Source organism: Bufo bufo, chromosome 3, assembly GCF_905171765.1.
Source record: "Bufo bufo chromosome 3, aBufBuf1.1, whole genome shotgun sequence".
In the NCBI taxonomy this organism is placed as follows: domain Eukaryota; kingdom Metazoa; phylum Chordata; class Amphibia; order Anura; family Bufonidae; genus Bufo; species Bufo bufo.
Genome location: NC_053391.1, coordinates 546,948,942 through 547,093,120, shown reverse-complemented (window position 1 = coordinate 547,093,120; position 144,179 = coordinate 546,948,942). Strand labels below are relative to the sequence as shown.

The 144,179-nt window shown below is 44.7% G+C and overlaps 1 protein-coding gene across 1 annotated transcript; it reads right to left on the bottom strand.

Moving 5' to 3' along the window:
• Nucleotides 1-31,222: 31,222 nt before the first annotated feature.
• Nucleotides 31,223-91,605, bottom strand: LACC1 (laccase domain containing 1). Its single transcript, XM_040422009.1, has 6 exons — nucleotides 91,544-91,605; nucleotides 70,582-71,183; nucleotides 57,558-57,739; nucleotides 51,124-51,289; nucleotides 36,104-36,329; nucleotides 31,223-32,118 (listed from the first exon to the last, which is right to left on the bottom strand). Exons 2-6 carry the CDS (start codon nucleotides 71,165-71,167, stop codon nucleotides 31,947-31,949), a joined length of 1,332 nt encoding a protein of 443 aa, XP_040277943.1. The 5' UTR covers nucleotides 71,168-71,183; nucleotides 91,544-91,605; the 3' UTR covers nucleotides 31,223-31,946.
• Between the last annotated feature and the right edge of the window lie 52,574 nt (nucleotides 91,606-144,179).

The window sequence follows — 144,179 nt, the reverse complement described above, 5'->3', positions numbered from 1 at the left end:
ATCTTTCCTTCCTCTAGATACAGTGGGTAAGCACACGTCATGGTTAGAGCCTACAGGCGAAACTCGAAAAATTAGAATATCGTGCAAAGTCCATTTATTTTAGTAATGCAACTTAAAAGGTGCAACTAACATGAGATAGACTCATTACATGCAAAGCAAGATATTTCAAGCCTTTATTTGTTATAATTTGGATGATTATGGCTTACAGCTTATGAAACCCCAAAGTCACAGTTTTTAGGTACCCTTTGCTCAGGGGGTATGGATTAATTAGCTGACTAGAGTGTGACACTTTGAGCCCCGAATATTGAACCTTTTCACAAAATTCTAATTTTAAGCTGCATTAATGCAATTCATTTTAAGTTGCATTACTGAAATAAATGGACTTTTGCACGATATTCTAATTTTTCAAGTTTCACCTGTACATATAAAAACATCATTGGACAGCTCTCCATCAGTATATCTGTGCATAATTGAGGGATCACCCCTAAGCCGTTTTTTAAGCATTCATATTTTTTATAGGTGATGTACATCATGTCTTCTTTTTACTTCCAGGTAAAACAGAAATGTTTATTTAATCTCTCTCTACAAAAAGGCATCATTATAAAGCAAGATTTAATTCCAGTAGTAACTGTGGAAGTAGGTCAATACGGTAATCCATATAGACTGTCCATATGCCAGATATCTCCCTGCTTTCTGATATGCCTGGTAGTGTGGTACCTGCTCAGTTAACATCTGTTTATAACAGTTACTAGGTAATCCACCCTCTTTTATTGCTCCATTTAACAAAGGTTATTTTGTTGTGCTTACGTGCTGTCTGGAATGTAGTAAGGTCTGCTGCGTGAGGCATTCACTAAAATAGCAATAATAAGGGAGGAGTGTAATGTGCAAACAAAGCATTCACCTCCAAAACCACAATCAGTGATACACAGAGAACATAATTGGCAGGTGTCTGTGAATAGCAGAAGCACAAGATGAAAAGCTGCTTCTGTAACTGGATAAGTTTTAATTCTAATTGCACCACCCAATGGCCAATAAAATATGAACTTTAAAGACTGTTAAAGATGTTGGCCACCTTCTGGTTATTGTTGACCAATGTGTTTGTGAGATGATTATATGACACTTATAAATATAGTCTTTGGTGAAATTCTGATTCTATATTTCATAAGATATACTCCCTTGTTTACAAAGTCTTTTGTGGAGTCCACACAGAGGTCCTGTCCATAAGATGGCCGCTGATGGATGGTCATGTGACCAGGGAAATCATCTCCATGTGATGTCTCCTCCATTCAAAGCCACTGCACCTGCCATCTGTACTTGGTCTGTTGGGAGTTCAGTGCATGTGCAGTGTGTTTTAATGAAGGAGCCATCAAATGGAGGTGATTTCCCTGGTAACATGACCCTCAATCAGGGGCCATCTTATGGACAGGACCTCTGTGTGGAGCTCAAAAGACTTTGTAAACAAGGGAGCATACCTGATAAAATATAGAAAAATGGTGCAGAATTTCAACAAGGAATATATTAGTAAGTGCCATATGATCATCTCACAAACAAATTGATCAACAGCAACCAGAAAGTGGCCAACCCCTTTAAGACATTGATGTGATAATTCTGCTTTGTTAGTCTGGAGACTTATGCAATAATATGTTCCCTGCTACTGAACCCTCTAAACTCTACTGTCCTAGAGTCCACTCTTCTGTGCTCTTTATTCCCCTTTGTGCTTGTGTCTTGGGCATGCATAACATTGCGAGATATAGAAAATGGAGGCAGATACTGTATCTCCACCATTAATTGCATGATTGCCAGGTCCACTACAGGAAGTGGCATAGCCATTTCCTCTATTCACTGCGTAGAGCTTTAATCCAGAACCATACATGTATGGTGTTTGGTCATTATACAGTTAAAAAGGTTTTCAGACATTTTTGTACTGATAACCTATCCAGAGGATAGGTTATCAGTATCTGACCGGTGGGGTTCAACACCTGAGACCCCCGCAGCTCAGCTGTTTCAGAAGGTACCGGGGCTCGAAGTAGCACTGCTGCCTTCATGCAACTTAGCCTAGGCCATGTGATGTCATGTTTATCGGTCACATGACCTAGGCATAGGTCAGCTCCATTGAAGTGAATGAGGATGAGCTGCGATACCAAGCACAGCTGCTATACAATAAACAGTCAGTGCACAGTTAGAGGCATGCAACAGCGCACTGCGCGCATCCTGCCTTCACCATTCAGTAACGCATTCTCTAACTACCAAAGGCAGGATGCGCACAGTGCACTGTTTGAAACAGAGTGAATGTCATTGTGTGTAACAGTGTCTAGGCGGTTTGGTACCCCCTTGAAGTTTGGTGCCCGGGGAAACCACCCCCTCTTCCATCCCTCCACCACCAACACGCTATGCTACTGCTCAGAACTTTTCCTCTGGTGGGCCAAAGGAACTTCATTCTAACACTGGTTGTGATTACTTGCGATGTAGGCATGATCTTTGATCATGAAACATGTGTTGTGATCAAAATTGCCATGTAGCCAAACTCCTACTTTGCAACATTGGATATACAGGTGAAACTCGGAAAATTAGAATATCGTGCAAAAGGCTATTTATTTCAGTAATGCAAATTAAAAGGAATTGCATTAATGCAGCTTAAAATTAGAATTTTGTGAAAAGGTTCAATATTCTAGGCTCAAAGTGTCACACTCTAGTCAGCCAATTAATCCATACCCCCTGAGCAAAGGGTACCTCAAAATTGAGACTTTGGGGTTTCATAAACTGTAAGCCATAATCATCCAAGTTATAACAAATAAAGGCTTGAAATATCTCACTTTGGATGTAATGAGTCTATCTCATATGTTAGCTTCACCTTTTAAGTTGCATTACTGAAATAAATGAACTTTGCACGATATTCTATTTTTTCGAGTTTCACCTGTAGCTAGTTAATTCTGATCTAGAATTATATAAGCTTGTTTATGAACATAGGGGACTCCCTGACCGATTCCTTACAATATGGGATCCTTGGATTAACGCTCAAATGGTGTTACCTTAATGCGCAGAGTTTTGTTTCTTGGTCCTGTGGGGGAGTGAGTGTTCGTGTTTGTGTGGGTGGATACATTCTATATATCTTACTTCCAATACCGGTGTTTTGTTATCATTTCCTTTTCTTTTGCTATGTAGCCCCAGCTTAATCCCTTCTACTTCGGGCCAGTTTTCGCCCTTCTGCCCAGGCCATTTTTTGCAAATCTGACATGTGTCACTTTATGTGGTAATAGCTTTGGAACATTATTATTTATCCAAGCCATTCTGAGATTGTTTTCAATGTGACACATTTGAGTCAATATATTTCACCTTTTTTTAAATGAAAAAATCCCAAATTTACCAAAAGAATAAAAAAAAATCGCAGTTTGATAAATTTTAATTTCTCTGCTTTTAAAACATAAAGTGATACTTCATAAAATATTTATTACATAACATTTCCCATATGTCTACTTTATGTTGGCATAATTTTGTAAATGTCATTTTATTTTTTTAGAACGTTAGAAGGCTTAGAATTTTAGAAGCAATTCTTAAAAATTTTAAGAAAATTTCCAAAACCCACTTTTTAATGACCATTTCAGGTGAAGTCACTTTGTGGGGCTTACCTAGTGGAAACCCCCCATAAATGACCCCATTGTAGAAACTACACACTTCAAGTTACTCAAAAATGATTTTTACTAACTTTGTTAACCCTTTAGGGGTCCCACAAGAATTAAAGGAAAATGGAGATCAAATTTAAAACATTTTTTATTGCTCTATATTACGTTTTTTGTGAGGCAAGGTAATAAAAAAAATAGCTGTTTTGGCACTGTTTATTTTTTTTTTTTACAACAGGGTAGATCATGTGCTATTTTTATAGAGCAGGTTGTTAAGGATGCATGATATCAAATATGTCTACTTTGTTTGTTTGTTTGTTTGTTTGTTTCAGTTTTACATAATAAAGCATTTTTGAAAAAAAAAATGTTTTTGTGTCTCCATTTTCTAGACGCCTTATTTTTTTATTTTTCTGCCGATCGTCTTGTGCAGGGGCTAATTTTTTGCAGGAAGACGTGCCGTTTTTATGGTACCATTTATTGGAACATATGATTTTTTTGATCATTCATTTTTATACTTTATGGGGCAAGGTGATCAAAAAATTGGTTGTTTTGGAACAGTTTTTATTTTTACAGCATTCACCTGAGGGGTTAGGTCATGTAATATTTTTATACAGCAGATGGTTACGGACGTGGCAATACCTAATATGTATATTTTTTCTTATTTATTTAAGTTTTACACAACAATAGCATTTTTGAAACCAAACAAATAATGTTTTAGTGTCTCAATAGTCTGAGAGTCATAGCTTTTTTATTTTTTAACTGATTGTCTTAGTTAGGATCTAATTTTTTGCGGGATGAGGTGGCGGTTTGATTGGTACTATCTTGGGGGACATATGCCTTTTTGAGCGCTTGGTGTTGCACTTTATATGATGTTAGGTGACAAAAATGGCTTTTTTGGCAACGCTTTTATTTTAATTGTTTTTATGGTGTTCAGCTGAGGAGTTAGGTCATGTGATATTTTCATAGAGGTGGTTGTTACGGACGCGATGATACCTAATATGTCTACTTATTTTTTATTTATTTAACTTCAACACAATAATAGCAGTTTTGAAGCAAAAAAAAAAATCCGATTTTAGTGTCTCCATTGTCTGAGAGTAATAGTTTTTTATTTTTTGACCGATTGTCTTAGGTAGAATCTCATTTTTTGAGGGATGAGGTGACGGTTTGATTGGTACTATTTTAGAGGGCATATGCCTTTTTTAACGCCTGGTGTTGCATTTTTTGTGATGTAAGGTGACAAAAATGGCTTTGACGAGGTGGATTATGTGTACTTATAGAGCCCGTCGTTACGGACACAGTGATACCTAATATGTGTGTTTTTTCCTTTTTTCCCATTTTTTATTATTATTTTTTATTATAAAATCAGGGGAAAGGGGAGTTTTTTCTTTTTTTTACTTAAAAGTTTCTTTTTTTTAATTAAAATCACTATTTTCCCCTTTTTTTAAAAACTTAATTTCTGTCCCACTCTGGGACTTCAACTTTTGAGGGTCTGATCCCCTCTGCAATGCATTGCAATACATCTGTATTGTAATGCATTGCCTGTTAGTGTATTAGACAGAGTAATACACTAACAGGTTGCCTATGAGACCCAACCTGGGGCTGGATCTCCTTGGCCCCCGTAGAAGGCAGGTCCCGATGCCGTGAAAGGCATTGGGCAGCCTGTGCATGACATCGGGCTGCCTTGTCACCCATGGTGTTGCCGGCACAGCAGCGCGGGGACCCGATGGGCTCCCTCACTGGCTGCAAACCCCTTCTATGCCGCGGTCAGCGCTGACCGCGGCTTAGAAGGGGTTAATCCGCCGGCATCCACTTTTACAGCGATGCCGGCGAATACAACAGGGGTCCGGCTATCAGGGACTGCCGCTCGCTGCTCCGGTGCCCGCCCGATCACCATGACGTAATACGACGTCAAAATGTGGCAAGTCACTTGCCGCCATGACATACTATTACATCATATGTCGGGAAGGGGTTAAAGTGGCTGTGCAAAGTTATGATATCCCCTATTCACAGGATAAGGAGTAAGTAACTGATCGATAGAGAAAAAATTGCTGGGACCCCCACCAATCCCGAAAATGGCGGTTCCGTTCCTCCGATCTGATGGAGCAGGAAGTTTGGCACCCTGCTGCTCCATTCTTCTCTATGGGAAGGCAAGGAATAACAGATTGTTGTACTCACCTAGTGGATAACTTCAAAACTTGGCACAACATCCTTAAAAATAATTTTATTTTATTTTTTTATGACAATTTAGTTTACAATCCTATACTGTATGCAGGCCCAGACTGGTAATCTGCCCTACTGGGCATATTCCCAGTGGGCCAGTCTGGCAGGGCGCCACCTGACATAATTACACAGGAACTGCTCTAATGATGCAAACCCAGCAGCGTTAGTGCAGTTCCCTGCCTAGAATAACTCAAGCACAGAAACCACTGATAGTCAGTGCAGCTTGAGCTTAGGACAGTGCAGGGCCTGTGATGACATCAGCCTTACTACTGGTGTCTTGTCCTGATAGTCTGCAAGACAGGGGAGAAATGTAAATAAGATCCAGGCTTGGTGCCAGCATGAAAAGGATGGTCAATGAGTCATTGGAGGGGAATAATAGCACTACCACTGGAGGAGGGATGGTCATGAGAAAAGACAGCTGCCAGTGTGGGAAGGCTGGTCAGAGAACAACGATGATGTGATGCATGGTGGTATTGGATGCTCTAGTGGTATTTTGTGCTGCACTGTGATATTTATTTGGTGCTGTTGAGGAGGTTTATTGTGCTGTATTGTGGTGTTTATTTGGAGCTGTTGGGGAGGTATTTTGTGCTGCATGATGATACTGGATAATATAATAATTATTTATATAAGTTAATACCGATACAAGACCAACACTGGCCCGCATGCCCAAACTACAATGAGTATATGCAACACATATTGGGGCAAAATAAGGGGGCCAACAGATTGAAAATATATAAGAGTACCAGCTCCTCGAAGAAAACAAAGACCTACAAAAAAATTGAAGCCCACAGGTACCAATACAAAAGATATATGCTTTATTGAGTAACATAAATACATACATATAAGACGTTGTGATTAAAAAGGTAGCAGCAAGAAAACCACCATCCCAGTGGTACACTAGTTGTAAGTTGTGGTACGATAATCAACAGTTCAGGTCTGAAGTCACTTTGTGAGGCTTACATAATAGAAACCACCCAAAAATGACCCCATTCTAGAAACTACACCCTCAAGGTATTCAAAACTGATTTTACAAACATCGTTAACCCTTTAGGTGTTCCACAAGAATTAATGGAAAATAGAGATACAATTTCAAAATGTCACTTTTTTGGCAGAATTTCCATTTTAATATTTTTTTTCCAGTTACAAAGCAAGGGTTAACAGCCAAACAAAACTCAATATTTATAGCCCTGATTCTGTAGCTTACAGAAACACCCCATATGTGGTCGTAAACTGCTGTACGGGCACACGGCAGGGCGCAGAAGTAAAGGAATGCCATACGGTTTTTGGAAGGCAGATTTTGTTGGACTGGTTTTTTGACACTATGTCCCATTTGAAGCCCCCCTGATGCACCCCTACAGTAGAAACTCCAAAAAAGTGACCCCATTTTAGAAACTACGGGATAGGGTGGAAGTTTTGTTGGTACTAGTTTAGGGTACATATGATTTTTGGTTGCTCTATATTACCCTTTTTGTGAGGCAAGGTAACAAGAAATAGCTGTTTTGGCACCATGAATTTTTTTTGTTATTTACAACATTCCTCTGACAGGTTAGATCATGTGGTATTTTTATAGAGCAGGTTGTCACGGATGCAGCGATACCTAATATGTATACTTTTTTATTTATTTATGTAAGTTTTACACAATGATTTCATTTTTGAAAAAAAATAATCATGTTTTAGTGTCTTTTAGTGTCTGAGAGCCATAGTCTTTTCAGTTTTTGGGTGATTATCTTGGGTAGGGTATGATTTTTGCAGGATGAGATGAATGGTTTGATTGGCACTATTTTGGGGTGTGTATGACTTTTTGATCGCTTGCTATTAGACTTTTTGTGATGTAAGATGACAAAAAAATTGCTTTTTTTACACTTTTTTTTTACGTTGTTCACCTGAGGCTTTAGGTCATGTGATATTTTTATAGAGCAGGTTATTACGGATGCGGCGATACCTAATATGTATACTTTTATTTATTTACTTAAGTTTTACACAATAACAGCTTTTTTTTAACACAAAAAAAATGATGTTTTAGTGTCTCCATATTCTGAGCCATAGTTTTATTTTTTGGGCGATTGTCTTTGGTATGATCTCATTTTTTGCAGGATGAGGTGACGGTTAGATTGGTTCTATTTTGGTGGGCATACGCCTTTTTGATCGCTTACTGTTGTACTTTTTGTGATGTAAGGTGACAAAAAAATTGTTTATTTAGCACAGTTTTTTTTTTCATGTGATATGTTTATAGAGCCGGTCGATACGGACGCGGCGATACCTAATATGGGGAAAATGACGTTTTTGTTTATTTTTACTTGAAACTTTAAATTTTTTTGGGGGAAAACTTTATTTTTTCAACTTTTTTTACTTTATTTTTTGTACCACTTTGGGACTTCAACTTTTGGGGGTCTAATCCCTTTTAAAATGCATTTAAATACTTCTGTGTTGGAATGCATTGGCTGCATGAGTAATACAGTGTGTATTACTCATACAGCTTCCGGCCTGTGAGATCCAGGGGGCTGGATCTCACAGGCTCATCACCGGAAGGCAGCACAGATGCCGACACGGGGGGGTCACGGGACCCCCCCCTCACATTTAGCCAAGGTGCCTGCTCAATGATTTGAGCAGGCACCTTGTTCCGATCACCGCCCGCTGCACGGCGGTGATCGGAACTACACAGGACGTACAGGTACGCCCTGTGTCCTTAAGTACCGGGACATCAGGGCGTACCTGTACGCCCTGTGTCCTTAAGGGGTTAAGGACAGCCAGATGCTGCCAAAACCCGGAACAGCATTTAAAATCTGGTCCGGTATTTGACTCGCCTGGCTGTAAATCAGCCCAGCAGCACATGCTGGGAGGAAAATAACTGTTTTCCCAGACCAAACCTCTGACTGTGACTGTGTATTCGAATAGCATAAAAACATAGAAACATAGAATGTGTCGGCAAATAAGAACCATTTGGCCCATCTAGTCTGCCCAATATACTGAATACTATTAATAGCCCCTGGCCCTATCTTATATGAAGGATGGCCTTATGCTTATCCCATGCATGCTTAAACTCCTTAATTGTATTTGCAGCTACCACTTCTGCAGGAAGGCTATTCCATGCATCCACTACTCTCTCAGTAAAGTAATACTTCCTGATATTACTTTTAAACCTTTGCCCCTCTAATTTAAAACTATATCCTCTTGTAGCAGTTTTCTTCTTGGAAATATTCTCTCCTCTTTTACCTTGTTGATTCCCTTTATGTATTTAAAAGTTTCTATCATATCCCCTCTGTCTCGTCTTTCTTCCAAGCTATACATGTTAAGGTCCTTTAATCTTTCCTGGTAAGTTTTATCCTGCAATCCATGTACTAGTTTAGTAGCTCTTCTCTGAACTCTCTCCAAAGTATCAATATCCTTCTGGAGATATGGTCTCCAGTACTGAGCACAATACTCCAAATGAGGTCTCACTAGTGCTCTGTAGAGCGGCATAAGCACCTCCCTCTTTCTACTGGTAATGCCTCTCCCTATACACCCAATCATTCTGCTAGCATTTCCTGCTGCTCTATGACATTGTCTGCCTACCTTTAAGTCTTCTGAAATAATGACTCCTAAATCCCTTTCCTCAGATACTGAGGTTAGGACTGTATCACTGATTTTATATTCTACTCTTGGGTTTTTACTCCCCAGGTGCATTATCTTGCACTTATCAACATTAAATTTTAGATGCCAAATTTTTGACCATTCCTTTAGTTTTCCTAAATCCTTTTCCATTTGGTGTATCCCTCCAGGAACATCAACCCTGTTACAAATCTTTGTGTCATCAGCAAAAAGACACACCTTACCATCGAGGCCTTCTGCAATTTCGCTGATAAAGATATTAAACAATATGGGTCCCAGAACCGAACCCTGAGGTACCCCACTGGTAACAAGACCATGGTCTGAATATACTCCATTGACTACAACCCTCTATTGTCTGTCCCTCAGCCACTGCCTAATCCATTCAACAATATGGGAGTCCAAGCCCAAAGACTGCAATTTATCGATAAGCCTTCTATGTGGGACAGTATCAAAAGCCTTACTAAAGTCTAGATAAGCGATGTCTACTGCACCTCCGCCATCTATTATTTTAGTCACCCAATCAAAAAAATCTATAAGATTAGTTTGGCATGATCTCCCTGAAGTAAACCCATGCTGTTTTTCATCTTTCAATCCATGGGATTTTAGATGTTCCACAATCCTCTCCTTAAGTATGGTTTCTATTCATTTTCCCACTATTGATGTCAGGCTTACTGGCCTATAGTTGCCCGATTCCTCCCTACTACCTTTCTTGTGAATATTAATTGCGAATATTAATTGCGAATATCACAACTTTGCTAATTCGCGAAATTTTCGAATATAGTGCTATATATTCGCTATATCGAATATTCTTCATTTTTTAACATCTGAAAACATGATTCCTCCCTGCTTCTTTCTTGTGGGTCAATGAGTCATTGGCCGACAAGCAACTTAAGCAGGAATGATCTATACGAGTGTATTACTGTACAGCAGCGGCTGCATGAAGCGCACAGCGTCATAGCAACCAATGACGCCGTGCGCTCCTGCTGTCAGCAGGAATCCCGGCCGGGTTACCACGGACCGCTCTCGGCCGCGGAACACAGCCGTGTGCATGAGGCCTAAAGCTGTAGCCTGCTCTCACTACATTCTTTGGAAGCTGTCTAGCACCAGGAAGGGTATTGAGTGGGCTCGGCATGCATGTTGGTACCTGCATCCCTTGTAATGGAGGCCATTATGGCACAAAAAAAGGAAAAAGGCAGAGTGGATCCAACATGCATGTGGATCCAACACTCCCTGAGTATTATGGCGCATAACAGGTAGTATTTAGTGTTAGGACCCATCTAACAGAGATCGCCTTGACGTACGGCAGAGGGGCTCAGATGGTTTTGTGCAAAATGCATTGGCCAAGCATCTCACTTTATAAATAAGCGTAGCATTAGCACCATAATTTTTGTAATCATTATTTTTGTGACTATGGCATTGTTGTACTTTATCTGATTTGCAGGGTGCTGCTGCATTGTCTTTTTTTCTTCTTGCACTTTGGGTAGATGACTTTCCCAGTCGGTACTGTGGATGACAATATCGTCCAGGTAAGCCAAAGCGTACCGACAATGTGGACGAAGCACAATGTCCATTAGTCGCTGAAAAGTTTCGGGGGTGCCATGCAGACCAAAGGGTAAGACTTTATATTGATACAGCCCCTCAGGCGTGATGAAGGCAGTTTTCTCTTTGGCAGCCTCCATTAAGGGCACCTGCCAGTACCCTTTCATGAGGTCCAAAACAGAAAAATAACTGGCTTGTCCTAACCTCTCGATGAGCTCATCCACCCGGGGCATGGGATATGAATCGAATTTGGAAACCTTGTTAAGTTTTCGAAAGTCGTTACAAAACCGCAACATCCCATCCGGCTTGGGTATCAATACTATAGGACTGGTCCACTCACTTTTTGACTCCTCAATGACGTCTAGCTTCAACATTAGCTGCACCTCCTCCGATATGGCTTGTCGCCGAGCCTCGGGCACCCAGTATGGTTTTATTCTGACTTTTGCCTGAGGCTCAGTGACAATGTCATGCTGGATAATGGAAGTGCGTCCAGGGAGGTCCGAGAACACATCTGTGTTCCAACTAGCGAACTCTCTGGCCTCCTGAGTCTGTTTAGAGCAGAGGCTGTCAGCATTTTTTACTGTGGCAGTCGCCTCTCTTGCATCAGACAGAGGGACCGGTACCTCTTCTCCTAGAAAACCCAGCCGCGGGCTGTCTTCTGTACAGGTTTCCCTATCTTGCCATGGTTTGAGTAAATTCACATGGTAAACCTGCTTCAGCTTTCGCCGCCCTGGCTGGTGTACCATGTAGTTTATTGTATCTCCAATTTTCTCGAGTACCTCGTAGGGCCCCTGCCACCTAGCCAGGAACTTACTGTCCACAGTCGGCACCAGAATCAAAACCTGATCACCCAGGTTAAAGATACGGACCCGAGCCTGACGATTAAAGACCCGACTCTGGGCTCGCTGAGCTGCCTCCATATGCTCCCTAACAAGAGGCAACACTGTCTCTATCCGATCTTGCATCTGGGCAACGTACTCAATGACAATTTATGTGAAGTGGGTTATTTCTCCCACGCCTCTTTGGCCACGTCCAAGAGACCGCGAGGGTGTCAGCCATATAGCAGTTCGAAGGGCGAGAACCCAGTAGAGGCCTTGGGTACCTCTTGCACTGCGAACATGAGATAGGGCAGAAGGAGGTCCCAGTCCTTCCCATCTTTAGACACTACCTTTTTCAACATATTTTTTAATGTTTGGTTAAACCATTCTACCAGTCCGTCCGTTTGCGGATGGTAAACGGACGTCCATAGTTGTTTTATGTGCAGCAACTTACAGAGTTCCCTCATCACCTTGGAAATAAAAGGGGTTCCTTGGTTGGTCAGAACCTCTTTAGGTAGTGCTACTCGGGAAAACATCTCCATTAACTCCTTAGCTATGAGTTTGGCCGAGTTATGTCGCAGTGGCACCGCCTCCGGGTACCGAGTGGCGTAGTCTAGAATGACTAAGATGTGTTGATGCCCTCTGGTGGACTTTGGTACTTAGCCTATGGGGTCCATAGCTATTCGGTCAAACGGTGCTTTGATAATCGGGAGAGGTACTAGGGGACTACGGAAATGTGGCTGGGGGCTAGTTATCTGGCAGGTCGGGCAAGACTTACAAAACTCTTCCACTTCTTTGAATATTCTGGGCCATTAAAACCGCTGTAGAATACGATCCTGAGTTTTTTGCAGCCCCAGGTGACCTCCGAGAACGTATTGGTCGGCTAGATATAACACAAGCTTGCAATAAGCCTTGGGGACCACCAACTGTTCAATAGGTTCACCCGGTAGTTAGTTTACCCGATACAACATTTCTTGATAAACCACAAAATGGGGAACCACTGACTCTGCCCAAGGTTGTTGTGGTTCACCATCTACTATTAACACATTTTTCCAGGTGCGGAATAGGGTTGGGTCCCGACAATGGGCGGTACAAAAATTATTCCAGGAGACATTGAGGTCTGCCAGTTCAGGACCCGGCGGCAAGTCCTCCACATCTCCCACCGTCACACTTAGCCGGGTTGTCTCCCCCTCTTCCACGGAAGTGGCGGTCACCCCTACCACTGGCCCTTCGGTCTCAGATTCCCAGGGTTCTGGTCTCCCACTTGAACCGGGCCACTCTACTAGGGTTACCCCTGTCTCATGGGTATCAGTCACTCTCATAGCAGGTCACAGTGCCGGGAAGCCCGGGAAGTCTCTCTCTATTATGAGTTCATAATGTAATTTGGTGGCGACGGCCACCTCATGGGTCCACCTGCCGGCAACCGTGGACATAGACACCAGGGTGGTGGGATAGTCCCTTAAGTCTCCATGGATACACACGACCCTGACTTTTCGGCCAGTATACTCGGCGGGCTGCACCATGGAAGCTCTTACCAGGGACACCAGACTCCATGTGTCCAGCAGAGATACCGCCAGAGTGTCTCCCACTTCCACCTGGCACAGGTGGCTATTGTCTTTAGTCTCTGGGGTACCTGTTGCACACAGCTTCCTGGCATACAGAGAGTGGCAGTAGCCATAGTTAGTATCCATGGGTTAGCCCCGACGGAGACAGTCGCCTGACACCGCCAGCAGACTATCGGAGCCGGGTCTGTAGGGGGTATATCCCGGGCGGGTTTTGCTGGCACCAGTCGCCGGGTCTGAGGTGGAGATTTACGGGGTTTGACTGCCCCCCCCCCCCTCCCAAAAGAACCCCCTGTAGAGCCCTGGTAGCCTCATGGTGAGGAGGATGTGTTTCTGTAGAATGTAGGGTGCAAAAAACAGATTGTAATGGATCAAGGAGAGAGTTATCAGAGAGATAGCGGATGGGGCAAGAGTAGACCAGAAACTCCAGGAGTTTAGGGATGAAGGAGGGATTAGAGATAGGTTTGTAGTTTGTTGTGCAGGATGGTCAATAGAAGGTTTTTTTAATAATAGGGTTAGGAACCAGTTATGTCCCCTGAAGTTAGAAGCAAAAGTATAAAAAGAAAGAGCAAATTGTTGTGTGGTTTGTAAGACTACTTATTGTGCTGCACCTTGGAACATGATGGGTTGAGGAAGGTGAGTAAAGCATGTGAGTTATACATAGAAACATAGAATATGTCGGCAGATAAGAACCATTTGGCCCATCTAGTCTGCCCAATATACTGAATACTATGAATAGCCCCTGGCCCTATCTTATATGAAGGATGGCCTTATTCCTATCCCATGCATGCTTGAACTCCTTCACTGTATTTGCAGCTACCACTTCTGCAGGAAGGCTATTCCATGCATCCACTACTCTCTCAGTAAAGTAATACTTCCTGATATTACTTTTAAACCTTTGCCCCTCTAATTTAAAACTATGTCCTCTTGTAGCAGTTTTTCTTCTTTTAAATATTCTCTCCTCTTTTACCTTGTTGATTCCCTTTATGTATTTAAAAGTTTCTATCACATACCCTCTGTCTCGTCTTTCTTCCAAGCTATACATGTTAAGGTCCTTTAATCTTTCCTGGTAAGTTTTATCCTGCAGTCCATTGGGGGAATCCATGGGGAAGGAAAGGAGAGAGTAGCTGAAGTAGAGAGAGTGAAATGGAGGTGTAACAGGGTGGTGAATGTGAAGCACGAAATACCACAGTGCATGCTGCTGAGAGGTATTTTATGTGCATGGTGATATTTATATGGTGCTGGGAGGTATTTTGTGCTGTACTGTGGTATTTGGTGCTGTTCGGCAGGTATTTTGTGCTGCACAGTGTTATTGAATACTGCTGGGGAGATATATTGTGCTGCATGATGATATTCATATGGTGCTCTTGGGGAGCTATTGTGTGTTGCATGGGGATATTGAATGTGTAGTGGCCCAGAGGGACACTACCACTCCTACATTCCTATTGCTAGCCTGTTTGCCGCCATTGTATTGGTTTGCACCACCAACTGTGCAACCACCAGCAAAGTGTAATTTTGTTATATGCACAGTTATGTTCATCTACTGTGCCCGATTCACCAGCAGGCGGCAGTGTATCTGGCAGAGAGTACTTTTAGATACAATCGAAATTACCATTCCCTTGTCCCCCCTTTTGGGTGGTAGTGGGCTAGTCCCTCTTTCCTCTCCCTGGTGCAGGAGTTTGGGAAAGTAGCTCAGAGAGCAGCACACTCCTGATATATAAAAGTACTTAGTACCTCTGAGAGGGAAAACAGTGCCAAAGAACCCCTACTCAGCAAAACGGGTTTCAGGATATCTCACTCTGATAAGAAACAGTAACTGAAGCTGATAGGAACCAGACTGAAGCCAGAGATTAGCACAGCAGCAGATAGATAAAGCAAAGTATTCACGTTTACCTGCCAGTTTACCCTTAGCCTGCTGGAGCGAAGAGAAAGATCAAATATTTCTTGGATGACACAAGTTTATTGCAAGTTTTTTCAAGTAAAAACCATTGAACTTTGCCAAGTCTGGACTCTACTTACTACACAGTGGCGTACTGCCAATAGAGGCAGGGTACGCCACTGATATGGGGCCCGCGGCACCGGGGGGCCCGGAGCGCTCGGAAGGCCCCGCCCCCTCCGTTTATTTTAGCTAAGTAGTAAGCAGTACTAGTACAATTATCAAACACACACTGGGCGGCGCAGGGACCGCGGCACTTGCCTTTGATCGGAGGGACCCCTCCTCCCTCCCCCTCCCCTATTAACCTGCTCATCATGCTGCCTCACTTGATTCTCCCGCCCGGCCAGCCTGCAGGTGTGTTCTAATTTTCACACTGGCCAATCAGCGCAAGTCAGCAGCACAAAGAGGCAGCTGCTGATTGGCCAGCGTTTGCGGGTAGCAGGGACGGGCGCCAGACATACACTGTCTGTACACAGTCATTCTCTCTCTGACCTGAGCGAGGAGTGAAGTAGGCAGCTGCCTGGCTGTACCCTGCATCGATCCCAGCCCCAGACTGAAGGACTGCCTGCCCGCTCCTGACCGGACACGGTTGGTGCCGAACTGCCGGTGGTTTGTTATATTGGGAAGGGTCCCCAGCCAGGAATGGGATGGATAGATAGGTTAATGCAGGCTGCAGCATTGCCAGGCAGCAGCAAGATAACTCATAGGGAGGGGGGGCCCATAGAGAACAGTCTGCTTTCCTTCTACTCTGTCCTGTATGAGCCTCCCCCCCCCCCCGAATCCTCTATGAGCCCCCTTAATGCCCCCATTACCCCAAAATGTCCAGGGGGGAGGAGTAGAGGAAAGCACACTGTCCTCTATGAGCCCCCCCCCCGAGTCCTCTATGAGCCCCCAACCCCTAATGCCCCCCAAGAGGAGTAGAGAGGAGTAGAAGGAAAGCACACTGTCCTGAGCATTTTGGGGGGCATTAAGGGTTTGGGGGGCTCATAGAGGACAGTCTGCTTCCCTCCTACTCTGTCCTGTATGAGCCTCCCCCCCCTGAATCCTCTATGAGCCCCCCAATTACCACAAAATGCCCAGGGGGAAGGAGGAGTAGGAGACAAGCACACTGTTCTGAGTCTCTCCGCCCCCCCCCCCCCTGAGTCCTCTATGAGCCTCCTGCCTCCCAACCCCTAATGCCCCCATTACTCCAAAATTCCCAGGGGGGAGAGGAGTAGAAGGAAAGCACACTGTCCTGAGCATTTTGGTGGGCATTAAGGGTTTGGGGGGATCATAGTGGACAATGTGCTCTCCTACTCCTCCCCCCCCCCCCCCCGGGCATTTTGGGGGGCATTAGGGATTCTTTAATGGGGGTGTGGCATGGGAGGAGCCAGGACAGGAGGTGGGATGGGCCAGGGGTGGGTAGTGGGCGGGGTTAGGGGGCCCAATTCAGATGCTTGCTATGGGGCCCAGTGATTTCTATGTACGCCCCTGTTACTACACCAACTACAACTCCTATGTTGCTTCAGAGACTAACCCCGGGGAGCGACAGTATCCAGGTAGAAGCACTGTGACACAAAGGCCGCATCACAACGGCATTCCTAAACACTGGAACCAAATCACCCTTGAGGGGCAGCCCGTTGCAAAGGCTGCTGGGGAGGTATTTTGAGCTTTATCATGGTATGTGTTACTATAATGGAGGGTAACATATGACCCTGGCCAGATGATTAGGCATATCTGTGTTCCACTTTTATTTCCTTTCTTGTATTGATGATTTACACAGGGCTATGACCAAGTAAAGCAAAATTTGACGTGCACCACTATTTTTATGCAATATCATACAGTCCTGAACAAAAGTTTAAGACCACTTGAAAAATGGTAAAAAAAATCATATTTAGCATGGCTAGATCTTAACAAGGTTCCAAGTACAGCTTCAACATGCAACAAGAAGAAATGGGAGTGAGACAAAACATTTTTTGGGCATTCAATTTAATGAAAACAACAAATAAACTGAAACAGGCTGTTTTTCAGCTGATCAAAAGTTTAGGACCACATGCCTTTAAAAGGCCAAATCTGTGCAAAGATGTGGATTCATTGTCATTTTCTGTCAGGTAGTCACACGTTGTGATGGCAAAGGCAAAAAAACTCTCCCTTTTTGAACGTGGTCGGGTTGTTGAACTGCATAAGCAGGGTCTCTCACAGCTCGTCATCGCTGCTGAGGTGGGACGCAGTAAGACAGTCATTTGGAATTTCTTAAATGATCCTGAGGGTTATGGAACAAAAAAGTCAAGTGGAAGACCCAAAAAAATTTCATCAGCACTGAGCCGGAGGATCCAATTGGCTGTCCGTCAAGACACTGGACGACCCTGGACCCAAATTAAGGCCCTTACTGGTGCTGACTGCAGCCATATAACCATCAGACAGCATCTGAGACTGAAGGGCTTCAAAAACAAAAAACATCTTCAAAGACCTCGTCTCCTTGAACGCCACAGAACTGCTCGTTTGGACTTTGCAAGAGAGCATCAAACATGGGACATTCAAAAGGTGGAAGAAAGTTTTATTCTCTGATGAGAAAAAATGTAACCTTGATGGTCCTGATGGTTTCCAACGTTACTGGCATGACAAGCAGATCCCACCTGAGATGTTTTCTACGCGCCACAGTGGAGGGGGCGCCATAATGGTCTGGGGTGCTTTTTCCTTCAGTGGAACAATGGAGCTTCAGGAAGTGCAGGGGCGTCAAACGGCCGCTGGCTATGACCAGATGTTGCAGAGAGCATTCCTCATGACGGAGGGCCCTCGTCTGTGTGGTAACGACTGGGTTTTTCAACAGGACAACGCTACAATACACAATGCCCGCAGGACAAGGGACTTCTTTAAGGAGAATAACATCACTCTTTTGGCCCATCCTGCGTGTTCCCCTGATCTAAATCCAATTGAGAACCTTTGTGGATGGATGGCAAGGGAAGTTTACAAAAATGTACAACAGTTCCAGACAGTAGATGGCGACCTTCATGAAGAAATGTTCCCACTCACCTCATGGAAACGCTTGCATCAAGCATGCCGAAACGAATTTTGAAAGTGATAAACAATAACGGCAGGGCTACTCATTACTGAGTTCATGTTTGGAAGTTGGATTTCTGTTTTGGGGGGGTTTAGTTTTTTTTTGGAGGTGTGGTCCTAAACTTTTCATCAGCTGAAAAACAGCCTGTTTCAGTTTATTCGTTTTTTTTTTTTATTAAATTGAATGCCAAGTTTTTTTGTCTCACTCCCATTTCTTCTTGTTGCATGTTGAAGCTCTACTTGGAACCTTGTTAAGATCCAGCCATGCTAAATATGATTTTTTGCCATTTTTCAAGTGGTCTTAAACTTTTGATCAAGACTGTATGTGTGCTGGTGGGGTCTTGACTGTGTATGTATGCACTTTGTCAATAGAAAAAAATTTAAGAAAGCAGAGCAATATTAAATATCTACTGTGTAAAGCTCCATTATGCAATATGCTTTGTTAGTTTACAGCTTTTGTGTTCATAAGCTATTATGTATTAAATGTTCAAAATGAAGTGCAGTAACTCTGCAGGTTGCATAACAAATATCATAATAGGCTTTCAAAATGTCTCATGTTATTTCCTTTTAATCATCACAGTGACACAGCAGAGATTTGGCGTTAACATTTTTCTAAAGACATTTTAAATGTGTGCAGAATAATTTGTTCTTCCGGCATTGATAAACATGCCTTTTTTCTACAGTAAAAAATATGTTTAAGGCAGTTGTGTGTTAATTATCCATTCTCACTAAGGATAAGCATACCAGTTCGGACCAAACCAAGTTCGGTCCGAAATTTGCCATTTTCCAGACGACAGACAAACAAGAATCTTTCCGGGTTCGTTTCAGAGTAATCCACTGAGGGTCCATTCACACGTCCGCAAATATCGGGAACAGGTGTGGACCCATTCATTCTCTAAGGGGCAGGAAGAGATGCGGAGAGCACACTATGTGCTCTCCACATCCACATTTCCGGATCGCGGCCCCAAACTTCCGGGCTGCGGGTCCGCAAAAAAATAGAACGTGTCCTATTCTTGTCCGCAACTACGGACGTGTGAATGGACCCTAAAACGGTGGGTAGCAGCATTTGAGTGCACATGTCAGCAGGAAAAAAGCACTAGGGAGGAAGAAAAAGAGTTCTCACATGACCCTGAGAGGAAATGGGGGAAGGGCTTGCCCTGATTGGCTCCCAGGCTGAAAGACAGCTTGGATAAGCCAACAAGTGCTGCAGCAGGAAGGGAGGTGCCCTAGCAGAACAAGCAAAACACCATTCTGTGCTGAGCTGTAAGAGAGGGTGGTTGGGAAAACAATCTTAGGGAGTCAGGGACAGTGAAAAATCAATCAGGGACAGTCATAAATTAATCAAGATTATCGCCAGAAACGGTGAAGGGAAAGGCTAGGTTTCCATAAAAGAATTGTGTGTGTTGTGTACAATAGAGAGAAGCAGGGCAGCTGACAGACGGGGATAGAGGAAACAGGACTTATGGCTGGCTGTATCTGCTATCAGAAGTGCAGGTGCACCTCAAAAGCAGTAATCTGCAAGCAAATACTTTCATTTTGTTTCCCCATTTTCATAGAAATCCTTTTTTTTTTTTGGGTCCAATATAATTCTCAACTGATCACATAGGTTTTCAATGGGTTTCAGGTCTGGAGAAAGTCGAGGCCACTCCATTTGAGGTACCCCAGTCTCCAGCAGCCGTTCCCTAATGATGTGACCTTGATAAAGATGAAATTAGGCCTGTTTTGTCAATGCAGAGGCACAATGCCTGGATTAATGATGTTATTCAACTAGTATGGGCTTGTCACTGCACCATTCACAAAGTGTAGGGCGGTTCTATATTAACTAGACACACCTGCCTACACTGTAACCCCACCACCAAAGGATCCTCTGGTGACAACAGTGGCTGATGCATAGAGCTCTCCTCGACGTCTCCAACATCTTGGTGGCCATCATTTCTGCTCTGCGTGAATTGACTTTCATCAGTGAACAGCACTGAGGTCCACTGGCCCCTCGTCCAGTGTAGATGCTCCCTGTCCCATGCAAGATGATCACGACTGTGCTTGGTCGTCTGGTCAGGTAGTCTCTTCACCTGTTGTGAGTTTTTCCGTTAAGCTCCCTGTTAGACAACAGTAAGTTGTGCATAAAGTACTGAAACATTGAAGAATTAAACATGTGCATTCAAAAGTTTAGAGGTCACATTAAAGAGGACCTTTCACTGGTCCTGACATTACAATATTAGTACCTGGGAGCGTAGATGCACTGCTCCGTTCCCCCGCGGTGCTCCCCGTTTACGTACATTCAATTTCCACACGATTGGAAATTACATTTTTTGAATTGTTGATTGTAATTAACCCAGCATATATACAGTATATCAGTATATGTGATTACTACAAGACATAAAGTAATGCAGCAATCTACCTGTGAGTGATAATGAGAAATTGAGCATCAGGACAAAATTGTCCATGTCCATGAATTCTATTTCCACACAGTTGGAATTTAAATGTTTTTTGCAACTTGCTCAATTTAATGAAACCAGCATATAGGTGATCAACACCAATGCACAGGCCAGCACACAAAAGTACCTGTGAGGGATAACAAATTTAGGTATAAATCAGTTTCCCTTTATTTATGTGTTCATAAACACGTTTCCAATCAAAGTAGGCTTTCAAACGAAAGGCCCAGAGCCAGAATGTGGTTAGTAGCAGCACCATCTATCCAGCCAGAAGTAGTGGCAGTAGTGGTAGAAGGCCCCAGTTGCCTCTGCTGGCTTCAGAAAGGTGCAACATCAGGAGAAGAGGAGTAACATGAGGAGAAAGTATGAAATTGTGGATTGGATGGCTCACTCCTCCTCTCAGTCGCAGCAAGATAACGTGGAAGTGAATTCAGAGTCTGGCATTCCTCCTGCTTCTCTTCCTTGCAGCCCCAAAGATGGCTTTTTAGTGGAGCCCTCTCAGTCTTCAGTGCCCCTTCCTAGAGCGGCACCTTCCTTTTTCCTAAGAAGTGGCAAGAAAACCCCACCACGCCCTACGGCAGATAGTCAAGAGAGTCTCTGTTGATGACATGTGTGAGAGCAGTGAGCATTTGTACTTCCCTGAGGAAGAGGTGCAGACCCCAGACATAGATGTGTTGTTGGTGGTAGTAGTAGTAGTGGCCCCTTAGCCAGCGACAGTAGCATTCAGGGAAGAGCAGGGGAGGGGTGCCAAAGAACCCACCATGATATCCCACAGTCTGATCGAAGTGAAAGGGAGGGTGATGCCGATTGTGTGCTTGGACAGGGCCTGGAAGCCGGATCAGGGTGCTGAGGAGGAGGCAACATCAGAGGAGGAGGGTGATGGCGGCAGCAATAAATAGCAGAGGCCATGTACCTCCCAAAGAAAAGCCAGGGTCATATCTGCTTCTGGGATCTGACGCAGTAGGTGGGTTGGGCCCAAAACAAGCCAGAGCTTAGCTTGGTAGCCTTTACCCCTGCGAAAGTATCTCCCATCTGGCATTTTTTTTCTCCACACTGCCGAAAGACAAAAGCATTGTCTGGTGCAAGCTGTGTAAGACAAAAATAAAACGTGGGCAGGCAAAAAAAAATGTAGGCACCACAGCTCTATTAAACCACCAGCAAACAGAGGTGGCAGTCAGCCACCGCAGCAGGAGTTCCCTCCTTCTCACGCTCCAGCTTGTGGCAGTCAGGCCGCATCCACTAGTAGTACAGTATCTTTCAAATCGTCATCACCCCTTTCTGCTTCTCCTGCTCAGATGATTCCTCCTCTGCTTCATCACCAGCGAACTATATGCACCTAGCAATCCGATGGTGCGCAAGCTTAATTCCCACTTGGTTAACCACCTCCGGACCGCTGTACGCACAGACGCGTCCTGGAGGTGGTTGATTCATTCCTCCTGGACGCGCCGGCGCGTCCTCTCGCGAGACGCGAGATTTCCTGTGAACGCGCGCACACAGGCGCGCGCGCTCACAGGAACGGAAGGTAAGAGAGTTGATCTCCAGCCTGCCAGCGGCGATCGTTCGCTGGCAGGCTGGAGATGTGTTTTTTTTAACCCCTAACAAGTATATTAGACGCTGTTTTGATAACAGCGTCTAATATACCTGCTACCTGGTCCTCTGGTGGTCCCCTTTGTTTGGATCGACCACCAGAGGACACAGGTAGCTCAGTAAAGTAGCACCAAGCACCACTACACTACACTACCCCCCCCCCCCCCGTCACTTATTAACCCCTTATTAGCCCCTGATCACCCCTGATCACCCCATATAGACTCTCTGATCATCCCCCTGTCATTGATTACCCCCCTGTCATTGATCACCCCCCTGTAAAGCTCCATTCAGACGTCCGCATGATTTTTACGGATGCACTGATAGATGGATCGGATCCGCAAAACGCATCCGGACGTCTGAATGAAGCCTTACAGGGGCATGATCAATGACTGTGGTGATCACCCCATATAGACTCCCTGATCACCCCCCTGTCATTGATTACACCCCTGTCATTGATCAACCCCCTGTAAAGCTCCATTCAGATGTCCGCATGATTTTTACGGATGCACTGATAGATGGATCGGATCCGCAAAACGCATACGGACGTCTGAATGAAGCCTTACAGGGGCATGATCAATGACTGTGGTTATCACCCCATATAGACTCCCTGATCACCCCCCTGTAAAGCTCCATTCAGATGTCCGCATGATTTTTACGGATGCACTGATAGATGGATCGGATCCGCAAAACGCATCCGGACGTCTGAATGAAGCCTTACAGGGGCATGATCAATGACTGTGGTGATCACCCCATATAGACTCCCTGATCACCCCCCTGTCATTGATTACACCCCTGTCATTGATCAACCCCCTGTAAAGCTCCATTCAGACGTCCGCATGATTTTTACGGATGCACTGATAGATGGATCGGATCCGCAAAACGCATACGGACATCTGAATGAAGCCTTACAGGGGCATGATCAATGACTGTGGTTATCACCCCATATAGACTCCCTGATCACCCCCCTGTCATTGATTACACCCCTGTCATTGATCAACCCCCTGTAAAGCTCCATTCAGATGTCCGCATGATTTTTACGGATGCACTGATAGATGGATCGGATCCGCAAAACGCATACGGACGTCTGAATGAAGCCTTACAGGGGCATGATCAATGACTGTGGTTATCACCCCATATAGACTCCCTGATCACCCCCCTGTCATTGATTACACCCCTGTCATTGATCAACCCCCTGTAAAGCTCCATTCAGATGTCCGCATGATTTTTACGGATGCACTGATAGATGGATCGGATCCGCAAAACGCATCCGGACGTCTGAATGAAGCCTTACAGGGGCGTGATCAATGACTGTGGTGATCACCCCATATAGACTCCCTGATCACCCCCCTGTCATTGATTACCCCCCTGTCATTGATCACCCCCCTGTAAAGCTCCATTCAGACGTCCGCATGATTTTTACGGATCCACTGATAGATGGATCGGATCCGCAAAACGCATCCGGACGTCTGAATGAAGCCTTACAGGGGCATGATCAATGACTGTGGTGATCACCCCATATAGACTCCCTGATCACACCCCTGTCATTGATTACCCCCCTGTAAAGCTCCATTCAGATGTCCGCATGATTTTTACGGATGCACTGATAGATGGATCGGATCCGCAAAACGCATCCGGACGTCTGAATGAAGCCTTACAGGGGCGTGATCAATGACTGTGGTGATCACCCCATATAGACTCCCTGATCACCCCCCTGTCATTGATTACACCCCTGTCATTGATCAACCCCCTGTAAAGCTCCATTCAGATGTCTGCATGATTTTTACGGATGCACTGATAGATGGATCGGATCCGCAAAATGCATCCGGACGTCTGAATGAAGCCTTACAGGGGCGTGATCAATGACTGTGGTGATCACCCCATATAGACTCCCTGATCACCCCCCTGTCATTGATTACCCCCCTGTAAAGCTCCATTCAGATGTCCGCATGATTTTTACGGATGCACTGATAGATGGATCGGATCCGCAAAACGCATCCGGACGTCTGAATGAAGCCTTACACGGGCGTGATCAATGACTGTGGTTATCACCCCATATAGACTCCCTGATCACCCCCCTGTCATTGATTACCCCCCTGTAAAGCTCCATTCAGATGTCCGCATGATTTTTACGGATGCACTGATAGATGGATCGGATCCGCAAAACGCATCCGGACGTCTGAATGAAGCCTTACAGGGGCATGATCAATGACTGTGGTTATCACCCCATATAGACTCCATGATCACCCCCCTGTCATTGATCACCCCCCCCTGTCATTGATCACCCCCCCCTGTCCTTGATCACCCCCCCTGTCATTGATCACCCCCCCTGTCATTGATCACCCCTCTGTAAGGCTCCATTCAGACATTTTTTTGGCCCAAGTTAGCGGAATTATATTTTTTTTTTCTTACAAAGTCTCATATTCCACTAACTTGTGTCAAAAAATAAAATCTCACATGAACTCACCATGCTCCTCACGGAATCCAAATGCGTAAAATTTTTTAGACATTTATATTCCAGACTTCTTCTCACGCTTTAGGGCCCCTAGAATGCCAGGGCAGTATAAATACCCCACATGTGACCCCATTTCGGAAAGAAGACACCCCCAGGTATTCCGTGAGGGGCATATTGAGTCCATGAAAGATTGAAATTTTTGTCCCAAGTTAGCGGAACGGGAGACATTGTGAGAAAAAAATTAAAAATATAAATTTCCGCTAACTTGTGCCAAAAAAAAAAAAATTCTATGAACTCGCCATGCCCCTCATTGAATACCTTGGGGTGTCTTCTTTCCAAAATGGGGTCACATGTGGGGTATTTATACTGCCCTGGCATTCTAGGGGCCCCAAAGCGTGAGAAGAAGTCTGGTATCCAAATGTCTAAAAATGCCCTCCTAAAAGGAATTTGGGCACCTTTGCGCATCTAGGCTGCAAAAAAGTGTCACACATCTGGTATCGCCGTACTCAGGAGAAGTTGGGGAATGTGTTTTGGGGTGTCATTTTACATATACCCATGCTGGGTGAGAGAAATATCTTGGTCAAATGCCAACTTTGTAAAAAAAAATGGGAAAAGTTGTCTTTTGTCAAGATATTTCTCTCACCCAGCAAGGGTATATGTAAAATGACACCCCAAAACACATTCCCCAACTTCTCCTGAATACGGCGATACCACATGTGTGACACTTTTTTGCAGCCTAGGTGGGCAAAGGGGCCCATATTCCAAAGAGCACCTTTAGGATTTCACAGGTCATTTACCTACTTACCACACATTAGGGCCCCTGGAAAATGCCAGGGCAGTATAACTACCCCACAAGTGACCCCATTTTGGAAAGAAGACACCCCAAGGTATTCCGTGAGGGGCATGGCGAGTTCCTAGAATTTTTAATTTTTTGTCACAAGTTAGTGGAAAATGCAGATTTTTTTTATTTTTTTTTCATACAAAGTCTCATATTCCACTAACTTGTGACAAAAAATAAAAAATTCTAGGAACTTGCCATGCCCCTCACGGAATACCTTGGGGTGTCTTCTTTCCAAAATGGGGTCACTTGTGGGGTAGTTATACTGCCCTGGCATTCTAGGGGCCCAAATGTGTGGTAAGGAGTTTGAAATCAAATTCTGTAAAAAATGACCTGTAAAATCCGAAAGGTGCTCTTTGGAATATGGGCCCCTTTGCCCACCTAGGCTGCAAAAAAGTGTCACACATCTGGTATCTCCGTACTCAGGAGAAGTTGGGGAATGTGTTTTGGGGTGTCATTTTACATATACCCATGCTGGGTGAGAGAAATATCTTGGCAAAAGACAACTTTTCCCATTTTTTTATACAAAGTTGGCATTTGACCAAGATATTTCTCTCACCCAGCATGGGTATATATAAAATGACACCCCAAAACACATTCTCCACCTTCTCCTGAGTACGGAGATACCAGATGTGTGACACTTTTTTGCAGCCTAGGTGTGCAAAGGGGCCCATATTCCAAAGAGCACCTTTCGGATTTCACAGGTCATTTTTTACAGAATTTGATTTCAAACTCCTTACCACACATTTGGGCCCCTAGAATGCCAGGGCAGTATAACCACCCCACAAGTGACCCCATTTTGGAAAGAAGAGACCCCAAGGTATTTCGTGATGGGCATAGTGAGTTCATAGAAGTTTTTATTTTTTGTCACAAGTTAGTGGAATATGAGACTTTGTAAGAAAAGAAAAAAAAAAAAAAAAAATCATCATTTTCCGCTAACTTGTGACAAAAAATAAAAAGTTCTATGAACTCACTATGCCCATCAGCGAATACCTTAGGGTGTGTACTTTCCGAAATGGGGTCATTTGTGGGGTGTTTGTACTGTCTGGCCATTGTAGAACCTCAGGAAACATGACAGGTGCTCAGAAAGTCAGATCTGCTTCAAAAAGCGGAAATTCACATTTTTGTACCATAGTTTGTAAACGCTATAACTTTTACCCAAACCATTTTTTTTTTTACCCAAACATTTTTTTTTTTATCAAAGACATGTAGAACAATAAATTTAGAGCAAAATTTATATATGGATGTCGTTTTTTTTGCAAAATTTTACAACTGAAAGTGAAAAATGTAATTTTTTTGCAAAAAAATCGTTAAATTTCGATTAATAACAAAAAAAGTAAAAATGTCAGCAGCAATGAAATACCACCAAATGAAAGCTCTGTTAGTGAGAAGAAAAGGAGGTAAAATTCATTTGGGTGGTAAGTTGCATGACCGAGCAATAAACGGTGAAAGTAGTGTAGGTCAGAAGTGTAAAAAGTGGCCTGGTCTTTCAGGGTGTTTAAGCACTGGGGGCTGAGGTGGTTAAGTTGCTGCTGGTGAAGTTGCTGCTGTACCATTTAATTGAGTCTACTCCTATGGAGCTAATGGCGTGTGCTTAGCCTCGTTGGAAGATTCCTAGGGGCATTATTTCTCCTAAAAAGCCATGCCTGCCTTGTATTCTCACTTGGCTGACAATGTGGGAAACCCCCTTTGGCAAGCTTCATGCCATGGTGGACATCTGGAGAAGCTCTTATGGTTTTGTCAGCCTGGCTCCCACACCACTTATCCTGCTCCTCCTCTGTGGACACATTCCAGTCCTCAACAGCTGCTGGGCACAGGGTCGCTGACACTACCCCTCCCACCTATGACATTGTCAGGTCAAGCGTTGCCACGCTGTGTTGGAGCTGATCGGCCTGGGAGAGAGTAGCCACACCGGCGAGCAGTTGCTTAAGTACATAGAGCAGCAAACATCCCGCTGGCTGTCACCCTGCCAACTCCAACTGGGCAAGGTGTTCAGGAACGTTGGCCGCCCTGAACCTGGGCCTCCTGGATACTGCCCCCCCCGCACTTTGCTGTACTTGCTATACAGCAGCACTTACCTGGCACGTCCAGGGCCTCCAGGTGACGTCTCCTCTCTGTCATCATCTTCTCTGTAGATCTTCTCTCTCATCATCTTCTCCACTTGGTCTGGACAACTTCTCTCAGATGCCTCGTCTCTGCAGAGTGTGACACACAGACATCTTAGCTTCCTCACATTCTAACATTATCCCCCAGCTGGAGTCCCCACAGTGTTATCCTGCTGCTTGATGTGCCCCCACCCCCAGGGGTGTAGCTATAGGGGGTGCAGAGGTAGCAGTCGCTACCGGGCCCAGGAGCATGAAGGGGCCCAAAGACACTTGTGCCACATAAGAAGACACACAAAGCACTGAGGGAATGGGGGCCCAAGCTGAACTCTTGCACCGGAGCCCATGAGCCTTTAGTTACGCCCCTGCCCCCCCCCCACCCCAATACCCCCAAATACTATCCTGAAGAAACATTACTGCCCCACATAGTAATAGTGCTCCTCATAGTCCCACCAATAGTAATTCCCTTCTAGAATGCCCTCATTAGTAACACTGCCCCAACCGTGATAATGCTCCTCAACAATGCCTCCCATATTAATAATACCCTCACAGAGTCCCCAGTAGAAATAAGGCCATCTATTGCTGCCCCAGTGGTAAAAAAAAGGTCCCTACAGACCCCTCAGTAGTAATAAGGCCCCCATAGTGTGCTTAGTAGAAAAAAGGCGGATCTATAAGAACCTCCTATAGAGCCCCCAGTAGTAATAAGACCGCCTATAATGTCCCCTGGATCTGCAGTGCCCCCTGCAGTTATAATCCTCCCTCCACCATACAGTCCCATGTAAATAACATCACCTCCTCCCCAGCCGCCTCCAACGCACAATCCCATGTAAACATCACCCCCTAAGGCTACTTTCACACTTGCGTTCGTGCGGATCTGTCCTGTACTTGTACAGGACGGAGCCACACCGATAATACAAATGAATGTATCCATTCAGGACCGATTCGTTTGTATTAGATTTGAATTTCTAAGTCCCAATACGGATCCGTCCTGACTTACATTGAAAGTCAATGGGGGACGGATCCGTTTACAATTGCACCATTTTGTGTCAATGCAAAGGGATCCGTCCCCATTTACTTACATTGTAAGTCAGGACAGATCCGTTTGGCTCCGCAAGGCCATGCGGACACAAAAACGCTGCTTGCAGCATTTTGGGGTCCGCCTACAAAATGGAACGGGGTGCCGTACGGAGCCGAACCAATGCATTCTGAATGGATCCGCATCCATTCAGAATGCATTGGGGTTAAACTGATGCATTTGGGGCTGCTTGTGAGAGCCTTGAAACGGATCTCACAAGCGGATCCCCAAACGCAAGTGTGAACGTAGCCTAAACATTAAGTCCCATGTACATAAACATCATTCCCCCCCACCATTCACTTTCAATGAGTCCCATGTAAATAACATCACTCCCTCCCCCAGCCACCTCAAGCACACAGTTCCATGTCAATAACATCCCTCCCTTCAGCCCTAACATACATCCTAGTTAAATAACTACAACCCCCAGCATTGTTCTGCCTCTCCCTTCACTTACCTCTCCTCATATACAGACATCAGCATTAGGCTCCTTCTCCTCTTTACTCCGGTCCAATCCTGCACTGGTCACATGATGGTGACATCATCCAGGTCATCCTATCACAGCCTGTTTTGCTGATCACATGACCTGTGATGTCACCACAAGTCCTTCACCTCTTACCAGTATTAGATTCAATTGTATTGCCGTTCTGTGTACAGCAATACAGTTGTATCTAGCAGGCAGGCAGGACATTCGGGGCCTGGGACAAAACATCAGGGGCACAGGCCCCGAATGTTTTAACCTAGCGACGCCCCTGGAACTAGTGAATGGGAGTCGGGGAACGGAGCTCCCTTGGGCCCCCAGGAGCAACTGGGCCCGGGGCAGCTGCCCCTTTTGCACTGCGGCAAAGACGGCCCTGGTCGTACATGCTCAAGTGTCTGTAAAATAAAAAAAAAAGAATCTCCAGGAAAAATTTACTAGAATTGTGTGTTTTATTTCTTATCTGTGGCGGTTTAGTGATGTTTCAGCCACTCAAGGCCTTTTTCAAACTAGTGCCACTAAGGTGAGAGATAAAGAGGAATGCATGCTCATTTGGATAGACGTGCATTCGCACTGTAGGGTTCGAGCATCTGTACAAGCAGCAGAAAGCAGTGAATGAGTTTGTCATGCACCAGACACCTTTAGCTGCAAGGAGCAGGCCAGGCTCATCTGAGACACCTGTCGGGTGCTGAAGCCCTTCTAAGAGGGCACAAAGTTTTCAGCAGGGAAAACTGCGGCATGAACAACGTCATCTTTCTCATATTTATCTTAGAACAGACACTAACGCTCATGCAGCAGGGCACCACGGCAGAAGAAGAGCAGCTGACGAATTTTGATATCCTGCCTATAGCTGTTGGGGACACACAAAGGAAATCTACCATGGAGGATGAGGATGATGAAGATCAGGATGAGGAAGATGAGGAGCTGTCACTGTAAGAGGAGGAGGAGTTAGAGGAGCAAAAGGACGATGATGAGGATAGCACCGGCCAAGGCACCCAATCATCTCAGTGGGGGGCGAAGACGGAAAGGTTTGCTTACGCACTGCGTATTTTTGAAATCAAGCAGTCTGATGATTACTGGATAGCCATGCTTTTAGACCTTCGCTACCAGGGCAAAATGGGGGAATGTTTTCCTCTGGTAGCAAGGGAGGACAAATAAGTTACTACCAGGAAACACTGTGAATGCCGCTTGCCGCAGCTTACGGTGGGCATATGTCTGCCACCAGCGTGTCTGAAAGGGAGGGGCTCCTTCGCATTACCCCCTCTGCTAAGATGAGCAGCAGAAGCCGCAGCAGCAGCCACCATTTCAGTCTCCTTAACATGATGGAGCAGTTTTTCCACATGCCACGCCTGGCTGAGGCCAGTCAGCAAGCCGACAGATCCTCCTTCAACACCCATGGATTTCTGGGCAGGCAGACTGGAACAGTGGTCCAAACTGGTACAGCTCTCTATCTTCTTTCTTGCCCTGCCTTCGGTGTCATCTCGAAAAGGGTTTCCAGCGCCACAGGGGGCGTGGTGACACCCAAACGGACCAAGTTATCCTCCACCAGTGTCCAAAACATCACTTTTGTCAAAATAAACCAAGCCTGGATTCAGGAGGATTTTCACACTCTTCCTGCTGATTCCGATTATAGACATCACCTACCTTGCCTTGCCTGCGGTGCCCCATCTTGCCACTGTTGCTGTCTCTCTGCCTATTAGGACATTCTGTACGGCTGCTGCTGCGGCCTGCATCATGCTACTAATGCCTCTCAATCATCAGTTTATGTGTATTCAGTTTCCATACAGTTGAAATTTTTAAATTCTGTATGTCATTGCTTACAGATAAAAAAAAAAAAAAAGATATGAAAAATAAATACAGCTTAGGTGATCAATATTTTACTCCCAGAAAACACCTTTAATTTAAATTTATTACCATTTGGACAGAGGTAGTCTAGAAATTAAAGTATACACAGGTTTATGCTCAGGATGAAAATGGGGGTTATTAAGACTGGCATTTCTTGCAACAGTCTTAAAAAGAACCTGTCACCAGAAAATGCAGCATGTTATAGAGCAGGAAGACCTGAGCAGATCGATATATAGTTTTGTGGGAAAAGACTCCATAAAACTTGCAATTTTTACATTTATATCTCTGCTATTTCCAGTCCGCCTCCATGTACAACTGACTGACAGTTATCTCTGTATATACACTTACAGAGAATGCAGTGAATCAGTCACTCCTAACACTTGCCCCATGTACAACTGAGATCTGCAATCGCAGACATATAAATGTATAAAATTACGAGTTTCACTGACTCTTTCCCCATAAAACTATATATCAATCTGCTCAGCTTCTCCCGCTCTATAACACGCTACCTGCAGATTGCACTGCGTTTCATGGTGACAGATTCTCTTTTAATAAGAAAGTGCTAACTTAAGATGCGCCAAATTTATCACTCACTCAACTTGAGGAGGTGATTTAAGTGGAAGAAAGTGGGGAATTCAAGTAAACATTCTGTAACTGGTTGGTTTCAATACAGATAATGTAAGACAGCAGCACAATATAAGTATGCTTACAGATGAACATGACTTGATAACGTAAAGTCGGTAGCACTTAGCTTATAATGAATGTATGGTTAGCATGTCTATATTTTTTCTAGACAGTCATTATGTTCTTTATGAAACTCGCTACTTGATAGATATGAAACAGATTTGTGTGCCAAAGTTATCCCCATCCCGGCCATAAGAAAAAAATTTGTCAGGATGGCAGGAGGTGCAGAGTGTGATATTTTCACTCTTGTCTTCTATGGTATCATCTTGAATATTCTGTGGCAAAATACCCCCACGTTCCAGGAGGATCCTTCAAAAAAGAGAGATGAAACAAAATCAGATACCGTGGCTCATTCACTGTATATGAGTTTTACTTTTAAGTACTATGCCGAGGACTTCAAGTACAACATCCCTATTCTTTTCATTGCTTTTCAGGGTTATTCATCTGGGCCACCATCTCTAGTAGGTGTTGGAAATGCTTTGCAGATCATGCAAAATAATTCATTAAAATGCACTTGCAGCTTTGATATTGCTACAGGTTACATATAGAACACTGGGGCAGATTTACTAACCCTATACGTGGCGTAAGCTTAGGCCAGCTGTCTAGACCTGCACCACATTTATCACAGGGGCTCAGGCTGCAAGGTAATGTCATGCATGGATGGACATTTTGTCTAACTCTATACTAACTATTGGCTAGCTTATTATGAGACACAATTGTAAGCCAGAATTGTAACATAATTTTGGCGCTAAGCATCATAATTTAGGCTGTACCGCTTTCTCACAAAGCCACGCTCCTTTCCAGTGAGCCACGCCCCCATATCAGATCTATCATGCGAGGCAAAGATAATTTCACTAAGCCTTGATGCACCAAATTGCATTAACACCAGATTCTCACATTAGTACATGTGGGCCACTGTGTCTTGTCCAAATACGAAGTCACACATTGGGTCACATTTACTAATTCCAGCGCACCTACTGTAGATATTGGTGTAATTTGTGCCAAAATGTGGCACAGTTTGGGACATCATGTATTAGATACATTTTCTGCACCTAACCCAACAAGGAGGCAGTGGCTTAATGAGGAAGGGGGAGTGACTTTGTAAGAAAGGGGGTGTGGCCTAAGATGCACCGAAATTTGGCCACAATTCTAGCGTAAAATTCTATGTCAAACTAAGCCAACAATAATTAATGTAGAGTCAGAGTGTTTGTCCCTGCACCAGATTTATCATCCAACTTGAGCCCCTGTGATTAATCTGGTGCAGGTCTAGACAGCCTGTCTGAGCTTCCGCCATCTTTGCGATTAGTAAATCTGCCCTTTTGTTTCTGCCGTCATTGACTTATAGGGAGGCTGTCAGCATGATTTTAGTAGAGATGCGTTGCATATAACCAGCCACTCCTACTGGGTTAGAGAATAGTATTTTATTGATTTCAATATTTCTTACGCATTACAACGCTTTGTCCATTTCGGTGCTGTATTCTCTTTTGCAAGGTCTCTCTTTTGACAACAAAAATATAAGTGAGGTCAAAACTTCCTTTTTTTTTTGCGGACCCATTGAAATGAATGGTTCCGCATATGGTCTGCAAAAAAAAAACGAAACAGGCACACGGAAGGAAAATATGTTCGTGTGCATGAGCCCTTATCTGAACTAAATCAAACCTAAATACCCCACTTTAAAACATTTCCAGCACTAACTTCAAGGATAAAGTACACAGTGCTGCAACAGACATGAACATGGACATATTTTTTGAGCACAGAAGCCTGTACTAAGTGTTCTAGCTAAATAAAACATTTTCCTCTGGAGAATTTTGGTCATGAATTATTGACCTGACCTAACAATATAGCGCTTTGAATCCTCCTCTTACGTACATGACCCATTTACAACCATTATTTTGACACTTTGAAGGTACCTGTCATGAAATGCACACCAACTTGTCAATGTTAGATGGACATGATAAACATTTTTTGCAAAAAATGGTAAAGACATTATTGGTCATACTTTTCCTTGTATAAGTCCACCAGCGCCTCTACATAACTTCAGCGATCCACCGCGTCTGAAACGCCGGTCTTAATACATGTGCCCCATAGTTTGTAAGGCCTATTGCACACGGACGTTTTTTTTTCCCGTTTACTGGCCGTTTTTTGCGTTCCGTATACGGTCCGTATACGGAACCATTCATTTCAATGGTTCCGCAAAAAAAACGGAATGTACTCCGTATGCATTCCGTTTCCGTATTTCCGTTTTTCCGTTCCGTTTTAACATAGAACATGTCCTATTATTGCCCGCAAATCACAGTCCGTGGCTCCATTCAAGTCAATGGGTCCGCAAAAAAACGGAACACATACGGAAATGCATCCGTATGTCTTCCGTTTCCGTTCCGTTTTTTGCTGAACCATCTATTGAAAATGTTATGCCCAGCCCAATTTTATCTATGTAATTACTGTATACTGTATATGCCATACGGAAAAACGGAATGGAAAAACGGAACAGAAACGGAAACACAACGGAAACAAAAAACGGAACAACGGATCCGTGAAAAACGGATCGCAAAACACTGAAAAAGCCATACGGTCGTGTGCAATAGGCCTAAGTCTGAAAAATGACATCCATCCATCCATCCAGTTTAGCCTGTTAACCTGCAAGCTGATCTCACCCACACGCTAAAGAGAAAACTCACAGGGTAAACTGACCTCGCCGTGGGTTGTTAGTCTGCTGCATGTTAATTGTTGCTGTGGATTTTACAAGCCATTTTCAGTTTTTGCTATGCAGTGGTTGAAAGTAGAGGAAGACCTGCTGCGATCCTGGCACAGATGGCACTGTTAATACTAGCCCAATTTGCAGAAAGTCTGCAGCAGACCGGTATCCTTAAAGGGAATCTGTCCACCACATTTTGGACCATTATCTACATTAATACATTAAAAAGAGGAGGATACATTAATACATTAAAAAGAGGAGGATACTGCAGATAAGGAGTTCACTTGTTTTTATTGTCCTACTGGCCTGGTTCCACCGCTATCAGCTGTGAAGGCTGCACTGAAATACACAGTCCGGACTGCTGTGCTACCGTAACATAATAGAGAAGACTTCTGTGGAGGCACAGCAGTCCTGACAATTTATTTCAAAGCAGCTCTGAGCGCTGACAATGGGGAAACAGGGGGGCAGTAGGATAATAAAAAGTAGTGATCTGGCCTCCATATCTGTAGTACTACTCATGTATTACTGTAGATAATGGTCCAAAACTAAGATGACAGATTCTCTTTACGGTTACATTCACAATGTGGTGGCCGTTTTTAGAACTAATTAAAGTCTATGGGGCTATTCACATGGCAGTCCGGATGGACCCCATTGAAATCAATAGGACCGTTTTTAATGGCAGTTTAGACAAGAGTGCAACAATCTAATGACAACAATCTAATTTAATGATGTTAAAATGGGTACACAAAGGGCTTTCAGGGTTAACATATAAAACACATGTAAAAAAGAATACCCACCTTATCCATTTGCATACATGGGGAAATCAGCTCCTCACAGGATGCAGCAGGACCTGACGCTACCAGTGTGATGACATCACCATTGCTGGGAGCGTCAGGTTCTGCTGTCTTCAATGAAGAGCAAGTATATCGGCGCATTCAAGTTGTTGAGGTGAGTATTTTTTTTCAACCCACAAACAGAATGGGGACCACTACAAGGGTAGCACTAAGAGGGGTCATTATTTCTACTGGGAAGTATAAAGAGGGTCATGTTGGGGGTCACTATGGGGGCCATTTGATCTCCAGGGAGCACTATGGGGGCATTGGGTATACTGTGAGAGCACTGCAGGGGTTGGGATATAAAAAAAACCCAATAAAATTCATTCATTTTTAATGGCCAATTCCATTAAAATGGATAAACAGAAGGAAAATGGATGCACACACTGATTGAAAATGGCCTTGAAAAGCTGACACTGTCTGTTTTTAATTTCCAGTTTTTTCACTTTCGAATGAATGTAGCCTAGGGTTTCATGATCACGTCTGTATTATGGTTTGGTTTTCTACATAGCTTTAATGGGGGTCTCATAGAAGTGAGCAGGGTCTCTTTTGTACATCCATATGCCTTTTGATCTCATATGGAGGTATACAGAAATTTCAACAGAAAAGTGGCATTCTCCATTAGATCTGATGTGTGCAGGGGAATTTTCCCCTAAGGCATTGTTTCTAGAGAACAATATCTGCGTACTTATGGCTTAGTGCACTGGGCTCTGTTGTGTTCATGAGCCCTAAAACACATGGTTACAAAGAACAAGGGTTGGCTTACCGTGTAGCTCTTCTGATATCAACATATGGTTTAGGAGACTCATATTGACGGACACACTGTGGGTCGATGTCATAAAAGGCTTTGGCTTTCTCCTGTATTAATTTAAAGCAGCAGGGTCCTACTGATGGGCCCAGGACTACTAGTATGTCCTTCACATCACTCCCGTACTCTGATATCATGGCGTTTACTGTGGCCATCGAGACTCCTAGCAGGGCGCCTTTCCAACCTAATAAAAAAATATAGAGGTTTTAGTAATGGACGTTTATCACGTATTATGCGCTGTACTTCACTGTTGATGGTGCTCACTAGCAATGCTCAACAAACAAGTAACAGTAGGCTAGAAAGTAAAAACGGATCTACCTACCATGAAGGGAGTTTTCTGGGAGTATAATATTGATGACCTATCCTTAGGATAGGTCATCAACATCAGATGAGTGGGGGTGCAAGTCCTGGGACATTCCCAACCATCAGCTGTTTGAGAGGGCCTCATCACAGCATGCAAAGCACAGTGCCATACATTGTATAGTGACTGGGCTTGATATTGCAGTCCAGGCCCATTCACTTCAATGGGAATGAACTGTCCATAGGCCATATAACCAAAGAACTCTCAAAAAGCTGGTTGGTGGGGTACTGGGAGTCGGATCCCCATTGATCCCATATTGATGGCCAATCCTGAGGATACGTCATCAATATTGAGCTCCCAGAAAACCCCTTTAACACGTGCACTATGCTGACAACAGTATAACATGCTTTCTAAACAAACATCTATTCATCAAAAATATTTTAGGCGGAACAAGTTGTGCCTTGTCCAGTACCCCACCACCACTACCACCACCATATACACTATGGTGCCCAAATAATACAATAACAAAGTGAATAAATAACACTGCCTAATGCATGATTGGAAGTGCAACTTTTGGATGCCTAGGTCATCAGTACTGGTGTCCCTCTCAGCAAAGACAGGGATGCATCCTCTGCCCAGTTTCCTCTTCTGTTAAATTTTTTCTAGCACATAATACACATTTTGATTTTTCACAAAAGAGCCCTCCACTATTTATATGAAACTGGCAGCCACTACAAATCAAATGTAGCATAAAAGGCCAGCAACTGAACCTTCGCCCACTGCGCAGGTGATCAACAGATTGCCAACCTGAAAATCCACTGCACAGAGCTAGATCACAGCATCGCAGGGGTTAACTGAAAAATACCCAAGCCTTTTTTATGTAATCAGGGGGATCTATCATAAAGTTCTACTTTTCGGCAGTACAATCTCCCTGCTTGATAAAGGCGGATACTGCTGAAACGTCGTACTTTAGGATGGATGCACCTGCCTTAATAAAAACGGCTTGGATTTTTCATTTAACCCCTGCAATGCTGTGATCTAGCTCTAGACAATGGATTTACAGCAACTACAAGGTAATTAAGATCATGGATGGGTTCACACAACGCTTTAAATACATTTGAAAAAAGCTGCATTTATTTTTTTAATTTTTTTTTTAAACAAAGTCAGAAGTGGATCCAGCAGGAAGGAGAAGTATAAATCCTTGCTATATAGTCCTGTTTCCCGTCCAACCTATTTCTGGCTCTTGCAAGAGAAAAAAGAAAAAACTGTACACGACACCACCCTCTAAATGTTGTTGTATCCTAACTGTTTCCTGAGTATGTAAAGTACAGTATGAAAAGTATTTCTGCAGCATGACCAAACTTACTAATGAGATTAGATCATTCTGATGGGTTCTTATTGGGGTAACGCACCAGTCCCTTATACCAGTGAACACCAAGGTTTTATTACAACCTCTGCACCTAATATTGCAACTGGATTTCTCATTTTAAATTTTCATTCATCATGAGATTTTGCCTTTGTCATTACAAAAACACCCTGCTGACTAGAACTGATTATAACAATTTTCCAGGTTACAGATCCACAGAGAATCTTCATCCTGCAAGATTGTATGGATGAGCGTAAAGACTTCAGGAGGGGTTAAGGCACTGTGTACTGTACATGTGGCATATCATTACCAATAACAGGGAACTGAATGGCCAAATAGCATTGACTTGTAAACTGTGATCATAGCGTCAGCTGCCAGCACCTGGGGACAGTACCACAATTGGATGTATGTATCTACAGCGCCATCTACTGCATGACTACAATTACTGCAGTTAGAAATGAGAATTAGTGATGGCCTTGCGGTTCGCCTGGCGGTCGGTTTGCGGCGAACTTTGCGCATTCGCGATCCGCCGAACACGCAAACATATGGCGATGTCCGTGTGGGCTATATTCTTTTGCATTGCGCCGAACTTTGACCCATGACACATCCATCAGGTGGGACAGGACAGCTAATTGAGACCTACCCCCAACCCTATAACAGAACCCAATATGGCAGCCATTTTACATGATGTGTTTTACCAGTGTACGGAGAGGTTGCATTTTGGAGTAGGGACAGGCTGTTAGGAACTTAGGAACACCAAACGCTAGCGAAGAGGGCCAGAAAAGTCATTTTAAGGACTGGTAACATTGTGCTATCAATATGTGTGATACACTGAGGGGTGTGATATACTTATGATATACTTTCTACTATAGAAAGTATATTATAGTGCATTTGTATGCTTCCAGAAAATACTGATAGAGGGCTGCGATCTATCAGCTTCCACAAAATAGTGATTGAGGTTTTCCGTATACCTGCGTCCACAAAATTACTGCTTGTCAACTGTCATATATCACACACTTGGGCCCTTTGCTAGGACCCTCAGGATAATTACTGACAACAAGCAAAACGGTCCTCTGACCAAGAAATCCCTTTAGGGGTCCTAATTATATGTATCTAAAACTACATCTTGTATTATATTCACTTAAAACTGTTATTATAGAAAAGAAAAAAAGGGGTATAATTAAAACTATCAGGACTAAGCAGAGGGTATCAGTTTTAACACCAGTATATGGCAGTACTAAGATATGTGCTTTTTGTTGTGACACTGTGTTTGATAATAAATACTGCTTGTTGAAAACAGAGTGGTGTGTAGTTTTTTTATTATTATAATATCAACACCTTCATATACTGTATAACCTTTTTGTATATTCACTTTTGCACCCTATATGGTATTGCGGTGTATAATGTAATGTATTGCTGGTAACCAGTGGCGTAACTAGAGTGTTATGGGCCCCAGTGCAAACTTTGTATCGGGGCCCCCCTACCCCCCGATTTTTATAAAGAAGCGGCAGATTTTCTTACTAATGGCTTTCCCGTGTGGCTAGTCCGCTGCGTGAATGAGGGCCAAGCCCCATTCCGGACAGCAGAGACACGGAGCAGTAACGCGATTGATAATGCTCCGTGCCTCTCTGTGACCTTTTTACTAAAAAATCACAGGGAGATAAAGTGGTCACCGTGATTTTGTAGCAAAACGATCATAGAGAGGCATGGAGCATTATCAATCATGTTACTGCTCGGTGTCTCTGCTGTCCGGAGCGGGGCTTGGCTCTCTTTCACACAGCAGATTAGCCACACGGGATCCGCTCGTGTGAAAGAGCCCAATGCATGGCTACACTCACCCAATCCTAATAAAATCTGGTCCTACCTCATCCAGGGTGTCGCTGGCGTCGGTGTGATGTCCGCTGGATCCAGAACAAGGTCCCTGTGGTGATAGAAAAAAAAAGAATAATCACATAAGGAAGGGATGGTGACTACCCCTGTGAAACTACCAGCTGGGGGCGCTCTGCTGGCCTGGTAGACTGAGCTATGCCAATGTATAGCAGGGTAATTTAGGACATTTCCCCTAAGTGCTACCACACAGTACTAATGTCCACATTGTGGCCCCTCACAGTAGTAATGCCCATCTTGTGGCCTTTCACAGTAATTAAGCCCACCTTGTGGTCCCTTCACAAAAGTTATGTCCTTCTTGTGGCCCCTCACAGCAGTTATGCCCACCTTTGTTCCTGTCACAGTAGTTATGCCCAGATATGTGCCCCTCACAGTAGTTATGCCAAATATGTGCCCCCTAACAGTAGTTATGCCAAATATATGCCCCCTCACTGTATTTATGCCAGATATGTGCCCCTCACAGTGGATATGCCCAGATATGTGCCCCTCACAGTGGATATGCCCAGATATGTGCCCGCTCACAGTGGTTATGCCCAGATATGTGCCCACTCACAGTAGTTATGCCCAGATATGTGCCCCTCACAGTGGATATGGCCAGATATGTTCCCCCTCACAGTAGTTATGCCAGACTATGTGCCCCTCACAGTAGTTATGACCAGATATGTGCCCCCTACAGTGGTTATGCCATATTATGTGCCCCTCACATTAAATATGCCCACATATGTGCCCCTCACAGTGGTTATGCCAGATTATGTGCCCCCCTCACAGTAGTTATGCCTTTATATGTGCCATCTCATAGTTATGCCTTTATATGTGCCCCCCTCACAGTAGTTATGCCAGATATGTGCCCCCCTACAGTGGTTATGCCAGATTATGTGCCCCTCACATTAGATATGCCCACATATGTGCCCCTCACAGTGGTTATGCCAGATTATGTGCCCCCCTCACAGTAGTTATGGCAGATTAGGTGCCCCCTCAGTAGAGATGCCCACTTTTGTGCCCCCTCACTCTAGTTGTGCCCATCAACCCCCCCCCCCCTTCCCCTTTGCCCCCAGTCTGCAGTGTTAGGAAAATAAAAAAAAAACACATACTTACCCTCTTCCCTGATGTTGCGCTGCCGCACTCACATCGCGCTGCTGGCTGTACTAAAGGCAGTTTCCCGGGCCTTCAGAGCTCCTCCCACAGCCAGCAGCCCGATGTGCGGCCAGCAGAGGGAGCGCTAGAGCTCCTGCTTCACTGATGATCTGGAGACAGCCCGGCAGTGACAAGAACTGCCGGGCCGAGTGTATGTGAGTGAGTGCGCGCGTCCTCCCTCTTCCTCCCACCCCCTCTGCGCAAACCTCCCCCACCTTGCCTCATATTAAACATGTAATGGAGCGCCCTGACGGGGCCCGGCATTGTCACTGTACTTCATGCCGGGCCCCTTCACAGCGCTTCATTACATGTTAGTACAGCGGGCCCCCTCCCCCCGCCGGGCCCGGTCGCAGTCGCACTCCCTGCGACCGCGATCGTTACGTCCCTGCTGGTAACTTCAACAATATGTTCTGGGGGTGGTTATTATGGGGGTGGTTATTAGCAGTGTGATTCAACTACGATATTGATCGTTTGATGTACTATCACCTACACATTTATAATCCACTACTATTTCAGTATAACAGTAGTCCATTCAGTGCTTTATTTTATAGCACTATGTTGTTAATAAACACTGTTTTCAAGGGACGAACAGTGTATTATTATATTATGAATACCACAGTAACATTTTACTGTGAGTCTCTCACCCCCATAGCACAATGTGTCATACATTGCAAGTGTAAGCAGGCTGCAAATGTCAATACATTAAAAGGCTACATGTGGGGGTGTTGGTATTACATAATAATAATAATAATACACTGTTTGTCCCTTGAAAACAGTGTTTATTAACAACATAGTGCTATAAAATAAAGCACTGAATGGACTACTGTTATACTGAAATAGTAGTGGATTATAAATGTGTAGGTGATAGTACATCAAACGATCAATATCGTAGTTGAATCACACTGCTAATAACCACCCCCATAATAACCACCCCCAGAACATATTGTTGAAGTTACCAGCAACACATTACACTATACACCGCAATACTACAGGGAGTGCAGAATTATTAGGCAAGTTGTATTTTTGAGGATTAATTTTATTATTGAACAACAACCATGTTCTCAATGAACCCAAAAAACTCATTAATATCAAAGCTGAATATTTTTGGAAGTAGTTTTTAGTTTGTTTTTAGTTTTAGCTATTTTAGCGGGATATCTGTGTGTGCAGGTGACTATTACTGTGCATAATTATTAGGCAACTTAACAAAAAACAAATATATACCCATTTCAATTATTTATTTTTACCAGTGAAACCAATATAACATCTCAACATTCACAAATATACATTTCTGACATTCAAAAACAAAACAAAAACAAATCAGTGACCAATATAGCCACCTTTCTTTGCAAGGACACTCAAAAGCCTGCCATCCATGGATTCTGTCAGTGTTTTGATCTGTTCACCATCAACATTGCGTGCAGCAGCAACCACAGCCTCCCAGACACTGTTCAGAGAGGTGTACTGTTTTCCCTCCTTGTAAATCTCACATTTGATGATGGACCACAGGTTCTCAATGGGGTTCAGATCAGGTGAACAAGGAGGCTATGTCATTAGATTTTCTTCTTTTATACCCTTTCTTGCCAGCCACGCTGTGGAGTACTTGGACGCGTGTGATGGAGCATTGTCCTGCATGAAAATCATGTTTTTCTTGAAGGATGCAGACTTCTTCCTATACCACTGCTTGAAGAAGTTGTCTTCCAGAAACTGGCAGTAGGACTGGGAGTTGAGCTTGACTCCATCCTCAACCCGAAAAGGCCCCACAAGCTCATCTTTGATGATACCAGCCCAAATTAGTACTCCACCTCCACCTTGCTGGCGTCTGAGTCGGACTGGAGCTCTCTGCCCTTTACCAATCCAGCCACGGGCCCATCCATCTGGCCCATCAAGACTCACTCTCATTTCATCAGTCCATAAAACCTTAGAAAAATCAGTCTTGAGATATTTCTTGGCCCAGTCTTGACGTTTCAGCTTGTGTGTCTTGTTCAGTGGTGGTCGTCTTTCAGCCTTTCTTACCTTGGCCATGTCTCTGAGTATTGCACACCTTGTGCTTTTGGGCACTCCAGTGATGTTGCAGCTCTGAAATATGGCCAAACTGGTGGCAAGTGGCATCTTGGCAGCTGCACGCTTGACTTTTCTCAGTTCATGGGCAGTTATTTTGCGCCTTGGTTTTTCCACACGCTTCTTGCGACCCTGTTGACTATTTTGAATAAAACGCTTGATTGTTCGATGATCACGCTTCAGAAGCTTTGCAATTTTAAGAGTGCTGCATCCCTCTGCAAGATATCTCACTATTTTTTACTTTTCTGAGCCTGTCATGTCCTTCTTTTGACCCATTTTGCCAAAGGAAAGGAAGTTGCCTAATAATTATGCACACCTAATATAGGGTGTTGATGTCATTAGACCACACCCCTTCTCATTACAGAGATGCACATCACCTAATATGCTTAATTGGTAGTAGGCTTTCGAGCCTATACAGCTTGGAGTAAGACAACATGCATAAAGAGGATGATGTGGTCAAAATACTCATTTGCCTAATAATTCTGCACGCAGTGTATATAAGGTGCAAAAGTGAATATACAAAAAGGTTATATATGGAGGTGTTGATATTATAATAATAAAAAACTACACACCACTCTGTTTTCAACAAGCAGTATTTATTATCAAACACTGTCACAACAAAAAGCACATATCTTAGTACTGCCATATACTGGTGTTAAAACTGATACCCTCTGCTTAGTCCTGATAGTTTTAATTATACACATTTTTTCTTTTCTATAATAATAGTTTGAAGTGAATATAATAAAATATGTAGTTTTAGATAAATATAGTTAGGACCCCTAAAGGGATTTATTGGTCAGAGGACCGTTTTGTTTGTTGTCTGTCATATATCAGCTTCCACAAAATAGTTATAGAGGTTTTCCATATACCTGCGTCCACAAAATTACTGCTTGAGGGTGATATGCCAGCTTCAACTAACAACTGATTGAGACCTGCCATATATCAACTTCCACAAAATAGTGATAGAGGTTTTTCATATATCTGCGTCCAGAAAATTACTGCTTGAGGGTGATATACCAGCTTCAACTAACAACTGATTGAGACCTGCCATATATCAACTTCCACAAAATAGTGATAGAGGTTTTTCATATATCTGCGTCCACAAAATTACTGCTTGAGGGTGATATACCAGCTTCAACTAACAACTGATTGAGGCCTGCCATATATCAGCTTCCACAAAATAGTGATAGAGGTTTTCTATATACCTGCGTCCACAAAATTACTGCTTGAGGGTGATATACCAGCTTCAACTAACAACTGATTGAGGCCTGCCATATATCAGCTTCCACAAAATAGTGTTAGAGGTTTTCCATATACCTGCGTCCACAAAATTACTGCTTGAGGGTGATATACCAGCTTCAACTAACAACTGATTGAGACCTGCCATATATCAACTTCCACAAAATAGTGATAGAGGTTTTTCATATATCTGCGTCCACAAAATTACTGCTTGAGGGTGATATACCAGCTTCAACTAACAACTGATTGAGGCCTGCCATATATCAGCTTCCACAAAATAGTGATAGAGGTTTTCCATAAACCTGCGTCCACAAAATTACTGCTTGAGGGTGATATACCAGCTTCAACTAACAACTAATTGAGGCCTGCCATATATCAACTTCCACAAAATAGTGATAGAGGTTTTTCATATATCTGCGTCCACAAAATTACTGCTTGAGGGTGATATACCAGCTTCAACTAACAAATGATTGAGGCCTTCCATATATCAGTACAATAAAATATCTGGATAATTCCAGCTATCAAAAAAGACAATACACATAAACGCCAAGTATTAGAATCCGATATTGGAACTGCAGGGCACCTGAAGTCCTATAGCATATACAGGCAAGATACGTAATAAAAAAGGAACAGTCTTACCAGTTTGAAGTGCTGCAGTTAAGGACGATCAGGTATCCCTCAAGAAACCGTGAAACATAGTTTTCTAGTCCAACAGGGTCGTGGAGGACTATAAGTGACTGTGAAAGACGCTCAGTGCAGATAGGACGGGAACAACTATCCCCAGAAATCCCTAAATCACGGGAGGGGGGCTGGGGTAACCCTACCTACCTACACAGAGCACCCGCCCCAAAAGGGGCAACCTCGTCCGGATACCTGTCCCTAGTCCGGACGGAATCCCTGATAAACCCTATAGGATAGTTCCCAACGTGCTACGTTTCATACAATACTCATCAGGAGAATTATTCCCAGTGCTTGATAAGAATGGACAACAATTCTAATGGTCATTGGACCAAGGAGAATGCCGGGGGGTAACGATGTACCCTAGTGATGGTGAGCCCGTCAGTGGTACGGAACTATCAAATGTGCTGATGCCACACAAAAGAAGAACCCACAGTCCATGTGGGGAGTCTTGTCCGAGGGTGCCCACGGACAAGATTCCACACACGGACTGTGGGTTCTTCTCTATTTTTAATATTTAATATATTTAACCATAATATTTGTGTAATTGCTTCCATATATCAGCTTCCACAAAATAGTGATAGAGGTTTTCTATATACCTGCGTCCACAAAATACAGATTGCGGGTTTTGATATACCAGCTTCAACCAACAACTGATTAAGGCCTGCCATATATCAGCTACCACAAATACTGCTCTTCTCTAGGGACTTTGGCACATGGTAATTTTGAAAATGACAGGCAGAGGAAGAGGCAGGCCATTCCGCAGGGGTTGGGCAGGTGCACCGGGACAGACCTTAAGTGGGAAGGTGGAGAAGGTGAGTGCGATTATGTCAAAGGACACACCAGAGTTGGTTGAGTGGCTCACTCAGCCTTCCGCTTCTGCACTTTCCTCATCCTCTGTATCTGCATCCTCCTCACTCTCTGCTGTGGGCACCCCTAAAGACACCACCAACACTACCACCACCACCACCATCATAGCCCCTCCCCTCGAGTCAGAGGAATTATTTTCCCATCCATTCCCAGACCTTACCGATGCACAGCCATTTTTGGCATCGGATGAGGAAGAGGAGGTAGCAAGGCCGCCACCCAGTGGTTTAACGACAGTACCCAGATCAGCCCAAGGAGGGTAGTCCTCGCTGTTGCTGCCTACTCCGAGATCTCTAATGTCAGTGGTGGTGAAGGTGACGAGGATGATGTGTCGATGGACGTCACGTGGGTGCCCACAATAGAGGAAGATGAGGGGAGTTCAGAGGGAGAGACGGAGCAGCAGATAGGGAGGAGAAGCAGGCAGAACTCGCAGTGCACAGGAGGCAAAAAGCAAACTGCAAATGTATCTGGAGCGAGCCATCCAGCTTGCACGGTCACATCTTGCGCTCCCAGGACGCCTGCACATGGCTCCACAGTGTGGGCTTTTTTTTTAACGTGTCAGCTGCTGACAATAGTGTTGCCCTCAGCTGCCTGTGCTGTCAAAGCATATGTCGCAGTAAGCCCAACACTCACCTAGGGACGACCGCCTTAAGAAGTCACCTGGCCTCCCATCACGGAGCCCAGTGGGAGCAACGCAGTCAGAACCTACAAAGCCACACTCCCGGCGCTCCACGTCCTGCCCCTTCTCCTTTTCCTCTCTCCTCCCATTTGTCCTCCACTCCACCTTCCACCGTGCCATCGTTGCGTTCATCTGGCACAAGGCAGGCTTCTGTGGCCCAAATGTTCGAGCATAAAAAAATGATAACGCCGGATAATCCTCTTGCCCAACGGCTGACTGCTGACTTGTCGGAACTGCTACCCTGCCAACTACTGCCATATAAATTGGTGGACTCGGAGGCCTTTAGAAAATTTGTGGCCATTGGCACACCGCAATGGAAGGTCTCCGGAAGGAAATGCAGCGTACTCAAGTTGTGTGCAATAGGTGTTTCTGGGTGATGTAGTGCAATATACACTAACCTGGTACAGCTGACTCTCTGCAAGGGCAGGTATAGGTAGAAATAGTTCGTGACGCCAGTGCCAAGTAAACGGTGGCACGCCGTTTGCGGATGCAGGAATAAATTGAGGAAACGTAGTATTAAAACAGAACTCCAACTTTAGTAGTTTTCAAGCAGAGACAATATTGGAATCGCAGTTCCTTGGCATACAGTCGATTTTGCAATTCGGTCGATGCAGGCAATTCAGTTACAGCAAGGTGATTACAGAGTGTTGAACACAGGACTTGCAGTACAGGAGCTTGTACTCTAATTCTGTCTGATCCTGGAATATAGCATATCTTCACCAAGGCCCATTAACCTAGTTCTGGCTTTATATCCTTGGCTATAGCTTTAATCAGTACCTCCTCTGTCTTTCTGAGTACCTCTTGCTTTCCTGATCTTTGCCTCTGTCTCTCTCAGCTTCTGGAAACTTCCTCAGGCTCTTGAGCTAACATATTCCTGTTTCTGCATATGGGAATTCAGGAGGGAATCTTCTCCTGGACAGCAGGCTTCAGGCCTGGACTTGTCTCAGACATTGTCTAATCTCCAACTGTAGATTACAGACTCTAGACTCCGTCTGCCTTGCACTTCCCTGACTGGGCCTTATATAAACTAGGGCTCCCTAGCTCCCTCTATTGACTAGAAGCTGGAATGACACCCCTAGCAGGCCTGTACATGCAAGTTTCAGTAACAGGAAAATACATACATTACATGACATTTTATAAAACTGACATATAACAACTTCCCCATAATTAGGAGGGACGACAGCACACCAAGTGACACTTTGGTAGTGACGGGTATTACAGTTCCCGTACACTACAGAAATATTTCTCCCAGAAGGGCATCCCTAACCTATATGGCCATGGTCAGCGGCAAGTTAATATATCTCTGGCACACAGTGTCGGTGCCAAGATACATCTGACCACAGACACGTGATCTAGCAAACACTGGCAGGGAAGGTACATAACTTTTACTGCCCAATGGATGAACCTTCTGACGGCCATCAAGCGTGTAACCCGTGGCACCCGTGTGGATTTGGTGTTACCGCAATGGATTGCATGCAGGACGGCCTCTTCTTTTCCTCCTCCTTCTCCATCCTCCATCTCCTCCTCGGCTGACTCCTCCTTTTCTACTGCTACCGCCTTTTCCGCTGCACCCCCCAAGCTCCTCAGAACCTATTAGACGTGCCAGGTGAGACGTTGCCATGCTGTGCTGCGGCTGTTGTGCCTGGAAGCCAAGAGCCACACCGGTCCTGCACTGCTTTCAGCTCTGTGGTTACAGTTCGATTAGTGGCTAACCCCTCTCAATTTGACAGTTGGTAAAGTGGTGTGCGACAATAGTGACAATCTGCTGAGCGCGCTGAAACAGGGCATGGCACACGTCCTGAACATAGTTGTGCAGCGATTCGTTGCCAAATATCCCGGGGTCCAGGACGAATTGCGGCAGGCCAGGAAAATCTCTGGCCATTTTAGAAGATCTTGGCTCGCCTTGCTGACGTTCAGCGGCAACACCACTTGCCTGTCAGATGTCTGATTTGTGACTGCCCGTCGCGCTGGAACTCCACCTTGTATATGCTTAATAGGCTGCTCCAGCAGAAAAGTGGCATTAAAGACTACCTGTACGAACTCTGCGGCAGGACAGGTTCTGGGAGCTTGGTTTCTTTTCACCGCGCCATTGGCTGCTCATGCGCGACGCATGCAGACTTCTGCGGCCATTTGATGAGATACCCAAACTGGTCAGTCGCAGCCAGGGTGCCATCAGTGACATCATACCTTACGCCTTCTTTCTGGAGCGTGCAATCCGTTGTGTCATTGATCAAGCCGTCGAGGAGCAGGAGCTGGAAGATGAGGAAGTCGCAATGCTGAATGAATTCCCAGGGGGGCTACTCCATCTGAGACAAGTCAGCAGGAGTCTGAAGAGGAGTCAGAGGGGGATGGTGGCTGGGGGGAGGAGTAGGAGCAAGAAGAGCAGGCTTTAAACTTATAAGGGATCCCTGGTGTTGTCCGTGGCTGGGGGGAGGAGACCGAAGACGAAATTCTCCTGGGCGATGAGCAGGAGCCAGGGCGCTCCACCGCTTCCAATTTAGTGCAAATTGGGGCCTTGGGGCCTTTATGCTCCAGTGTTTGAAGAGGGACCCCCGTATAAAAAGCATAAAGGGTAAGTCCCTGTACTGGGTGGCAACGTACTTAGACCCCCGGTACAAACACAAAATGGCAGACATGTTACCAGCATCACAGAGGGCTGTCAGAATGCAGCATTTCTAGGCCTTGCTGCGAGAGATGCTGCATTCTACTGTTGCGGGCACTGGCAGAGGAATTTCCACCCACAGCGAAACAGGTGCGGGTACCAATCCTACCGCTCCTGCAAAAAGAGGGCAGTTTGAAGATGTGTTGGTCACTTCGAATATGAGATCATTCTTTCAACCAACCCATCAACAGCCGCCCTCCGGATCCAGCCTCAGGGAACACCTAGACCGACAGGTGTCCGCCTACATCGGGTTAACGGCCGATGTGGAAGCTCTGAGAAGTGAGGAACTCCTTGACTACTGGGTGTGCAGGCTTGACCTGTGGCCAGAGCTGGCACAATTTGCCATGGAACTCGCCCTTTGCCCCTCGTCGAGTGTCCTGTCCCAAAGGACGTTCACCGCAGCAGGGGGGATCGTGACCAATAAGCGCACTCTCCTAGCTCACTATAGTGTGGACTACCTCACATTTTTAAAAATGAATGAGGCATGGATCTCAGAGGAATTCAACACCTGTGATGACCACATGTAATTGAATTTCCTCATGCCAGCCCACCCAGAACAAAGAATGGTCCTTGCCTTATGTATATACAGCGGCATAAAAGGCATTTTATGTCAGATGAATGCCTAATTTTTGGGGCCTATACTGGCCGACAGTCACATATTTATCCTGTGACCGCCTAATGTACCTCCAGCCACAGAATCCAAAGTTCTTTGCTGTCAGGTGAATGCCTATTGGCAAATTTTTGGGGCCTGTACTGGCCGACAGTTCCATATTTATCCTGTGACCACCTAATGTACCTCCAGCCACAGAATCCAAAGTTCTTTGCTGTCAGGTGAATGCCTATTGCCTAATTTTGGTGGCGTATAAACCACATTCACCATAAGGAACTTCTAATGTCACAGGGTCATGTGACTGTGCCCCCTAACCCGTACTGTGCCCCTCACCCCGTACTGTGCCCCCTTATATCCTGCATTGTGCCCTCTTACCACCCCTATGCAGTGCCCCTAGTCATTCCCTGTACTGTGCCTTCTTATACCCTTTTATCCAGTCACGGTATGGCGGTGTTATCCGTTCACTGTACAGAGGTGTTATCCGGTCAATGTATGGCGGTGTTATCCGGTCACTGTACACAGGTGTTATCCGGTCAATGTATGGCAGTGGTATCCAATAACTGGATGGCCACAACTGTATCCCTTTCCCTGCCCACGCCATCCTTTTTTAGACCTATACGCATGAGCGTGAAAAATATGCAATTATTCGGGGGTAGGGCTAATATCTTTATATTACCGGTATATAGATTTTAGTGTATTATACTGTGCCCTGTATTTCCCAGTAGAAAATATATTCTTGGGAAACACAGTCCTCATCCCTGACCACCAGGACAAGGTAGCGCTCTGTCAGTACATGGCGGCCTCCCCTCTCCGCCACACTGCTCCGCTGTGTACTCGTGCTTATTCTGACACTAGGTCTGGGTTCACATGCTATTTTTGCCACCCATTTAATGCATACCAAAAATGTATGCATTAACAGATGCCTCAGACTGATGCCGTACAGTGGCGCCTGTTCACCATACAGTACCATAGTAGAAAACAATTTTACGTTAACGTATGCATTTTTTTAGTCGACTCTGCAGGATACAAAAACGTGGAGTGCTGCACATTTGTATACATCAAACCGATAGGAAATAACATTTTTCTAGGCTCCAGCAGGGCACATTTTTGAGAGTTTCCCTTTAAGACGCAGAAAAATGGCCCCTGATTAGAATACATATTTTTGTGGGAATTTTTGCCAATGATCCCCCTCTGGTATATCACTGTCCATGTTGTGGGACTATTTGTGTACTTCAGGTCGTGTTTGCTGGCTGCAAATATGACCTGAAGGTTTTTCAGGTTCGCCTGCCATTAAAGTGAATGGGGCCCAGTGAGAACGTGCGGTTTGCGAACATTTGAATCCCGGCTGATGTTCGTCCATCACTAATGAGAATATTTTAGAGCACGATACAGTATTGTCATTATAAAATAGCAGGGTCCAGTAGAAAGCAATGTCTTTGAGATTAGTGCTTATACAGTATTAGAAAATGTTATATTAGTAGCAGTAAAAGGGTTTACCAGAATGGGCTGCTCCGCATGCCTTTTTAACTGGATCACAGAGCAGGATTGGTATACAGTCTGCACCCGGAGCGGCTATGGTCACAGCTTTCTGATTGGTTACTATGCCATCATAGGAGGGCGGCTCCGGCTTTCCCATGATCCAAACCTTCTCAGCATGGTCAACCTGCAAGAAGGAGTGTAAAACTGACCACACATGTAATGATTAAAGGGGTTGTCAGAGACCTAGAAAACATTTACAGGAGGCTGGCTGGGTATGCTGTGAAAATAAAAAAGACTCATCTGGTCATACTCCAGCACCATGGCTCCCGTCCTCATCAGTGCCAGCAGGCTCGGACTAGCCCATAGGGGTACAGGTGAATCCCCCAGTGGGCCCCTGAGCAAGGTGGTCCCCTTGTCCCCTACCCCCTGCTCAAGTGGCACATGGCATAGTAGACTGACATATAGAAAGGTTGGCTGAGATGCTATACAGTAGGGCTGCGCATCTTCACTCGTCTCACGATTCGATGCGATTACGATTATCAAGTCCACGATTCGATTCGATTCGGCGATGCATCACGATGCATCAAGATTATTACCCAAGTCCCCTTGTTTTTCAATTTTACATCAAAAAATTAATTCAATCAGTCAGAAATTGCACAAAAATATTTATTTGTATCTGCTATTTAAACAAATCATACCAAGTTCCCTGCATATCATATAGCAAAGTCTGAATGAACAAAACAGTGCAGCAGACAACAGTATTTATTTAAAACAGTACTGTCAGTGTCTCTGTAACATTAAACTGTTGTGCTGGCCTGGCTGGTGCAGTTAGTTTATAAGTTTTACAATAGTTTTACCATATAATATATATTATATATTATATAATATTAAACAGTACCTACAAAAAAAGGAGCACTTCAGTTCCTGACTGTAAAACATCACAGTGAGTCAGTGAACCTATAACACAGTCAGTGACTGTGTTATAGGTTCACTCACTGTGATGTTTGCCAGTCAGGAACTGTCTGTCACACAGTGTGTTCAAGTTGTCTGTGTTGCAGAACTTCCTGGTTCACCGTGATTGTTTTGGCAGCAGGAGCAGCACCACCACCAGCACCACCACCAGCACCAGCACCACCACCAGCACCACCACCACCAGCACCAGCACCACCACCAGCACCACCACCAGCACCACCACCAGCACCACCACCAGCACCACCACCAGCACCAGATGGGTAGTACGTCTAGATCAGTGCTATAAGCTCTCAGAGTTGTAACTTTACAGAAAACGTTACCTGCACTGAGCACTCAGCAAGCACTCTACCACGATACATCAACTGAAGCCAAGCCATGCCACCATTAGAGGAAGCTGGAAAATCCTTGACAGAATACATTTTCAACTGAATCTGAAAACCTTGGACAAATCTTTATGGGATCACAAACACACACCACAGAATACCAGAAAAAAAATAAACACACATCCTCCTCACTGAATCATAATGGTAAAGGGCAGGCCACAGGACGGGCAATGTGGCACAGCCACCATAGTCAGACATGATGTCAGAAGGTCGGTCGGTGTGTGTTTTTTTGGTTTGTGTGAATGTGTATTTGTGTGATCCAATAAAGATTTACTCCAGGTTTTAAGTTTCAATTTATTCTTTCAATGATTTGCCTTCCTCTGGTGGCTTGGCGGGCGTCAGTTGTCTTTAATCAAATAAATACACTTTTAGAATATTTGGCTGAGGTTTTAAGTTGAGCCCCCCCCCCAGTGAGCCCACTCCAGTCTTGTGAGCCAGGTAAGGTCTCCTCGGCTCTCAGACAGCCAGTTTGTGCTCCCATGTGGCATGTGCTGCCTGCCACTGCTGCTCACTGTGTCTGAGTGTGTGGCACTGTCAGGCGGTGGCTGCGGCCTAGCTCGGGTCTCACTCGTCTCCTTCACTCCAGTCCTGCGGTCTCCTCCTCCTCTGTCCCCCCGCAAGACAGCCTGTTTTTTTTCTTTTGTGCACAGCACAGTTAGCCGACCGAGGAGAAAGTTCTGAGCGCTCTTGGGGGTACGAGGACGGGTCCGCTGTGCTCAGTGCTGCTGCATGCACGTCCGTCTCCTCTCCAGTCCTCCTCACGAGTCGACTCACGCGTGCGACACAGGGGGAGGGGGGTGTCACTGTCGTCACGTCAGCGGGAGGCGGGAGGCGGGAAAGAAGGCGCCCAAAAACTTTTTTTTCCGACTCGGCTCTGCACGGCGGACGCGACGCTGACGTCATCAACATGCATCGATTATTTAAAGCAACCGCATCGATGCAGAATCGCCGGGGGTCGAATCGCGATGCATCGCTGCATCGATTATATTCGACAGCCCTACTATACAGTACATTGCCTATGTCTGGGTAGTGTGGGCAGGTAGTATATGCATGTGGCTTTATAGTGGGCAACCAGAATGAATTTTACTGGTGGGCCCTAGGCTCCCCAGTCTGACACTGACTGCCAGTCCACACTGAACTGGGAGTGAGATGTGGGGTCATTTATCAAACTGGTGTAAAGTGGAACTGGCTTAGTTGCCCAAAGAACAGATTCCACCATTAATTTTCCAAAAGAGCTGTCAAAAATTAAAGGTGGAATCCGATTGGTTGCTATGGGCAACTAAGCCAGTTCTACTTTACAACAGTTTGATAAATGACCCCTATGCTTTCTAGCGGCTGCGGAAGGAGCAGTGGCACTGAAACCAGGATGCTATGACCAGGTATGTGGTTTTTTTAGGTAACAAGAAATAAGTTAAGGTAAGTGTTTTTTTTAGGTAACACTCAACACTCAACATGTCCTACAGAGCTGTACAGAGATTTTCATTACTACATTAGAGCCTTACACAGGCCAACCATCTTCCTCACGAATGCATAATCAAAGGGTTTTTACAAGATAATATTGATAACCTGTTCATTTTTACGTCGTAACACAACCAAGAATGCAGTGGCTGCCAGTGAATGGGACGAAGCTGCGGTGCCTAAAACAGCCATTAAGTGTACGCCGTTCCCGGGTATGGACCAAGGAAAATAATGAAGAAGCTGTGGAGGTAGTCAGACCCCCACCTATCAATACTGCTATTTTGTAAAAACCTTTTAAGATTAGTTACAGAGAAGGCAAGCAGGCTCCCATCTTGTAAATTATTTTTTGTGGCTCCAACTGGTGGACAGTCTGAAAGCAGGATTGACCAGCACTGAATTAAAGGGGTTGTCTTGGCCTTGGTGCTAGGGTTGCTACCCGGCCGGTATCTCACCCAGTGGCGGATTACAATAGGGATGTTCGGGTCGGCAGCCCCGGGCCCAGCACCGCTGGGGGGCCCAACACTGACCCAAATGCCCACATACTGCGGCGGGGCACGGGAGCGCATAGCTCCCTGTCCCGTCGCCGATCACCACCATAGGCTTCAGGCCTTGTAGGCCTGAGGCCTATGCGGTAGTGAAATCCCGGCGCAGGCGTGCGTGATGATGTCATCGCGCGCCTGTGCCGGGACACAGCACTGTGACGCGCCTGACTCATCCCGCCTTCCTCTGCGAGCAAGCGCCTGGCCCTGGACATAGGTGAGTATTTATCTTTTCATTTTTTGTTCATTTTAAAAATATATATTTCATGTGCCTACTTTGGGGGACACACAGGAGGACATATTAGGGAAGATAAATCGAGTACATGGGGGGGAATGTGGGGGCTGTATGGGGCCAAATTATTATGGGAGGGAATACTATGTGGGGACAAATTACTATGTGGGGGCAAATTATTATGAGAGGGACTACTATGTGGGGGCAAATTACTAGATGGGGCAGTGTGGGGGCAAATTGCTATGTGGGGGCAGTGTGGGGGCAAATTATTATGGGAGGGACTACTATGTGGGGGCAAATTTCTATATGGGGGAAGTGTGGGGGAAACTATTGTGTGGGGGTAATTGCTATGTGGGGACAGTGTGGGGTAATTTCTATGTGGGGACAAATTACTATATGGGGCAGTGTGGGGGCAAATTACTATGTGGGGGCAGTGTGGGGGAAATTGCCATGTGGGGACAGTGTGGGGTAATTTCTATGTGGGGACAAATTACTATGTGGGGACAAATTACTATGTGGGGAAAAATTACTATGTGAGGACAAATTACTATGTGGGGGCAAATTACTATGTGGGGGCAGTGTGGGGAAATTGCTATGTGGGAACAGTGTGGGGAAATTGCTATGTGGGGGCAAATTACTATGTGGGGGCAGTGTGGGGGCAAATTAATATGTGGGGGCAGTGTGGTGGAAATTACTATGTGGGGGCAGTGTGGGGCAAATTACTGTGTGGGGGCAAACTACTATATGGGGCAGTTTGGGGGGAATTACTGTGTGGGGGCAAATTACTATGGGGGGATTACTATGTGGGGGCAGTGTGGTGGAAATTACTATATGGGGGTGTTGCTATTGGGGAGGCACTGTAGGGGCAATTCTATTATTTCTGGGGACACCATACAGGGATTATTACCTGGAGCACAATATAGGGTGTTATTATTACTGGGGGCACTCCTGGGGACATTATAGCTGCTGTGGACACTATAGGAACATTTGGGGTAATTTATCAAACTGGTGTAACGCAGAACTGGCTTAGTTGCCCATAGCAGCCAATCAGATTCCACCTTTCATATTTGACAGCTCTTTTGGAAATCCAGTTCTATTTTACACCAGTTTGATAAATTACCCCAATTATGTCTATTAGGGTCACAATTTTTTCAGCAGTATAGTTCCTGGGGCATTGGGGAGCACAACGGGCACAGTACTGGGGGTGGCAGGATGACACTGTGGGGACACCAGGATGAGGAGGTTGATGGAAAAATTGAGAAATCGAACGTGTCTGTGTTAGAAACTGTAGAGACGAGATGCGGCTGAAAGAATTTGCCATGGTGGTCTGGGTCAAATGGAGGAGAAGAGGAAAGAGAAGGTCTACATGACAGGAGATGTCACTGGATGTAAGAGGTATGTGGTGCTGTATTCTCCTCCATGTCATTTTTATTACAATTATATGTATTTTAAATTTGGCGACCAAATTTTTCAGTTTAGGACCCAATTTGGGGTATTTTTTTTTAGTCTGAAGATGTCATATGGCCTAAGAAGAGACTGTGGTGCCCATGAAGCACCGCAGCCTCTTCATACAAAAAAAATAAAGAAACTAAAATGGAGGGGGGGGCCCAAGTTGGGTAGACAGCCCCGGGCCTATCATGCACTTAATCCGCCCCTGATCTCACTGGCAAGGCTGGTATTTTAGTGGCCCTGCCGGTGCTGCTGACGCTGCTGACTGGAGGACAGGTGAGCAAATGGAGAAGGTGAGTGTTGTTTTTTTCCGCAGAAACAAAGAAGGGGGCACTAATGGGGGGCATTATTTTAACTGGGGGCACTAATGGGGTCATTATTCTAATTGGGGGCACTAATGGGGGACATTATTATTCCTGGGGGTACAAATGGGGGCATTAATTCTGGGGTGCACTAATGGGGACATTATTCTTACTGGGGTGTACTGATGGGGGCCTTACTATTACTGGGGGGCACTAATGGGGGCATTAATATTACTGGAGGGCAATAATGTGGACAGTATTAATTCTGGGGGACACTAATGGGGACATAACTATTACTGGGGGCACTAATGGGAGCATTATTAATTCTGGGCGGCACTAATGGGGGCATTAATATTATTGGGAGCCTCAGTATGATAGCGACTTAACATGTGTGTTAAGCCATGCCCATAACCACACCCCCTTTGGGTGTGGCTTAACGTGGCTGGTATTTTTTGTTGGAAAAGGTGGCAACCCTACTTGGTGCCGACACCTCATGGGGCCTCAACCTGTGCCCCTGAACATAAAAAATGCACTCACTTGACTGCAGTACGGCTGTGGCTTCGTTCCTGGCCACTTCTAATTCCCAGGGCCAGAAGGCAGCTGGATCCTATCACTACTGCAGCCAATCACAGGCGTCAGAGGTCTGCAGCTTAAATTCTACATCAGAGCCGTGGCGTAGCATTGAAGCTATGGTGACCTGTGATTGGCCGCAGTGGTCACGGGACCAGATCGCTTCCTGGTCTGGGAGTGGAGCAGCATCAGGACCTCGACAGGTGAGAGGGATTTTAACCCCTTTAATTTTATTATTATACTGAGGTTGCATGTTCATATGCAGGTGATTATTTTTTATTGATATAGCATATACTGTAACATGTTCAGCAGTACTTGACAAAATAAAAAAAAGTAATAACCATAAAGAACGAGGATCCTGTACAGCTTACAATCTTAGAGGTCATGGGGTGAAAAACATAAAGGATAAAGGTGCTTTATTTGTACAGCAGGCCTGTCAGGAAGTAGAAAATGAGGAGAATATACAGTGCCTAATGCTAAATGAGCCAGTCATTCATCCAGTATACACTGAGGAACAGTACAGTGCTAGGCCTGAAAGTGAAATTACCTTCACAGGCTTATATGTGAGAGGATCAAATCCTGCAGCCTTTCCAAGACGGCGGAGGTTTTCTGCAACAACCGCCTTTGGATCTCTTCTTTTTGAACTGCTGAACATATTTAAGGAGCTGAGGGTCAGTATAGAAGAAATGCCACCACATCGTGTAGTAAACCCATGAAGAAAGATATCCTCTGCAGACAGATGCATATTGAAAGAGAAATCAGTCAAGTGAAATTGACACTGAGAACTCAATAAAATAGGTTTTCTACTTTATATAGGTAAAGCTTCATAATTGTACAATAGACTGTCACTAGACAAAGAAAGCTGCAATAAAAAATAAAATAAATAAAATAAAAAACAAGGGAGCAAAAAACTCAAGGAAAAAAAAAAAAATCCGATCTGTCCCACCCCCTAAGGCGGCTGAAACACTACATCTTTTTCTTGTTATAAAAAAAACACCATGAAATTCTGGCAGTTTTTACAAGCTTTTTTTTTTTTTAAGTTGTTTTCAGATCCTTTCTTCCTATAGAGAAGTCTATGGGAAAAGAGATGTATCACAGGGGCTCAGGCTGGGTGATAAATCGGGTGCAGGGATAGACACTTTTGTTTATCTTTATGCCAACTTGGGTTCATTAGCTTAGTTAGAGACAGAACGTTATGCAAAAATTGTGCCACATGCCCCTTTTCCTGTGAAGCCTTGCCCCTTTGTGGTAAACCACACCCCTTTGTTAAAGAATTTCTATAAACCTAGATAGGCCAAATTGCGCCAATTTACTCTAGAGTCTAGATGAGCCACAGTGTTTGTAGGGTGCATCATAATGTCCTATTGGCCAGAATATAACATCTTACTGCAGAGTTTTTGTTCCAAAAAGAGCCATAAAAAAAAAAGCCATATTGTGAAACCAATTTTAAGGCTACTTTCACACTTGCATTTTTGCCTGATCCAGCAGGGATTAGTAAAAAAGCTTCCGTCTAGCTAATACAGCTGGCTGCATCCGTTATGAATGGATCCGGTTGTATTATCTTCAAAATAGCAATGATGGATCCAGCATTAATATCATTGTAAGGCTACTTTCACACACGCGTTTGGTGTGGATCCGTCATGGATCTGCACAGACGGATCCGTTCAGATAATACAACCGTCTGCATCCGTTCAGAACTGATCCTTTTGTATTATCTTTAACATAGCAAAAGCTGATCCGTCTTGAACACCATTGAAAGTCAATGGAGGACGGATCCGTTTTCTATTGTGCCATATTGTGTCAGTGAAAACGGATCCGTCCCCATTGACTTACATTGTGTGCCAGGAGATATCCATTTAGCTCAGTTTCATCAGACCGACACCAAAACGCTGCAAGGAGCGTTTTGGTGTCCACCTCCAAGGCTGAATGGAGGCTGAATCCAAACTGATGCATTCTGAGCGGATCCTTATCCATTCAGAATGCTTTAAGGGCAAAACTGATCCGTTTTGGACCGCTTGTGAGATCCCTGAATGGATCTCACAAACGGAAACCAAAACGCCAGTGTTAGGCCTCTTTCAGACGGGCGTTGCGGGAAAATGTGCGTTGCGGGAACACGAGTGCAAAACATTGTAATGCGTTTTGCACTCGCACGAGAAAAATCGCTCATGTTTGGTACCCAAACCCGAACTTCTTCACATTAGTTCGGGCTTGGGATCAGTGTTCTGTAGATTGTATTATTTTCCCTTATAACATGGTTATGAGGGAAAATAATAGCATTCTGAATACAGAATGCATAGTAAAATATGGCTGGAGGGGTTAAAAAAAAAATAATAATAATTTAACTCACCTTAGTCCACTTGATCGCGCAGCCCGGCATCTCCTTCTGTCTCCTTTGCTGAACAGGACCTGTGGTCACGTCACTCCGGTCATCACATGATCCATCACATGATCCATCACCATGGTAAAAGATCATGTGATGGATCATGTGATGACCGAAGTGACGTCACCACAGTTCCTGTTCAGCAAAGGAGACAGAAGGAGATGCCGGGCTGCGCGATCAAGTGGACTAAGGTGAGTTAAATTATTATTATTATTTTTTTAACCCCTCCAGCGCTATTTTACTATGCATTCTGTATTCAGAATGCTATTATTTTCCTTTATAACCATGTTATAAGGGAAAATAATAATGATCGGGTCTCCATCCCGATCATCTCCTAGCAACCGTGCGTGAAAATCGCACCGCATCCGCACTTGCTTGCGGATGCTTGCGAATTTCACGCAACCCAATTCACTTCTATGGGGCCTGCGTTGCATGAAAAATGCAGAATATAGAGCATGCTGCGATTTTCACGCAACGCAAGTGATGCGTGAAAATCACCGCTCATGTGAACAGCCCCATAGAAATGAATGGGTCAGTATTCAGTGCGGGTGCTGTGGCAAACCTAGCCACTTACAGAATGTCTTTCTTGTCTGTACCTCTTCCCCTCCCCCCTTTTCCTGTCCCATTGTTTCCCCAGCAGGGTGTTGTCTCAGGGACACTGGGAGACCAGTGTAAACCAGCTGCAGTGTCCCCCCTCAACCTCCCATCAGCCCTTGCTATTGTCTGACCCCACCTTTCCTTGTACCATAGTAATCTATGTATTGTATGTAAATGAGGCTGTTGGAGGTTTGAAACCAGGTGCGCATGCCTAGTAAAGTCAGTTGACTCCCAAACTGTGTGTCGTCCAGTCACTGGGGAAATTGTATCTTGGATATTGACCTGCTTTTTCAGCTACAAGGGGATTTAAGTGAAGATATTGAGGGTATACCGTGAAGCTCCGCAACAGGTGCAATGCGTTCAACTCACGCATCGCATCTGCGCGGAATACTCGCCCGTGTGAAAGGGGCCTAAGTCAATGGGGGACGGATCCGTTTTCTATTGTGTCCGAGTTTTACTTCCACATCCCATACTGGACAGAAAACCGCTGCTTGCAGCATTTTTCTGTTTGGTATAAGAACGCAACCAAACGGAACGGAATGAATTTTGGAGCATTCCGTTCTGTACAGTTACATTTTGTCCCATTGACAATGCATGGGGACAAAATAAAGGCGTTTTTCTCCGGTATTGAGATCCTCTGCCAGATCTCAATACTGGAAAAGTTAAACGCAGATGTGAAAGTAGCCTAAGTAAATGGGGGACGGATCCGTTTTCTATTGTGTCCGAGTTTTACTCCGTATCCCATACCCGACAGAAAACCGCAGCTTGCAGCATTTTTCTGTTTGGTATGGGAACGCAACCAAACGGAACGGAATGCATTCTGGTGTACTCCGTTCTGTACAGTTACATTTTGTCCCATTGACAATGAATAGGGACAAAATGGAAGCGTTTTTCTCCGGTATTGAGATCCTCTGCCAGATCTCAATACTGGAAAAGTTAAACACAGATGTGAAAGTAGCCTAAGACAAACTTAAATAAATGGGCGGATTCCAGGCAATCAGACCTGTTATCATGATAATTTTCTTTCTGGGAAAAATGAACACAAGTACATTGACTTCTCTAGTGTACTGGAATTTAGGAGTGTACTCAGTATAAGGCCTCATGCACACGACCGTTTTTCGGGTCCGCATCTGAGCCGGTTTTTGCGGCTCTGGTGCGGACCCATTCACTTCACTGGGGCCGCAAAAGATGCAGACAGCACTCCGTGTGCTGTCCACATCCTTTGCTCTGTTCCGTGGCTCCCTCAAAAAAAAATATAGCATGTCCTATTCTTGTCCGTTTTGCGGACAAGAATAGGCATTCTACAATGGGCCGCCCGTTCCGTTCCGCAAATTGCGGAAGGCACACGGCGGCTTCCGTTTTTGCGGATCCGCGGTTTGAGGAATGCAAAAAAAGGCACGGTCATGGTCATGAGGCCTAAGGATAAAAACAATCATTTTCCTCACACGTCAGTGTTTTGGTCAGTGATTTCCATCAGTCATTGTGAGCCAAAAGCAGGACTAGAGCCTCCACAGACATAAGGTATAAGGGAGAGATCTGCACCTGTTCTGTGTTTAGAGATGCACCTGGTTTTGGCTCAAAATCACTGATGGAAATCACTGACCAAAACAATGACGTGTGAATGAGGCATAAGGCCTCATGCACTCGACTGTATTTTCTATCCGTGTCCATTCCATTTTTTTTTTGCGGACTGTATGCAAAACTATTCCTTTTAATGGGTCCGCAAAAAAAACAGAAGGTACTCCATGTGCATCCCGTTACCGTATGTCCTTATTTTCCGTTCTGCAAAAAAATAGAACATGTCCTATTATTGTCCGCATTACGGACAAGGATAGTACTGTTCTATTAGGGGCCAGCTGTTCCATTCCGCAAAATATGGAATACACATGGACGTCATCCGTATTGTTTGCGGATCCGTTTTTTGCGGACCTCAAAATACATACGGTCGTGTGCATGAGGCCTAACACATATGCCCAGGTCACTTACAGCTGTATGTGCTGAGGTCTATAGAAAGGTAAAGCAATTAAATCTATTTACAGTGGTATAGCACCATCTGCAGGATGTTAAGAAGAATGCATCCAATAACCGACAAACAAAGAAATCCCACACTAAGGCCTCTTGCACACGACCGTATGGCTTTTTAAGTATTTTGCAGGTCGCAAAAAATTCGGATGACGTCCGTGTGCATTCCGTATTTTGCGGAACGGAACAGCTGGCCCCTGATAGAATAGTACTATCTTTGTCCGTTATGCGGACAATAATAGGACATGTTCTATCTTTGAACGCAACGGAAAAACGTAAATACGGAAACGGAAGGCATATGGAGTACCATCTGTTTATTTTTGAGTCCATTGAAATGAATCTTTCCGTATATGGTCCGTATGTGGAACGCAAAAAATGGAACGGAAACGGGGAAAAAAACGTTCCTGTGCAAGAGGCCTAAGTGGATGCTTTTGTAAGTAACATAGTAACATAGTAACATAGTACATAAGGCCGAAAAAAGACATTTGTCCATCCAGTTCGGCCTGTCATCCTACAAGTTGATCCAGAGGAAGGCAAAAAAAAACCCTGTGAGGTAGAAGCCAATTTTCCTCACTTTAGGGGAATAAAAAATTCCTTCCCGACTCCAATCAGGCAATCAGAATAACTCCCTGGATCAACGACCCCTCTCTAGTAGCTATAGCCTGTAATATTATTACACTCCAGAAATACATCCAGGCCCCTCTTGAATTCCTTTATTGTACTCACCATCACCACCTCCTCAGGCAGAGAGTTCCATAGTCTCACTGCTCTTACCGTAAAGAACCCTTTTCTATGTTTGTGTACAAACCTTCTTTCCTCCAAACGCAGAGGATGTCCCCTCGTCACAGTCACAGTCCTGGGGATAAATAGATGATGGGATAGATCTCTGTACTGCCCCCTGATATATTTATACATAGTAATTAGATCTCCCCTCAGTCGTCTTTTTTCTAACGTGAATAACCCTAATTTTGATAATCTTTCAGGGTACTGTAGTTGCCCCATTCCAGTTATTACTTTAGTTGCCCTCCTCTGGACCCTCTCCAGCTCTGCTATGTCTGCCTTGTTTACAGGAGCCCAGAACTGTACACAGTACTCCATGTGTGGTCTGACCAGTGATTTGTAAAGTAGTAGGAATATGTTCTCATCACGGGCATCTATGCCCCTTTTGATGCAACCCATTATCTTATTGGCCTTGGCAGCCGCTGCCTGACACTGTTTTTTGCAGCTTAGTTTGCTGTTTATTAAAATTCCTAGATCCTTTTCCATGTCAGTGTTACCGAGTGTTTTACCATTTAGTATGTACGGGTGACTTGCATTATTCCTTCCCATGTGCATAACTTTACATTTCTCAGTGTTAAACCTCATCTGCCACTTATCTGCCCAAGCCTCCAATCTATCCAGATCCCTCTGTAGTAGTATACTGTCCTCTTCAGTGTTAATTACTTTACACAGTTTAGTGTCATCTGCGAAAATTGATATTTTACTATGCAAGCCTTCTACAAGATCATTAATAAATATATTGAAGAGAATAGGGCCCAATACTGACCCCTGAGGTACTCCACTAGTGACAGTGACCCAATCTGAGTATGTACCGTTAATAACCACCCTCTGTTTTCTATCATTGAGCCAGTTACTTACCCACTTACAAACGTTTTCTCCGAGTCCGAGCATTCTCATTTTATATACTAACCTTTTATGAGGTACAGTGTCAAATGCTTTGGAGAAGTCCAGATACACGACATCCATTGATTCGCCGCTGTCAAGTCTAGTACTTACCTCCTCATAGAAACTGATTAAATTAGTTTGACATGACCGATCCCTCACGAAGCCATGCTGATATGGCGTTATTTGCTTATTTCCCATAAGATGCTCTAACATAGCATCTCTCAGAAAACCTTCAAACAGTTTACCCACAACAGATGTTAAACTTACCGGCCTATAGTTTCCAGGCTCTGTTTTTGGACCCTTTTTGAATATTGGCACCACATTTGCCATGAGCCAATCCTGTGGGACATTCCCTGTCAGTACAGAGTCCGCAAATATCAGAAATAAGGGTCTGGCTATGACATTACTTAATTCCCTTAGGATACGGGGGTGTATGCCATCCGGTCCTGGCGATTTGTCTATTTTGATCTTTTTAAGTCGCTGTTGTACTTCTTCCTGGGTCAGACAGGACACTTTTAATGGCGAATTTATTTCAGCATTCAGCATTTCATCTGACAGTTTATTTTCCTCAGTGAATACATTGGAGAAAAAAATATTTAACAGCTTTGCTTTCTCCTCGTCGCTCTCTGCGACTCCCCCCTCATTACTCTTTAAAGGGCCGACACCTTCAGATTTATACTTTTTAACATTTATATAATTGAAGAACATTTTAGGGTTAGTTTTACTCTGTTTGGCAATTAATCTCTCGGTCTCTAGTTTGGCCGCTTTTATTTGTTTTTTACATGTTCTGTTTTTTTTCCTTATAGTTTTTCAGTGCTTCCGTGCTACCCTCCTGTTTTAGGGTTTTATATGCTTTCTTTTTGTCATTTATTGCTTTCTTTACAGTTCTGTTTATCCACATTGGTTTCTTTTTGTTCCTTAACCTTTTATTCCCATACGGTATGTACCTCTCACAATGAGATTTTAGGATGTTTTTAAAGATATCCCATTTTTTGGCTGTATTTTTATTTTTGAGGACTTTGTCCCAGTTAGTTAGGCCTATGGCCTCTCTTAGTTGGCTAAATTTAGCTTTTTTGAAGTTTGGTATTTTTGTTTCTCCCTGTAGAAACGCTCTTTTGAATGATAATTGGAAGGTTATTACTTTATGGTCACTATTTCCCAGGTGTCCCCCAACCTGCACGTCTGTTGTTCTGTCAGGTCTATTGGTTAATATTAAGTCCAGTATGGCCGTCCCTCTAGTCGGGTCCTGAACCAGTTGGGAGAGATAATGGTCTTTGGTTATTGCCAAGAATCTGTTTCCTTTATGAGATATACAAGTTTCAGTTTCCCAGTCTATATCTGGGTAGTTGAAGTCCCCCATAATAACCACCTCATTATGATTTGCCGCCTTGTCTATCTCGTTTAGTAGTAGATTTTCTGTGGACTCTGGTATATTAGGTGGTTTATAGTAGACTCCTATTAGTAATTTATTGTTGTTTTTAGCTCCATGTATCTCTACCCACAGTGACTCCACATGTTCATGTCCCTCACTTATATCTTCACGGAGTGTGGGCTCTAGACAAGATTTTACATAAAGGCAGACCCCTCCACCTCTCCGGTTTTGACGATCCTTTCTGAACAGACTGTAACCTTGTACATTAACTGCCCAGTCATAGCTATCATCCAGCCATGTCTCAGTTATTCCCACTATGTCATAGTCCTCCTCACACATCACTAATTCCAGTTCACCAGTTTTATTAGTCAGACTTCTGGCATTAGTATACATACATATGAGAGGTTTATGTATATTTTTTACCCTACACCTTTCCTTCTGAACTGTTCTTGTCCCTCCTTCCATTTCTCCCCCAGTCCCACTACCTTGCCCCCGGTCTCTATCTGCACTATCTTCCCCTTCTATAGTGTAATTACCCTCCCCCCCAGTCCCTAGTTTAAACACTCCTCCAACCTTCTAGCCATCTTCTTCCCCAACACAGCTGCTCCTTCCCCATTGAGGTGCAGCCCGTCCCTACGATAGAGGCTGTAGCCGACAGCGAAGTCGGCCCAGTTCTCCAGGAACCCAAACCCCTCCATCCTACACCAGTTCTTGAGCCACTTGTTAATTTCCCTAATCTCCCGCTGCCTTTCTTGTGTGGCCCGTGGTACCGGTAGTATTTCGGAAAATACTACCTTTGAGGTCCTTGCCCTAAGCTTTTGCCCTAAATCCCTGAAATCATTTTTAAGGACTCTCCACCTACCCCTAACTTTGTCATTGGTTCCGATATGGACCATGACCGCTGGATCTTCTCCAGCCCCTCCCAGTAATCTGTCAACCCGATCCGCGATATGTCGAACTCTAGCGCCAGGAAGACAGCACACTGTTCGGCGATCACGGTCTTTGTGACAGATTTCCCTATCTGTTCCCCTAATAATTGAGTCTCCCACTACCAGCACCTGTCTGGCCTGCCCTGCTCTCCTGGTCCCCTGCTTACCGGAGCTGACATTCCCCTGACTGGCAGAGGAAGTGTCCGGCTGCGGCAGTGCCGTCCCTGGACTGACATCCCCCTCATCTGCCAAACGTGCAAACTTGTTGGGGTGTGTCAGATCAGGGCTAGCCTCCCTGGCACTCTTCCCTCTACCCCGCTTTCTAAATGTTACCCAGCTAGCTACCTCACTTTCCTCAGCCTCCTCTCTGTCACCCTCTCCCTCATCTACCCCAAAGAGTGCTTGCTCGGTGAGAAGCAAACTTTTTTGCAAATTGTCAATGCCTCTCAGTGTTGCAACTTGCCCATTTAGAGACTCGATTAGCGATTCCAAACGGGTAATTTGCTCACATCTTGAACAAAGAAATTCACCCTGGAACGGCTGTTCCAGGACTGCATACATCATGCAAGATGTGCACTGGACTGCGTTGTCAATTGTGCAACACATACTAAATGGGGATTACACCACAAAAGAAAAAAATACAATACAATGTAGTAATAATATACAGGCTAATTGCAGTCCCCCTCCGAAGTCCCTGAATCTAAAGTCACTTAATCTTAAGTCACACACTTACACAACCACGCGTCGCGGTCAAACTCGCGTTATATATCTGCTTATATTAATATAAATGCAGCTCACTGCACCAGCCTGGTTTGCTTCCCCTCTGGAATCAAAAAGGCTGTGCTGTTCTTACTGCTGAGTTTTTAAAGTCTCCTAATTAGACAGCCACACCCTAATTAAACAGCCACACCCTAATTGCTCACCTGTGCAACCCCTGGAGAAAGGAAAAAAAAAGTGTTATCACAGCACAAAATACAGTCAAACACAGCCACTTATCAATGTCCACAAATAATTTAGCTCTCAGATACTCCCTCACTTAATCTTAAGTCACACACTTAATCAACCACACTTAATCAACCACGCGTCGCGGTCAAACTCGCGTTATATATCTGCTTATATTAATATAAATGCAGCTCACTGCACCAGCCTGGTTTGCTTCCCCTCTGGAATCAAAAAGTGACTTTCCTTAAAAGGTAAATCTGTCACTGGGAAAATGCAGTGTAATCTGCAGGGAGCATGTTATAGAGCAGGAGGAGCTGAGCAGATTGTTATATAGTTTTGTGAGAAAAGATTCAGTGTAATCTGTATATAATTAATTTATATTCCTGCTCCTTCTGGTCTTTGAAGTCCAGTAGATGGTCCTATCAGTGACTGGCAGCTATCTCTGTACACACCGTCATGGAGGGAAGGCTGTCAATCACTGATAGGACCATCTCCTTGACTTCAGAGCCCAGAATGAGCAGGAATTTAAATAAATGAAATACAAGTTAGGGCTCATTCACATGACCGTATGAATGAGTCCACATCCGTTCTGCAATTTTTTGCGGAACGGGTGCGGACCCATTCATTTCAATGGGGCCGCAAAAGATGCAGGCAGCACACCGTGTATTGTCTGAATCCGTTGTTCCGTTCCACGGCCCCGCAAAAAATATAGAGCATGTCCTATTGCGGACAAGAATAGGCATTTTCTATGAGAGTGACGGCCATGTGCGGTCCGCAAATTGCGGAACGCACACAAGCTGGTATCCGTGTTTTGCGTATCCGCAATTTGCGGACCGCAAAATACATACGGTCGTGTGAATGAGCCCTTATACTAAATCTTTTCCCATAAATCTATATATAAATCTGCTCAGCTTCTCCTGCTCTATAACCTGCTGTCTGCAGACTGTACTGCATTTTCATGGTGACAGGTTTTCATTAAAGGGAGCCTGTCAGCTTCTTTTAGCCTATTAAACTAATCACAGTTGCATGTAGGGTTTTTCTAGACAATTTAAACTACCTTTCCTTTGCAGATGATCTCTTGTGGCACTGGGCAAAAATAGCATATTTTAAAAATGTGCAATTTGGAATTTTACAGCACCAAAGAGGGTCCCTTGCCCCTAGGTTCACCTAAGTTCTCTCTCTGTTGTCAGTAAGTCCCTAGTGCCCTTGTTGACTGACAGGCAAAGTGTCTGAATTCTGCTCTCCACTGGCCCCCTAATCTCACATCTGCACCATGAGCCAGAATTTTGGCACAGAATCTCGTTAGTGCCCAGGAGAGAAAACCTGTACTGTGCAAGCGCTAAAATGCTGTGCAGGTGTGAAATCATGGGACCAGGCAAGAGCAGGATGAAGATGTGCTTCCCCAGGCGTGAGCCTGCTCTTGGTACTCCAAACATCTAATCTGCATATTTAAAAAAAAATAATTCTCAACACTACAATTATAATTAGATTAATAGGCTAAAATATGCTGACAGATTCCCTTTAAAATCTGTTCTATCCCACTGAAAACGATAAGTGGAGGGAATGATAACCAGGCGGGCAGAGAAGACATGAAGCCCTTGGGGCCTTCTACAACCTTGGCAAGACAGATGATGTTTTTCTTATTACCATGACAACGTGCTAGTGTACTATTCATGTAGATTTCATTAATACGTCTCCTAGCATGTAATTAATATTTTAGCAAATACTATATTTACCAATTACCACCCATGCATTTTTTTAATTCTCCCTAATTAGTTGTATGCTAATGATCTGAAGGTATAAGTAGACTCTTTCACGCAAAGGGCCTTGTAACCATTCCCTTGTGGGGTGCCATAGTTTTGGGAGATAGTTCAGCAAGTTCAAAGGTTTTTCTGGGATTTTCACTAGAGAACATGGTCCAGCCAGTCACTGTTAAGGTAGTTTCACACTAGCTTTAATGGCTCTTCGACAGGCTGTTCAGGCAGAGAACAGCCTGCTGGAGCTCTCTGGATCCAGTATAGCTGCACGCGGCGGTTTTTGTCAGGCCGAATCCCAGCATATTTGCTTGGTAGCAGCTGGATCTCCGCCAGATCCCATTATAGTCTATGGGGTCGGCGGACATGCTGTAACATCTAAGCCAGAACAGCCTGCTGGAGAGCTCCTAAAGTGTAGCTTTCATTCTTTTCTTTTTCTTTTTCTTTTTTGTAATGTGTAGGAGCAGTGATACTGACCATTTTTGTAATATACTTTAATTACTGAAAATTTCAATTTGAAAAATAGCTATAAAGTGGCCCATTTTATGCATTAGCAACGCTCCTCTGTCTTCTGCATTAGCAACGCTCCACACTGACTGCTGCTGCCTCTCTCCTCATTTTTATATACAGTATAGAGAGAAAGAGACAGTGAGGGCAGCAGCAGTCAGGGTTCAGCGCGTCTCCACAGTGAAGTAAACAGAAGACAGAGCATTGCTAAATGCAGAAAATGGGCCACTTTAGAGCTATTTCAGTAATTAAAGCATATTACAAAAATGGTCAATATTACTGCCCATACACATTACAAAAAATAATAAAGAATGAAAGTTACACTTTAACTCAGATGTGAAAGAGGCCTTTAGCCTCTCCATTGAAAGGTGATCCCAAATGAAAGAGGATTTTTCGATATTTTCATATTGATGGCCTATCCTCAAATTAGGTCATCAATATGAGATCAGCAGGTGTCTGACTCCCGACACCCCTGCTGATCAGCTGTATGAAGAGGCTATGGCACTCCGTGAGTGCTTAGGTCTCTTCCTACGCTATGTGACATCATGACCTTTGGTCACATGACCTAGGCACAGCTCAGTCGCATGCAGCTGAGCTGCGATACCAAGCACAGCTGCTATCAAATGGACAAGTCTGTGCTTGGTAAGCTGCGAGGAGGCCTAAGCAATCACCGGAGCTTCCTCAAACAGTGGATCATCGGGGATGCTGGGAGTCGGACTCGGACCCTCGCCGATCTCATATTGATGACCTAGTCTGAGGATAGGCCACCAAGATGAAAATCCTAAAAAAAACTTTAATCTGCACATGGTATCACCTTTCAGTGGAAAAGCTAACAGTGACAGTGAGTGGCTGGACTATGCTCTCTAGTGAAATTGTATCTTTATTTGTAATGCTTATTTTGCTATTTTTCTTCTGTTCTCTGAATATGAATATGTTTGTAGGCCTGGTGGAGTGCAGCAGTCACATCACAAGGATCTTGTATTCAGGAGAGAGGATAGTTTTCCTTATTCCTGTTACAACTAAAGAAAAAAATCCCCATAAGATTTGCAAAAAATAGAATGAATCAACTATTCCTGTAAATGATCTTCAGGTTGCACCTGTGCTTCTATGTGGCACTCAAACACTATAAACCCCACAGTATAATTATACCAGCAGTGCCCATGCAATGCCTGACAATGGTTCTTGGTACATTTACAAGAAGATTTTTGTAGCCAGGTGAACCAGTTCTGTAATAAATTACTTAAGCTCTGTTACCTTTTAGTAAGTGCCAGACAAAAATATTTCCTTGATGACATGACGAGTCCTCAACTCCACCTTTGTTTATTCTCTGTCTACCCTAAGGCATTAATGCCAACATCAATAAACCCAACATATAAGGGCTATAGTATTTAAACCTTATTTACCTGGTATTCTCTGTGATTTAAGGACGATCAGCACCCCATTTAGACTTGGGAGGCTTTGTAGGTATGACTTGATGTTTCTTCTTGCAAGTTCTTTGGGGTCCTCATCAGGCAATTCATTCTTGTCTGGTTCTGTGCCACATAGCTGGTTAATGTTCTCACTCGTATGATGTACATTATAACACTCCAGTGTGAATTTATACACAGCAGTAAAAAGCTGTTCTACGTATACATCCATTTCTAGCTTCCTCTGCTGGGGCAGAATAATTAGTGCAGTGCTTTTGTCCAGTTCATCTATTTCTTGTTTGATAGTATACAGTATACCAGCCAAATTTGTGTCCTTTACAATCTTATATCCATTTTTAAAGCTATCAAGGTAAGTTTCTGGTATATCAAAAAGTTTATCTGAATTATTTTCCTTATATATAGGATCTTGGTCGCACATGAAGTAGGTGAATGGTATGTTGGTGCCATAGTGTTTTTCATTAATACTCCTGATGTGCTGTAAAGCTTTGTCTCTGTTGAGGCTATTACCTTCGTCAAAAAGGTGGATCAGTACTATTTCTTCCTTGCAAGTTTCTTTAACCATTGTTGTCCTGTGATGTCTAAAAGACAAAATAGTTTCATTTCAAAAAATAGCCCAGGTCAAACTGAAAAAGTGTAAAAAAAATGTCATCTTTATAAAACATTTCAGACCAAAACGTACAGATAGTAGTAACGGCATAGTGTGTCTTCCTGAGCCTTAGTTCTTGAATCTTCAATGAGTTTTAATATTTAATAAATTTCAAGGAATATAATCTGATCCAGCATTAAAGGGGTTGTCTCATCTCAGACAATGGGGGCATCTCACTAGGAAATGCCCCCACTGTCTGATAGGTGCGGGACCCACCCCTATATCGAGAATGGAGCCCTGAAAGTGGTGGAGGGCACATTGCGCATGAACAACCTCCCTCCATTGATTTTCTATGGGGCCGCCGAAAATAGCCGAGCGCTGGCTCAGCTATTTCCGTCAGGCCCATAGAAGTGAATAGGAGCGGTGGCCGGTCATGCGCACTGTGCTCCCATTCACTTCTATGGGGGAAGTGCTTGGTGGTGGCCAGACCGGGGTCCTCCAGCCACCACTTTGTGGGGCACCATTCCTAATATAGGCTGGGGTCCCAGCGGTGGGATCCGCGCATATAAGACAATGGGGGCATATCCTAGAGATATACGCCCCCCATTATCTGAGATGAGACAACCCCTTTAAGCAAATATCAAAGAAATAAGTAAAAGAACGAAACATAGAGGCTGGTTTCACATCACTGTTTCATTTTCCGTTCTTCTGACCGTCAGAAGAACTGGAAGCAAAAAGCAGATCCTGTAAAAAACAGATCCTGTTGCATCCATTATGCACATTTGGAATCCATTTTACCCATTTCCATCTGAGATTTTTATTGAATTTTTTTGATGGAAGAAAAGTCCTGAATGCAGTACTTTTCAAGGTAATCTGTCATTTGTCCTCTCCTGTGTTAACTGTTTTGGTTCTTGTTTTGCACAGATTTGTATATATTGCCAGATTTCTGTGGCACTGTATGCCTCAAAAATTTTATGTTTGATTGTACAGCTTTGTGCATATACCATTCCCCTTTTCTCCTTACCTCAATGTCTTCTTGTCTCTAGAGAATCCCCTTTGCTTTCTGACATGTGTCGAAATTGGGAAAAGCAACTCAAACTCACCCATCAAGCTTTAAAGGCCCCCCATACACAGGCTATTGTTGGGAAAACCCACAGTTTTCAGCAGGATCAGCCAATAATCTAATGTGGATGGGGAGAGAAGGATTGGGTATGTTGGAGTCTGGCAGTGATTTTTTTCCTCTATCCCCATTAAAAATATATATATACTCAGCCAAGCCGAGTGTGTATAAGCGTGTGGTAGCCAGTTGTTGGCTGAATGAGTGCTTGACCAACTGATATTAAGGATCTATGCACCTTAAAGGGGTTGTACAGCGATTTATATTGATGATCCTCAAGATAGGTCTTCAATATCTGATCGGCGGGGGTCCGACACCCAGCACCCCTGCCAATCAGCTGTTTGAAGAGGAGGAGGTGCTCCCTGCTGAGCCGATTTCTGTTCATTACACTACACTTTGTCTCGGAATTGCAGTGTAATGACGAGTGCCTGCTCTATTCACTTGAATGGAGTGAGCATTTGTAATTTCACTACCCCACCGCTCCGCAAGGAGACAATGCATAGTGTAAAGGCCAGGAAGCGGCGCTCGCATTGAACACTTCCTCCTCGTCAAAAAGCTGATCGGCAGGGGTGCCAGCCGATCAGATATTGATGACCTATCCTGAGGATAAAAATAAATATAATAAAATAATAAAACATGTTATGCTCACGTGTTTCTCCACCATCAGACCTCTGCTCACAGCCCCAATCAGACCTCGGAACAGACCCCCAATGTTAATAAGTCCTTCAATCAGACCTCTGATCAGATCTACATATTAATAAGTCCCCCAATCAGACCTCAGATTAGCCCTATATATTAATAAATCCCCCAATCAGACCTCAGATTAGACCTCAATAGGTCCCCCAATTAGACCTCAGATCAGACCTCCATGTGAATGACCCCTATGCTCAGATCAGATTAAAAAAAAAAATCTACTTACCTCTCCTGCTCTGGATGCTGCTTCCACTTCTGTCATCTAGTGCTTTTCTTCTTTCTGCCACACACTGTGCCGTAACCTGATGCGCACAGCGTGAGGTCACAGTAACAGCACAGCGAGCGGCCAAGGAAGACCAGAAAGCAGTGAGTACAGCGCCCGGGGAGCGCTGCATTCATCGCTTCCCGATCCTCCTGTACTACTTCCATAATAGAAGCGCTCATTAGTATTCGCCCCATAAGACGCAATGACATTTCCCCCCCCATTTTTTTTTTGGGGGGGGGGTGCGTCTTATAGGGCGAAATATATGGTAATATAACAACCCAGAAGTTGATTACACAATGCTGATAAGAAATACCCCTTATCTTTATATATCTTAATTGATATAATGCATATAACTTTTACCTGTGTTGAAAATCAACAGTAAGTAAATTAAACCTGCCTGGATAAAAATAGAAAGTAAATACAGTATTTTTCACAGTATAAGACGTACCTGCCCATAAGACACACACCTAGGTTTTAGAGCAGGAAAATAAGATACTATAATTCATTCTCATAAGATATTATGTATGAAGGAGTACCAACTTTCCCCAACGGCAGATGGCAACAGGGCTGGCCTGGGGTTAAAAACAGCCCTTACCACTTCCTTAAATATGGAAACTACAGGCATAATTTTTTTCAGTCAGGGAAAAATGTATGTTAAAAATGCAACAGATCGTAGCTTGCCAAACTTTTTTTTTTTTTTACCCAGGCTTCTTTAGCCAATCCAAGTTGATGCAGGATCCTGCCCAGCAACTAAATACTACTGCGCAGCATCAAACACCACTGTGCTATGCCCATATTACTTCCAGCAGCATCAACAAAATAATCCCATGCAGCACACATAATAACTCCTACCAGGGCAAAATACTAGAGTGTAGCACAAGATACCTCCACAAATGTACCAAAACACCACAATGCAGCATAATATACCCTCCCAGAAGCACAAAACAAATAGCACACAGGAACAAAAATTATTTCCCAAAAACACCAAATAAATATCACAGTGCAATGTAAAATATCTCGCAGCATTACCAAACAAATATCATACAGCTGCACAAAATACCATCCCAGCAATGTGAAACATATGGCACAGTGCAGCACAAAATACCTCCCCAGCAGCGTCAAACATATGGCACAGTGTAGCACAAAATACCACACTGCGGCCTGCAGCCACCACTGCTCTGCTCACTCACTCCTTTGCTCCGGGCCAGAGTAGCTCTGTCCCTCCACACAGGTTGTGGCCTGCTCCTTGCCAGCTAGGCTTTCCACTCTCTGACCATCAGGCACGCAGCAAGCGCCCTTTGGCTCCTAAAAGGCTCAATGTGCATGCACCGTTATCTTCGCCAGCCAATGGTTGCCCACCTTGGGTAACTTAAGGCACCCTTCCCTGTGAGAAGGTGCCTGAGCAATACGTTCTAGTCTGTTAGTGTCCTAGCACAAAGGTGCGCTATTCTACATTTGTCTAGCAGCTTCTGTCTGTTTCCTAGATTTGACCCTTCACTGCCTGACCAAACCACAGCCTGATCTCCGTATTGACACTAAGCTGCTCGTTCTGACTTCAGACTGTACCATGCCTGGCCTGAATTTACTGTGTCTTTGACTACAGCTTTGCCCGATACATTGGTGTTTCACACTGATGTCTCTTGACCCACGTGGGTTAGATGTCACTTGAATAGAAACTAATCAGCCTGGAGGGTTCCCTGCAGCAAAGTACAGATGTCTGTACAATGATTAAAGGGTGAATACCAAAATCTGTTCAAGTGAGGCAGGAGATCCACATCTTCTTTGTAACACACACCAGAAGGGCCAACATAAGATGCCTTCCCAGTAGTGTTGGGCGAGCATGCTCGGCCAAACACTTTTTTACTCGAGCATCGCGATGCTCGGCACATCGCTGTGTTCGGCCGAACACTGCATGTGCTTCAGCGCAATGCTCGAGTCTCCTCCCCGCACGTTTGTTAGCTGCTACGCAGCCAATAAACGTGCGTGGAGGTACTGGCACTCACTGTAATGCCGTAGCCATGTTGGTTACTGGCATTACAGTGATTGGCTGGCCGGAACGCGCCATCGGGTGCTATATAGCACCCGATGACACGTGGTTCAACTCAGTCTTAGTCAGTGTTACATTTGCGCTGTGAAATTCAGCGCAATTGTTTGGCCGCTGGTGACAGTCACATTACCTGCACTACATCTCCAGTATAACGTTAGCGCATCCTAAATATCAGTGACATTCAGTCTAATTTTTTCGCTGCTGGTGGCAGCGACATTACCTGTGCTACATCTCCTGTATAACGTTTGCCCATCCTAAATATCAGTGACATTCAGTTAAATTTTTTCGCCGTTGGTGACAGCGACATTACCTGCGCTACATCTCCTGTATAACGTTTGCACATCCTAAATATCAGTGACATTCAGGTAAATTTTTTCGCCGCTGGTGACAGCGACATTACCTGGCTACATCTCCTGTATCACGTTTGCACATCCTAAATATCAGTGACATTCAGTTTAATATTTTCGCCGCTGGTGACAGCGACATTACCTGCGCTACATCTCCTGTATAACATTTGCACATCCTAAATATCTGTGACATTCAGTTTAATTTATTTGCGCATACACTTACAAAACCTGCGCTACTGTACGTGTGACATACTTGCAAGCATATATACCATTTAATATGCTCAAGGCGAGCAGTAAGGGATGGGGAAGTGGCCGTGCTGCTGATGGTGCACGCAAAGGCCATGGCCCTGGGCGCGGTGAAACTGTGCCTGCTGCCAGAGCACAAGAAACACACTCATCCACGATACCTAGCTTCATGTCCCAATTTGCAGGGCGGCGCAGGACACCACTCTCGAAGTCAGACCAGTGCGACCAGGTGGTCGGTTGGATTTCAGCAGATAATGCTTCCAGTCGGTTAAGCACCACCCTGTCTTCCACAAAGTTCAGTCTCAGTAGCCAAGAATCTGGTCAACAGAATCCTCACCCTGATCCTCCTTCCTCCCACCATGGAGAGTCTTGGCAAACAAGTGATCCCACTCTCGGATATTCCGAGGAGCTCTTTTCAGCGCCATTCCTTGATTTGGCCCTCTCGCCAAGCCCGCTTGAAGAGGGACATAAGGAGATTTTGTGCACTGATTCCCAAACTCTTGAGCATCCACAGTCAGAAGATGACGGTGGAGAGCGGCAATTAGTGTTTCACGAGGTGGATTATGATGATGAGACACAGTTGCCAATAAGTCAACCGCAATTAGTCTCTCAAGAGGTTCATGATGAGGATGAGAAACAGTTGTCAATAAGTGAGGTTCTTGTTAGGTCAACAAGTCAGGAGGATGACCAGAGTGAGGAAGTGGAAGAGGAGGTGGTGGACGATGAAATCACTGACCCAACCTGGGAATTTGGCAAGCCAAGCGAGGAGAGCAGTACAGAGGGGGAGGGATCCACAACACCGCAACAGGCTGGAAGAGGCAGTGGGGTGGCAAAAGGGAGAAGGCAGGCCACTCCAAATAGGCCCACTACTGTTCCCCGGAGCACCCCCTTGCAGCAATCTCCCTTGCCAAGGGGTAGCTGTTCTGCATTCTGACGCTTTTTTGAGGAAAGTGCGGACGATAAAAGAATTGTCATTTGCAACCTGTACCGTACAAAAATGAGCAGAGGCGTGAACACTAGCAACCTCACCACCACCAGCATGATCCGCCACATGGCATCAAAGCACCCTAATAGGTGGGCCTGGGTCCACAATCAGTGTCTTCGGGTCACACCATTGCCTTCCCCTGTGTTACATGCTGGCCAATCCCCTGTCCAAAACGCAGGCTCGGATGCCTTCTGCACCTGGACCTTCGCAAGCACCATCAGCTAGCACATCCACTTCTGTGTCCCAGCACAGCTTACAGATGTCCATACTCCAGGCCATAGCACTAAATGCACACCTTTCCAAATTGCTGGCCCTGGAAATGTTGCCATTTAGGCTTGTGTACACTGAGGCTTTCCACAGCCTGATGGCGGCGGAGGGCCCTCGTCTCTCAGTCCCCAGCCGCCACAATTTTTTCCGGTGTGCCACATGGACACGTGGACAAGTGCTTTTGGCCAGGGATGCTACATCTCCCTTACGGAACACTGGGTGAAAGTTGTGGAGGCCGGGAGCGAGTCATACCCTGGGATGGCACAGATGCTACCGACGCCAAGGATTGCGGGCCCTACTTCCATCAGGATTTCCGCCACCACCTACATTAGTGGCTGCAACCCCCCCTTCTCCTCCTTCACCTCCTCCTCCACTTCCACCTTTGAATTCTCATCTTGCAGCACCAGTCAGCCATCAGTCAGTAGCTGGAAGCAGTGTAGTACTGCAGTGGGGAAGCGGCAACAAGCCGTGCTGAAACTAATTGCTTAGGTGACAAACAGCACACTGCCGCTCTGTGGTAGGGTATAAAGGACCAGACTGAGCTGTGGCTCTCGCCACTCAACCTACAACCAGGTATGGTTGTGTCTGATAATTGCCGTAACTTGGTGGCGGCTTTGGAGCTCGGCAAGCTCACACACATACCATGCCTAGCCCACGTGTTCAACTTAGTGGTTCAGCGGTTTCTCAAAACCTACCCCAATTTGCCTGAACTACTGGTGAAGGTGCGCCTCATGTGTGCCCATTCCCGAAAGTCATCTACAGCTGCTGCCGGTCTGGCAACACTGCAGCACTTGTAATCGCCAGCTCACTGACTGTTGTGCGACGTAAGCACGTGCTGGAACTCCACATTCCACATGTTGGCCAGGCTTTATGAGCAGCAGAGGGCAGTAGTGGAATACCAGCTACAACATGGCCATCGCCTTTCCAGTCAGCTTCCGCTCTTCACAAGAGACGAGTGGGCATGGATGTCTGACCTCTGTGAGGTATTACGCAACTGTTTGGAATCAACACAGATGATGAGCGGCGATGCCGCTATTATCAGCGTAACAATCCCACTTCTGTGTCTACTGAAACGCTCGCTGCTCACAATGAAGGTGGGCGCTTTGCATGTGGAAGAGGTGGAAATTGGGGAAGACAGTACACAGGGTGATAGCCAGACCACCCTCCATTCGTCTTCTCAACATGAATTGGATGATGAAGATGAGGAGGAGCAGGAGACGGCTGCCTCTGCTACAGAGGGTAGTACCCATAGCAGGTTTATTCCATCTGTTCAGCGTGGATGGGCCGAAGAGAAGGAAGAGGATGAGGAGATTGAGACTCATTCTCCTGATGAGGACAGCAAAGTCTTGTCTGTTGGGACTCTGGCACACATGGCTGACTTTATGTTATGCTGCCTTTCCTGTGACCCTCGTGTTATACGCATTTTGGCCAACACTGATTACTGGTTGTTCATCCTTCTCGACCCCCGCTACAAAGAGAACTTCTCATCATCTCATTCCTGTGGTGGAGAGGACTAGCAAAATGGCGCAATACCAGAAGGTCCTTGTGGAAACATTGCTCCAAAAATTTCCAGCTGACAACGATGTCGGCATAGTAAGTAGTTCCTTGGGCAACCGAGGAGGGGAGACTAGGGGAACACACAGCAGTTCCAACAGATGCAGGGCAGCACTCTCCAAGGCCTGGGACAGTTTCATGACACCCCGCCAGCACCCTCACCCTGATGTGCAGCCTACTGTCACAAGGAGGGAAAAGTTTTAGAAGATGGTGAGGGAGTACGTACCAGACCGTGTCAGCGTTCTCAGTGATCTCCCTGTGCCTTACAACTATTGGGTGTCCAAGCTGGACACGTAGCATGAACTGGCACTCTACGCCTTTGAGGTGCTGGCCTGTCCTGCCACCAGTGTTTTGTCACAGCGGGTATTTAGTACTGCTGGTGGCATAATAACTGACCTGTCCTGCCATCCGACTATCAACTGATAATGCTGACAGGTTGACGCTTATCAAAATGAACAAGGCCTTGATTGCCCCTGACTTCTCTACTCCACCAGAGGAAAGCGGCTGAACATAAAGGCACTTTAACTGTGGCTTTTATAGTGTATTGAATACACTGTATTCCCATGCACCCCTTCCACCACTAAAATGGGTATATGGTTCAATCTTCCTTTTCTCCACCTCCTCCTCCATCATATCAACATGCTTATTAGGCTGCCCTTGCTGCTAATGTTTTAGAGGGTCAGCTCCGCAGCAGACCCTCGCCCATAATGTTTTAGATGGTCAGATCAGCAGCAGGCCCTCGCCCCTAATGTTTTATATGGTCATATCAGCAGCAGACCCTCGCCCCTAATGTTTTAGATGGCCAGATCAGCAGCAGACCCTCACCCCTAATTTTTTTAGATGGCCAGCTCAACAGCAGACCCTCATCCCTAATTTTTTAGATGGTCAGATCAGCAGCAGGCCCTCGCTCCTAATGTTTTAGAGGGTCACCAGCAGGCCTTTGCTCCTAATGTTTTGGATGGTCAAATCAGCAGCAGGCCCTCGCCCCTAATGTTTTAGAGGGTCAGCTCAGCAGCAGACCCTCACCCGTAATTCTTTAGATGGTCAGATCAGCAGCAGGCCCTCGCTCCTAATGTTTTAGAGGGTCACCAACAGCCCTTGCTCCTAATGTTTTTGAGGGTCAGAGCAGGGGGTGCCTGGTTTAATGCTCGGGTTCTCCCATTGACTTCCATTGTGCTCCCAAATTGCTGTACTTGAGCACCCGAGTATTTTGGTGCTCGATCAACACTACTTCCCAGAAGTGGACCATAGACAGCACCACTCGAAGCAGCACAGTTCCCCTTCGCAACTGTCCCCATTGAGCTGAGCATGCATTTGTATGGGAGAATTAAAAAGAGTAGCTCTCAGATATTGAAAGTTCATGGACACCTATAAAGAGAACCTATCACCATGAGAATACAGACAATCTGCAGACATGAAGTTATTGGTGCAAGAGGAGCAAAACAGATTGATATTTCGTTTGATGGGAATAGATTCAGTAAAACTTGTAATTTACTGTAGATGTTTGAATTCCTGTTCATTCCGAGCCTTTGAAATCAAGGAGATGGTCCTATCAGTGATTTAAAGCTATCACTGTATACACAAACATATTACAGTTTCTGCCTCTCCTGCTCTATAACATCCTGCCTGCAGATCAGATACCATTTTCAACATGACAGGTTCCCTTTAATCTCATGCATATGACCATCGGCATTCAAAATTCTCAGCATACAGTACAGACCAAAAGTTTGGACACACCTTCTCATTCAAAGAGTTTTCTTTATTTTCATGACTATGAAAATTGTAGATTCACACTGAAGGCATCAAAACTATGAATTAACACATGTGTAATTATATACATAACAAACAAGTGTGAAACAACTGAAAATATGTCATATTCTAGGTTCTTCAAAGTAGCCACCTTTTGCTTTGATTACTGCTTTGCACACTCTTGGCATTCTCTTGATGAGCTTCAAGAGGTAGTCCCCTGAAATGGTTTTCACTTCACAGGTGTGCCCTGTCAGGTTTAATAAGTGGGATTTCTTGCCTTATAAATTGGGTTGGGACCATCTGTGGCGTTGAGGAGAAGTCAGGTGGATACACAGCTGATAGTCCTACTGAATAGACTGTTAGCTGCTTTTTTCTTGCCATAATACAAATTTTAACAGTCTATTCAGTAGGACTATCAGCTGTGTATCCACCTGACTTCTCCTCAACGCCACTGATGGTCCCAACCCCATTTATAAGGCAAGAAATCCCACTTATTAAACCTGACAGGGCACACCTGTGAAGTGAAAACCATTTCAGGGGACTACCTCTTGAAGCTCATCAAGAGAATGCCAAGAGTGTGCAAAGCAGTAATCAAAGCAAAAAGGTGGCTACTTTGAAGAACCTAGAATATGACATATTTTCAGTTGTTTCACACTTGTTTGTTATGAATATAATTCCACATGTGTTAATTCATAGTTTTGATGCCTTCATAGTCATGAAAATAAAGAAAACTCTTTGAATGAGAAGGTGTGTCCAAACTTTTGGTCTGTACTGTGTATATATATATATATATATATATATATATAGTTTTTTTACGTTTTACTACTTTTGCAAAATAAAACCCCCTTTTTTTAAAAAAGGAAAGTGTTTTTGCATCACCGCATCCCAAGACCCGTAACTTTTTTTAATTTATTTTTTCTACAAAGGTGTGTGAGGGATAGATTTATTCGGGACACCTTGTAGTTTTCATTGGTATCATTTTGGTGCATTTTTTTAGCACTTTTTATTCTGTTTCTTTTTACTTTCTTTTTTTTCAATGGCGTTTACCATACAGGATAAATTTAAGATAATTGCATAGGGAGCGTTGTTACAGAGGCGGCGATACCAAAGATGTGACGGAGATTTTATTGTTGCTATTTTTTCTATTGAAGGGCTATTTTTCAATGGAAAACATTTTTATTTTTTTTACTTGGATTTTTTTTATTTAAAGTAGCACTCCCACAAAAATTTTTATTCTCTGACCCGTTAGAAAGGTACATCATGTAAATTGTAGTGAAGGTAATTGTCTTACCAGTAACTGTATTTTTGAGTCATAACCTCCCTTCTGATCTTGAGTTGTGTCATGTGACCAACACTCTGATTTTCAACTGACACAGGACAGGAAGTCAGTTACTTCTCTATTGATTCCTATAAGACTGACATTGAGGCTTCCATAGGAATACATTGAGAAACTGGCTCCCTGTTCACACATAAGATGTTGTGTTATTTGGAAAGTCAGAGTGCTGGCTACATAACACAGCTGAGGATCAGAGGGAGGGGATAGCTCACAAAATACAGTCTCTGGTAAGAAGATTACATTCACTGCAGTTTACATTGTGTACCTTTCTAACAGAAAATACAAATTTTTGTGGAAGTGCCTGAACTTTTTTAACTATTTAATAGTCCCACAAGGGGACTATAATAATCTTTTGATCGCTTCTAAAATACTTTGCACTATTCCTGTAATGCAATGTATTTTACTGTCAGTGCTATACTGACATTCACCTTCAGGCTGAGCCTCACTGGACAACCTCACTGACTTTTCACTAAGGGTGAGTTCACATCTGCGTTCTGGATTCCATTATGGCTTTCCGTTATAAAATAGTTATAACAGAATTCATAAGATGGAAGTCAAAACGGAAGCCTTTAGAGGCATTCCGTTTTGATTTGTCTTAATAGAAGTCTATGGGGAATCATAACGGATACGTCTGGGTCCCGTTATGCAAGACGGAAAACAAAGTCCTGTCAACAGGACTTTTTTCTCCGTTCTGCATAATGGAAACCAGACGGATCCGTTATGCTTCCCCATAGACTTTTATTAAGACGGAAAGCAATAAAAGTCTATGGGCAGCATAACGGATCCATCCTTCCGTCTTATGGATTCCGTTATTTTCCATTATAACCATTTTATAATGGAAAGCTATAACGGAATCCGAAACGCAAATGTGAACCCACCTAAGACTGGCATATGTAATGTCAAACTTAGTATATCTGCCCCAATGTAAAAAGAATGTACACAGTAATGATAGTTATTATGGTCCTTTGCATCTACACTATTTTAAGCGGACAGTCTCTTCAGCTTGAGTGAGATTTAGTAAGCAAAACTGTTCAGAATTCTGTAGAATTATTAATTTGCTACAAAAACTTTGTAACACATTTATTATGTGTTTTAGACACTTTTTGTGCTTTGTTTGACAAGTCAGGTATAAAATTGATGTAGTATTGTTGGAAATAGGGTGTGGCTTAAGAAGCACACATTTGGGCCTCTTGCACACAACCGTATGCCCTCCGAGCCCTCCGAGATTACAATAATGCTGTGCACGTCGGGCCGCCTGCGGGGCTATTGTCCCGCACTCGTAAGATCATATCTGTGCGGGACAATAGGCCCGCGGGTGGTCCGACGTTAACAGCATCATTGTAATCTATGATGCTGTGTGCTCCCGTGTGCACGATCAATGCCGCTCCGGGATATATGGCCTGCTCACTGACCGTATGTCTCGGAGGTTATACGGTCATGTGCAAGAGGCCTTATGGTGCAAAATTAGCCAACCAATAGGTGGAGCAGAGTTAAATGCACCAAATGTATCATACCACTTTAGACACTGATGCATTTGGCTCATCTTTAGGCTACATGCACACGAACGTATGTGTTTTGCGGACCTCAAATTGCTGATCTGTATGCCATCCATTTTTTTGGGCGGATCCATTGTAACAATGCCTAAAACGGACAAGAATAGGACATGTATTTTTTTTTGTGGGGCTACAGAACTGACATACTGATGCCGGCAGCACACTGTGTTTTTTGCGGACCTATTAAAATAAATGGGTCCGCATCCTATCCGCAAAAAAAAATGATCTGACACAGAAACAAACAACGTTCATGTGCATGTAGCCCTAAACTGCTTAGTTTGAAGGGCTATTACTGTATATCATGGCAATCCTTTTTCTCCTTATGCATCATATCAACTTACCAATTGCTTTTTGGGAAAAGCTCCATATTTAAGGCCTCATGCACACGGCCGTTGTGCGGCCGTTCCGTGCAATAGAACAATTTTTTTGCGGTGCGGAGGCATGCGCACCGCAGCTCCGGATTGCAGACCCATTCAAGTGAGCACACGGTTGGTGCCCGCAATACGGCCACGGCCGGGCAACGGCCATGTGCATGAGGCCTTAATCTTGTAGAAAAAAATTAAGTAGAAAACAACAATTAAGAAGTATTCATTTTTGTTTCACAACTTCATAATCAACCCTATCATCTGTCCGTTGACAATTTCTTCCTGACATGTCAGATAAAGGGCTGACGTGACCTTGATAAAGATTAGCCTTTACTTATTTTTATACATACGTTAATATGTATGTTAACTTTTCAAACTTTTTTTTAATATTATGCATTATATTTAATTACAAGGGTCAGGATGCGCTCTTGAATGGTTGCCTCTATCCTATTTAGGAATTTAGCTGTTGCCTGTTGCCATGAAAAATCTGTATTTACCTCCACAGATGCTGAATATGGCTACTTGCTTTGGGGGAAGGATTCTCTTATCTTCACTTTCCCTCTATTTTTATATTGGTAGCAGAGACTGAGATGCACGGATACAGTATAAGTTGAGATTTATTGATTTAAATTCCTGTACCCTATGGGTTATGCATCCAGTGGGCTGTCTGAGTAATTTACAGCCTTGCATATGTGAGTGAAGTAGATGTGTCCTCTGCCATTATTAATCCCAGATTGAATAAATTCCAAGTAAGATCTATTTACTATTATCATGGCTTAGATGCTTCCTAACAGACCCAAAGGTATGTTTTGAAATTGATCCCATTTAATCTTAATGGATCCCATTGACTTACTGAGGATCCATAGCAAAATTTGCTGGTCCTAAATTTAAAAAAAAACTTTCCGGTGCTATCTGTCACACCCGTGCTTGTTTGCCGCCTGCCTCTGACCTCTGACTTCGTTTACAGACCTTGCTTGATCTCTGCCTGCCCTGACCACGTACTTCCCCTCAGTGCTTGCACCGGTATCTCTGACCCCCTGGTCAGCTGCCACTGACTTGGGCACTGCTCTGGAGTGGCACCTGGCAACTACCCTAATGGCCCAAGCCTATCCTCTCCATCAGAGGCTCTAGTGAAGACCAGGTAGTTGCTTAGTCACGCCCTTCCAGAATATAGCCAGTCAGTGGCGCAGTGGGTCCACACCCGCATGCATAACAGTTTGCTCAGGCCATGGACCCTGCTGATTTGAACCCTCCCAGTCTCACCGAGTTACACCAGGAGTTGGCCCAACAGCGTGAGCGCCAGGATCAAATCCTGTCCTATTTACTTAATGTAAATATGCGTCTAAATGACCTGACATCTGTTAACCCAGCATCATCGGGTCCCTCTGCCGTGGTTAACCCAGCTCCTGCTCCGCCATCTTCCTACGTACCAGGATCTGGACCTCGCCTTTGAGCTCCTCCACGCTTCAATGGTGACCCTAAGCAGTGCCGGGGGTTCATAAATCAATGCACCCTTCATTTTGAACTCTTGCCTCACCAATTTGCCTCGGACCGAGCCAAAGTGGCTTTTCTTATGTCAAACCTTACTGGAGAGGCACTGGCCTGGATCAACCCTCTCTGGGAAAGGAATGACCCAGTCATAATGGATCTACAGGCCTTCCTAGAAGCCTTCCGCAGGGTGTTTGACGAGCTAGGATGCACCACCTCAGCCGCATCCTCTATACTGCGGTTGCGTCAAGGAAGCCAATCCGTGGGACAGTATGCAATCCAGTTCCATACGCTGGCCTCTGAACTAGGCTGGAATAATGAGGCACTCGTGGCTACCTTTTGGGAAAGTCTCTGTGGGAAAATTAAGGACGAGCTGGCCGGACGGGATGTTCCTTCTACCTTGGATGACCTCATCTCCCTGGCTACTCGAATTGATTTGCGGTTCCAGAATGTGTCAGAGAGGTGGCACGTGAAGGGAGACCTTTTCGCCTGGCATCTTCCCTTCAGCAAGCTCCTACCCCGTAGCCTTCCATGTTGTCTGCAGTTCCAGAGCCCATGCATGTCGATCGAGTCAGGCTGACTGAACAGGAACGTGATCACCACCATAGTAAAGGACTTTGTTTCTATTGTGGTGGTTCTGATCATTTTCTCCATGCTTGTCCCCTGAAGCCGGGAAATTCCCGAGCCTAGGGTCTTGGAGAGGCGGCCCTAGGTGAAGATAATTCCTCTCTACCCCTGACTTTGCCGGCAACTTTGTCGTTTGGAGATAATCAGTTCACAGAGACGGCTCTTCTGGATTCCGGATCGGCAGGAAACTTCCTGCATCTGAGTCCGTACAATTTTCTGAGCCTGTGAAACTACAGGTGGGAGCTCTCCATATGGAAGAAATTTCGTTATGGGAGATTTCAATCTTCCAGATATAAACTGGAAAACCAAAATAGCAAGTTCTACCAGGAGTACAGATATTCTAAATTCCCTACTGGGGTTATCTCTACAACAAGTGGTTGAGGAGCCAACCCGGAGGGAGGCCATTTTGGATTTGGTATTCACAAATGGGGATTCGGTATATGATGTCATTGTAGGCGAAACCTTGGGATCTAGTGATCACCAGTCAGTGTGGTTTAATATAAGAACTGTGAAAGAGTCCCACCACACAAAAACAAAAGTTTTAGACTTTAGAAAAACAGACTTTTCAAAAATGAAATTAGTCATAAATGAGTCCTTATCAGACTGGAACGGATTACATGGAGTCCAGGAGAAATGGGACTACTTAAAAGGTGCATTATTGAAGGCAACAGACCACTGTGGTACTCAGCAGAAGTGGCCCAAATCATTAACAATAAAAAGCTAGCATTTTGTAATTATAAAAAAACCCAGAGCAATGAAGATAAGGAAATCTACAAGATTAGGCAGAGAGAGGCCAAGCAAGTTATAAGAACTTCTAAAGCGCAGGCAGAAGAAAAACTAGCTCAGTCTATGAAAAAAGGGGATAAGACATTCTTCAGATATATAAAGGAAAAAAGGAAATTAAAACAAGGAATAACTAAATTAAAAACAAAGGACGGAAGGTATGTAGAAGAGAATAAAGGGCTAGCCGACTGCCTTAATAAATACTTCTGTTCAGTTTTTACAAAAGAAAAAGGAGAAGGACCTCCACTAGAAAGGATGACTAATAAATCGTTTGATGCATGTATCTTTACAGAGGAAGATGTTCTAAGTTTGCTGTCTAAGGTGAAGACAAATAAGTCACAGGGGCCTGATGAGATACACCCAAAATTATTTAAAGAGCTTAGTGGTGAGCTGGCAAAACCGTTAACAGATTTATTTAACCAATCATTAGTAACAGGAGTCGTCCCGGAAGATTGGAAATTGGCAAATGTCGTGCCCATTCACAAGAAAGGTAGTAGGGAGGAATCGAGCAACTATAGACCAGTGAGTCTGACATCAATAGTAGGCAAATTAATGGAAACCCTATTAAAGGATAGGATTGTGGAACATCTAAAATCCCATGGATTGCAAGATGAAAAACAACATGGGTTTACTTCAGGGAGATCATGTCAAACAAATCTTATAGATTTTTTTGACTGGGTGACTAAAATAATAGACGGTGGAGGTGCAGTAGACATCACATATCTAGATTTTAGTAAGGCTTTTGACACTGTCCCACATAGAAGACTTATCAATAAACTGCAGTCATTGAGCATGGACTCCCATATTGTTGAGTGGATTAGGCAGTGGCTGAGTGACAGACAACAGAGGGTTGTAGTCAATGGAGAACATTCAAAACAAGGTCATGTTACCAGTGGGGTTCCACAGGGATCTGTACTGGGACCAATTTTGTTTAATATCTTCATAAGTGATATTGCAAAAGGCCTCGATGGTAAGGTTTGTCTTTTTGCTGATGACACAAAGATATACTGGGAAGTCATAAATGCAGGTATTAAAAAGCTGAGACTTTCGCCAATATGTTCCGGTCAGGAAAATATCGGAGCCCTTCATGCACCACGTCACGGTCACTCAGCATGGCAAAGGGTTCCTACCACTACTCTGACTATGGTGTGAACAGGGTCTGAGGGTGATGGAATCCAGCTCACAGCAAAGCTTCCACACAACTGCCCAGCAAGGATACTGGTGCAATGTGAACAAGACCATACTGTGAGCCACACCCATATCAGACCCTGTGAAGGAGGTATAACAGGTGCAAAAGAGCGTTAGAATGCCAGGTAAAGGCACACACACTACAAATCAAACAAAACAGAAACACCAAAAAAAAATAGTGGCAATTTTGGAGGAGCTGCTCAGCCCCTGACACGGTGGCGTGTCTAGATTGGGGGAGCAGCCCAGCCGCATGTGGACCGCAATTATCGACTATCCCCAGCAAAATATGCATACAATGGAGGACGTCGGCGCGGTCCACATGCACCACAAGGACAAGCTACAGGGAATGTAGCAAAGCATCATATGAGACACCAAGAGAAAATGCACCAAACAAATAAGCTACTGACTATACTGGGAAGTCATAAATGCAGGTATTAAAAAGCTGAGACTTTCGCCAATATGTTCCGGTCAGGAAAATATCGGAGCCCTTCATGCACCACGTCACGGTCACTCAGCATGGCAAAGGGTTCCTACCACTACTCTGACTATGGTGTGAACAGGGTCTGAGGGTGATGGAATCCAGCTCACAGCAAAGCTTCCACACAACTGCCCAGCAAGGATACTGGTGCAATGTGAACAAGACCATACTGTGAGCCACACCCATATCAGACCCTGTGAAGGAGGTATAACAGGTGCAAAAGAGCGTTAGAATGCCAGGTAAAGGCACACACACTACAAATCAAACAAAACAGAAACACCCAAAAAATAGTGGCAATTTTGGAGGAGCTGCTCAGCCCCTGACACGGTGGCGTGTCTAGATTGGGGGAGCAGCCCAGCCGCATGTGGACCGCAATTATCGACTATCCCCAGCAAAATATGCATACAATGGAGGACGTCGGCGCGATCCACATGCACCACAAGGACAAGCTACAGGGAATGTAGCAAAGCATCATATGAGACACCAAGAGAAAATGCACCAAACAAATAAGCTACTGACTATACTGGGAAGTCATAAATGCAGGTATTAAAAAGCTGAGACTTTCGCCAATATGTTCCGGTCAGGAAAATATCGGAGCCCTTCATGCACCACGTCACGGTCACTCAGCATGGCAAAGGGTTCCTACCACTACTCTGACTATGGTGTGAACAGGGTCTGAGGGTGATGGAATCCAGCTCACAGCAAAGCTTCCACACAACTGCCCAGCAAGGATACTGGTGCAATGTGAACAAGACCATACTGTGAGCCACACCCATATCAGACCCTGTGAAGGAGGTATAACAGGTGCAAAAGAGCGTTAGAATGCCAGGTAAAGGCACACACACTACAAATCAAACAAAACAGAAACACCAAAAAAATAGTGGCAATTTTGGAGGAGCTGCTCAGCCCCTGACACGGTGGCGTGTCTAGATTGGGGGAGCAGCCCAGCCGCATGTGGACCGCAATTATCGACTATCCCCAGCAAAATATGCATACAATGGAGGACCTCACTAGGAGTGAGACCTCACTAGGAGTATTGTGCGCAGTACTGGAGGCCATATCTCCAGAAGGATATAGATACTCTAGAGAGAGTTCAGAGAAGAGCTACTAAACTAGTACATGGATTGCAGGATAAAACTTACCAGGAAAGGTTAAAGGACCTTAATATGTATAGCTTGGAAGAAAGAAGAGACAGAGGGGATATGATAGAAACTTTTAAATACATAAAGGGAATCAACTCGGTAAAGGAGGAGAGCATATTTAAAAGAAGAAAAACTACCACAAGAGGACACAGTTTTAAATTAGAGGGGCAAAGGTTTAAAAGTAATATAAGGAAGTATTACTTTACTGAGAGAGTAGTGGATGCATGGAATAGCCTTCCTGCAGAAGTGGTAGCTGCAAATACAGTAAAGGGGTTTAAGCATGCATGGGATAGGCATAAGGCTATCCTTCATATAAGATAGGGCCAGGGACTATTCATAGGATTCAGATATATTGGGCAGACTAGATGGGCCAAATGGTTCTTATCTGCCGACACATTCTATGTTTCTATGTTTCTTGATTCTTCCAAGTCTGTCTTATCCTCTCCTTTTGGGGCTACCATGGCTCCGTATCCATGAACCTGTTCTTGATTGGAAGTCCAGAGAGGTGCTTCGTTGGGGACAGTCCTGCCTTGGAAAATGTCTTTCTCCTGTTCAGCCTGCTCGGTTGGAGGCAGGCCTGGGGCCTTCACTAGGTCCTGGACTGTGCGCACTGACATTGGCACCCTGCAACCTCATTCGTGGGATGCCGATTGGAGACAGAGAAGTCCCCTCCCTCTATGACCACTCACATGCCGCAAGTGCTATTGCCCATGGCACATTAGAGGTGAAACAACCCGGATTGGCGCTTCAGTCAGGTGGTCTGGGCCATTAGATAAGGAGCACAGCTTTCATGTCAGAGCTGAGACCCTCCTCTCTGCTGTGTGAGAGCCCAGTGCAGTGCTTCGACTGGGCTGCCGTAAGTCAAAAATATCAGGTCATCAGGGATCCGACTCTCTAGAGTCTAGACCCTTGCTGATCATCTGTTTGTAAGAGCCGTGGTGTGTGTGTGAGCTCTGTGTCCTCTTCAATGTTTTCCCGCACAACGTCTATATTGTAGTGATGGTGCAGTGTAAGTATAGCTTCCTCTCCCATTCATTGTTCAATGGAAAGAACAGTTGTAATTACACTGCACCACCAGTACAGATGGCGTGCAGGTAAACACTGAAGAGGACACAGCACACTGACGACCCCTTTAGCTGATTGGCGGGGGTGCTGAGAGTTGGATCCCCACTGATCTGGTATTAATGACCTGTCCTGAAGAGCCCCTTTAAATATTAAGCTCTATGTATCCATAAATAAGGGGTTTTCTCACCACAGACAATGGTGGTATAATGCTAGTATATGCCACCCAGATCAATCGGATGACCCCCGCTCTGCTCTGCTTTTTCCTGGCAGTCACATAGTCAAATATATAGCATTTAAAATCATTGTAGCGACCACTGCGAGAGTTTAAAGGGGTTTTTCAGAGATTTTAACACTGATGACCTATCCTCTGGATATCTGATCAGTGGGGGGTCCGACACCTGGGACCCCTGCTGATCAGCTGTTTGAGAAGTCACCAGTACTTCTGTGAGTGCAGAGACAATCTCGCAGCTTTCTTTAGGCCAGTGACGACACATTAATTGGCCACATGGCCTAGATACAGCTCAACCCCATCAAAGTCAATGGGGCTGAGCTGCGATACCAAGCAGAGCCGCTATACAATGTACGGTACTGTGCTTGGCAAGCTGCAAGGTAAGTTACTGCAGGATAAAGTTGAAATATAGTATATATGCTCCTAAAACCGTCCGTCCAGTAGACCCGTATCTGTTTATGTGCGCATTTTAGTTTTGTAGGGATTGCAGCACAAAGTTCACCTGTGGAACACATTTTGATGCATTATTGAAGTGCTTACCCTTCTGCGAAGCTTAACTCAATCAATATACACAACTGCAAGAACAGGTTAGCATAATACAATATTAGGAGGTATGTAACTGTATTACTTCCAAATCAAGCTGCATCCGCTGTGCACTGTGTATTCTCCCATGCTGGAGAACACTCTGAGGACAGAATAAATATAACCTTGTTGTACAGTTTTATTATAATATTAAAAATAACTGGGCACTGTCCTGACTAATACAATCAAATGACTTCTGCCATAGTAAAGCAAAGAAACACCAAATGAAAGAGGCGTAGGACTTACCAGTCCCTGACATGCAGATCTGAATCTTTCAGTAAGTGAAGAGCTTACTTCCTTTAAGTTCGAGTTCCCAGTGACACACTGCATACGTAGAATACAGTCTCCTCCTTCCTTCATGCAATAGCCAAGGGCTGCTTGAGAGTTGTTTGTGTAAAATATTATGTTCTCAGGAGTTTCCCACTGTCAAAAAAGAAATGGCAATGAAATTCAGCACAAGAAGTCGTTATCTGGGTCAACACTGCGATCTCTTTAGATACTACACAGAATTTCTCTTCTGAAACTAAGGCATATAGACTGACATGTCTAGATTTACTATTTTAAATCCACAGGATATGCTGTAAATGTCTGATAGTTGGGGCTCCGTATTATCGCTTATCAGGAGAAGGGTATCCAAACGTCCCCCTTCTGCCAGTTGAGGCAGCCTCCACTAAAAACTTCCAGGCAGAGACTGAAAGAGGGGGCTGCATAAGCTTGGCATGGCTATTTTAGTGGTGCCATTCAAACTCAGTACAGGGGTCAGGTGGGATTCCCACTTAGACATTAATTGAATGTCCACATCATAAGGCTATAGCCACACGTTGAATAAACGCTACATATTTTTCTTAGTGGATGTTAGCCCAGCGGTCTGTGTCGGCGCTGCTGCCCGGACCCACGGGCACAGCCGCCGGGCTCGCTCTTTCCCTCCTGCGGCCTGTAGCTTAACTGTTGCATCTGTGCTCCATGCCAGAGTTTACTTCCTGCTGGAGACCGGTACTGTTGTTAGGGCTTGCATGGGTGTGTCTCTCCTCCCTTGTGAGGCAGCACGTACACGCCCTCTGTCTCACCAGCCTATGGCTGGATTGCAGGGAGTATTTAAAGAGGACCTTTCACTAGATTAAAAAATCTAAACTAAGTATACAGACATGTAGAGCGGCGTCCAGGGATCCCCCTGCACTTACTATTATCCCTGGGCGCCGCTCCATTCGCCCGGTATAGGCTCCGGTATCTTCATAGTTAGGCTCCACCCAGGGGAACCTGATGCCGGCAGGTTCCCCTGGGTGGAGCCTAACATGTGAAGATACCGGAGCCTATACCGGGCGAATGGAGCGGCGCCCAGGGATAATAGTAAGTGCAGGGGGATCCCTGGACGCCGCTCTACATGTCTGTATACTTAGTTTAGATTTTTTAATCTAGTGAAAGGTCCTCTTTAAAGGTGCTTCCTACCACAAGAAGTGTAACAGTACAGCCTGGATCGCAGCGGCTCCCTGTGACTCCGCCCACTTACCTCCGGGCCTTAAATAGAAGACAGGTGCTAAGCAGGGTGTTCCACTAATGGAGTGCGCACCCTGCTAGCTCCATTGCATCTGAGGACTCTGTCCACATATCCAGACCTGGATCCCTAACAACATTGTGAAAGACTGCCTACCTACTTTCCACTGGCTTCCCCACTGCTGGCTTCCTAGCCAGGACCAACTAACCGCAAGTATATGCCTGTTACCTGCTCTGATTAAGGTCCTGGAACTCAGAGTGGGGTGGTTCCTGCTGGTGTGAGGCGATATTCCCAAACCAACTCTGAACTCAGGACATGCTATACTAACTCTGAACCTGCTGCATATTATATACTAAACTGAGGACATGCTATACTAACTCTGAACCCGCTGCATATTATATACTAAACTGAGGACATGCTATACTCACTCTGAACCTACTGCATATCACATACTAAAACTGAGGACATGCTATACTAACTCTGAACCTACTGCATACTACATACTAAACTGAGGACATGCTATACTAACTCTGAACCTGCTGCATCTTATATACTACAGGGAGTGCAGAATTATTAGGCAAATGAGTATTTTGACCACATCATCCTCTTTATGCATGTTGTCTTACTCCAAGCTGTATAGGCTCGAAAGCCTACTACCAATTAAGCATATTAGGTGATGTGCATCTCTGTAATGAGAAGGGGTGTGGTCTAATGACATCAACACCCTATATTAGGTGTGCATAATTATTAGGCAACGTCCTTTCCTTTGGCAAAATGGGTCAAAAGAAGGACTTGACAGGCTCAGAAAAGTCAAAAATAGTGAGATATCTTGCAGAGGGATGCAGCACTCTTAAAATTGCAAAGCTTCTGAAGCGTGATCATCGAACAATCAAGCGTTTCATTCAAAATAGTCAACAGGGTCGCAAGAAGCGTGTGGAAAAACCAAGGCGCAAAATAACTGCCCATGAACTGAGAAAAGTCAAGCGTGCAGCTGCCAAGATGCCACTTGCCACCAGTTTGGCCATATTTCAGAGCTGCAACATCACTGGAGTGCCCAAAAGCACAAGGTGTGCAATACTCAGAGACATGGCCAAGGTAAGAAAGGCTGAAAGACGACAACCACTGAACAAGACACACAAGCTGAAACGTCAAGACTGGGCCAAGAAATATCTCAAGACTGATTTTTCTAAGGTTTTATGGACTGATGAAATGAGAGTGAGTCTTGATGGGCCAGATGGATGGGACCGTGGCTGGATTGGTAAAGGGCAGAGAGCTCCAGTCCGACTCAGACGCCAGCAAGGTGGAGGTGGAGTACTGGTTTGGGCTGGTATCATCAAAGATGAGCTTGTGGGGCCTTTTCGGGTTGAGGATGGAGTCAAGCTCAACTCCCAGTCCTACTGCCAGTTTCTGGAAGACACCTTCTTCAAGCAGTGGTACAGGAAGAAGTCTGCATCCTTCAAGAAAAACATGATTTTCATGCAGGACAATGCTCCATCACATGCGTCCAAGTACTCCACAGCGTGGCTGGCAAGAAAGGGTATAAAAGAAGAAAATCTAATGACATGGCCTCCTTGTTCACCTGATCTGAACCCCATTGAGAACCTGTGGTCCATCATCAAATGTGAGATTTACAAGGAGGGAAAACAGTACACCTCTCTGAACAGTGTCTGGGAGGCTGTGGTTGCTGCTGCACGCAATGTTGATGGTGAACAGATCAAAACACTGACAGAATCCATGGATGGCAGGCTTTTGAGTGTCCTTGCAAAGAAAGGTGGCTATATTTGTCACTTATTTGTTTTTGTTTTGTTTTTGAATGTCAGAAATGTATATTTGTGAATGTTGAGATGTTATATTGGTTTCACTGGTAAAAATAAATAATTGAAATGGGTATATATTTGTTTTTTGTTAAGTTGCCTAATAATTATGCACAGTAATAGTCACCTGCACACACAGATATCCCCCTAAAATAGCTAAAACTAAAAACAAACTAAAAACTACTTCCAAAAATATTCAGCTTTGATATTAATGAGTTTTTTGGGTTCATTGAGAACATGGTTGTTGTTCAATAATAAAATTAATCCTCAAAAATACAACTTGCCTAATAATTCTGCACTCCCTGTAAACTGAGGACATGCTATACTAACTCTGAACCTGCTGCATATTATATACTAAACTGAGGACATGCTATACTAACTCTGAACCTGCTGCATATTATATACTAAACTGAGGACATGCAATACTAACTCTGAACCTGCTGCATATTATATACTAAACTGTGTACATGCTATATACTAACCCTGAACCTATGGCATACTATATACTAAACTGAGGGCATACTATATACTAACTCTGAACTGTGCACAAGCTTATACTAACTTGTGACTCCTGTAATACTGGGGGACCTTCCTTTCCAGCAGTAACTAATTAGATGGATAGCGGTAAATGATTTTGTTACCCCAAACTCTCCGCCCAAGACTGAGAGAGACGCCTGGGGTACATACTGAGTAACCGCGAATCCCACATCCAAAAACAAGGGCGGTGGGATAATAGTGGATGTCCATTGCTTCCGCAGTTGAGATCCTAACTGATCAACTAGGTGCGTTACATATTAGTGGAACCCACATGGATCCAGCGGAGGTTGCAGGTCACCTCGTCACCCTCACTAAGAGGGTGGAGACCCTCAACGTGACTGTACAACATCTCCAGCTAGAAAACCAGGCACTACGGCAACTTGTCACTCAGGGGCCAGGACACCCCCGTGATGGACCAGAACCCAATGTCAGCCCACCTGAGATATTCTCGGGTGACCGAAGGCAGTTCAGGGATTTCCTGAACGCGTGCAAACTAATGTTTGAGCTGCAGCCCCGGACTTACCCAACTGACAGAACAAAAGTACTCACCATGATCTCTTACCTCAGGGGGGAGCCCAGAGCATGGGCCAATACTTATTTAGAAAAGGAAGACCCAGTCCTGGATTCCTTCTCTCTGTTCCTTGAAAAAATGGCCCTTCTCTACGAGGACCATAGTCAACAGCTGACCGCTGAGACCGCTATACGCAGACTTAAACAAGGGAGACGACCTGTAGAGGACTTTATTGCGGAATACACTCGCTGGGCCCGGGAGACTGAATGGAATGACCTCACCTTAGGAATCAGTTCTGCCTACGTCTTTCCGAGGCCCTGAAGGACGAATTAGCCCGAGGAGAATTACCACTTACACTTAATGCCTTGATGCAGAAGGCCACCACCATTGTCAGACGGCTGAGGGAACGCAGAGCCGAGAGAGTCTCAGGCTTCACACCCAACCCAAGACCGTCCAGCCAGGGTCCTGCTGTAGAGATGATGGAGATTGGGGTGATCCGAGGACCTCTGACCGAGAGAGAGAAAGCCAGGAGACGTAACCTCAACCTCTGTTTATACTGTGCGTCTGCTGACCATACCGTTGACGGATGCCCCGCGAAACGTAAGAAGTGCGAAGGTAAGAGCGGCACGTTTTGTACCTTAGGCAGTACAAAAAATAGTACTGATGGTTACATATACACGTCTCTCACCTTACAGTGGGACCAAAACCGGATTATCGTTGAAGCCATGGTGGACACGGGAGCTTCGGGGAATTTTATCGACATGCATCTGGTTGAGCGAAATAAAATTCCCCACATGAGAAAAAACGTTCCGATATCCGTGAGTTTCATTGACGGTACCACTTCTAGTCCTATCCACAGTCAGACTCAACCCCTCATGGTGACATGTGAAAATAACCACACAGAATTCTTATCCCTTGATATCATACACTCTCCATTGTTTCCCGTGATTCTTGGGTTGCCATGGTTGCAAATACACCAGCCAACCCTCCTATGGAAACAGGAGAGAGTTCAGTTTACGTCACCTTATTGTATGGAGACCTGCTTTCCTCTCAAATCTCTCATGCACGTGGGAGTGAACCAGGTTCCCAGCCAATACGCAGACTTTGCTGAGGTATTCAGCGCAAAGAAGGCGGAATCTCTTCCGCCCCATAGATCTTACGATTGCCCCATAGACTTGCTGCCGGGTAGTGAGATACCCACGGGTAGAATTTATCCATTGGCACAACCAGAACTTGTTCACCTCAAACAGTACCTAGAAGAGAATTTACGAAAAGGTTTTATTCAGCCTTCAACCTCCCCGGCAGCAGCAGGGATATTCTTCGTGAGAAACAAAGACTCAAGCCTAAGGCCCATCATAGATTACAGAGCCTTGAACAAAATAACAATCAAAAATCGGTACCCCTTGCCGCTAATATCCGAACTCATAGAAAGATTACAAACAGCAACTATCTACACCAAGCTGGATTTGAGAGGCGCATACAACTTAATTAGGATCAGAAAAGGTGATGAATGGAAGACAGCCTTCCGCACTCGGTATGGACTCTTCGAGTATACAGTGATGCCCTTCGGGTTGTGCAACGCCCCTGCCACATTCCAAAATTTTATTAACGACATCTTTAGGGATCTACTGGACGTATGTGTAATCATCTATCTTGATGATATACTAGTGTATTCCGATAACTTACACGATCACAGGAAACATGTCCGTTGGGTTCTTGCACGGTTAAGTGTTCATCGCTTATACGTCAAACAGGAAAAATGTGTTTTCGAGACTACTTATCTTCCCTTCCTCGGATACATAATTTCACCCAAGGGTATCCAGATGGATCACTCAAAAATCACTTGCATCCAAAATTGGCCGATCCCGGATTCCAGGAAAGCTCTTCAACGGTTCCTGGGGTTCTCAAACTTCTATAGGAAATTTATTAAAGATTTCTCCGCTACCACTAAACCACTAACCCGCTTAACTAGTGTCAACACAAAGTTCGTTTGGTCCAAGGACGCCCAATCAGCGTTTGAGTTATTAAAGAACAGGTTCACTACGGCACCGATACTGACTCTCACACCTGCTGGTGTGAGGCGATATTCCCAAACCAACTCTGAACTCAGGACATGCTATACTAACTCTGAACCTGCTGCATATTATATACTAAACTGAGGACATGCTATACTAACTCTGAACCCGCTGCATATTATATACTAAACTGAGGACATGCTATACTCACTCTGAACCTACTGCATATCACATACTAAAACTGAGGACATGCTATACTAACTCTGAACCTACTGCATACTACATACTAAACTGAGGACATGCTATACTAACTCTGAACCTGCTGCATATTATATACTAAACTGAGGACATTCTATACTAACTCTGAACCTGCTGCATATTATATACTAAACTGAGGACATGCTATACTAACTCTGAACCTGCTGCATATTATATACTAAACTGAGGACATGCTATACTAACTCTGAACCTGCTGCATATTATATACTAAACTGTGGACATGCTATATACTAACCCTGAACCTATGGCATACTATATACTAAACTGAGGGCATACTATATACTAACTCTGAACTGTGCACAAGCTTATACTAACTTGTGACTCCTGTAATACTGGGGGACCTTCCTTTCCAGCAGTAACTAATTAGATGGATAGCGGTAAATGATTTTGTTACCCCAAACTCTCCGCCCAAGACTGAGAGAGACGCCTGGGGTACATACTGAGTAACCGCGAATCCCACATCCAAAAACAAGGGTGGTGGGATAATAGTGGATGTCCATTGCTTCCGCAGTAGAGATCCTAACTGATCAACTAGGTGCGTTACAAGAAGATGCCTGAGCAACTCATGGTCACTAGATTGCCTAGTTCCAAGTATGAACTAGGAACCAGACCCTGCTTTTGGAATTAGCGGATTTTGCCTGTTTGCCGCCTGCCTCTGACAACAGACTTTCTTTACTAACCTTGCTTGTTTGCCGCCCGCCTCTGACCTCCGTCTTCGTTTATGGAACTTGCTTGATCTCTGCCTGCCCTGACCACATACTTCCCCTCGGTGCTTGCACTGGTATCAGCATTTTAACAACTCTCATCCACTAACTGTGAACATCTTTCACAACAACATATACACAGAACTTGACCTGCAGTGTGGATTCTAAATCCGCAGCATGTCAATTTACGTTGTGGATTTCTGTCGCAAATTTCTTCCTTTGTAATGAAGAGGGTGAGATCTGCAGCGTCTCCAATATGAAATCCTCACCTTTAGGCCTCATGCACACGACAGTTGTTTTTCTCGGCCTCCGTTCCATTTTTTTTGCGGATAGGATGGGGACCCATTCATTTCAATGGGTCAGCAAAAAAATGCTGATAGTTCATCCGTTTGTGTTCCGCGTCCGTTGTCCGTGTTTCCCTTCAGCAAAAAGAATAGTGCATGTCCTACTTTTTCACATTTTCAGACAAGGATAGGCATTTATTACAAGGAATCTGTGGAAAAAAACGGATCCTCCCCAAAAAACGGATGCCGCGTAACAACTGTCGTCTGCATGAGGCCTTAGGTGCAAGTTTTACTGCTGAGGAATTCCAGCAGCTATACAGATTTGCATGAGGCCGTAACCTTAAGGGCCACTAGCACAGCATTTTCTACTGTGGAATTTTGGCATGGACAGCCGCAGCAAAAGTCCACTAAAATTCTGCCAGCAGCCGTGTCCTTTCTGCCTCACATTCTTTGCAATGGGTGCAGTACTGAAAAACACGGAGCAGTGGTTTAGCGAAGAATAGGAGGCACAAAGGACATGGCTGCCCGTGGGATTTTGGCAAAATTTTGGCATGACTGTCCACTCCAAAATTCTACGAAAAAGAATGCTGTGTGAACAGCTCCATAAAGTGATAACTAGTTAATAAAAAGCTACTAAATTACAATATGTGTGAATTGTGCTGTATGATTGATAAATAGGTACTTTATTAACCACTTAAGGACCACAGGTTTATACCCCCCTGGTGACCAGGCCCTTTTTTACAAATCGGCACTTCACAACTTTAACGGTTTATTGCTCGGTCATGCAACTTGGCACCCAAATGAATTTTACCTCCTTTTCTTCTCACAAATACAGCTTTCTTTTGGTGGTATTTGATTGCTGCTGAGATTTTTAGTTTTTCTGATATTAATCAAAATATACCGCAATTTTCTCAAAATATTTGTATTTTTAACTTTTCCTGGTAAAATTGTTCAAATATAATTACATTTCTATACAAGTTTGTGTCAGAATTTATTGTGCTACATGTCTTTGATAAAAAAAATCCAATAAGTGTATATTTATTGGTTTGCGCAAAATTTATAGCATTTACAAACTATGGTACAAAAATGTGAATTTCCGCATTTTGAAGCATCTCTGACTTTCTGAGCACCTGTCATGTTTCTTGAGGTGCTAGAATGCCAGGATAGTATAAATAACCCCCAAATGACCCCATCTTATAAAGAAGACACCCCAAGGTATTCCGTGAGGGGCATGGCGAGTTCATAGAAGATTTTTTTTTTTGGCACAAGTTAGCGGAAATAGATATATATTTTTTTTCTTACAAAGTCTCATATTCCACTAACTTGTGACAAAAAATTTAATTTTACATGAACTCACCATACCCCTCACGGAATACCTTGGGGTGTCTTCTTTATAAAATGGGGTCACTTGTGGGGTATTTATACTGCCCTGGCATTTTAGGGGCCCTAAAGCGTGAGAAGTAGTTTGGAATCCAAATGCGTAAAAATGCCCTGTGAAATCCTAAAAGTACTCATTGGAATTTGGGCCCCTTTGCGCACCTAGGCTGCAAAAAAGTGTCACACATGTGGTATCGCCGTACTCAGAAGAAGTAGGGCAATGTGTTTTGGGGTGTCTTTTTACATATATCCATGCTCGGTGAGAGAAATATCTCTGTAAGGGCTCATTCAGACGGCCGTATGCTGTCCGCAAAAATACTGAATGCTATCTGTTTTTTTGCGGATCCGCAAAAAAACGGATCTGCAAAAAAACGGATAGCATTCAGTATTTTTGCAGACCCATAGACTTCAATGGGGCCATGTCCTGATTTTCACGGACAAGTATAGGACATGTTTCATTTTTTTTGCGGATCCGCAAAAAAACGGATAGCATTCAGTATTTTTGCGGACAGCATACGGCCGTCTGAATGAGCCCTAAATTGACAACTTTGTATAAAAAAAATTAAAAAGTAGTCATTTACAGAGATATTTCTGACACACAGGATGGGTATGTGTGAAAATACACCCCAAAACACATTGCCCTACTTCTCCTGAGTACGGCGATACCACATGTGTGACACTTTTTTGCAGCCTAGGTGCGCAAAGGGGCCCGAATTCCAATGAGTACCTTTTAGGAGGGCATTTTTAGACATTTGGATTCCAGACTTCTTCTCACGCTTTAGGGCCCCTAAAATGGCAGGGCAGTATAAATACCCCACATGTAACCCCATTTTAGAAAGAGGACACCCCAAGGTATTCCGTGAGGGGCATGGTGAGTTCATAGAAGATTTTCTTTTTGGCACAAGTTAGCGGAAATTGATTTTTATTTTATTTTTCTCACAAAATCTCCCTTTCCGCTAACTTGTGACAAAAAGTTCAATCTTTCATGGACTCAATATGCCCCTCAGCAAATACCTTGGGGTGTCTTCTTTTCAAAATGGGGTCATTTGTGGGGTGTTTGTACTGCCCTGGCATTTGAGGGTCTCCACAATCATTACATGTATGGCCAGCATTAGGAGTTTCTGCTATTCTCCTTATATTGAGCATACGGGTAATGAGATTTTTTTTTTCCGTTCAGCCTCTGGGCTGAAAGAAAAAATGAACGGCACAGATTTCTTCATTCGCATCGATCAATGTGGATGAAAAAATCTCTGCCAGAAAATGTGCAAAAAAAGAGGGGAAAGGCGTCTGCCAGGACATAGGAGCTCCGCCCAACATTCAAACCCACTTCAGCTCGTATGCCCTGGCAAACCCGATTTCTCCATTCACATCAATCAATGTGGATGAATAAATCATTGCCAGAATTTTTTATTTTTTTTTAAAAAAATGTTTGCCAAAGCATATGAACACCGCCCCTCAGCTCATAAGCCTCGGCAAACGTATCTTTTTTACTGCAGAGGAGAAATCTCGTCTTGCAGCGCCGCATACACCGACTTTGTGTAATATGACAGCAGCGCAATGCTTCTGTCAGAATGCACATCAGTGCTGCAGCTGGTTGATCGCTTGGTCCACCTATAAGCTAAAAAAAAACAAAAAAAAAAAAAAACAGGCAGCAACACAATAAATTTATTAACATCAACTTTTATAAACTTTATAGAACATTTGAAACAGAACATTAACTTTTTTGCTTACCTGTGATTTGTTTTTTGTTTTTTACCTTTAGAGGACAAACCTCCCCTTCCCCATGGGACAATGTGCAAAGCGCAAATCGCCCAGAGATGTGTCGAAGTACATTATGCACTTTGTCCCAGGTGAAAGGAGAGGTTTGTAGCAGCTATGTGTGAAAGGGCCCTAAGACCCCTGTGTGCCTGTCCTGTGTCACGCGATCCCTACACTAATAGTGTACCTGTGTGTGGTACTTGCGGAAACACTCCCCTATGCATAGGGCAGGCTTGTCAGGACAGTCAGGACAAAAAACGGTGGTGTCACGCCTTATTCCAGCCCTGCTACAGACACAACATCTTTTTCTTGGGGAACGGTCAGTTGGGGTACCAGGATAGACACTCAGGAAGTGTCTGCCATGTAGCCGGGTAACTACATCAGGGACTTGGGGCACGGACCCTCCTGGATACAGGAGTTCCGAAATGATCTCTTCCTGGAATTTTAGGAAGGATCCCGTTCTCTCAGCCTTACTGTAGAGAACAAAACTATTATACAGAGCCAATTGAATTAAATAAACAGACACCTTCTTATACCAGCGCCTGGTGCGGCGGGACACTAAATAGGGAGCCAACATCTGGTCATTGAAGTCCACCCCTCCCATGTGAAGGTTATAGTCGTGGACAGAGAGGGGTTTCTCAATGATTCCAGTTGCCCTTTCAATTTGTACAGTCGTGTCTGTGTGAATGGTGGACAGAAGGTAAACATCCCTCTTGTCCCTCCACTTCACTGCAAGCAGTTCTTGGTCACACAAGGAAGCCATCTCCCCCCGTGCAAGTCGGGTATTAACGAGCCGTTGGGGGAAGCCCCGGGCGACTAGGTCGCGCGGTGCCATAGCATTGAATTCCGACTATATGTAAGTGCCGAAAGAGGGCCACGCTTGTGTAAAAATTGTCCACGTATAAGTGGTACCCCTTGTGGAGTAAGGGTGACACCAAGTCCCGGACAATCTTGCCACTGCTCCCCAGGTAGTCAGGGCATCCGACCGGCTCCAGTTTTGAGTCTTTTCCCTCATAGACCCTAAAACGATATGTATAGCCTGTGGCCCTTTCACAGAGCTTATACAGTTTGACCCCATAAAGGGTGCGCTTGCTGGGGATGTACTGTTTGATGCCAAGGCGCCCGGTAAAATGTACAAGGGACTCGTCTATGCAGATGTTCTGATTGGGGGTATATACATCTGCAAACCTGGATGACAAATGGTCTATGAGGGGCCGAATTTTGTGGAGCCGGTCATAAGCAGGGTGGCCTCTTGGATGACAGGTTTTATTGTCAGTGAAATGCATAAAGCGCATGATGACCTCAAAACGTGCCCTGGACATAGCAGCAGAGAACATGGGCATGTAATGTATTGGGTTTTTAAACCAATAGGACCGCAATAATTTGTTTTTTAGTTAGACACATGCTGAGGATAAGGCCCAAAAATATTTTAAATTTGGAAACTGTGACTGGTTTCCACTGGTAAGGCTGGGCATAGAAGCTTTCCGGATTGGCGGTTATATACTGTGTGGCGTAGCGGTTGGTTTCTGCCACAACTAAGTCATAGAGATCTGCGGTGAAGAACAGCTCAAAAAACTCAAGGGCTGATCCTAAATGAGCTGTCTCCACGCGAACTCCAGACTGGGCGGTGAAAGGGGGCAATACGGGTGCGGCGGAAGCAGGGGATTGCCAATTTGGGTTTGCCAGCACCTCTGGGAGACTAAAGGCTCTACGGGCCTGTGAAAGTGGTGGCTGCGACGGGGGAGTTACTGCACGTGCCACCGTACCAGCTTGAACTGCCCTTCTGGTGCTCGCCACTTCACCAGGGAATACGGCAGTGCTGGTAGAAGGTCCAGGATGTGCTGCGCTGCTGGTGTATGCCGCACCATAAAAAAGATCAGCGCTAGCACCACTCTGCTGCAAATGAGGCTCATCACGCGGGGTATGCAGAACACTGACATGGGGTCGGGTACGCCTGACCATAGCAGGGACCTTAACCTCGTCATCTTCACTAGCGGTTAGAGTGCCACTGCTGTCTACAGGTTCATATTCTGAACCACTGGATTCAGCGGGTGAGGCGTCCCCATCGCTTTCATCCATCAGGGCCAGAATCCTGTAGGCCTCTTCAGCGGAATACCCCTTTTTTGACATTTTGAGCTAACTAAATTTAGGGGGTATTCCTCTGAGACTACCCAGGAAAAAGAGCAAACCTGCCTAGTAAAAAGGAGTGCTTGCGAAGTAAAGCTGCGATCGCTAATAAAGATCCAAAAAGCTCAAAAGTGATCTTTATAGCGCCGCAGCGATTTTACAGTGTTTTTGCAGTGATCAGAAAAAAAATATTTCTGTCGGACTGAATGCAAGTGTGGGCACAAGATCAGGCCTGATCGGGCGAACACTGCGTTTTTTGTAGAGCCTAAGGTGACCCTAATGTACTGATATAGATCTGATTGCGATCAGTCTTGAATCACTTACAGATACTATATAGTACTAGTGCTGATTAGTGACTGCGGTGCGTGGGCTGGGCGCTAACTACCTAACAAGTAGCTAACTAACTGGCGGTGATAAGGGACCCTTACAGGGGGGTGATCAATGACAGGGGGGTGATCAGGGAGTCTATAAGGGGTGATCAGGGGTTAATAAGGGGTTAATAAGTGACAGGGGGGGGTAGTGTAGTGTGGTGATTGGTGCTACTTACAGAGCTGCCTGTGTCCTCTGGTGGTCGATCCAAGCAAAAGGGACCACCAGAGGAGCAGGTAGCAGGTATATCAGACGCTATTTACAAAATAGCGTCTGATATACCTATTTAATTGGTTCTTTTAAAAATCTACAGCCTGCCAGCCAATGATCAGCGCTGGCAGGCTGTAGTTAAACTTGTATACTGCGCAATCCTGTGAAGGCAAGCTCCTGTGAGCTCGCGTTCACAGGAAATCTCAGGTCTCACGAGATGACGCCAATAGGCGTTACCGTGACGGCAAGTGGTTAAGTAAAGATTAGTCCGAGTAACATTACAGCACCAGTATGAGTGAACGAGCTTGAGAACATGGGCAATGCAGTTGTGTGATTACATCTTGAATCTACAAAATGATGTGATTTATGCTACTTTATTTAATCCATTGATGTAAAGGCAGCTCCTAGGGTTCTTATCTAAAGTACGGTAATTTAATGGAATCTCCTTATATACAGAATTGGAAAAGTCATTTAGCTAGAAACAATAAAGTGAGTATTGTTGAACAATTGCAAATCTACAATAATCTTGGTTGAAAAATAAATTCATGTTCTGAGTGGGGGAGACGGCGCCTGTATTTTTACCGCAGGCCCATGCCAAGGTTTTAAAATATACCCATTTCTGTCAGGCTTGCTGCTATAGCCCTTCAGATAGCATTTTAGCATTTTACCACACTGAGAAGCACAGAAGTCAGGCAGAGAGCTTTAAAGATTCATTTGCTTACTCCGGGCGTAGCTAGAATGCAAAGGGCCCCATAACAAAATAGGATGGGGCCCCAACCATTTGAAGTCAGAAAATTACAGTGGCATACTGTAAGTAGCAATAATAATTAAGATATGTATAATAGCACATTATATCAGAAAAGCTACATTATAGTGCTGGAAAGCCATGAAATTGTTATACAATATTACAATGATACAGTGTTGCAGTACCTGATTTGGCCCCCAACTTCTGGGACCCAAGTGTTATAGCTGCTATGGCTGTAGGTTACACTTCCTATGAAGTGCCGTTTCCCTTTATTTTAAATTTGTATACGCAGTACGTGCTGTAAGCAGATATAAAGGGGTGATTTATCATCCCTCTATGCCAGGGGTGGGCAATTATTTTTTCGATGGGGCCACATGAGAAACTGAAAATATTTTGGAGGGCCGGGCCAAAAGGCTAAACTCAATACTGCATAAAATCACCGCGTCCTGGCACAGGCGGGCGTGATGACATCATCATGCCTGCCTGCGCTGGGATTTCACTACCAAATAGACCTCAGGCCTGTAGCCTATGACAAGTCTTGTCGCCATCTGCAAATTTTAAGGCGCATTGGCGACCATTTTGGTCGCCATCTGGAGCGCTGTATTGCATCAGTGACATGAACACTCTCCACATAGAATGTTATATTACATCAGTGACATCACCGCTCTCCACATATAAGTGATATTTTACATCAGTGACATCACCGCTCTCCACATATAATGTTATATTACATCAGTGACATCACCGCTGTCCACATATAGGCGATATATTACATCAGTGACATCACCGCTCTCCACATATATGTGATGAGCGGTGATGTCACTGATGTAATGTATTACTTACCGGTATATGTGGACAGCAGTGATGTCACTGATGTAATATATTACTTATGTGTGGAGAGTGGTGATGTCACTGATGTAATATATCACTTATAAGTAATATATTACATCTGTGACATCACTGCTCTCCACATATAAGAGGCATATTACATCAGTGACGTCATCCCTTGGCGCTGGGGTGCGCAGCCAGGGCCGGCCTTAGGTGTTCAGGCGCCCTGTGTGAGCTAACCTTGTGGTAGTGTTACCTGCAGTCCTATGTAAAACCACAGATAACACTAGTGCTAAATAATGTAGTAGTGTTACCTGCAGTCCTATGTAAAACCACAGATAACACTAGTGTAGATCATGTGGAAGTGTTACCTTCGTCCTTAGTGTGCCTCCCTGTGTCTATCGCACAGACTCCATGCTGGCGCTGCCTCCTCTTCCATCTTCTTCCCCGCACAGAACGTTCTGAAGCAGCTGCGTCAAGACATAGGAACACTGTGGGCAAGGTGATACACACAGGGAGAGACATACACACAGGGACGGGGACACACACAAAGGGACAGACACACTCACACACACACAAAGGGACGGACACACACAAAGGGACAGACACACACGGACGGACACACACAGGGACGGGGACACACACACAAAGGGACAAACACACACACACACAGGGATGGACACACACACACACAAAGGGACAAACACACACACACAGGGATAGACACACACACACAAAGGGACAGACACACACACAGGGACGGACACACACACACACACACACAAAGGGACAGACACACACACACAGGGACGGACACACACACACTGGCACACTCAACATCAGCAGCAAGTCCAACCCTTAATGACCCCCACAATCCCTGGGGGGGGGGGGGGTGATGTAGTAGCAGGCAGGAAAGCACACACTGTCCCCCTGTCCTATATGAGCCCCCCCCCACCCCCACCAAATACCTGTAAGTTCTGTTAGTTGCTTGGCTTTGGCTGTGGCTGCTGGCTGGGGCTCCGCCTCCTTCCTCCGTAGTTTGCCCAGGTCTGCTCTATGCCATGGATTTGGCATTACAAAGTCGCAAAACCATTTTTTTCCAACTTTTTTAATGCCATTGCGACTTTTCTGGTTTTGTGACGCCTATTGCAATGAAGCAACAAGGGCACAGGGCCCCTTTAAGTGATACTGTGGATGGTACCCAGGTGTAGGAATGCCAGTGTGGTGTAGGGTGGCCTAAATGTCCCTTAATGTTGGTGCACATGTCACGGTGCTCCTACATGGATACGCTGGACCCCAGGCGTTGGCCCCGAAGCAATGAAAGGGGGGATTGTTGATGAAGGGGATGATGAAATAAATTGAGTCCAGACCTTGTGATGAAGTTCAATAACAGCTTTACTTTGCATAAACATTTCTCCAACTGTTTCAGGCTTTGTCTTGGTTCCCAGCAGCCTTTAGCCTTAACTCTGGCAGGTGAGCAAACTCAACTATGCTACATCTGGTGCTCTCTGGCTTTGCTGTGTTGACAGGCTGACTGAATAACTTTGCTTTAGCTGTCTGCTGCAACTTCTCTCTGTAGTCTTACTCTAGATTTGTCCAGGGAAAACTCCTCCTGGCTTCAGAGGCTCCAGGCTGTGGCCTTCACATCCAGCAGAGCTGAAGGTGCTCTAGCTGGCTTGGGCAAGGCACGTCTAGCAAGGACGTGCACCTGTTGCACACCCTCCCTTGGCAGGGAGTAAACTAGAACAGACTTTAACTAGAACTCCATCCTCCCTGCATCAAGTGGGACACGCCCACCATGCCACAGAGGGGGGGTGTTAGAATGGAAAGAAGGGTTCCAATCTCTATAAATGTAGCTCTGCCATGCGTGCTGCCACCTTCTGGTGAGCCAGGTAAATTACATTAACAATAACAGTTACCAACATTAGAAATGCACAGTGTTTGGACCTGAAATAAATACACATGATGACATAAGGTTAACCAATAAAGACAGTAGCGGGGTGTAGAAGTGGTAATGCCACTCTGGGGTGTTACACTGGCATAAATAATGACTGAAATCTAAGTCCGCTACGAGCTGCGGTAGATTTCAGTCTGGCACAGCGACTGCCTGGTTATAAATTAAATGTCTCCTCCGGCAGCGCAGCGCACATGTAAAATAAGGGCCATGGTGTTTTTTCTTGCAGTTTGTTCTTGTATGTTTTCTAGGGCTCATCTAAGCTAATAATAAAAAAAGACAATAAACATAAAAAAATGTAACCCTGCGCTCATAACATCCTGTACAAGGTTACTACTATAATAAACAAGGACTCGTTTTTTGAATGGGTTCTGCTATTACAAAAAGTGTTCAGCATATATTAAAGGAGTGGATGTCCTATCCTCAGGACAGGAGATCAATATTATATTGGCGGAGGTCCGACCCCCGTTATCCCCACCGATCAGCTGTTCAAAGGCGCCATGGCTCTCGTACGAGCACCGCGTCCACTTCAATGTTTACCTGCATGGCGTCTACCTTGTAGTGGTCGTGCCGTGTAGTTAATTTCATCTCCCAGTCACTGGAATTGGATGAACAGCTGTATTAACACTGCATCACTGCTACAGTCTGGACAGCGTTCAGGTAAACATTGAAGAGGACACATACAATAAAAGTAACTGATTAATACACACCTGGGAGGACAGTCCTATATAAATAAGTGATAATAATACAGCTCCAGTATAGTCCGTACAACTTTACAACTGGCCCAGCAGAGACTGTGTGCAGATTTTTTAACCCAAAGTAGGAGTACCACATAAAAAAAGACAAAATTGACAGTCTTCTCTTCTTTTTTATCCACTTTAGTGTTAACTTAATAGTAGCTTGCAACTGCAACCAAAAATTTGCTTAAAACTACAAGATGTAGTCAAATACTGTAAGGGTGGATTCACATATCGTAGGCCATTTTGTGAAGTTTTTATCACGTTTGCATTCTAAGTAACAATTTGTTTTACCTGCATTTTTTTATGTTTTTTTTTTACAAACACTCTAGCTCCAGATGTTAGCTGAAAAGCTATGGGAAATATGAAATGGCAGAACACATATACATATTTTGGCTACATTTGCTTTAGTTTTTTTATTTAGTGGTAAATTTTTTTGTCTCTGGATTATTATTTTATTTTTTAATGCAGCATATTGAAGCAATGGCATTTTTAAGGCATTTCTCTTTCCACTTATCTATTGGAGAAAAAAGCCTGAAAAAAAATGGCATGTATACATTTGTCTTGAAATGCACATTACTAAAAAAACATAAAAAGGCATGCATGCAATCAATACTGCTATTACATAAAAAAAGAGCTTCCTCACAAATCACAATCTGTTCTTCTACAGTCCTGATCAAAGGTTTAAGACCACTTGAAAAATGGCAAAAAGTCATATTTAGCATGGCTGGATCTTAACAAGGTTCCAAGTAGAGCTTCAACATGCAACAAGAAGAAATGGGAGTGAGACAAAACATTTTTTGAGCATTCAATTTAATAAAAACAACGAATAAACTGAAACAGGCTGTTTTTCAGCTGATCAAAAGTTTAGGACCACACCTCCAAAAAAAAAAAAAAAAAGCCCAAAACAGAAATCCAACTTCCAAACATTAACTCAGTAATGAGTAGCTCCGCCGTTATTGTTTATCACTTAAAAAATTTGTTTCGGCATGCTTGATGCAAGCGTTTCCATGAGGTGAGTGGAAACATTTCTCCAAGCGGTGAAGACGGCCGCACGAAGGCCATCTACTGTCTGGAACTGTTGTCCATTTTTATAAACTTCCCTTGCCATCCATCCCCAAAGGTTCTCAATTGGATTTAGATCAGGGGAACACGCAGGATGGGCCAAAAGAGTGATGTTATTCTCCTGGAAGAAGTCCCTTGTCCTGCGGGCATTGTGTACTGTAGCGTTGTCCTGTTGAAAAACCCAGTCGTTACCACACAGACGAGGGCCCTCAGTCATGTGGAATGCTCTCTGCAACATCTGGACATAGCCAGCGGCCGTTTGACGCCCCTGCACTTCCTGAAGCTCCATTGTTCCACTGAAGTAAAAAGCACCCCAGACCATTATGGCGCCCCCTCCACTGTGGCGCGTAGAAAACATCTCAGGTGGGATCTGCTTGTCATGCCAGTAATGTTGAAAACCATCAGGACCATCAAGGATAATTTTTTTCTCATCAGAGAATAAAACTTCTTCTTCCTTTAAATGTCCCATGTTTGGTGCTCTCTTGCAAAGTCCAAACAAGCAGTTCTGTGGCGTTCAAGGAGACGAGGTCTTTGAAGATGTTTTTTGTTTTTGAAGCCCTTCAGTCTCAGATGCCGTCTGATGGTTATGGGGCTGCAGTCAGCACCAGTGGGGGCCTTAATTTGGGTCGAGGATCGTCCAGTGTCTTGACGGACAGCCAATTGGATCCTCCGGCTCAGTGCTGATGAAATTTCTTGGGGTCTTCCACTTGAATTTTTTGTTCCATAACCCTCAGGATCATTTAAGAAATTCCAAATGACTTACTGCTTGCCACCTCAGCAGCGATGGCGCGCTGTGAGAGACCCTGCTTATGCAGTTCAACAACCTGACCACGTTCAAAAAGGGAGAGTTTTTTTGCCTTTGCCATCACAACGTGTGACCACCTGATAGAAAATGACAAAGAATCCACATCTTTGCACAGATTTGGCCTTTCAAAGGCATGTGGTCCTAAAATTTGGATCAGCTGAAAAACAGCCTGTTTCAGTTTAATCGTTATTTTCAATTAATTGAATGCTCAAAAAATGTTTTGTCTCACTCTCATTTCTTCTTGTTGCATGTTGAAGCTCTACTTGGAACCTTGTTAAGATCCAACAATGTAAAATATGATTTTTTGCCATTTTTCAAGTGGTCTTAAACTTTTGATCAGGACTGTATTTTCAAATATATTCAATGAGATGAAGGCATTTGTTTAGGTCCTATGTTCATATGTGCCTGCATTGCTGAGAAAAATTATGTTTTAATATATGCAAATAAAACTCTAGGAGCAACGGGGGCATTTCCATTACGCCTAGAAGCTCAGCTCTCTCGGCAACTGCTGCACCCTCTGCATATGAACATGGGACCAACACAGATACCTTCAGCTGCAAAGCGCACATGTAACAGGTGAGACAGTTTCATAGGTACAAATCTGCTGACAGATGCCCGTAAAGTAAAAAAGTAGTTAATAAATTGACTTATTGTTGCAGTATCAATGTACACTCATCTCTGGAAATTCCCAAGGACATGTACAAGTATATACAAGTCATATTTCACCCCTGTACAAATGTTTCTCGTCATACATAGTTTTCTACAGTACATAGTTACATAATTAGTACGATTGAAAAAAGACATCAGTACATAAACTTTAACCAGTGAATGGGAGGGTATGTGAATTAAGAGAAGGGAAGTGGAGACTAAGGTGTAGCGGTATGACGTAGCGGTGTAGCTACGTAGGCGTACCGCGCGTCCGCATGGGGACCGCCCCTTCACCCACCTGCCTCAACCTGGCGTCTCGGCGTCCTCCCCTCCTCGCCTGCTAGCGAGGTATACACTGGCGTTTGACCAGAGCTTGACCGGAGCTGTCGGCACCTTGCCTGACTGGAGTTGTCGGCGCCTTTCATGATACCAGCAGCGGCTAAAACAAGGCTATTGTGCTAATACCCAGCGCCGCCGGACAGAAGTTCTACTATGGATTGACGCCGGCACCCACGTGGAACCTGATAACTAGTACCTGTACCTACAACCTGCACAGCGCATTAAACCTGGTCCCTGAAGTGTCCGATGACTGGCTATACCGTGGAACGCTGAGACCACACTTGATACCACACACCTGATGACCATACCTGCACTGCATGCCCCCCCTCCTGGCCGGCTGGCTGAAGATTGGTGAGATCGCTTTCTCTTGGCCTTTGGCGTTTTTGGCGTTTCCCATTGCGGAGGGAGGGTTGATGACCGACTGACCGGCCGGGGGTGCAGGTCGCTGTGTTTCTCGCTGTGCCGTTGGGGTTGCGCCTTGGGTGTGTTTCGCCGAGATGGCTCTGTGGAGATGCCCCTTGATACCCCTGATGAAGCTGTAGGCTGTAAAGCGAGGGGTTTGATGATTTAGTCGGATGGTACGGGTGTGCCCCCCTCCCCCAATCCTGCTATTCCCCCTCTGCATTTGCGTATGGCAGCGGAGCATCAGTTGGTCATTCGGATGGAGGATTAGTGGTGCCCCCATATCTTTGTGGCTCTAACTGGACTACTGCGCTCTACACCCTTTTTTCAAGGGAACGGTGAGATTAACATCACTTGGAACATCATGATCCCACGGCCTAGGTAGGAGGCTGAAGATTGGCGAGATAAACCTGCTTATATACAACATTGCCACTCCTACGGGTGGACATAGCTCACCTAATCCTGTTGGGCGCAGCACTAGGTGTACGCGGGGAGTGGTGAGGAGTACACCCACACCACCACGGCCTTCATCTGTATATATTTCTGCGGTGTAATATCCATCGTGGGTGGTGCAATATCCATCTTGCAATATCCATCTTGCGACACTACTGCGTTGTTCACGCGGTTACTGGACAGAGTATTGATCCTCACCGGCTCCGGGACACTGTGATATTTTTATGCCTGTTTCCCTTTTTTTTTTTTTTTCTCCCTCTGTTGTATTTTTACCCTATATGTTTGTGGCTGTGGGTTTGCGATCTGGTAGGAGGGTGGTGTAGGTTGGCGCAGGTACACCCCCCCTCTGAGTGGTCAGGAGATACCAATATTTGGTTGCAAGATACACTTTAGGGTGTAACTAACCAACCGCCGTAGATTTACAATCTAGAACACAATATTTGCTAAAACAAATAACTGGCCGCAGTAAATTCACAACCCAGAATATAACATTTGCTAAAACAAATAGTTAATAAATGATTGTCGACCCGACCTTAGCCTGCTCTAAACAGGTAATATAACTCTGGTGCGACATCGCAATCTTTCCCGCCCTGGGACTGCTTTACCTCCCGTCACTCCTCTCCTGTTGCTAAATATACGGCTTGCCTCTTTAGGCTAGATTATTGTTAAATATGCCTCCTAAATACAACAGGAGATCTGTGGGCACGGAATCCCCGAAGGCGGGTGAGGGTGGCTGTCCACAGGCCAGGATGGACAAATACCTGAAATCACCCCCACCCAAACATAGAGCAGGGAAGAGAATTCCAGAGCCGGTGGAGATGCAGGGAGATTTACCGATAGCGGTGGAACAACATACTAGACCTGATATGGGTAGATTTGACACCATAGACAATAAGTTGGCAGATATATTGACGGTAGTCCATACAACCAACCAATCAGTTACAGATATCTCCACCACGGTAAAGACACTACAGGCAGAGTTAATGTTGATTAGAGACGATATGAATAAAATTAGGGCCAGTATTAAGTATGTTGAAACTGGTTTATTGGAAGTTCAAACAGTCCAGAGACAGATGACCACAAAAATAGACGACTTGGATAGGGAAAACAAACGGAGTAATGCGAGATTAACAGATATGGAGGATAGAGCACATCGAAACAACTTGAGATTGGTGGGCTTCCCTGAGGGTGTAGAGGGGGAAAACCCAGTGGAGTTTATACAAAGGTGGTTGATTGATACGTTGGGAGCTCGTGGGGTTGTCCCCCCGCTCTGCGTAGAGAGAGCACATAGAATTCCTTTTAAAAAGCCTCCGCCGGGCGGTCCCCCTCGACCCCTCTTGATTAGAATACTATCCTCATGTGATAGAGATTGGGTGCTCCGATGTAAGAGGGAACTAAAGGAGATTGCTCTTAACGGGCATCCAATACAAATATACCCTGACTTTTCTAGAGATACCCAAAACAAGCGCAGGCAATACTTTGACATAAAGAAAAGACTACGAGATGCCAACATCAAATACTCCATGTTATACCCCGCTAAACTCAGAGTAGTCTACAGGGACAGTGTACTGTTCTTCCAGTCACCTAGTGAAGCCCTAGAGTGGCTGGACACCGTTGGAGAACAGACAACATGACGCAGGTAGATGGGGTGGGGAGAGGCCAGGTTACCGGGGACGGCGGGATGGTGGGGGCGGCCCATGGACGGATGGGCGAAATGTAAGAGGTTGACAGGATGCTCTGCATCAGTGAACCAGTTTGGGGGATAGGGGGTGGGGGGGTGGAGGGTTGGTGTTTGAGGTGGGTGGGAGGGGGGGTGGGTCCTGGCCTGGCTGCGGCTGCCCTTGGGGGGCGACGGACGTTTTCTTTACTGCTCACAGCATGACTAATAACAGAGTTATGATATGGAATGTACGTGGACTGGGTGATAGAACTAAACGGGTTGTGGTCTTTGATCTGATTACTCGGCACCTCCCCGCAATAGTGGCCCTACTGGAAACGCACGCTACACCCGATATCCCAGAATATCTAACAAAGAGATGGGCAGGGCATCAGTTGCACTCCGGCTTCTCGTCATATTCCCGAGGGGTCAGTGTGTATGTACATCAAAGCATTGACTTTATCCTACTGGACCAGTGATAGAGATGGGAGATTTATCTTCCTTTATGTCCAATGGAACGGTAGAAGGTGTGTCCTTGCTTTCCTGTACATCCCGCCACCATTTGCAATGACAGTCCTAAAGCAGCTGACGCTTTTTATGCATAATAAGGAGCGGTCTCCGGTATTAATAGGCGGCGACTTTAACTGCGTACTGGACCCGGCGCTGGATAGAATTTCTGCTGCGGGGAAAAGTGCGCAGGGAAAGTACGCATTACTCCGAGGATTTTGTGAGGAGATAGGACTAATAGACGTCTGGCGATGGCTCTATGGTAACAAACAGGTGTTCTCTTGCTTTAGTAAAGCATATAGTGCTATGTCCAGGATTGATATTGTCTTGGCCAATGGCGAGATGCTCGATTCCATCCAAAAAATGACATATGAGATCCATGGCATCTCCGATCACTCACCGATCTTACTGGTGATGAAGACCAGACAACAAGCTGGTATTATTAGATCGTTCAGATTGAACGAGCACTGGTTAACCATATTAAATGATTCTGTAGGGATCGATAAAGAACTCATACAATTTTGGCAAGAGAACATTGGCATAACACACGTTCATTATGTTTGGGATGCCATGAAGGCGTTTATCCGTGGGCTTTACTTTTCCAGAATAAAAAAGAAAAAAAATGAATTCTTTGAAGAGCAAAAAAAGCTGGAAGCAAATATTGCATACCTGGAGGGTTGTATTCGAATACAGCACGATGCGAGCACACGCACTAAGTTAAAAACGGCTAAAGACCACTATATAACCTTTATGAGAAAAAAAGCTCATAACCAATTATTCTTCATGGGGTATAAAGACTTCTGTGAGGGTGGCACCCCGGGCAAGTTATTGGTCTCTATCATAGCGAATCAAAAGCCCCCCCAAAAAATTACACAAATACTGACGGGTGATGGGCGCAGATTGGAAAGAGGAGTGGAGATGGAGGGAGAATTTTTAAATTATTTTGGTAACTTGTATCGCTCCGGTGTGGAGGATACAGAGGCCAAGATAGACGATTTCCTAGAACAGGTTAAGATCCCGGTGCTGTCGGACGTGGTCTCGGCCCCTTTGAGTGCCCCCATCTCCTTGGATGAGCTACAGGCGGCTCTACATGAGACTCGGGGCTCCTCGGTGCCCGGAGCGGACGGACTACCGTTTGGCATATATAAGAGCCATGCAGGGGTGCTCCTGCCTGGGCTGCTGCAGGTCCTGAATGAATCTAGCAAATGTGGAAAGCTGCCCCCGTCTTTGACAGAGGCAACGGTTACGTTGATCCTTAAGAAAGGGAAAAATGGCAACAGAGTTGAAGATTACCGTCCTATATCGCTGCTTAATGCAGACTATAAAGTAATTGCAAAGGTTCTCTCCAACAGGTTAAAAAAAGTAATAACTGGCCTAGTCCATACAGATCAGACAGGGTTTATCCCCGGGCGACAGATCCAGACTAATATACGCCGGACCATTCTTAACATTCAGATTGAAGGGGGGGAGGACCGCTCCATCCTGTCACTGGACGCCGCCAAGGCGTTTGATCGGGTGGAGTGGTCCTTCCTCTGGCGCGTTATGCACAAGATGAATCTGGGTCAGGAATTTATTGGATGGGTCAAATTGCTATATAGAGAAGCAACAGCCAGAATTAAGGTTAATGGGGTGCTCACCCCGGCCGTCTCCCTAAAACGGGGGACACGGCAGGGATGCCCCCTCTCTCCACTCCTCTTTTCAATTTTTATGGAACCCTTCGCCTGCAGGATACGGGCTGAACCTTGTATAGTGGGGTTTGGGGGGAGAGGGACGGATGATAAGATCTGCCTATATGCAGACGACGTGCTGCTTTATCTGAATGACGGATGGAGAAGTGTCCCAGACGTTATGCGGATAGCAGAGGAATTTGGTAGAATTGCTGGATATGAGATAAACTGGACAAAATCTGTTCTCTTCCCCCTGAATCGGATGCCTCCATTGAAAGCCTGGCTGCGGCTGCCCTTGGGGGGCGACGGACGTTTTCTTTACTGCTCACAGCATGACTAATAACAGAGTTATGATATGGAATGTACGTGGACTGGGTGATAGAACTAAACGGGTTGTGGTCTTTGATCTGATTACTCGGCACCTCCCCGCAATAGTGGCCCTACTGGAAACGCACGCTACACCTGATATCCCAGAATATCTAACAAAGAGATGGGCAGGGCATCAGTTGCACTCCGGCTTCTCGTCATATTCCCGAGGGGTCAGTGTGTATGTACATCAAAGCATTGACTTTATCCTACTGGACCAGTGATAGAGATGGGAGATTTATCTTCCTTTATGTCCAATGGAACGGTAGAAGGTGTGTCCTTGCTTTCCTGTACATCCCGCCACCATTTGCAATGACAGTCCTAAAGCAGCTGACGCTTTTTATGCATAATAAGGAGCGGTCTCCGGTATTAATAGGCGGCGACTTTAACTGCGTACTGGACCCGGCGCTGGATAGAATTTCTGCTGCGGGGAAAAGTGCGCAGGGAAAGTACGCATTACTCCGAGGATTTTGTGAGGAGATAGGACTAATAGACGTCTGGCGATGGCTCTATGGTAACAAACAGGTGTTCTCTTGCTTTAGTAAAGCATATAGTGCTATGTCCAGGATTGATATTGTCTTGGCCAATGGCGAGATGCTCGATTCCATCCAAAAAATGACATATGAGATCCATGGCATCTCCGATCACTCACCGATCTTACTGGTGATGAAGACCAGACAACAAGCTGGTATTATTAGATCGTTCAGATTGAACGAGCACTGGTTAACCATATTAAATGATTCTGTAGGGATCGATAAAGAACTCATACAATTTTGGCAAGAGAACATTGGCATAACACACGTTCATTATGTTTGGGATGCCATGAAGGCGTTTATCCGTGGGCTTTACTTTTCCAGAATAAAAAAGAAAAAAAATGAATTCTTTGAAGAGCAAAAAAAGCTGGAAGCAAATATTGCATACCTGGAGGGTTGTATTCGAATACAGCACGATGCGAGCACACGCACTAAGTTAAAAACGGCTAAAGACCACTATATAACCTTTATGAGAAAAAAAGCTCATAACCAATTATTCTTCATGGGGTATAAAGACTTCTGTGAGGGTGGCACCCCGGGCAAGTTATTGGTCTCTATCATAGCGAATCAAAAGCCCCCCCAAAAAATTACACAAATACTGACGGGTGATGGGCGCAGATTGGAAAGAGGAGTGGAGATGGAGGGAGAATTTTTAAATTATTTTGGTAACTTGTATCGCTCCGGTGTGGAGGATACAGAGGCCAAGATAGACGATTTCCTAGAACAGGTTAAGATCCCGGTGCTGTCGGACGTGGTCTCGGCCCCTTTGAGTGCCCCCATCTCCTTGGATGAGCTACAGGCGGCTCTACATGAGACTCGGGGCTCCTCGGTGCCCGGAGCGGACGGACTACCGTTTGGCATATATAAGAGCCATGCAGGGGTGCTCCTGCCTGGGCTGCTGCAGGTCCTGAATGAATCTAGCAAATGTGGAAAGCTGCCCCCGTCTTTGACAGAGGCAACGGTTACGTTGATCCTTAAGAAAGGGAAAAATGGCAACAGAGTTGAAGATTACCGTCCTATATCGCTGCTTAATGCAGACTATAAAGTAATTGCAAAGGTTCTCTCCAACAGGTTAAAAAAAGTAATAACTGGCCTAGTCCATACAGATCAGACAGGGTTTATCCCCGGGCGACAGATCCAGACTAATATACGCCGGACCATTCTTAACATTCAGATTGAAGGGGGGGAGGACCGCTCCATCCTGTCACTGGACGCCGCCAAGGCGTTTGATCGGGTGGAGTGGTCCTTCCTCTGGCGCGTTATGCACAAGATGAATCTGGGTCAGGAATTTATTGGATGGGTCAAATTGCTATATAGAGAAGCAACAGCCAGAATTAAGGTTAATGGGGTGCTCACCCCGGCCGTCTCCCTAAAACGGGGGACACGGCAGGGATGCCCCCTCTCTCCACTCCTCTTTTCAATTTTTATGGAACCCTTCGCCTGCAGGATACGGGCTGAACCTTGTATAGTGGGGTTTGGGGGGAGAGGGACGGATGATAAGATCTGCCTATATGCAGACGACGTGCTGCTTTATCTGAATGACGGATGGAGAAGTGTCCCAGACGTTATGCGGATAGCAGAGGAATTTGGTAGAATTGCTGGATATGAGATAAACTGGACAAAATCTGTTCTCTTCCCCCTGAATCGGATGCCTCCATTGAATGATCTTAGGGTTAGAATTATTGCTCCAACAGACCATTTAGACTATTTAGGGATAAAAATTAGTAACACCATCAGGGATTACAATATACTAAATATTACCCCTCTAGTCGGGAAAATAAGGGAAAAAATAAGGGTATGGCAGAAACTTCCGCTTTCGCAGATTAATAGGATCGCTTTGATTAAAATGGTTCTGTTGCCTTGGATACTGTACACGGTTAGTTCCTGCCCTGCCTGGATTGAGTATAGTGTTTTTAATTTGATTGATCGATTGATAAATGATCTGATATGGGGCAGGAAAAGGGTCCGCATTAAGCTACAATACTTGCGAATGGCGGCAAGTGATGGCGGCCTAGGCCTGCCCCATTTTCAAATCTACTACTTGTGCTCACAACTACAGTGGTGCGTCAATACCGGGGATGGAGTATTATTATCCCATATTTTAGGGCAACGTCAACAGCATACATATAATATATTCAGTATACTGGAATCCGGGCTTCTCGAGCGTGCAGATATTTGTTGCCCTATTGGGGCCGCGCTACAGAAGACCTGGAATAAAATCAAGGTACTTATCCAGGCCCCCCAAATTCTGGATTTCTCCCCGCTATGGGATAACCCTGCGTTAACAGAATTCTTGACACTTAACGAAAATGATTACTGGACTCGAAGAGGTATCACGTTATTTTCACATATATACACGAAAGGGAAAATTAAATTAATAGGGGAACTGCTCCAACAGACACCAATAACTGCATTAGAACAATATAGATACTTTCAAGTACAACACGCATTAGCATGCACGCTTAAAAAAATACCTTTTATAGCAGCCACTCAGAGGTTTCTATTATTTTGTTACAATATAGTAGGGAATAAAGTTAAGATCTCACTAATATATAGGAGATTTATTGAGGAACTAAGTACGGTCACTAAATTTAAAAGTGTAGATAAATGGAAGGTGGATAGAGGGGAATGTAACTCTTCACAATGGCGGGAAATATATCAAAATATCAAGAAGGCTTCGCCTTCAAGACAACACCGGTTGACACAATTTAAAATAATACACCGTTTATATGTTACCCCGAGTCTCTTATCTAAAATGTATAGTAACAAGGGACAAGAATTCAGTTGCTTGAAATGCTCCCTTGTAGCCGCAGGGTTTGTACATATGCTGTGGGACTGCCCAGTTATTAAGATCTTCTGGGGCAGTATATTCCAGGCGATGGCGGCACAAAGTGGGAATAGCCCCCCCTTTACTATCCAAGTAGTTGTGCTTGGACTTTTCCCTCCCGAGTACAAAAAAAGAACTACCAAAAACGAACTGGCTTATTGGCTGAAGGGATTTTTATTGGCCAAGGTAATAATCATGAGACAATGGGTGAAAGACAGGTCGCCATCAATAAATGAATGGCAAAGCTTAATGACACGAATAACAGATTTTGAGGGCATGAAACGGCGTGGGGTGAGCTACGCCACAGAAATGGGCGTATAGATAGGGGAAATGGCGAGAAGGAATACCCTGACTGGAACTGATGATCACCCACTCGCTGTGGCTATGTCCTAATACTAAACAAATAAATTGTTGTGCATTTTTAAATAATGAACATCACCATAACAGTCCATACTAAATAGGATTTGATATTATGAAGGTTTGAAAAATACCCAATAGAGGGGCATGAGCGCCCTAACGCCCCTCGTGGCGGCCGTACCAGGCCAGGTACGCTGGGTGGGGGGGATGAATGGGGGGCTTTTGGAGCTCAGGGGCAGGGATGGGTCTTGGTTTTGTTATATGTAACAGAGAATTGATATTAATTGAGGGTACTTCGGGATTTTGATGCCTTTACATGTATATACGCTGTCTAGCATCGAAGCGATGCATTGCTTTAAATGTACCTGTTATATGAACCCACCCTCTGTGACCAGATAACCTTTTGTTTTAAATATCTTTAAGAAAAACAATAAAGATATTTAAAACAAAAAAAAAAAAGAGAAGGGAAGTGAGAACCAGACTTCTACACATTTCCGTAAGCATTAATTGAATTCATCTAAGTCTTATTTTACAACTGCCCACTGTTCCTTCTGTGACCACGTCCCCAGGTAGGCTATTCCACAGAATCAGTTCTTACGGTGAAGAAACCTTGTTGTCTCTGGACATTGAACTTTTACTTCTTTTCTTCTCCAAATGGAGGTAGTGCCATCTTGTCTTTTGAGGGGATTGTACAGCTTTTCACCCTGGGCTATATATACAGATATATAGATGGGGATAGATATATAGATATTGTTTTATTCGCTTCATAAGACGCACCTGATTATAAGATGCACCTAGGTTTTAGAGGAGGATAATAAGAAAAAAAATATTTTTTATTAGACCTGAGATCAGACCCTCAATCTTCATCAGACCCCTAAACTAGACCCTCAGTCTTTGAGACTTCAGATTAGACCCCCCCCATGTCAGACCTTAGATCAGACCCCTATAATCAGATCAAACCCCCATATGAGACCTCAGATCACATCCCTATATCAGAACAGACCCCCATGTCAGACCTCAGATCAGACCGCCATATTAGGTCAGACTCCCATCAGAGCTCACATCAGACCCCTCTGTTATGTCAGATGCCCATCAGAAATAAAATAAATAAATTCACTTACCTCTCCTGCTCCGCCACTAATCTTTAGGTTTTTATATATACAAATAGACAGCACTCCAGAGTTGAAAGTGAAGTAATTAATGATTTTATTCAGCCGAACATAATTTCAGGTAACATTTTGGGCTATATGTAGCCCTTCATCAGGCCTGGTATGGGGAGCATATAAAGACAAAGTAGTTCCCGAGGTGGAGGTGGGGACCAACCCAGACGTGCACACTGTGAAAACCAGTGATGAGTGCTGTGATCATTTTAATCTTAACACTAATGTTTAGGTTTGGCAGTCAGCCCTGCAGTCACGCTCCCTGATCTTCTCTGGGCTCACACTGCACTGTGACCTGACTGCATGCAGTCCTGAATGTCCTGAAGCTGTACGCAGCGAGGACAGTGTAGCGAGGGCCCAGAGATGACCAAGGAGAGGCGAGTACAGACAGTATTTCACTCCCTGCGACTCCTGCATACTAGAGCGCACTTCTATAATCTAAGCCCTGATTATTATTATGCATCATTTTCCCACAACTTATAAAGCAGAAAATACAGTGATTATATATATATATATATATATATACACAGTATATATATATATATATATATATATATATATATACACACAGACTCACTCACACACACATGTAAAAGTAATGAAGTAGGGTAGGCACTCCCCCTTCTGGTTTGTATATAGGATAAATATATTTATTAATAAAAATATCTAAATAATTTTTTTTTAAAAACAAGCGTTAAAACAATTACAGAAAATGGAAAATATCACTATACACCCAGCAGACAAAGGAGGAACGGTCATAATACAGGATACAGAAAAATATGAAAAAGAATGTAAAAAAACATCTTATGGATGGAACAACATATATAAGATTGAGGAGAGATCTGACCAACGAATACCATAAAACATTAGTAGATTTATGTAAAAAAATGGATTCCTATGTTTTATTGTATTCCCAAAGTACATAAAGATAAGAAAAATCTGCCGGGTCGTCCCATTATATCAGGCATAGGTTCAATCACGTCAAACCTTTCACAATATTTAGATAAAATGTTATAACCATTTGTCAAAAAGATACCATCCTATATTAAAGATACAACCCAAATTATTACAGTTATTGAACAGTTACAGTATCAACCACATTGGATTTTGGGAACATTTGATGTGAGCTCTTTATATACAATAATTGATGACAAACATGGGGTAGAGTCATTAAACAATATATTAAGAAGAGAGGGTACTTTAGAAAGGGACCAAAAAGACTTTACAATAGAGAGGGTACAACATATCCTCACTCATAATTATTTTTGGTATGGGTCTGAGTTCTTTCTTCAGGCACGAGGCACCGCCATGGTATCAGATTCACCCCCAGCTATGCCAATTTCTTTATGGTGCAGTGGGAGTATGACACCATCCAACCACATCTTCTTTTGGGATAAAGGAGAGGATAAGCTACAACATTTTCTAATTAATCTAAATGACAATAGGAGAAATGTACAGTTTACCTCAAATACAAATATGGAACAGGTGGAGTTTTTAGACTTGTTAATTTCAGCATGTGATAACAAATTGATATGTAGCACATATCAGAAAACAGTTGCTAGAAATAGTTATATCTTGTACTCCAGTTGTCACTTACCCAGATGGTTGATGAACATTCCGGTAAATCAGTTTTGTCGTTTAAAATGTAATTGTACCTTATAAACAAAGTTTGAGGAAGAAGCTGAATAAATGCCGAAATTTTTTTTAATTAAAGATTATCCACAAAATATAATGCATTCCTCTTTGGAAAAGGTGAGGGAAATGGATAGAAAGGATTTCTTCAATAAGAAAAAGGGTGTTGAGAAACAGACAGAGGATTTAGTAAGAATGATTCTTCCGTTTAATTCTCAATTTAAGGTGGTAGAAAAAATTGTAGCAAAACACTGGCATCATCTACTTAGGGATAAAATAATTGGTACCTCGTTACCAATAACTCAAAAAATTACATATACTAGAGTACCCTCATTAGGTTTAAATGTAGCTCCAACAACCAGATATTCAGTAAAAAGAAATGCAGTGTCAGAATGGGTAGGTTTTTACAGATGTGGCAGATGTGGGAATTGCAAAATTACTACGGGCCCCAAGAGGGTGGATTCGGTATTTTCTACACAAAACACATATAAGTGGGAAATCAAAGAATTTTTGACATCCAATACGACCAATGTTATTTACATGATCCAATGCCCTTGTAACAAACAGTACATAGAACGAAACGGATGATGAAAAAAAGGATATCGGAGCATATAACTAACATTCAAAATGGTTTTGAGAAGCACACAGTATGAAAACACTTTAAAGAATGCCACAATAAGGACCCGAAAGAACTAACATTTGTTGCAATAGAGAGAATTAAACAACATTGGAGAGGAGGTAATCATATTGCAAACATGTCTATTACTGAATCAATAACTGAATGGACATGGAATTGTTTGGTTTTCTTTGACGAGGGGTGTGGGCCTGGGGCTGATGGGACATTGAGGTCCATCTGTTATTTACCAGCACCTCGATCTCCTCTCGGCGTCACGCCTCACCCTTATATATAATCAACGAAGACTCTTGATGTATAAAAGAACCAATGATCTATAAAGGAAGGAAATAAATATAATGTGAAGATAAGTGGTGAACCTTCTTGATTAGATAGAAAATGTATGTACTAAAATGTATATGTGGTGTCTATATATTAAGGTTTTTCCTCTCGAATGTGAAGGATCATAAAAATAGAGATTTATAACCTATATGGTACGGTATATAATTATATTTAAAGAAGTGGGGAAAAAGAGATACACAGTTGAAAAGAACTGAAAATAAATTGCAACCCTAAAAGCAGCGCTATGAAAGAGTGGAGTTAAAGTAGCGGATCCAGGTGCTGGTTTTATATTTGGCACAAATATGGAAAAATCCAGTTCTGGTTTTTGCTATATGGATATAATAAAAAAGACAATGGTGAACTATTTGCCATACGGCCACTGAGGAAGGAGCTAGTGCTCCGAAACACGTCTGACATATTTAATTTATTGTCAATCTTTTTTTGGCATGCAAAAATATATTTGGTCCGGACCGAACAGATCCACGGAAGCTGTATTTTAGAGTGAAACCCGCTCCTGCTTAATTCCATGTATTGAAGAAGACAACATTGCGGCTGGGATACAAATCCACGTAGGAAGCGATAAGAGAAAGAGGGTAGAACGCTAAGCCTGGTAGAGTAATCACCCCTGGGAAGAGGAAGCCGCTTTGCGTCCAAGTGGAAGGAGGAGGATAAGTGCACAGCCCCGTATACCTCCGCGCTGATAGCTGATCACTTGAGACCAAGTAAGTGAAATACATACAGCAATACATACGGTAATCCTGCTCCGTCCAGTATTAGAACAAAGTTTTATGCAAATCGACTTCGGATGTTTCATCCGAAGTCAATTCGCTCATCCCTAAAAATAATACACTGATATTGATTAACCGTTAGGATACCAGCGCCGTACATGTACGGCACAGAAATGCGGGACAGAAGTTCCAGCACAGTACAGGGAGTGCAGAATTATTAGGCAAGTTGTATTTTTGAGGATTAATTTTATTATTGAACAACAACCATGTTCTCAATGAACCCAAAAAACTCATTAATATCAAAGCTGAATATTTTTGGAAGCAGTTTTTAGTTTGTTTTTAGTTTTAGCTATTTTAGGGGGATATCTGTGTGTGCAGGTGACTATTACTGTGCATAATTATTAGGCAACTTAACAAAAAACAAATATATACCCATTTCAATTATTTATTTTTACCAGTGAAACCAATATAACATCTCAACATTCACAAATATACATTTCTGACATTCAAAAACAAAACAAAAACAAATCAGTGACCAATATAGCCACCTTTCTTTGCAAGGACACTCAAAAGCCTGCCATCCATGGATTCTGTCAGTGTTTTGATCTGTTCACCATCAACATTGCGTGCAGCAGCAACCACAGCCTCCCAGACACTGTTCAGAGAGGTGTACTGTTTTCCCTCCTTGTAAATCTCACATTTGATGATGGACCACAGGTTCTCAATGTGGTTCAGATCAGGTGAACAAGGAGGCCATGTCATTAGATTTTCTTCTTTTATACCCTTTCTTGCCAGCCACGCTGTGGAGTACTTGGACGCGTGTGATGGAGCATTGTCCTGCATGAAAATCATGTTTTTCTTGAAGGATGCAGACTTCTTCCTGTACCACTGCTTGAAGAAGGTGTCTTCCAGAAACTGGCAGTAGGACTGGGAGTTGAGCTTGACTCCATCCTCAACCCGAAAAGGCCCCACAAGCTCATCTTTGTTGATACCAGCCCAAACCAGTACTCCACCTCCACCTTGCTGGCGTCTGAGTCGGACTGGAGCTCTCTGCCCTTTACCAATTCAGCCACGGGCCCATCCATCTGGCCCATCAAGACTCACTCTCATTTCATCAGTCCATAAAACCTTAGAAAAATCAGTCTTGAGATATTTCTTGGCCCAGTCTTGACGTTTCAGCTTGTGTCTTGTTCAGTGGTGGTCGTCTTTCAGCCTTTCTTACCTTGGCCATGTCTCTGAGTATTGCACACCTTGTGCTTTTGGGCACTCTAGTGATGTTGCAGCTCTGAAATATGGCCAAACTGGTGGCAAGTGGCATCTTGGCAGCTGCACGCTTGACTTTTCTCAGTTCATGGGCAGTTATTTTGCGCCTTGGTTTTTCCACACGCTTCTTGCGACCCTGTTGACTATTTTGAATTAAACGCTTGATTGTTCGATGATCACGCTTCAGAAGCTTTGCAATTTTAAGAGTGCTGCATCCCTCTGCAAGATATCTCACTATTTTTGACTTTTCTGAGCCTGTCAAGTCCTTCTTTTGACCCATTTTGCCAAAGGAAAGGAAGTTGCCTAATAATTATGCACACCTAATATAGGGTGTTGATGTCATTAGACCACACCCCTTCTCATTACAGAGATGCACATCACCTAATATGCTTAATTGGTAGTAGGCTTTCGAGCCTATACAGCTTGGAGTAAGACAACATGCATAAAGAGGATGATGTGGTCAAAATACTCATTTGCCTAATAATTCTGCACGCAGTGTACAGTTACGGTGCGCTGATCGGGCGGGTGCAGGAGCTGATAACCGGACCCCTGCTGTATTCTCCGGCATCGGTGAAAACACCGATGCTGGCGCATTAACCGTTGCACGGCCGCGGTCAGCATTGATCGTGGCACTTGCGGTAGCTTCACGAGTCCAGGGGGTCCCCGTACTGCTGTGACGGGGACCCCATGGCAGGGAAGGCAGCCCGATGCCTTCCTTAGGCATCGTGGCTGCCTTCCGGGAGAGCCTGTAAGATCCAGCCCCCTGGATCTCACAGGCAAGCAGTCTGTAAGTGTATTACAGTGGTAATACAATTACAGCCAATGCATTAAAATACAGAAGTATTGTAATTCGGGATGAGCGAACCCGAACTGTATAGTTCGGGTTCGTACCGAATTTTTGGGTGTCCGTGAAACGGACCCGAACCCGAACATTTTCGTAAAAGTCCGGGTTCGGGTTCGGTGTTCGGCGCTTTCTTGGCGCTTTTTGAAAGGCTGCAAAGCAGCCAATCAACAAGCGTCATACTACTTGCCCCAAGAGGCCATCACAGCCTTGCCTACTATTGGCATGGCTGTGATTGGCCAGTGCAGCATGTGACCCAGCCTCTATATAAGCTTGGGTCACGTAGCGCTGCACGTCACTCTGCTGATTCAAGCATAGGGAGAGGTTGCTGCTGCGACGTTAGGGCGAGATTAGGCAGATTAACTCCTCCAAAAGACTTAATTCAGTGATCGATCTCCAGCTGTGGATCATTGAAGTGCTGATATTGAATTGCTCACTTTTTTTAGGCTGCCCAGAGCGTTTTTATATCACTTTTTTCTGGGGTGATCGGCGGCCATTTTGTGGCTTGTGGTGCGCCAGCACAAGCTACCACCAAGTGCATTTAACCATCAATAGTGTGGTTATTTTTTGCTATATCCTACATCAGCTGCAGGCTGAGCCTGTGTAACCCAAGTGCATTTAACCATCAACAGTGTGGTTATTTTTTGGCCATATACTACATCAGGTGCAGGCTGAGCCTGTGTCACCCAAGTGCATTTAACCATCAACAGTGTGGTTCTTTTTTGGCCATATACTACATCAGATGCAGGCTGAGCCTGTGTCACCCAAGTGCATTTAACCATCAACAGTGTGGTTATTTTTTGGCCATATACTACATCAGGTGGAGGCTGAGCCTGTGTCACCCAAGTGCATTTAACCATCAATAGTGTGGTTATTTTTTGGCCATATACTACATCAGGGGCAAGTTGAGCCTGTCACCCAGCGCCTAAAAAATAGCCCTGACATTTATATTCCTCCAAATCAGTACTGTTTTAGCTGGTCAAGTTATTTGTAGTGACCGTAAAAGCACAGTTTTTGTTCTGGGTTGAAAAAGTATTCCCAAATTTGCCATTTTCTAAATTGGTAGTTTCTGCTATATCAGGCCTACTTTAAATCTATCCCAAAAAGGGTATATTAGATTCAAGGGGCTGATAGTGTCATTCTGAAAAACTTAACACACACGCTACAGTGCAGATACAAGTCTAATTCTGTGATTAAAGGTATATCTGTCACACAGCGCCTAAAAAATAGCCCTGACATTTATATTCCTCCAAATCAGTACTGTTTTAGCTGGTCAAGTTATTTGTAGTGACCGTAAAAGCACAGTTTTTGTTCTGGGTTGAAAAAGTATTCCCAAATTTGCCATTTTCTAAATTGGTAGTTTCTGCTATATCAGGCCTACTTTAAATCTATCCCAAAAAGGGTATATTAGATTCAAGGTGCTGATAGTGTCATTCTGAAAAACTTAACACACACGCTACAGTGCAGATACAAGTCTAATTCTGTGATTAAAGGTATACCTGTCACACAGCGACTAAAAAATAGGCCTGACATTTATATTCCTCTAAATCAGTACTGTTTTAGCTGGTCAAATTATTTGTAGTGACCGTAAAAGCACAGTTTTTGTTCTGGGTTGAAAAAGTATTCCCAAATTTGCCATTTTCTAAATTGGTAGTTTCTGCTATATCAGGCCTACTTTAAATCTATCCCAAAAAGGGTATATTAGATTCAAGGGGCTGATAGTGTCATTCTGAAAAACTTAACACACACGCTACAGTGCAGATACAAGTCTAATTCTGTGATTAAAGGTATACCTGTCACACAGCGCCTAAAAAATAGGCCTGACATTTGTATTCCTCTAAATCAGTACTGTTTTAGCTGGTCAAATTATTTGTAGTGACCGTAAAAGCACAGTTTTTGTTCTGGGTTGAAAAAGTATTCCCAAATTTGCCATTTTCTATATTGGTAGTTTCTGCTATATCAGGCCTACTTTAAATCTATCCCAAAAAGGGTATATTAGATTCAAGGTGCTGATAGTGTCATTCTGAAAAACTTAATACACACGCTACAGTGCAGATACAAGTCTAATTCTGTGATTAAAGGTATACCTGTCACACAGCGCCTAAAAAATAGCCCTGACATTTATATTCCTCTAAATCAGTACTGTTTTAGCTGGTCAAATTGTTTGTAGTGACCGTAAAAGCACAGTTTTTGTTCTGGGTTGAAAAAGTATTCCCAAATTTGCCATTTTCTAAATTGGTAGTTTCTGCTATATCAGGCCTACTTTAAATCTATCCCAAAAAGGGTATATTAGATTCAAGGTGCTGATAGTGTCATTCTGAAAAACTTAACACACACGCTACAGTGCAGATACAAGTCTAATTCTGTGATTAAAGGTATACCTGTCACACAGCGCCTAAAAAATAGGTCTGACATTTATATTCCTCTAAATCAGTACTGTTTTAGCTGCTCAAATTATTTGTAGTGACCGTAAAAGCACAGTTTTTGTTCTGGGTTGAAAAAGTATTCCCAAATTTGCCATTTTCAAAATTGTGGTGAACGGGAACAATGAGGAAAACATCTAATAAGGGACGCGGACGTGGACATGGTCGTGGTGGTGTTAGTGGACCCTCTGGTGCTGGGAGAGGACGTGGCCGTTCTGCCACAGCCACACGTCCTAGTGTACCAACTACCTCAAGTCCCAGTAGCCGCCAGAATTTACAGGGATATTTGGTGGGGCCCAATGCCGTTCTAAGGATGGTAAGGCCTGAGCAGGTACAGGCATTAGTCAATTGGGTGGCCGACAGTGCATCCAGCATGTTCACATTATCTCCCACCCATTCTTCTGCAGAAAGCGCACAGATGGCGCATGAAAACCAAGCCCATCAGTCTGTCACATCACCCCCTTGCATATCAGGGAAACTGTCTGAGCCTCAAGTTATGCAGCAGTCTCTTATGCTGTTTGAAGACTCTGCTGCCAGGGTTTCCCAAGGGCATCCACCTAGCCCTTCCCCAGGGGTGGAAGAGATAGAATGCACTAACGCACAACCACTTATGTTTCCTGATGATGATGACATGGGAATACCACCTCAGCACGTCTCTGATGATGACGAAACACAGGTGCCAACTGCTGCGTCTTTCTGCTGTGTGCAGACTGAACAGGAGGTCAGGGATCAAGACTGGGTGGAAGACGATGCAGGGGACGATGAGGTCCTAGACCCCACATGGAATGAAGGTCGTGCCACTGACTTTCAGAGTTCGGAGGAAGAGGCAGTGGTGAGACCGAGCCAACAGCGTAGCAAAAGAGGGAGCAGTGGGCAAAATCAGAACACCCGCCGCCAAGAGACTCCGCCTGCTACTGACCGCCGCCATCTGGGACCGAGCACCCCAAAGGCAGCTTCAAGGAGTTCCCTGGCATGGCACTTCTTCAAACAATGTGCCGACGACAAGACCCGAGTGGTTTGCACGCTGTGCCATCAGAGCCTGAAGCGAGGCATTAACGTTCTGAACCTTAGCACAACCTGCATGACCAGGCACCTGCATGCAAAGCATGAACTGCAGTGGAGTAAACACCTTAAAAACAAGGAAGTCACTCAGGCTCCCCCTGCTACCTCTTCTGCTGCTGCCGCCCCGGCCTCTTCTGCTGCTGCAGCCTCGGCCTCTTCCTCCGCCTCTGGAGGAACGTTGGCACCTGCCGCCCAGCAAACAGGGGATGTACCACCAACACCACCACCTGCGTCACCAAGCATCTCAACCATGTCACACGGCAGTGTTCAGCTCTCCATCTCACAAACATTTGAGAGAAAGCGTAAATTCCCACCTAGCCACCCTCGATCCCTGGCCCTGAATGCCAGCATTTCTAAACTACTGGCCTATGAAATGCTGTCATTTAGGCTGGTGGACACAGACAGCTTCAAACAGCTCATGTCGCTTGCTGTCCCACAGTATGTTGTTCCCAGCCGGCACTACTTCTCCAAGAGATCCGTGCCTTCCCTGCACAACCAAGTGTCCGATAAAATCAACTGTGCACTGCGCAACGCCATCTGTGGCAAGGTCCACCTAACCACAGATACGTGGACCAGTAAGCACGGCCAGGGACGCTATATCTCCCTAACTGCACACTGGGTAAATGTAGTGGCGGCTGGGCCCCAGGCGGAGAGCTGTTTGGCGCACGTCCTTCCGCCACCAAGGATCGCAGGGCAACATTCTTTGCCTCCTGTCTCCTCCTCCTCCTACTCAGCTTCCTCCCCCTCTTCTTCCACCTGCTCATCCAGTCAGCCACACACCTTCACCACCAACTTCAGCACAGCCCGGGGTAAACGTCAGCAGGCCGTTCTGAAACTCATATGTTTGGGGGACAGGCCCCACACCGCACAGGAGTTGTGGCGGGGTATAGAACAACAGACCGACGAGTGATTGCTGCCGGTGAGCCTCAAGCCCGGCCTGGTGGTGTGCGATAATGGGCGAAATCTCGTTGCAGCTCTGGGACTATCCGGTTTGACGCACATCCCTTGCCTGGCGCATGTGCTGAATTTGGTGGTGCAGAAGTTCATTCGCAACTACCCCGACATGTCAGAGCTGCTGCATAAAGTGCGGGCCGTCTGTTCGCGCTTCCAGCGTTCACACCCTGCCGCTGCTCGCCTGTCTGCGCTACAGCGTAACTTCGGCCTTCCGGCTCACCGCCTCATATGCGACGTGCCCACCAGGTGGAACTCCACCTTGCATATGCTGGACAGACTGTGCGAGCAGCAGCAGGCCATAGTGGAGTTTCAGCTGCAGCACGCACGGGTCAGTCGCACTGCAGATCAGACCCACTTCACCACCAATGACTGGGCCTCCATGCGAGACCTGTGTGCCCTGTTGCGCTGTTTCGAGTACTCCACCAACATGGCCAGTGGCGATGACGCCGTTATCAGCGTTACAATACCACTTCTATGTCTCCTTGAGAAAACACTTAGGGCGATGATGGAAGAGGAGGTGGCCCAGGAGGAAGAGGAGGAAGAGGGGTCAATTTTAGCACTTTCAGGCCAGTCTCTTCGAAGTGACTCAGAGGGAGGTTTTTTGCAACAGCAGAGGCCAGGTACAAATGTGGCCAGACAGGGCCCACTACTGGAGGACGAGGAAGGCGAGGATGAGGAGGAGGTGGAGGAGGATGAGGATGAAGCATGTTCACAGCGGGGTGGCACCCAAAGCAGCTCGGGCCCATCACTGGTGCGTGGCTGGGGGGAAACACAGGACGATGACGATACGCCTCCCACAGAGGACAGCTTGTCCTTACCTCTGGGCAGCCTGGCACACATGAGCGACTACATGCTGCAGTGCCTGCGCAATGACAGCAGAGTTGCCCACATTTTAACGTGTGCGGACTACTGGGTTGCCACCCTGCTGGATCCCGGTACAAAGACAATGTGCCCACCTTACTTCTTACACTGGAGCGTGATAGGAAGATGCGCGAGTACAAGCGCACGTTGGTAGACGCGCTACTGAGAGCATTCCCAAATGTCACAGGGGAACCAGTGGAAGCCCAAGGCGAAGGCAGAGGAGGAGCAAGAGGTCGCCAACGCAGCTGTGTCACGCCCAGCTCCTCTGAGGGCAGGGTTAGCATGGCAGAGATGTGGAAAAGTTTTGTCACCACGCCACAGCTAACTGCACCACCACCTGATACGGAACGTGTTAGCAGGAGGCAACATTTCACTAACATGGTGGAACAGTACCTGTGCACACCCCTCCAGGTACTGACTGATGGTTCGGCCCCATTCAAATTCTGGGTCTCCAAATTGTCCACGTGGCCAGAGCTAGCCTTTTATGCCTTGGAGGTGCTGGCCTGCCCGGCGGCCAGCGTTTTGTCTGAACGTGTATTCAGCACGGCAGGGGGCGTCATTACAGACAAACGCAGCCGCCTGTGGACAAGCTGACGTTCATAAAAATGAACCAGGCATGGATCCCACAGGACCTGTCCATCCCTTGTGCAGATTAGATATTAACTACCTCCCCTTAACAATATATTATTCTACTCCAGGGCACTTCCTCATTCAATACTATTTTTATTTTCATTTTACCATTATATTGCGGAGCAACCCAAAGTTGAATGAACCTCTCCTCTGTCTGGGTGCCAGGGCCTAAATGTCTGACAGTGGCCTGTTCCAGTGGTGGGTGACGTGAAGCCTGATTCTCTGCTATGACATGAAGACTGATTCTGTGCTGACACGAAGCCAGATTCTCTGTTACGGGACCTCTCTCCTCTGTCTGGGTGCCTGGGCCTAAATATGTGACAGTGGCCTGTTCCAGTGGTGGGTGACGTGAAGCCTGATTCTCTGCTATGACATGAAGACTGATTCTCTGCTGACATGAAGCCTGAATCTCTGTTATGGGACCTCTCTCCTCTGCCTGGGTGCCTGGGCCTAAATATGTGACAGTGGCCTGTTCCAGTGGTGGGTGACGTGAAGCCTGATTCTCTGCTATGACATGAAGACTGATTCTCTGCTGACATGAAGCCTGAATCTCTGTTATGGGACCTCTCTCCTCTGCCTGGGTGCCTGGGCCTAAATATGTGACAGTGGCCTGTTCCAGTGGTGGGTGACGTAAAGCCTGATTCTCTGCTATGACATGAAGACTGATTCTCTGCTGACATGAAGCCTGAATCTCTGTTATGGGACCTCTCTCCTCTGCCTGGGTGCCTGGGCCTAAATATGTGACAGTGGCCTGTTCCAGTGGTGGGTGACGTGAAGCCTGATTCTCTGCTATGACATGAAGACTGATTCTCTGCTGACATGAAGCCTGAATCTCTGTTATGGGACCTCTCTCCTCTGCCTGGGTGCCTGGGCCTAAATATGTTACAGTGGCCTGTTCCAGTGGTGGGTGACGTGAAGCCTGATTCTCTGCTATGACATGAAGACTGATTCTGTGCTCACATGAAGCCAGATTCTCTGTTACGGGACCTCTCTCCTCTGTCTGGGTGCCAGGGCCTAAATGTGTGACAGTGGCCTGTTCCAGTGGTGGGTGACGTGAAGCCTGATTCTCTGCTATGACATGAAGACTGATTCTGTGCTCACATGAAGCCAGATTCTCTGTTACGGGACCTCTCTCCTCTGTCTGGGTGCCATGGCCTAAATGTGTGACAGTGGCCTGTTCCAGTGGTGGGTTGTAGTGTACGGGGACTGTAATACCCGTCACTACAAAAGTGTCACTTGGTGTGCTGTCGTCCCTCCTTATTTATGGGAAGTTGGTATATGTCAGTTTTATAAAATGTCGTGTAATGTAATGCTATGTATTTCCCTGTTACTGTGAAACTTGCATGTACAGGCCTGCTAGGGGTGTCATTCCAGATTCTAGTCACTAGAGGGAGCTAGGGAGCCCTAGTTTATATAAGGCCCAGTCAGGGAAGTGAAAGAGAGACGGAGTCTAGTGTCTGTAGTCTACAGTTGGAGATTAGACAATGTCAGAGACCAGTCCAGGCCTGAAGCCTGCCATCAGGAGAAGGTTCCCCTCCTGAATTCCCTTATGCAGAAACAGGAATACTTAAGTTAAAGAGCCTGAGGAAGCTGAGAGAGAGACAGAGGCAAAGATCAAAGGAAGCAAGAGGTACTCAAGAGAACAGAGGAGGTACTCTAGAAAGCTACAACCAAGGATATAAAGCCAGAACTAGGTTATTGGGCCTTGGAGAAGAATTGCTATATTCCAGGATCAGACAGAAATAGAGTGCAAGCTCCTGTACTGCAAGTCCTGTGTTCAACACTCTGTAATCACCTTGCTCAATCTGTAATTGCCTGCATCAACCGTATTGCAAAATCGACTGTATGCCAAGGAACTGCGATTCCATTATTGTCTCTACATGAAAACTACTAAAGTTGGAGTTCTGCTTTAACCTCACGGTGTCCCTCATTTATTCCTGCTATCCGCAAACGGCGTGCCACCGTTTACTTGGCACTGGCGTCACGAACAATTTCTACCATCACCTGCCTATGCAGAGAGTCAGCCGTCTCAGGTTAGTGTATATTGCACTACATCACCCAGAAACACCTATTACACACAACTTGAGTACGCTGCACCTCTCTTTTGGCGTCACGAACAGGATACGCACGCTTTCTAGTGCAAGAAGCGTGAACTTTGTGCCTTATACAGTTGCCCTGTGACCAAAGTGACAAATTACCTGTTTATTGAAAGTGGACTTTGTGGACTGAAAATCATACCCAAAGTGTTCCTAAAACCTCTAAAAAGCGCTGTGCAGTGTTGCGCTACCCAGAGGAAGAAAATCGCCGCATTGGAGTGTGGTTTTGTGGACTTTTTACAATCCTGCTTGCTGTCAGTGAATAGACAGCGTTTTGCTAAAGATGGCCGCTGAGCTTGCTGAATTTACTGCTGCGTCACCTTCATCCCGGAAAGGCGGGAAAAATTGGCGCCTTTCTGAGGAAATAGCGGGAAGGAGTTCAAGGTCAGGCGCCACTGCTTATCTGGACATTTGCATGTCTGCCGGCATGGACACCGCCTTCCATATACTGGAATACCTGGGGGGCGGCCTCCCAGTGCAATGGGAGGAGCTGGCTACTTTAATTGACGCGACCCTATCGCTCTCCAGAGAAGGATCGAGCATGTTGGAAAGTGAACAGAGCGTTGCTGCAGCGTCCGCACCTGAGATTGCAAAAATGACTGACATCGGTGTAGAGCCAGAGGAGGCTCCACCGGCCTACTCTCCGGGACCGGAGAAACCCGCCTGCCGCCCAAGGGAGAAAGAACCAGAGCCCTACTATGGCTCGTGGAGGGACTTCTTTCAGCCCTCTTTCAAATGGTCCTCACTAATGGCGGAGATCCGGGAGGCCGCTATAAAGCGGAATACCAAGACCAAAATCGTTTATGAAGAATTGACTAAAACAATCCATGAAAAGCACACTAACACCCAACCCCGCCTGGAAAGGAGAAAGGGAGTGGTGGTGTCCTTCGACAAAATCCGTGGCTACGGGTTCATCCAAGACTATCTGACTGGCAGAGACCTATATGTGAATAGAAGGTCTGTCAAAAGAGACTACCTCCCTTCTTATCAGCACAGCCTCCGTGAGGGAGAGGAAGTGGAGTACACCCCTGCCGAGAGCCTGCGAGGCCCTTATGCGACTGCTGTGACCCGTCCCAAGCGAGAACCTGAGGACTGGGAGGCAGAAGAAGAAGACTACTCTGGCTGCGAGCGGGAACCTGAACGCTCTCCAGAGCCGGCCCATCACGCCTTTCAGGAGCGGAGCTCCTTCATTGGGCCTAACGTCTTCTGGCAGCCAACCGTGTTGGAGAAATGGGTGAGCCCCTATCCTTCCCCCGAGCTGCCTCGTCGGGAGAAGACCATACAAGATATGGAAAACTTGAAAGGTCTTCATGCTACCTTGGAGAACATCCGGAGGGGTCGGAGACCAGACGCATCGCCAGAACCTGCAGAGGCCGAGTCCGCACCATCGGTGACTGTACCTGCGCCGGCGGCGCCAGCAGATGACAGCGACTCAGACACAGAGAGCATCGGTGAGCAGATTGTCCGGCTGGAGGAGAAGTTGCGGGAGCTGCGCAAGATCGCGACCGCCAGGATCCAGACGCCGCCAAAGAAGGACGAGGTAAGGGTGCCTGTCACCACCCGTAGACCACCTTCTGCTGCCACCGCTCCGTCAGTGCCCCAAAGGAGACCCCCGGTTGCTGTGAATAGCTGCGCAGAGCCCACCGGACCGCTTGAGGCGGCGGTAACCACTCCGTTCCACCCCACAATCATTATGCCGGGACCGGTACGGTCCACCCAAGGGTTTACCCCTAGGCCCATGGGGCCAATACCTATTAGGGGCCCCTTCACCTTGCAGCTGCCCCCTAATACAGTTATGTGGGCCCATCCTCCTGTAGAGGACTACTACAGGCCGTACTTGCCAGCAGAGCCAAGTGGTTACGATATGCCACTGTGAATCAGCCTGCTAGGCCTTTGATTTATTTCACCGCAGAAATATGGTGTTAACCCTTCCAGGACAGGAGTCTTACGTTTCCTGGTTCTTTGTTGCGGCTGCCAGTTCATCCACGGCTCAGTGGTAGGTGTTGACCACTGAAATCACAAAGTCAACAAGGCCAAGTTTGTTTTCAGGACCTCCTGCCTGCTTTTGTTACCCCACGCCAAGTTGTGCCTGTTCCTTAGTTGCACCTTTTACCCTTCACCCCCTTTTCAGGTTGATCAGGGGTTTTAAAGCACTTTTCTTGCTGTCCTTTTATTGTGCAACTTCATACTAAGGAACCGTGCCCGGAGACAGACTCAAAAGAACCTGAGCCTCTGAGATTTTTGCTCTTTTAAAGGAAATGTGCCCAGAGATGGACTCCACCGCATGAGAGCCTCTGTGATTTAATAGGAAAATAACCTGGGTACGGACTCATGTTTGTTCTTTGAGCCTCCAAGAACTTTTTTTTTTTTTTTTTTTAAATTGTTTATTTTATTGATTTTTTTATCAATGAAAAAATAATACAGGTACATTGTCTCATAGCACAATCGTAAGAGGCAATACAGGTACAATACTATGTTGCATACCGTCAATATCAACAAATGTACATTAGTATACAAAACATACATTTTGCATCTGAGGCCAATAAACGCACTAAGGGCTGAAACCACAAAAGGACATAAGACAATTACAATGACACGACACATGGGGGAAATTAGAGGAAGGGGGAAAAATAACAATCTAACTGGTAATCAAAGGTCTTTTATTGTAAGTGATCAAAAGCGTCATCCCATGTTTGCCAGATCTTTGTAAATCTATCGACTGAGTTAGTAATACATGCAGTTAAGTATTCCATTTTCCTAACTTCCCTTACACTATGTATGAGGTCCATTCGGGTAGGCGCGTCTGCCCTCAACCAAAACCTCGCAATTAGGCGTCTGGCCGCCGTTAACACCTGAAGGACTATTAGGAGGAATTGTTTTTTTAATGACATTTTTGGCATATTCAATAAGTAAAAAAAAGGTGTAAAAGGAAAACGAATTGCGAGGAGTTGAAAAAAGACAGACTCCACCATTCTCCAGAAGGGCACAATCACAGGACATTCCCAGAAAATGTGAAGGTGGGTCCCCTCACCTATCATACACCTCCAACATCTATCAGAGATATCTTGGCTAAAGTGTTTTAATAGCTGTGGGGTATGATACCAAAACATAAGCACTTTATATGTGTTTTCCCTATATGTGATACATGAGGACGACTTCGCTGCCCGTTCCCATATCTGTTTCCATTCTGCATACGTTATAGGATGGCCTAGAATTACTTCCCATTTAGACATGTAGGAGTGAGTGACAGAGGAGGATGATAGGATAAGATAAATGTCTGAGATGAGACCCTTCGTTGTAACAGTCAATTTACAAAGTTTCTCAAACGGCGTGGGGGTTGACACCTTCGTTGAGTGAAAGAGGCCCGAAAAAAAATGGCTAATCTGCACATATTGATACCTACAAGACTCTGGTAATTGATGCAAGGAACGTACCTCGTCAAATGAGAACATGCCCAGAGTCCTATAGTTTACAACATCCGCAAATCTGAACAACTTCCTGGGAAACCATGTTTTAAGAAAAGCTGTGCTCATTCCCAACTTAAATAGTGGGTTATACAGAAAGGAGACCATAGAAGATTTTTCTGATGCAAGTGAAAACAGTCTGTTACATCTCGACCATATGTTACATGTAAAAGACATAGGGCCCAGTAGTTCAGGTCTAAGTGAGGGTTGTAGGGAGTACCAAATAAGTGAGTTCGGATGTACAGGGGCTATCCACAACTTCTCTATTTCCATCCATCTGGGGTACGCGTACATATTGGACCAGGCTGGCAGTCTTCTAAGGTGTGTAGCCCAGTAATATTTTTTAATATTTGGAACTGCTAATCCACCTTGAGTTTTGGGTGACATTAAAATTGAGCAAGCTATGCGATGCCTCTTTCCATTCCAGATGAACCTGAATATGGATGACTGAAAATCCCGCAGCTCCTTCTCAGGGACAGGAATTGGGAGAGTCTCAAACAAATACAGTAATTTAGGCAAAATGTTCATCTTAACTGATGCTATACGGCCCAAAAGGGAAATGGGAAAAGGCATCCATTTAATCAGTAAGGCCTTGAGTTCTCGGAACATAGATGGAAAATTTTGAGCGTACAACGAGGAATAAGTGGGGGTTAAGTTGACGCCCAAATACCTCAAGGACGTTTCCGTCCATTGAAAATTAAAGCTAGATTTTAAGGTGGTCAAAATATCAGGGGCTAGGTTAAGAGGGAGAGCCTCAGTTTTTGTGGTATTAATTTTATAACCGGACAATCTCCAAGAACTTTTATACTGTTTTATCTATTTTTCTGTTCTATTATGGACTTATTCATTGTCATGGACTATCCTGGTTATAATGTTACGCTGTGCCAGGTCAGCGCCCCCGTTCCATTCACTATCCTGAGGGAAGAGAACGACGCCCCTTGTCACCACACTTCACTTTTGCCAATTGGACCTGATATAAATGTAAATGCAGATGAATGACATATATGTATGCCTGCATGTCTCTTTTTCTATTTCAGGTAGAGATTCCAGTTGGGCGAGCCCTGATGGAGTACGAGGTCGTACTCAGCTTAAAGCAGTGGGGTATGTAGTGTACGGGGACTGTAATACCCGTCACTACAAAAGTGTCACTTGGTGTGCTGTCGTCCCTCCTTATTTATGGGAAGTTGGTATATGTCAGTTTTATAAAATGTCGTGTAATGTAATGCTATGTATTTCCCTGTTACTGTGAAACTTGCATGTACAGGCCTGCTAGGGGTGTCATTCCAGCTTCTAGTCACTAGAGGGAGCTAGGGAGCCCTAGTTTATATAAGGCCCAGTCAGGGAAGTGAAAGAGAGACGGAGTCTAGTGTCTGTAGTCTACAGTTGGAGATTAGACAATGTCAGAGACCAGTCCAGGCCTGAAGCCTGCCATCAGGAGAAGGTTCCCCTCCTGAATTCCCTTATGCAGAAACAGGAATACTTAAGTTAAAGAGCCTGAGGAAGCTGAGAGAGAGACAGAGGCAAAGATCAAAGGAAGCAAGAGGTACTCAAGAGAACAGAGGAGGTACTCTAGAAAGCTACAACCAAGGATATAAAGCCAGAACTAGGTTATTGGGCCTTGGAGAAGAATTGCTATATTCCAGGATCAGACAGAAATAGAGTGCAAGCTCCTGTACTGCAAGTCCTGTGTTCAACACTCTGTAATCACCTTGCTCAATCTGTAATTGCCTGCATCAACCGTATTGCAAAATCGACTGTATGCCAAGGAACTGCGATTCCATTATTGTCTCTACATGAAAACTACTAAAGTTGGAGTTCTGCTTTAACCTCACGGTGTCCCTCATTTATTCCTGCTATCCGCAAACGGCGTGCCACCGTTTACTTGGCACTGGCGTCACGAACAATTTCTACCATCACCTGCCTATGCAGAGAGTCAGCCGTCTCAGGTTAGTGTATATTGCACTACATCACCCAGAAACACCTATTACACACAACTTGAGTACGCTGCAGGGTGACGTGAAGCCTGATTCTCTGCTATGACATGAAGACTGATTCTGTGCTGACATGAAGCCAGATTCTCTGTTACGGGACCTCTCTCCTCTGTCTGGGTGCCAGGGCCTAAATGTCTGACAGTGGCCTGTTCCAGTGGTGGGTGACGTGAAGCCTGATTCTCTGCTATGACATGAAGACTGATTCTGTGCTGACATGAAGCCAGATTCTCTGTTATGGGACCTCTCTCCTCTGTCTGGGTGCCTGGGCCTAAATATGTGACAGTGGCCTGTTCCAGTGGTGGGTGACGTGAAGCCTGATTCTCTGCTATGACATGAAGACTGATTCTCTGCTGACATGAAGCCTGAATCTCTGTTATGGGACCTCTCTCCTCTGCCTGGGTGCCTGGGCCTAAATATGTGACAGTGGCCTGTTCCAGTGGTGGGTGACGTGAAGCCTGATTCTCTGCTATGACATGAAGACTGATTCTCTGCTGACATGAAGCCTGAATCTCTGTTATGGGACCTCTCTCCTCTGCCTGGGTGCCTGGGCCTAAATATGTGACAGTGGCCTGTTCCAGTGGTGGGTGACGTGAAGCCTGATTCTCTGCTATGACATGAAGACTGATTCTCTGCTGACATGAAGCCTGAATCTCTGTTATGGGACCTCTCTCCTCTGCCTGGGTGCCTGGGCCTAAATATGTGACAGTGGCCTGTTCCAGTGGTGGGTGACGTGAAGCCTGATTCTCTGCTATGACATGAAGACTGATTCTGTGCTGACATGAAGCCAGATTCTCTGTTACGGGACCTCTCTCCTCTGTCTGGGTGCCAGGGCCTAAATGTGTGACAGTGGCCTGTTCCAGTGGTGGGTGACGTGAAGCCTGATTCTCTGCTATGACATGAAGACTGATTCTGTGCTCACATGAAGCCAGATTCTCTGTTACGGGACCTCTCTCCCCTGTCTGGGTGCCAAAGCCTAAATGTGTGACAGTGGCCTGTTCCAGTGGTGGGTGACGTGAAGCCTGATTCTCTGCTATGACATGAAGACTGATTCTGTGCTGACATGAAGCCAGATTCTCTGTTACGGGACCTCTCTCATCTGTCTGGGTGCCTGGGCCTAAATATGTGACAGTGGCCTGTTCCAGTGGTGGGTGACGTAAAGCCTGATTCTCTGCTATGACATGAAGACTGATTCTCTGCTGACATGAAGCCTGAATCTCTGTTATGGGACCTCTCTCCTCTGCCTGGGTGCCTGGGCCTAAATATGTGACAGTGGCCTGTTCCAGTGGTGGGTGACGTGAAGCCTGATTCTCTGCTATGACATGAAGACTGATTCTGTGCTCACATGAAGCCAGATTCTCTGTTATGGGACCTCTCTCCTCTGCCTGGGTGCCTGGGCCTAAATATGTGACAGTGGCCTGTTCCAGTGGTGGGTGACGTGAAGCCTGATTCTCTGCTATGACATGAAGACTGATTCTCTGCTGACATGAAGCCTGAATCTCTGTTATGGGACCTCTCTCCTCTGCCTGGGTGCCTGGGCCTAAATATGTGACAGTGGCCTGTTCCAGTGGTGGGTGACGTGAAGCCTGATTCTCTGCTATGACATGAAGACTGATTCTGTGCTCACATGAAGCCAGATTCTCTGTTATGGGACCTCTCTCCTCTGCCTGGGTGCCTGGGCCTAAATATGTGACAGTGGCCTGTTCCAGTGGTGGGTGACGTGAAGCCTGATTCTCTGCTATGACATGAAGACTGATTCTCTGCTGACATGAAGCCTGAATCTCTGTTATGGGACCTCTCTCCTCTGCCTGGGTGCCTGGGCCTAAATATGTGACAGTGGCCTGTTCCAGTGGTGGGTGACGTGAAGCCTGATTCTCTGCTATGGCATGAAGACTGATTCTCTGCTGACGTGAAGCCAGATTCTCTGCTATGGGACCTCTCTCCAATTGATATTGGTTTATTTTTATATATTTTATTTTTATTTTAATTCATTTCCCTATCCACATTTGTTTGCAGGGGATTTACCTACATGTTGCTGCCTTTTGCAGCCCTCTAGCTCTTTCCTGGGCTGTTTTACAGCCTTTTTAGTGCCGAAAAGTTCGGGTCCCCATTGACTTCAATAGGGTTCGGGTTCGGGAAGAAGTTCGGGTCGGGTTCGGATCCCGAACATCCAGGTGTTCGCTCAACTCTAATTGTAATGCATTGTAAAGGGGATCAGACCCCCAAAAGCTGAAGTCCCAGAGTGGGACAAAAAATAAAGGGAAAAAAAGCGTCCTTTTCCCAAAATTAAGTAAAAAAATTTTTTTGTAAAGAATAGGGAAAAAAAGAAAAGTAGACATATTAGGTATCACCACAACCGTATCGACCGACTCTATGAAAATATCACATGACCTAACCCCTCAGGTTTAAAAAATAAAAATAAAAAATAAAATATTTTTTTTGGTCACCTTACAACACTAAAAGTGCAACACCAAGTGAACAAAAAGGCGTATGCCCCCCAAAATAGTACCAATCTAACCGTTACCTCATCCCGCAAAAAATAAGCCCCTTAGATAATTGCCCAAAAAAATAAAAAATATGGCTCTGACTATGGAGACACTAAAACATGATTTTTTTGGTTTCAAAAATGCTTTTATTGTGTTAAATGTAAACAAAATAAAAAAGTAGACATATTAGGTATCGCCGCGTCCACAACAAGCTGCTTTATAAAAATACCACATGACCTAACCCCTCGGGTGAACATCATAAAAAAATAAAAATAAAAACTGTCAAAAAAGCAATTTTTTGTCACTTTACATCAAAAAAGTGTAATACCAAGCGATCAAAAAGTCATATGCACCCCAAAATAGTGCCAATCAAACCATCATCTCATCCTGCAAAAATTATACCCTACCTAAGATAATCGCCTAAAAATTAAAAATAAACTATGGCTCTCAGAATATGAAGACACTGAAACATAATTTTTTTATTCAAAAATTATATAATTGTGTAAAACTTACATTAAAAAAAAGTATACATATTAGGTATTTCCACATCCGTAACGACCTGCTCTATAAAAATATCACATGAACTAACCTAACCCCTCAGATGAACACCGTAAAAAAAAATAACATAAAAATGGTGTCAAAAAAGCAAATTTTTTGTCACCTTACATAACAAAAAGTGTAATAGCAAGCAATCAAAAAGTCATACGCACCCCAAAATAGTACCAAAACCGTCATCTCATCCCCCAAAAAATGAGACCCTACATAAGACAGACAATAAAATATGACTTTAAAAATATGGAGATGCAAAAAAATTTTTTTTTCAAAAATGCTTTATTATGTAAAACTGAAACAAACAACCCAAAAAAGTCATATTTGGTATTTTCGCGTCCCTAACAATCTGCTCTATAAAAATAGCCCATGATCTAACCTTTCAGATGAACACTGTAAATAAAAATTAAAAACAGTGCCAAA

Excerpts from the sequence above, each read along its gene's own strand:
- LACC1 (XM_040422009.1), bottom strand. The coding sequence starts at position 71,167 with ATGGTTAAAGAAACTTGCAAGGAAGAAATAGTACTGATCCACCTTTTT. Across the intron at positions 57,740-70,581 it reads TAAATCACAGAGAATACCAG|AGGATATCTTTCTTCATGGG; the intron begins GTAAATAAGGTT and ends ATCTGTCTGCAG. Across the intron at positions 51,290-57,557 it reads TCACATATAAGCCTGTGAAG|GTTGACCATGCTGAGAAGGT; the intron begins GTAATTTCACTT and ends TCCTTCTTGCAG.